Source organism: Loxodonta africana, chromosome 9 (genome assembly GCF_030014295.1).
Source record: "Loxodonta africana isolate mLoxAfr1 chromosome 9, mLoxAfr1.hap2, whole genome shotgun sequence".
In the NCBI taxonomy this organism is placed as follows: domain Eukaryota; kingdom Metazoa; phylum Chordata; class Mammalia; order Proboscidea; family Elephantidae; genus Loxodonta; species Loxodonta africana.
Window position 1 is genome coordinate 71,371,027 of NC_087350.1, and position 110,056 is coordinate 71,481,082.

Below are 110,056 nucleotides of genomic sequence, written 5' to 3' on the forward strand. Positions count from 1 at the left end.
GGTTAGTTCATTTAATCCCCTGTGAGGTACGTACTATTATTATCCCCATTTTATAGATGAGCAAGCTGACGCACAGTGAGGTGAAGTAACTTGTCCAAGGCAACCTGGCTGGAAAGTAGTAGAACCACGATATAAACTAGGTGGTTTGGCTCCAGAGTTTTAAGTTCCTGACCCACTACATTATGCTCAGCATTATCAGAGCCAGAATCAAATTTTCTTAACCATTATGCTAAGCTGTTTGGTTGGTGGTTGGTTGGTTGGTTGGTTGGTTGGTTGGTTGGTTGGTTGGTTGGTTGGTTGGTTGGTTGGTTGGTTGGTTTTTAGGGGTGGGTAGCAAGGAGGAGTCGCAATCGACTCTACAGCAACGGGTGTAGCAGGGAGGAGATAATCAAGCAACAGGGTTTGGAATACATTGGTGAAAAAAAGACTTTAAAAACACACACACACACACCAAACCCATTGCCACAGAGTTAATTCCAACTCATGGAGACCCTATGTGTTACAGAGTAGAGCTTTTCCATAGGGTTTTCCTGGCTGTAATCTTTACTAAAGAAGATCACCAGTCCTTTCTTCCATGGCACTATTGGGTGGGTTTGAACCATCAACTTTAGGTTAGTAACCAAGAGTAAACCATTTTCGACACCCAGGGACCTTGGGAAAAGATTAGAGGCAGGGAAGATTAGAGGGTATTCACTCCTCCAAATAAAAGATAGTGGAGAATGAGGATAGTAGAAGCAGGGAAGAGGACCCAGGCAGGGAATGACTTGGTAGAAGCAGAACAGGCTAAAGGTCGATTGAACCTGTTAGTGTGAGAAAGGGAGTCATAGTCATCAAAGAAGGAAATGGGAAATGGGTGAGTAGGAGGATTATAGCTGCATTCAGAGAAAGCAGGTTTAGGTAAGATGTACAAGTTTAGTTTGGCACATTGTTATTTGACTCATCCATCACCAGATCATGCTGACACCAGGAAACTGGAAATACCTGATGAGCTCCTTGACTGGTAACAGCTATATGGGAGTATGCACTGCAAAGTGAGACTGACATTGATTTTTATTCATTAATTTTAATTCATTTAATGACTTTTTTACATGCGTACGATGTAACAGGAATTTTACTGGATGTCAGAGGTATTGCCCTAAACACTGAGTGTTCAGAAATGTGGGAAAACTATCATAAATCTCTACATGTTTCGTTACTACTCAAGAAACAATAGGACTTTGAGTTTGTTGTTTTATTTTGGGGGGGGGGGCGGGTTGTATTTTGCTAAAATACTTTTCACATGTGGTTTTCTAAGCAAACACTTTCTGTAGAGAAAACGCTTTTGGCCTCTAGCAAAACTAAAGAAAAAGAGAAAGATCTGTAATTATTTATGCTTTCATGGCTAAGTCAGTTCTTTCCATACGTTTTATCCATTTCCTTTTCTTTGGAATCATTGTGTTGTGAATTTAGGAGCAAAATTTGGTGTGGTGAAATGAGTTCCTTTATGTTCCTTTATGCCTTTTGCCTTGGTTCTTCAGAAAAAACAGGCCCTTAAGCCCTGAGGAGTTACTTTTACCCTAGTTTTCTACCCCAGCAGGTTTGTTACATTTCCTAGGTAAGTGGTGAACAACTTGGTTTGGTACTTTTAGTCTGACCCTGGGCTGCAGCCTGCCTTGTGATTGGTATGTACCTTACAGGTGTATAGCCTACTATGCAAACGAAGTGTCTGTGCCTACTGAGATGAGATTGGTCAGTTTGTGGCCCGCACTGAGAGGTGCCATGCCTTGGAATTGACAAAAAGTTGTATGTATAAGCAGCCAACCCCACAAAGGTTTAGCAGGCAGGAGCAGGAAGAGAAGCAGAAGAAAGTAAGAACAGAGAGAGAAAGGAGGCAAGGAACCGCCTAAAAGGGCTGTAACACCGAAGACAGTGAAAGGCCTAGAAGGGGCCCAGTGGCAGAGCCAGCAGGGACAGGCCAGGAAGGGGCCCTGCGGCAGAGTTGGTGGTGACAGATAGCAAAGAGGAGCCTGTCCTCAGGGGGCCAAGAAAAGGCCTGCCCTGACGGGGCTGAGAGGAAGCTTATGTGGTCTGAAAGAACTGAGAGAGCTGTCCTGCACTGAAGAAGGCAGACTTTGCCTATATGCTTCTTGATACTGATCCTGAGTTGTACCCTGTTCATCCTAAATCCTGAGTTGTAACCTGTTCCTTCAAAAACTAACTGTAAGTATGGTCTGTGGGTTCTGTGTTCATTGTAACAGATTATCAAACCCAGAAGTAGAGAGTGCTGTGAGAGGGGTGGCTGGTGTCCAAACTGGTAAAAAGGTTGGACAGTAGGAGTCTATCTGACTTCCACCTCACAGGGATCAGCCTTGGGCTGATCTTGATTTGCATTATCCCCCCCTAAAGTCAGACAGGTTCTGAGGAAACTATCACTACTCCCACCATTTCACACTTGGATATTATTGCCTAAAAGGCTTTATATCATAATAGTCTGAAATTTCACATGCAAAAAAGAAAAAGTGTGTTTCATTCTTTAACTTAAAAAAAAATACACTTAAGTATGAAGTAATCTTTATAACATCTCTAAATCGTATGCTTATATCAGTTATCATTCTGGGACATAGTTAAATTCATTATTAAACACCAAGAAGGCAACACTGAAAAGCATCAGAATTTTTTTTTTTTTTTTTTTAAAGAAGGTAACTCAAGCATTTTACTTACCCTACACAGATTAATTCTGATGGTAAGGAATTAACGATCTCAGGTTTAGCAATCTGAAATTTGTTTCATTTCAAAACTGTAAGAATAAGCTTGGTCCCATCTGCCTAGAGCTTAAAGAAATTAAAAAAAAAAAAAAGATTTAAGGGAAGTGAAATAGTAATCACACAAAAAGACAAGTTCTATCTAAATTTTAAATGTGCTCACTGTATTGGCTTCTGGCCAATGATTGGATTATTCAGCCTAAGGAAATGGGACTTAGTAGAAGGAAATGGGGAATGGAAGGAGGTAGGCTTTAAATTGGTAACAGCGAAAGGCAAGACTTGGGCTAATTACTTGTGAAAATTCAAACTTTTCCTGACTTTTGAAAGCTGTTTACAAAGTTAAATAATTATGGCAGATAAAATGAATCCAAATTGTAAAATATATATTGTCTATTAGAAAGTGAAATTGGTCTAACCGTATTGACATCTCAACAAGAGTTTTAACTAAACATATTGGAAGCATTTTTTATTTCAAAAAGCTTGTGAAACTAATTTTTATAAACCAGATTTCTCAATATTAACATTATTGACTTTTTGGGTCAAATAATTTTTTGTCGTGGGGGGCTGTCCTGTGCACTGTAGCAGCATCCCTAGCCTCTACCTACTAAATGCCAGTAGCGCACCACCAACCGCTGCCACTCCCAGTTCTGATAATCCCCAGAAAACATCTTAGACGTTGCCAAATGTCTCCTGGGAGCAGAAAATCACCACTGCTTCAGAACCAAATATAAACAGTTATAAATAAGTATTTTTTTTTAGTAGTATGTGTCTCTATTAATACAAACATCATGGTCGTGTCACTGATATTAACCATCAGGTTAATTCTAGAACAACTCACAGTAACCCTTCTTAGTCTTAGCTGGCTCAAGTTGGCAGTGTCCTGACACCCAGTGTCAAAATTGTAATCCTGTTTCTTCCCTGCAGTACTGCTTTCTATCCACTGAGTGTCATAACCTTCACTTTGGGAAATCAATAACTATTTGTAAAAGGGCCATAAAGACTCCATGATTATGAAGTTTCATATTAAAGAACCAATTGCACTTCAAAGCTCTGGTATCCTGGTTAGGCATTTTCATTCTAAAGTCATTTTAATAATGATACTGCATCAAATTAAATTGTAATAAAATGTGACATTTAAGACAAAGCATATTTAATTGAATTCAACTTTTAAAAAAAAAATTTCTTATGCTAAATCCCGAGTTGTAACCTGTTCCTTAAAAAACTACTTAAGTCAGTCTCTCATACAAAAATTTATAATAAAAAAAAAAAAAAAACAGTGCCATCGAGTCACCTTGCTATATACTCCTAGTTGCTCTCCCCCTAATGAGACAGCACATTCTCTCTCTCCACTCTCTATTTTCATGTCTATTCAGCCAACTTCTGACCCTCTCTGCCCTCTCATCTCCCTTCCAGACCGGAGCTGCCCACGTAGTCTCATGTGTCTACTTGATCCAAGAAGCTCATTCCTCACCAGTATCATTTTCTATCCCATAGTTGAGTCCAATCCCTGTCTGAAGAGTTGACTTTGGGAATGGTTCTAGTCTTGAGCTAACAGAAGGTCTGGGGACCATGACCTCTGGGGTTCTTCTAGTCTCAGTCAGACCATTAAGTCTGGTCTTTTTGTGAGAATTTAGGGTCTGTATCCCACTGCTCTCCTGCTCCATGAGGGATTCTCTATTGTGTTCCCTGTCAGGGCAGCCATTGGTTGTATCCGGGGCACCATCTAGTTCTTCTCATCTCAGGCTGATGTAGTCTCTGCTCTCCTGCTCCATGAGGGATTCTCTATTGTGTTCCCTGTCAGGGCAGCCATTGGTTGTAGCCGGGGCACCATCTAGTTCTTCTCATCTCAGGCTGATGTAGTCTCTAGTTTATGTGGCCTTTTCTGCCTCTTGGGCTCATAATTACCTTGTGTCTTTGGCGTTCTTCATTCTCCTTTGCTCCAGGTGGGTTGAGACCAATTGATGCATTAAGACCCCAGAAGCCACTCTCCAAAGTGGGATGCAGAATGTTTTCTTAATAGATTTTATTATGCCAATTGACTTAGATGTCCCCTGAAACCATAGTCCCCAAACCCCCACCTCTGCTACATTGGCCTTCACACCGTTCAGTTTATTCCGGAAACGTCTTTGCTTTTGGTTTAGTCCAGTTGTGTTGACCTCTCCTGTATTGTACGTTGTCTTTCCTTTCACCTAAAATAGTTCTTGTCTACTATCTAATTAGTGAATATCCCTCTCCCTCTCTCCCTCCCCACTCTCATAACCATCAAAGAATATTTTCTTCTCTGCTTAAACTATTTTTCAAGTTCATGTAATAGTGTTCTCATACAATATTTGTCCTTTTGCAACTGACTAATTTCACTCAGCATAATGCCTTCCAGATTTCTCCATATTGTGAAATGTTTCACGGATTCATCATTGTTCTTTATCAATGTGTAGTATTCCATTGTGTGAATATACCATAATTTATTTATCCATTCATCCGTTGATGGGCACCTTGGTTGCTTCCATCTTTTTGCTATTGTAAACGGTGCTGCAGTGAACATGGGTGTGCATATATCTGTTTGTGTAAAGGCCCTTATTTCTTTAGGATATATTCCAAGGAGTGGGATTGCTGGATTGTATGGTAGTTCTATTTCTAGCTTTTTAATGAAGCACCCAATCGATTTCCAAAGTGGTTGTACCATTTTACATTCCCATCAGCAGTGTATAAGTGTGAATTCAACTTTTTTTAATATGCAGCATTATGAAGGGATATTAACTACAGGACACCAATTACCCTCAAAATACTCAGTGAATTCAATCAGTACAGTGAGTTGCTGGCGCATAAGATTTAAGTGATAAGCTAACTAAAGTGTACACTCAACTCTTAGACACCGCTTGTCTCTCAGTTTGTCATACTGTGGTGGCCTGAGTGTTGCTGTAATGCCAGAAGCTATGCCACCGGTATTTCAAATACCAGCAGGGTCATCTAGAGCGGACAGGTTTCAGTAGAGCTTCTAGGCTAAGACAGACTAGGAAGAAGGAACTGGCAGTCTGCTTCTAAAAAACTGGCCAGTGAAAACCTTATGAATCGCAAAAGAACATTGTTTGATATAGTACCAGAAGATGAGTCCCTCAGGTTGCAAGACTCTCAAAATATGACTGGGGAAGAGCTGCCTCCTCAAAGTCACTTGACCTTAATGACATGCATAGAGTCAAGCTTTGGGGACCTTCACTTGCTGATGTGGCACGACTCAAAATGAGAAGAAACAGTTGCAAACATTCAATAACAATCATAATGTAAAATGTATAAAGTATGAATCTAGGAAAATTGGAAGTCGTCAAAAATGAATTAGACAATCATATCATCTACTATGCCAGGAATGACAAATTGAAGAGGAATGGCGTTGCATTCATTGTCAAAAAGAATATTTCAAGATCTATCCTGAAGTACAACACTGTCAGTGATAGGTTAATACCCATAAATCTACAAGGTAGGCCAGTTAATACAATTATTAGTCAAATTTACACACCAACCACTAATGCTAAAGATAAGGAAATTGAAGATTTTTGCCAACTTCTGCAGTCTGAAATTGATCAAACATGCGATCAGGATGCTCTGATAATTACTGGTGATTGGAATGTGAAAGTTGGAAACGAAGAAGGATCTATTGTTGGAAAATATGGCCTTGGTGATAGAAATGACACATGATAGAAATTTGCAAGACCAACAACTTATTCATTGCAAATACCTTTTTTCAACAACATAAACCGCAACTATACATGTGGACCTCACTGGATGGAATACGCAAGAATCAAACTGACTACATCTGTGGAGAGAGATGATGGAAAAGCTCAGTATCATCAGTCAGAACAAGGCTAGGGGCTGGCCATAAAATAGGCCATCAATTGCTCGTACGCAAGTTCAAGTTGAAGCTGAAGAAAGTTAAAACAAATCCACACGAACCAAAATACAACCTTGGGTATATCCCACCTGAATTTGGAGACCATCTCAAGAATAGATTTGATGCATTGAACACAAATGACTGAAGACAAGACAAGTTGTGTTATGACATGAAGGATATTATACATGAAAAAAGTAAAAGGTCTTTAGAAAACAGGAAGGAAAGAAAAGACCCAATGAATATCAGAAGAGACTCTAAAACTTGCTCTTGAACGTATAGTAGCTAATGCGAACTGAAGAAATGATGAAGTAAAAGAGCTGAACAGAAGATTTCAAAGGGCAGCTTAAGAAGACAAAATAAAGTATCATGATGAAATGTGCTAAGACCTGGAGTTAGAAAGCCAAAAGGAAAGAACACACTGGGCATTTCTCAAGCTGAAAGAACTGAAGAAAAAATTCAAGCCTCAAATTGCAATACTGAAGGATTCTATGACCAAAATAATGAACAACGCTGGAAGCATCAAAAGAAGATGGAAGGAATACACAGAGTCACCACTGTAGCAAAAAGAATTGGTCAATGTGCAACCATTTCAGGAGGCGGCATATGATCAAGAACCTATGGTATTGAAGGAAGAAGTCCAAGCTGCAGGGAAGGCATTGGCGAAAAACAAGGCTCCAGGAATTGACAGATTATCAACTGAGATGTTTCAACAAATAGATGCAGTGCTGGAGGTGCTCACTTGTTTATGCCAAGAAATTTGGGAGACAGTTTCCTGGCCAACCGACTGGAAGAGTTCCATATTTATGCACATTCCAAAGAAAGGCGATCCAACCAAATGCAGAAATTATTGAACAGCATCATTAATATCACATGCAAGTAAAATTTTGCTGAAGATCGTTCAAAAGCGGTTGCAGCAGTACATCGACAGGGAACTGCCAGAAATTCAAGCCAGATTCAGAAAAGGATGAGGAATGAGGGATATCATTGCTGATGTTGGATGGGTCTTGGTTGAAAGCAGAGAATACCAGAAAGATGTTTACCTGTGTTTTATTGATTATGCAAGGGCAGCTTTTCTTTGAATTCCCTACTTCGCTTAAGCTGCTCAGACTGTCTTTAATTAATTGTAGTAGAAAGTTTTTTTAACTTGTTGTTGTTAAGTGCTGTCAAGTTGGTTCTTACTCATAGAGACTCCATGTGCAGCGGAACAAAACGTTGCCTGGTCCTATGCCATCCTCACAATCATTGCTGTTTGAGCCCATTGTAGCAGCCACTGTGTCAATCCATCTCATCAGGGTCTTCCTCTTTCTCAATGACCCTCTACCTTACCAAGCATGATGTCCATTTCCAGGGACTGCTCACTCCTGATAACACGTCCAAAGTACGTGAGACGAAGTCTCGCATCCTCCCTTATAAGGAGCAGTCTGGCTGTACTTCTTCCAGGACAGGTTTGCTCATTCTTCGTGCAGTTCATGGTATATTCAATATTCTTCGCCAACACCATAATTCAAAGTCATCAAAATTCTCACAACTGGACCAATAAGCAACATCATGATAAATGGAGAAAATATCGAAGTTGTCAAGGATTTCATTTTATTTGGACCCACAATCAACACCCACGGAAGCAGCAGCCAAAAAATCAAACAATATATTGCATTGGACAAATTTGCTGCAAAAGACCTCTTTATAGTGTTAAAAAGAAAAGATGTCACTTTGAGGACTAAGATGCACCTGACCCAAGCCATGGTATTTTCAATCACCTCATAGGCATGTGAAAGCTGGACTATGAATAAGGAAGAACACACTTGTGTCAATGTTCAATTAACAGGAATCCTATGTGTACATATGGAAGGAATATATATTCCAAGGGCCATTTCAATCACTATAAACCAAAAAAAAAACCCATTGCTATCAAGTTGATTCCACCTCATAGTGACCCTATAGGACAGGGTAGAACTGTTCCATAGGGTTTCCAAGGAGCACCTGGTGGATTTGAACTGCCGACCTTTTGGTTAGCTCCCATAGCACTTAACCACTACACCACCGGGGTTTCAATCATAATTGATGTATATCACGTAAAATATAAACTCTTCTAAAAGTGAAAATATATTAGTATTTCATCTATTATCCGTGAAGTCAAATATTCTTATAGTTTCACATACAAAAATTAATGTTTCCTTAGTCTGAAAAAGAAGCTAAAGAGAATTTTTTTTAATTTTGTCATTATCCTGTTACAAGCAATCTCCTGTAAGTATTCCTGCTGAATACTTAGAAGCAGAACTTCTCACTAGCATTATACCTATCTAAGAAGGGGATAATTTCCCAAAGTTTTTTCTTTTTTTTTCTTCCAAGCAACTCGTGAAGCTGGAACTCCAGCTTGGAGAACACTGTATAAAGATTTTCCTATCTCTACTACTTCAGTTAAACTATGAAGTTATTTATAGTTTTTATCCACTCAATAAATATGTATCTTTTTTTTATCTTTCATATGGGGCTCATCAGACTATGTTATCAAAGGCTTTCTTTCTACCATTGCAGCTACCGCTCTGTAAGGCTTAGTCATCCACCAGCAGCATATCAAATTGGATTCTTGAGTTTATTCTACAAGTACATTTGGGAAACTCTCATTTTGGGAGGCAGTGCAGCATAGTGGTAGCATAGAACACACAGGCACTAGAGTCAGATGGTTTACTCAATGTATAGAGAATGTAGTTACTAAATCTGTGTAAGCCTGGGTCTTCAACTTTAACTTTGCAATCAGAACAATTGCAGGGTCTAGGGGACTGGGATTGGAGCATGGGGAATGGTCAAAGAGTAAAGCTGAAAACTGGCTGCCAGTTTCTGTAACACCTCAAACACATGGAAGCCTCTCATTGCCACCTTCCCACAAAGTCCAAAGACTAGCTGCCACTCTGAACTGGAGAACTGGAGTAAGGTTGGGAGAAAGAACATCAAGGTGGGTAGCTAGTGTGGCACACCAATCCTGAGAGTTGGATCTTTATATAAAATGAAGTATAGTCACAAGGATAGGACCCCATGTCTTTATAAGAAGCCCCAATATACCAAATCACTGGATCTGATCATTCATCTGAACCTTTCTATTAACATTCTCTGCCTTGAACCCCAGACGTGACCATGAACTTTGTTTCTTACATTGCACTTGCATTTGGTAATTTCCATTGTGCTCCCCTAGTAATTGATCCTAAGCAAAACACCCAAGGCTGTTTGGATTTGGTTTGGCATCCTGCCCATTCTACCCTGACATATAACTCCTCTCTAATGCTTTGTTTTGCCTTTGGTATGCTTATCGCAACAGTAGCAGCAATTAGAGACTACACTGTGCTGTATAACCAGTGAGGGGAGGACCAGTCACATCATATTCCACATCGAAGAATCAACTGGGTTCTGGCTTTGGGGTCTATAAAACACAGAGGGAAAAAACTACCAGAATGAACTCAGTAATACATTTTCTGGCATAATAATAATAATAAAAGGACTTATAAAACTAGTTAACTTTATATAAGAATTTTCTGTTCATCATTTTTAATGGTAGCCAGATATAACAATAATATCTTCTAGTCCTTAAATATATTTATGTATTATATATATATATATCACTACAGCTTTTATACAGAAGTTATCTTTTTCATGGAGCTATGTCTTTGATACTTGATTTGAATGAGTTGGCTTGGCAAGATTCCAAGCCTGCAGGCCACATCTACCCTAACCCCTAACCCTTACTTCATTATGGAAATTTGATAAAAGAATGTAGATAGAGCACTAAAAATCCAATAAAGCAACATTAGGCCAGCAAAAGAGAACCATTAGCAGCAAAATTAACACCAAAGTTAAGATGTTTAAATATTTGTTATTGTTTAGATTATTATATTAAATTACTAGCAAAGGGAAATCTGACATTGGCCTACAATATGCAACCATATAAGGGAATTAATTTATAACTATGAGAGGAAACTTTTCACACCAAAAGCTACCTAAATCAAAACACAGATCAGAGGTTGCCAGGGACCCAGGGAGGTGTGAAGAAGTACAGAGCATTTTTAGAGCAGTGAAACTATTCTGCATGGTAACATAATGGTGAATACATGACAGTATCCATTTGTCCAAACCCACAGGAGGGGGCAACACAAAATTCAAACTCTAATGTGAACTATGGATTTTAGTTAATAATATATCAATATTTGTTCATCGATTGCAGCAGATAAACCACTCTAATACAAGACGTTAATAAGAAGAGAAAGTGTGTGGAGAGGAGGGCGTATATGGGAAATCACTGTACTTTCTGCACAGTTTTTCTGTTAATCTAAAACTGCTCTAAAGAATTACATCTATTACAAAGGGAGGGGATAGTAACAAGAGGAGAGATGAGATACACCTTTCCTTTCTTCTCTTGATAGAAACTGATTGTTTCTGCATATTTAGGCTCTTTTAGGGGTGATGGAAAGGTAGGTGGTGATGAAGTGAACAGCTGAACTGAGAAAGCCTCAATCTTTCATTAATTTCAGGATAGCCAATCTTTACACCCCCTAAATCAACTGTGAATTAGAAGAGTCTCTTAGATTAGAAACGGAAACTCAGTGAGAGATCCCAGAGAAAATGAGGCTCTGGAATAAGAGAAAGACACATTCCTCTGCCAGCTGTGACAGGGACAGGGATGTGGCAGGAACATTCAGGGAAGATGGCTCTAATTGCTGGGTTCTCATCACCTAGAGGTAAAACCAGCTTAGACACTAATTGGAAAAACTACTCAATGCCAACCACCCAGGGCAGCGAGAACCGGGCAGGGGAGAGGGTCAAACTTAAGAATGGGTAGAGGAGACCAGTTCAGGGAGCATTCGTTGATGTTTTGACCAAGAGATGAAGACATCGATTGGTACAAACGCGCAAGAAGATTTGACATCAGAAGCCTACATCAACCAATTAACTGGAGGAGCCATTTAACATCTCTAAGCCTCAGCTTTATCACTCAAAAATGGGATTGAAAATACCAATTCTATTTTTCTAAGTCCATTATGAAGATTAAGTTATACACTCCGGTAAGATATAAAGCATTGCATAAACATATGTTATTTTTAAAACCATTTGTGGAAGATTGTAAAAGGTGACTAACAGGGGCAGCAAACAAGAGGCAGAAGAAACAGCAACTGCAATCTCCTCATTGTGTGTTTTATAATTTCTGTATCTGGAAGATATCTCCCTATCAGAGTATAAGTTCTTAAGCGCAAGGACTATGTCTTGGACACCGCTATGCAGCTCACATAGCCCTTAATGGAACACATTACCAGTTGCCGTCGAGTCAATTCCAACCCATTGCAAGTCCACGTGTGTTTCAGAGTAGAGCTGTGCTACGTAGTATTTCAGTGACTTATTTTTTTAAAGTAGATTGCCAGGCCTTTCTTCTGAGGCATCTCTGGGTGAACTGAAACTTCCAAACTTTTGGTAAGTAGGTGCATGCATGCTTAGTAGCCGAGAGCTTAACCATTTGTACCACCCAGGGACTCCTAATGGAAAAGAGCTGCTAATAAACATTTGTTGACATATATCCCTGGCTTCTTTTTTTTTTTTTTTTTAGTATCCCTGGCTTCAGGTGGTTTAGATTTATGTTCTGATTACCAAGAGGGTAAATGTGGGTAAACTGGAAGGAGAAAGAAGAGAAACCTTACTTTATCACAGGTAAACACAGCCTTTTCATCGTGGCCCTGACTGTACCTTCACCGTGCTGCCTTTTCTGTTGGTGAGCGGGGATGGCTGCTGGGCACTCTAAATCATCAAGAGCTCTGGGGGCTTCCTAGAGTAGCAGCTTTGGCTGGCTAAACACAAGACGCACTTTCTTTTTGCACATTTTTGGGGGTAGGTTTACTGACAAAGTCATTGTCCCTCTCTTCCTGGCCTTAGCCTTCTGCAGATCTTGTTATGCTATTTAGGCTCATGAAGTACAAATTAGCATAATCCGATTAGATTAGCTGTTTAGGGCCGTCTTTGGTCTGAAAAGCAGAGAAAAGAAAAGTGTCTCACAAAGAGGGGAGCCTGGAGAACGGCAGGGGAGGGGCAACAATTTTCTCCTGTGCTGCTGGCCTGAAAGCTTGCACCTGCACAAGCCCTCTTGTCAATAAGGACTCTCAGATGGTATTAAACAGGGGGCTGAGGAGTCCTGCTCGGGGAGCGGAGCATGGGGAAGAGAAAGGCAAGACAGCAGCTCTGCATCCCATTAATTGAATTAATCTGGATTGGCAAAGCAGGGGTTGCTGATAGAAGAGAATGTTCATTTGATTCCTACTCAGCATTGAGAGTGGGTCAGCCCCATAATCTGGGCTATCAAGATAAGCGTTTCAGAATCTCTGCAAGAGACTGATAAGGGGTTTACTTGTCAGGAACAAAGTCCATTGGATGTTTGGATTTCTGTACTTTCTGAACTGAACTCCTGTATCTTTATTTCTGGAGAAGAAAAAAATTAAAGCTGCGTCATGATCGTTGTTTTAGGCCTTTGGGTAACCTGTGCCGAGAAACCACAAAAGAAAAATACAACATTTAACTTCTTATACTAGGTGAAGCCAGGGAAATACATGACTGAGTGCTCCTTCCTCTGTTATGGACACTTTGTGGGTGTGATTGGGGTTTTTGTTGTTTTGAAAAACAAGAAGGAGACTCTACCCTGTATGTGCAGTAAATACTGAGTTTCAAGCAAGTGATTAACTTTCTTCTGTGGAAGGCTTTTTTTTCCTCAAAAAATGGAGGATTCCTGAGACACACAGAAGACCCTGCACCTGCTAAGTCCCCTGGACCATGTGTACCAGTTTTTGTGATTCTCAGGAAACATCGAAATGTGTCTACTCCATGGGACTAGAAGGAAACCTTGTTTTAGGCCTGAGCTTGACTTACATTCACAGTCAGGAGCAGAAGAGGGAAATTAGTCACTGCCAGACACAGCGGGTTCATTTCTGTTGATACATCTGTGGTTCAACATAATTTAAATGCTGACAGGAATGGAACCTCTATCACTTAGATAAGTTTTCCTTTGCCAAAGAATTCTTCTTGATAGAAAATCCAGATCGCCAACCAAAGTACTTTGTGCTTTGTTTTTGTTTATTTCAATCACTGCCTGCAGGGAGCATTTCATTTTCTATTTGGGGCAGAAGAGCATAGTATCGTTTTGCAGCATTGGTTACCAACCCCAGGACATGTCAACACTCTCCTTTCTCAACCTTGGGTTCCCTATTACCAGCTTTGCTGTCCCCTCCTGCCTTCTAGTCCTTGCCCCTAGGCTGGTGTGACCCTTTAGTCTTGTGTTGTTTTATGGGCCTGTCTAATCTTTGGCTGAAGGGTGAATCTCAGGAGTGACTTCATTAAGATCCCAGACTCTACTCACCAAAGTAGAATGCAGAACATTTTCTTTATCAACTACGTTATGCTAATTGAGCTAGATGTTCCCTGAGACCATGGTCCCCACAGCCCTCACCCCAGTAATTTGATCCCTCAGGGAGTTTGGATGTGTCTATGAGGCTTCCATTATCTTGTCTTGGTCAAATTGTGCTGGCTTCCCCAGTGTTGTGTACTGTCTTACCCTTTACCAAAGTTACAACTTACCTATTGTCTAGTTAGTGTTTTCCCACCCCCACTCCTCCCCTCCCTCTAACCATCAAAGGTTGTTTCTTTTTGTGTGTAAAGCTTTTCATGAGTTTTATACATTTATTTTTTACACAAACATTAAAACAAAATCTTTATACCTTGAAAATTTTGTGTTTTTAATGTTTTGCTTAGAAAATCCCCTTTTCAAGTATAAGTTTGACTGCCTTATGAAAACTAATTTTTAAGCCCAAGCATTTCACAGTATATGTGCACAAATTGGGACTCTAAGGTAAAGGCCAGTTTTTAGATGACAGTAGACCCTGGTTGATGAACACTTTTTTTGTTTGTGTGCATATTTACTTGTTTTGTCCACAGTAGCTATTTCCTCCCCTTCCCCCCACCCACTTTTTTGAATCTACTTGTATAGGAAGAGTAAGGAGCCCTGGTGGTGTAGTAGTTAAGACCTCCACTGCTAACCAAAAGGTCAGCAGTTCAAATCCACCAGCCGCTCCTTGGAAACCCTATGGGTCAGTTCTACTCTGTCCTATCGAGTCACTCTGAGTCAGAATCCATTTGACAGCAATGGTTTGGTTCAGGGAGAGTAAAGGAGCCCTGGTTAAGTGCTTAGGTGCTAACCAAAAGGTAGGCAGTTCGAACTCACCAGCTGCTGTGTGGGAGAAAGATGTGGCAGTCTTCTGTAAAGATTATTAACCTTGGAAACCGTATCCGGCAGTTATACTCAGTCCTATAGGGTCACTATGAGTTGGAATGGCTCAACGGCAACAGGTTTATGGAGAATGAGGTCAGGAAGAGTTAGAGCATTTTTGACTCTATGTCTTACCAAAAAAAACCCATTGCTGTTGAGTCGATTCTGACTCATAGTGACCCTCTGGGGCAGAATGGAACTCCCCCCATAGAGTTTCCAAGAAGCGCCTGGTGGATTTCTAACTGCAGACCTTTTGGTTAGCAGCTGTAGCACTTAACCATTATGCCACTAGGGTTTTTAGTCTCACATACTGCTTAAAAGGTGAACAGGTATCCAATTTTTGCCCAGAAGATCACTGGTCCTCAGTCTATTAGGAGCTGAGGGTGTCCGTCTCCAGAGTTGTCCCATCCCAGTTTTATAATATCATGTGATATGAGGTTGGGGACATCCCCAGGACTCCTGGGTTACAACCAGAATTTTGAACAGGTTCTTTGCGACTCCACCCCCTGCTGAGAATTTGCCTTTCTTGTTAAAATATGGATTCTGATTCAGTATATCTGGGGTGGAAATGCAAATTCTTAGTCAGGAGTTGAACCGGAAAGAACCACTTAGAAGTCCTAGTTTATAGGCACTGAAACCCTCTGGTTTCCCAAGCCAATCTTAAAAGCTGACAAAACCACATGTCATTCAGGGAAAAGACATGATCAATGCCCAGTCTCACTGTCTTCTCCTAACTGGGGTGGTGGAGGGCCCATTTTCCTACACCTAACCTATCAAATTCAACACTGCATTAAAGGAATCACCCAGAGAGGCTAGAATTGTTTAACGTTAGAACGTTTATTAATATTTCCATAAGGAATAGCCTCAATATGTGTGGATAGACTTTCAATAAAATCTACATCCATTTTTTTAATTACATTGTGATAAAATGCATGTAACATAAAATTTTACCATCTTAATCATTTAAAGTTTAGAACTCAGCGACATTAATTACATTCACCATGTTGTACAACCATCTCCATTACCTATTTCTCAAACTCTTCCGTCGTCCTAAACAGAAACTCAGTGCCCATTAAACAATCATTTCCCCTTCTCCCCTCCCCCCAGGTCCTGGCAGCCACTGATCTATTTTGGTCTCTACACATTCGCCTGTTTGAGGTATTTCATATAAGTGGGATCACACAAGATTTGTCCTTTTGTGTCCGCCTTATTTCACTCAGCATAATGTTCTCAAGGCTCATCCATGTTGTAACACGTAACACAACTTCATTTCTCTTTAAGACTGAATAATATTCCACTGAAAAAAAAATTTTTTTTGTATGTATAGATCACATTTTGCTTATCCATTCATCTGTTGATGGACAGACACGTGGGTGGTTTCCATCTTTTGTTGTTTTGTGTGCCTTTGGAGTAGTTGCTGGTCATAGTGACCCAATGTGACAGAGTAGAACTGCCCCATAGGGATTCCTATGCTGTAATCTTTACAGGAGCAGACTGCAAGGTCTTTTCTCTTGTGGAGTGGCTGGTGGGTTCAAACTGCTGACCTCTGGGTTAGCAGCCAAGTGCTTAACCATTGCATCACCAGGACTCCTTTCCACTTTTTGGCTATTGTGAATAATGCTGTGACGAACCTTGGTGTACAAGAATCTGCTTGAGTCTCTTCTTTCAAATCTTTTGGGTATATACCTAGGAGTGGCTTGGTGGGCTATATGGTAATTCTATGTTTAACTTTTTGAGAAATCGACAAACTGTTTCTACATCCATTCTTATTTAAAAAACTCCTAGAAACCTGTGTATACCGTAGAACACCCATTTTGAAACCAACAGCCAACATCATTCTTAGTAGTTAACCTTGAAGGCTTTTCTATTTAAGTAGAATGAGAATACAATGAAAACTATTCACGCAACCACTGAGTTCCTAAACCTGTGTAGGACCCTGTGACAGAGTTTAACTTTGTTCTGGGGAGGGCAGATGCCAATACAGTCCTGCATGAAACAAAAACTAAAGATATAACTAGTGGAAAGGAAGGAACAAAATTATCATTGCTTGCAAATAATAGAATCATAACAGCTAAGAGAATCAAACAGGAATTCCTAAAATAAACAAGAAAGTTTAGTAAGTCAGCCAGGTAGAAAATACTTGCAGTTAGATTATATGGAAAAAAAATTCCTCCTGATAAAAAAGGAATCAATAAAATATTAGAAGAAAACATGGGTGAATAGTTAGTTTCTAAATGAAAGGATTTCTAAGCATAAAACAGATATTATAAAGAGAATTACTGAATATTTTTATACAACAAAAAACAAAGCAAACAAAAAGACAAGCTATAAAAAGCATAACAAAGGGTGACTACCCTTAATACATAAAGAGATCATACAAATTAAGAGAAATAAACACTAGCATCTCAATAGACAAATAGGTCAAGAACATGGACAAATACTTTACACAATAGATACAAACGCCTTCCCTTGTGCTCCTTAGCACCTCTTTCGTGACATTGTGGAATCACAGACACATGTTTATTTGGTTGTCTCTCCCTAGTTAACCAGCCACATGTAGGTACAAAGTAGCCCTTGTTTATTTTTGTATCCCCAGCACCTAATAGTTTGCAGTGCATAGTGTGTGCCCGAGAAACATTTATTGAGGGACCAAATGAATGAATCATTGTGTATAATGTCAACTTTAAGTTCAAAATAAATATTCTAAGAGAGAGTAGTACATCAAGGGGCATAAATTTTTTCATATCCTTTGGTTTCATAATCCTAGAAGTTTATACTAAAGATTAATTCAAGATAAGGAAGAGTGACATGCATAAAGATGTTCACTGTAGCCATATCTACTGTTGCCCCATATCACTCCACTGACCCACTCCCTCAACCCCTCAAAAATTTCTTTCCCTGTGAAAGAGATCCAGAATCTGTCATGTCTTATTTATATGTCTAGACTCATTTCTTTTACCCCTCCCTTGGGTTGGCCCAGCCCACAGAAATGGGCTCCTGCCTGGGTTCCCCTTCCCTTCATTTTCCTAATGCCTCTGCCTAGAACTCCAGTCTTTACTGCAAGAACCAGAGACCCAGAGCTGGATCTTCAAGCCACCAGGTCCCTACCAGGTATAGATAGAGCTTGTAGAACCCTAACTCTCAGGCTTCTCACTGTGAGGACAGCCCTTCTAGCTCAGTCTGTTTTCCTTAGTCCTTGCTAGGCCTCAATAAGCAGGTCTCCCTAGGTCCCACTTGCGTCTACCCAGCTCAATGTCTAGAAAAAGTGTGACAAGAAGGTAAGTGGGACTTCTCCATTTGCTCATGGTGTCTTGTCATGCTATTACCACAAACCTTCTAAACAGGAAGCTACTCCTCCCCAAGGGTGTTTGTTTGCTTAATAGCATTATTGGATAGTATAGCCAGTTCATGAGGTTCCGTTAAAGTGGTTAGAGCCAAAAAGAATTAAGAATTCTGATGTAGAAAGAGCTCTGTGTAAAAAGCTACCTGGCTGTATATAATGCAGTGATTTTGAGTAAGAATGACCTAGGTTCAAATTCTAGCTCTTCAATGGAACCTTGGACAAGTTAAATAACCTTCTGCACTTCAGTTTCCTCGTCTGTGAAATGGAAACAATACTAAGCACCTCAAAGGATTGTTATGAAGATTATGTTAACTGATACATGTGAAGCTCCTGGCATGAATGTTAGTTCTTACCCTTATTTTTAATCATTTTATGCTTATTGTAAATAATTCTGAAATAGATATCCATGTATATAATTCTTTAATCATAATTCTGGTTGTTTCCTTATGATAGGTTCCTAGAAGGAAAATTACTTTGGTCAAAGCGTGTGAATATATTGAATACATTCTGTTTTTTAAAAGTTACGCAGAAAAGGCAGTTAAATAGCTTGCTTCATTAGGCCACCAGGGAATTCTTGAGCTCTGCAAATTAAATTCATACAGTAAATATCATCTGATAGGTTACAAACCTAATAAAGGCTCATGTAAAAATCCAGTGCTCTTTAAAATACCTCTTTGTGCTGTCATTGTTAGGTGCCATTGAGTAGATTCTAAATCATAGTGCGCCATGTGACTGAGTAGAACTGTCCCATAAGCTTCGCAGTAATCTTTACAGAAGCAGATCAGTAGGTCTTTCTCCCTCAGAGCTGCTGGGTGCCTTCGAACTGCCCACCTTTCAGTTAGTAGCCAAGCGCACAACCTTTTGCGCCACCAGAGTTCCTTCTCTTTGTGATAGGCATTAGTAATAAGGAGAAAATAAAATGGTTTTCTGGTTTATAGCAAACTCCCACACACACTAAAGTGAAAGTTGGTTCAAGGGACCTTCCCTCTGGTTTCCTGTAATCCTTTGACTACATTCCTTCCTTGGCATTTCTTTTGTAACACCTGCTGCTTTAAATCCTTCATTTTGCATTGCCTTTGGACTTTTAGATTTCTTCCTTATCTTTAACCTTTTTATTTAAGGAGTTGACTTTAACTAACCTTTGACCTAAAGATCAGCAGTTAAGCTGTCCATTCTCCCAGTCCCTTTCATCTTCTGCCTTTTTAAGGACAAAGCCAGTTGTATATATTTATGCTTATTTTAGCCATTTCAGGCCATTCCTAAGGTGATTAAACCTCATAAGGCAGGTGCTGCAAGGGATATCATTAAATGGAAATTAGGAAAAATAAACGTTTAAGAAGTTTTCTCAGGGAAATTCAGCCTGTTCAAATTTCATTTCAACGTCATCTTTTAGTGGAGGCTAGAAGCATATCCTAGCAAAGCCAGCCTTGGTATAGTTTTCTAATGCTAAAAGTGGGGCCTCTCTTGGGGCTGTTGTGTGTTAGAAACTGTCCTTGTCCTCAAGGAGATCTCAGCGTGTTAGGAGGTACAGAGTATACCCAGGTGTCTATAATACAGAGCAAGGAAGGGCCATAAGGCACATACAAGGGAATTCAAAGGAAGGAGAGGTTAGATTGCGCAGTGAAAATATAAGAGGGTTTCGTGTAAGAGATGGTGTTTAAGATGAGTCATGAAGGATTTTAGGCAGTATAATTTAGCACAGGTGAGTGGAACAAGAGAGAATGGGAACATTCATTGTAGCAAATTGAATCACAAGAACAAAGTCAGAGATAAGAAAACAGTGGCGGCATGTTTGGAGATCTTTAGGTTAAGGAGTTTCATTAGAATGTACAATACATGTATGAGATTGTGGGAGGTAAAGGGAAGGGACATTGGGGAAAGCTCCAGAGGGCCTGGTTTGCCTGGATACGGCCTTTGTCTTAATCTGGTGGACAAGACACTGAAGCTCTGGTAGCAGGGGAGTGATCTGACCACAGTTGTGATTTAAGAAGGACAATTGGGGAGCTATGTGAAGGATGAAGTGAAGCAAGGAGATAAAGGGGACTGGGCGGGGATGCTGGATTCTCTCCAGAATAAAGAATATGAGAGGTCAAACCAAAGTAGTGGCTCTGGAGATAGTATATTTATAAAATGCATTTTAAAAATAAATGAACAATTTCTTTTCTGAAATAATTTATTTGTAATAAATTAACAGTTAAATAACAAATTATAATCAATGATTAAAAATTCACAAAACACATCAACAAATGAAATCTTTGGTTAATACATCTAATCACATTCTACAAAGCATTATAATTCAATTTCAATGAAAAGGAGTATGAAGAAGATTACTGAACACTATCAAAAATACACGAACACAATAATAAGGTGCTTATTCATTGGTGGCTGAACAAGCTATTGGAAATCTGGATACAGAGTCAAAAGACCTGGCCCCGCATCCTGGGTTTCAACTAACTGTTCACATGACCTTGGGAAAGTCACTTAAAAACACTCTGGATCTGTTTTCTCCTCTGTAAATGAGGGAGTGACACTAGCCATATCTTGTAGTTCTGACATTCTATGAATCAATAGACCTGTTATATATGACTTCTGAAAGTGTCCACTGGTTTCCATAGCAGACCACTTTTTTCCAAGCAACGGAATAGCATAGATTATGTAAACTGTCTAAACTTTTCTGTTGGGTTTAAATAATCCATAAAGAGATGTATCACCCAATGAACTATAATGGTTAAGCCATAAATTCTTACCATCACCAAGCCATAAGTATGGGATAATGAGGAAGACCCTAGAGTATTTTTTAATTAGATCCAGTCTCATGTATATGTCGGTCAAGATTTTGGTCCACATGTAACCACAATTCCTTTTGATAGTCACTTTAAACTAATACAACTTAATATACAAAAGTCCAAGCTTGCAAAAGAAATAATTTAAAGGGGAGAATTGCATAAAGTAATATTTTAAATATTTATCAGAGAATTTCCTGCAAGGCTTCTTTAAATAATTATCCCTCTCATATAGTTAAATGATAACACAATCTCCTCACTTTTCAGGAGCACTCTGCTACATTTTAGTGGAAAGGCCCTCTTTGTACAGAGAAACCATAGCTTCAATGCAGAAAAGTACACTCTATGAATAAAAAGAGAAGTAAAATTCTGTATTCAGGCAAAGAGGTCCTCTGTGTCTTCCTCAGTAACACATTAAAATGAACCTAACATGGAACTTACTCTATGGGATCAAAGTGATAATAGTAACTTAAAAAGCTAGGTAGGAAGCTTAGGGGGAAGTGAGTTTATGTCAATAGGGGAGGGACAAATTGGAAAAAAGAGGGTGAGGATGGTTGCACAATTTGAAGAATATAATCAATGTCACTGTACTGTTATGTGGAAATTGGTGAAGTGGTATACGTTTTGCTGTGTATATTTTCAACAACAATAAAAAAAAAACCTAAGATGAAAACATTGAGTTAAGTGTTTTCATTTAATGCCAGATAGAGTGTAAGTAATGTTACTCAAATAACATCTGTCTTTAAAGCTCTGAAATGTACAATCACCTGATAGTTGTGCCACAAAGCCGAGTTCATATAAACTCTTGAGAAAAAAAATGCACATTTTGGGGGAAGTCCCCTGGTGTGTGTATTTCTGTGTTTCCCAGGACTCTCCTGGGTCTGTGAGGAAGCTTACTGAATGCAGTTTAAATAAAAGACTTTGAAGGAAAACTTACTGCAGCTGATGAATGCATTGTGCTGCAAGTGTGAATGGCGTGATGACCTAGCTGTTTTGGGGGAATGAGATTGTGAGGGAGCCTCATCCAGCTTTGTTGTGATCACAAGCCATGGAGACTCATTTCAACCTTTCATAAATAAAATAACTTCTTTCTAGAGTGGCAGAAAATTTGAATTCTTCTATTGCATACACACTGGAAATCCCTAATCTCACATCCATCAGTTTCCTACCTGTGGTTCAGAAGGTTTCAAAACCAATGTATTGCCAAGAACTTTGGAGAAAGAAAATGTCCTAGAGACAATCAAATGAAATTATTTGTAGTTTGAGCTCAACTATGGGATTCATCTTTGAGTCCAAGTATCAAGATGGTGTGTATGGTGGTGAGTCCCAGACCCACACCATTTCATTGACTTGTTGGGCACCGTCCCTCTAAGCTTCAGATTGAGCTAATGCTCCATAGCAGGGAAGGCAAATTACTGATTCATTAGTTCATCAGAGTCTGGTATTACATCTCTATTGTCTACGCTAAATGTTTTGTTTAAGCTTTCTCTTTGTTAAATGAGTCATTAAAAGATAATGTTCAGTCAGCCATGGTTACACGCCCGCCCAGCTGCCAGGCCCTGAGGATCCGGACCCTTGTGGAAGCTACTCCCTGCCACGGGCGCAGCCCAAGGACAACCATACAGACTTCTGACTGGTATTGAATACATTGTTGGAAGGAAAAACTGTAGAATTCTAATGGACAATGATCAATCAGCTGAAATCACGCTGTGTTAACTGCTAACTTTTCTATAGCCAACTTGAGTCAGGCAGATGAAATCCCTGTATCGAAATAAAAGGTACTTCTAAGTATGGTACCTTTGCTAATGAGGAAAAAGTACAGACATGTGTTTCCCAAGCTTTGAAGACGGGGGATAGAGTTACCTTTGGAGTTTTTGAAAGTAAATTCAGAGTCGAGTATGATGAGCCTTTGGTTGCAGGCTGTTCTTGTTTAGATGTCTCTGGGAAAGCTGCTTTAAATCAAGCTAATTTTCAGCTTGGAGGACTTTCTGTAAGAAGTTGGACAGAAGAATGGACTCACCTTGTCATGACATCGGTTAAAGTTACCAGTAAAACAATATGGGCACTCATTTGTGGACATCCAATTGTAAAGCCAGAATATTTTACTGATTTTCTCCAAGCAGTTCAGTCCAGTGAACGGTCTCTACAGATTGAAAGCTTTTACCCACCTATTGATGAACCAGCTATTGGAAATAAAAATATTGATTTATCAGGGTGACAGGAAAGAAAACAAATCTTCAAAGGGAAAACATTTGTATTTCTAAATGCCAAACAGCATAAGAAGTTCAGCACTTGTTTTTCGAGGCAGGCAAACTTGGTTGATAACAGAAGAAAATGAAGAAGAAGATGATTTCTTTTTAGCTCCTGGAACTTGTGTTGTTAATGTAGGGATAAAAAATTCACAGACTTTAATTTCTGACTCTCAGAAAAACTGTATTCATTCAATTACGGATTTGCTTAAGAGGCAGGGTCTTAGGCCTATTCCTGAATCAGAAATTGGATTGGCAGTTATTTTCATGACTCTGGGGAATTCCTGTGATCCTTGGGGCCAGCTAGTACAGGATTAAAGCCAACGACTCCCAGGCCAAACCTTTCCCAAGGCTTGTCATTCAGTGAAAAACTAATGTCAACTGTCCCAGTGAATACCACAACATATGCGCCTGACACAGAATCTGAGCAAGCCGACACATGTATGGATTTCAAGTGGAAGTCCAAAAGAAATCAAAATCTCCAGAATGGAACAAAAATTCAGAATGCTTTCACCAGAAACATCCACTGTAAAGGAACTTCCCAAAACAAGCTCTAATGGTAATAATATAGTCTCAAACACTCTTGTCAAGTTGAAAGTCTCAGACCATCAGCTTTCACTAAGTAAATTCACAGATATAAGTAAAGGTAGAGATCAGGCTTCTCAGCAGCAACAGACCAACTCCATCAAAAATTACTTTCAGCCATCGACCAAAAAAAGGGGAAGGGATGAAAATCAAGAAATGTCTTCATCTAAATCAGCAAGAATAGAAATGCCTTGTTCTCTTTTGGAACAAACGCAACCGGCTATACTCTCAACATGGAAAAATGAGGAACAGCACCCATTTCAGAATGAGCCGGTGGACAAAAAATCAGAGAATATATTTACAGATAAGCCAAAAACCAAACCCAGTGCCGTCGAGTCGATTCCGACTCATAGCGACCCTATAGAACAGAGTAGAACTGCCCCGTAGAGTTTCCAAGGAGCGCCTGGCAGATTCGAACTGCCAACCCTTTGGTTAGTAGCCATAGCACTTAACCACTACGCCACCGGGGTTTCCATATTTACAGATATAGATTTAAAATCGAAACTGAAAAATCCCACCAATAAATCTCTTCCTACAGAAAAACTAATATCCAAAAAAAAAGAAAAGAAATCGATGAAACTTGGCCATAGAAGATGAAGTATTAGAACAGTTATTCAAGAACACAAAACCAGAGTTGGAAATTGAAATGAAAGTTAAAAAACAAGAGGAAGATATCAATATTAGAAAAAAAACAAAGTTGCTTATAGAATCAAATGGGATTCGTAAAGATGAAGCAATACCAGAAAGTAACAAAATATCTCAAGAAAATGAAATTGGGAAGAAATGTGAGAACAAGGAAGAATCACTATTGTCAACTAAAGAAGGACTGTCTAACAATGATGAACTTCAGGATGATGGTGAGAAGCTTCCAAGAAAGATGACACTGACTGAATTTAGATCACTGGTGGTTAGTAACTCTACCTCCAGAAACCCATCCATTGTAAATACCGATTATGGTCAACTAAAGAATTTCAAGAAATTCAATAAGGTCACATTTCCTGGAGCAGGAAGACTTCCACACATCATTGGAGGATCAGATCCGATAGCTCCTCAAGCTCGGAAGGACACAGAATGAGAAGAGTGGTTAAGGCAGGAAGCAGAGATGCAAAACCAACATGCAAAAGAAGAGTCTCTTGCTGATGATCTCCTTAGATATAATCCTAATGTAAAAAGGAGAAGATAACAGAATTCTTAAAAAAGCCATGGAAAAACCTTTCCTAGCAAGCGTCACTTCATGCTTCCGAGGGTATGTGAATATAGTGTATAGAAGATTTAAATGACACATATTTTACGGCGTAAGTTTGTTAAATGCACAAAATTCCATTAAAAAAAAAGATGATGTTCAGATTTTCATAATCATATTTAAATTTTACAGGTCTTAAGTCAGCAGAAATTCAGAGTGAACTAAAGTTTTAATATTTGACATGTGAACCTAAGGGGTTAGCTAACCTATTTCAGCTATTTTTCACAAGAAAACTATGACCTCTAATTCACAAGTATTAAGTCCTTTCCCCTTATAGATATTATCTACCATTTGGCTTTAGAAATAGTATGAATGACTCAAGACCTCAAGTTTGTATAGAGTTCAAAGGATGCAGACCTCCTCCGCAGTTATCTGCTGAGTTCCTGTCATCCTCACACTTCAGGAGGATCTCCTCGCCACAGATGTTCCCACCACCCTCCCTAATGGATTTTTATAGGGGCTATCTTTTCATTTCATCAGCCTTAAAATCTGTTTTGTTAATCCTTGATCAAATGTGCCTCATTTTGTAAAACAAACTTGGAAAAGTTCTAAGGCGAGCATATTCTTCATCCATCCGAGACCCATCATAAGAAAACTCCTTTCTCATAACTGAAGACGTATTGAATAAAATAGTGATTTTCAAGCCATTTTTTTACTCATGGAATTTTTCAAACAACATCGATGCAGACCTGGATATATAGAGGAGACAGAAGTACCACTCTTCTAAATCCTAGAGGTGGGGCACTCCTCATGGCCTCCTTGAGGCTCCCTGCTGATGTCCCTGAGCCACCTTCTATGAAGTGTAAACTCATTCCTCACAAATTATTCATCAGCTTGACTGTGGAACAAGCAAAAGGCTCTAACAGCCAGTGGCTTCTGAATAAGTGCTACTCTGAGAGATGACAGCCTGAGCCACACTACAGAATGTGGTGGCTTGGGCCAGGTGAAGGAACTTGGCAGTCATCAAGTAGAGTCCTGTCCTCCAGACCCGGCGGGAAGAGCCCCAGAATGTTTCCCTGAGCAGGCACTCCTGTTTGCTGCTGGCCTTGCTCCCCCAAGACCTTGACCAAGAAGTTGATATACCTCATGGCCAGACGAAGAGTTTCATTTTTGCTCAGCTTTTTGTCTGGAGGGTGAGTGGGGATAAGTTTCCTCAGCTTGGCAAAAGCACTGTTGACATTCTGCTGTCTCCACCGCTCCCTGGTATTTGTGAAGAGCTTCCTGGTCATGCTTGGGTACCTGAGATGGGAAAGAAAAAGGGCCCCAATGGGCAACATTTATGAAAGAGGCCTGGGGATATCACAGGTCCTGCCAAGAACCAGATTTTTGGAATTCATTTCCTCATTTTCCTCTTGATAAGAGAAGAAAATGTGGCAAAAGGAAGGACAGAGTAAGAACAATACCCTTCAGCCTTTTTCTCCCTGGCTGTTTTGAAGCATCCAGTTTCAAAGGTATTTTATCTGGATACCCCCATTACTTCTTTTACAACCAACTCTTTCTAATTGCTCAGAATCCTATACAACATACAATATAGGTTTGAGTACATACATGAATAAAGATAGGTATTTAGCCAATAACCCATTGCTGTCAAGTCGATTCCGACTCATAGTGACCCTATAGGCCAGAGTAGAACTTCCCCATAGCGTTTCCAAGGAGCTGCTGGTGGACTTGAATTGCCAATCTTTTGATTAGCAGCCGATTTCTTAATCACCGAGCTGCCAGGGATCCATTTAGCCAACAGGGAATTGAATATAAATCAACAGTGTATTATGGATTCTTAAGGAAAAAAAAAAAAAAAAGGCTGTGATCCTAGGTTTCATTAATAAAGTAGTATTTGAAATAAAGAAGATGATAGCACAGCTCTCCTCTTAGCTGGCAGATCTCACCTGGAGGATCAGGCCCCTCTCTGTAAGAGGTAAAATATTCAGAGTGATCCACAGTAGAGGAAGATGAATAAGATGATGAAGGTTCTTGAGATCATGTCATATGAAGAACAAAACTGGACATGTTTAGCCTGAAGAAGAAAAGACAAGGAGCAGGTGAAGATGACCATTTGGCATGGATGCTGTAGAAGATATTCTAGCATCTGTGAGGTTGGATTGGATGATCTTTCCACCCTTAGGAGGGTTATTTATCATTATATATCACTGAGTCTTAATTATTCATTTTTACCTCTTGGAGGCATGGGCTTTGATTTACATGCATCAATGTGAATATTAATGATGCATCAGCAAACAAGAACAAAGTCCAGTACCTGATATTTGGGTGTTCTTGGCTCAGTACTATCAGTCTGTTGCCTGCTCCCTGGCCTCAGTTCCCATGGCACCTTGCAGTTTCCCCAAAGAGCAGTAAATATCCCTACCTCTACCCCCTTGCAAGAGCATTCTCAGTACCTTAAATTCCCTCCCCACGCTCCTGTCTACTTCTGTCTAGAGAAGCTCAAATCTTCCTTTTCCATGAAGCCATCCAGGCCATCCCAGAACTCTTTGAGCCCTCCCCTCCCTGAACTCTTGTGGCCCTTGGTGGTAGAGCAAGGTTGTTAGGAGAATTACGTAAGTTCATATTTGTAAATCCCTTAAAACAGTGCCTGATACATAGTAACCATTTTAAAAGCATTTGTTAAATAAGTATAATAAAATCATAAATATAAATAAAAATGACTTATAGGGTATTTGAACATTCTTGGGGGTAGAGAGGATATCTTACTATTCTCTAACCAAGCCTGCTATCAACCTTTGGTTCTTGGTGACTTTGCTCTTTTGTTTTAACCTTCAGTGGGCACCTACTCTGTGCCAAGGCCTATGAGGGCCTGTGCTATGAGCTGGGATTATGGACATGCTCGGATAGGGTCCTTGTCCTCAAGTTTATTGTATAGTCTTGTGGAGGAGGCTACACAAACATAAACACATAAAATCACAGCACAAATTCCCACACCCAAAGTTCCAAATCCAGAACAACTCTTGGTGACTAGAGGAAGGTATAAAAGAATCATGCTGGGACTAAAATGATCTTGACAATGGCATCAACCTTTTCCCTAAGTTCTGCCTCCCTTTACTTTTATCTGGGTTTTTATGAGGATGTGGGCTTGTGGATAAACGCCCTTCATATCTAAGTTATATAAGGCACCACGTAGAATCCCAGAAATTGAATAGGTGCCACCCAGCCTCTCCCAAATGCCAGCTTCCTTCACACCTGTTGCTTCCTGCCACCTTGCAGGAAGGAATTGGAGGGTTAGGAATTTGTATGCATGGTGGGAAAAGGTGGGCCCATTTTATTTGAAATTAACTTAAAGAAATGATTTGTTGAGACTCCAGTGAATTGTGAGAAAGCAGGTCTTTTTCTAATTTAAAACACTAGCAACTCCTGTCTCTCAACTGTTCTCTATTCCACTGGTTCTCAGCTTTGGCTGCTCATAGGAATCACGCAGGCTGCACTCCAGACCAATTAAATAAAAATCTCTGGGGCATCGATAGTTTTTAAAACATCCCAGGTGTATCCATTGGATCCTCCAGGAAGTAGAAAATGGGCTGGAGTTGGGTGTACAAGTGGTTTACTGAGGGGTAGGGCCTGTAAAAGGGAAGCAGGATTGGTGAGAAAGAGCCTCAGCCTGAGATACGGTCAACCCACCAGGGAGCTCTGAGGCAAATATGCCTGTCAGAGGAAACCCTATTGGGCAGAAAGTTCTTGGTGTTCCTGCCAAGCTCAGTCATTGGCTGGAGGCTGCTTGGGAAGAGCGGAGGCGGATCCTGAAGGTGCAGCAGCTGGAGGCTGAAGAAACTTCCCTCCTTGCAGCTGAAGGGCAAGTTCTTTCTTGAAGCGAGATCCAAGCAGCGTCCTCCACGTCTGACATGCCAAGTGAGCTCAGTGTGTGGCCAAAGTTGAAAACCACCACTCTGCTCTCCAAATGGGGAAACTCTTATCCTTAGGAAAACCGTTTTTTTTAAGAAACCAGGATACTCACATACAAGAGACCTACCATCATGGAGGAAGTTACAGGGGAGCACAGATCAGGGGAAAGCCCACTCTCTCCCAGAAGGCTTGTTCTAGTAGCAGCACCAGTCACCAACCAGTCTTCAGGCTCTGCATAAGCCACTTCACCATCCTGACCCTCGGAGTCCTCTGCTCTAAAATGGGTGTAATGAAACCATTCTCTCCTCACAGGGTTGTTGTAAGAATTAAATGAAACACTGAATGTGAAAGCACTCTCTAAACTATACAGTAAGGAAAATAAGAGTGGACAGTACATGTGCTTTGTGCCAGGTACCATTTTCATGTATTAACTTATATACGTATGCAGATAGCGGTGGTTGTAATAACACCACTGTAAACATTGCTGGTAATGGCTCAGGGATGCAGACTTGTTCAAAAAGTCATTTCACTGCATAGTATGCTGGTATCATTATCCTCTGGTAGGAACCAAATGATAATCCCAGTTAACTGGAACAATTCACTCTGTTACCCTCAAGCCTTGAATCTATAGGGGTCTTTATAGAATTTAGCCATTAGTGGAGGCATCACATTGTGGTTATAAAAAAAAAAAAAAAAAAAAAACAGGCTGTGGAGCCAGCACCCTGGGTTTGGCTTGTGGCTCTACTCCTCCTAGCTGTGTAACCTTGAGCGATCTGCTTAACCTCTCTGTGCTTCAATTGCCTCATAAGTAAAGGGAGACTCAGGATACTACCTTGCTGTATTATTGATACAGGAAATGGTACACATACAGCACCTTAGAGCAGCATCTGGCACACTCCCAGTTTGACCAATAGTCCAATTACAACAAGATACACTCCAAACTTTGGTATCAACGCTTGCTGAGGGCCTACTCTGTGCCAGATATTGTGCTGGCTGCTGGGGATACTGACGAACAGGACACAGGGTCAGCCCCCGAGGACTTTGTTGCTATGTGAGACTCAAGAGGGAAGCATAGGGGCAGTAAGAGCAGAGAAACCTAACCCTGGCATTCTGAGGAAGTTCCAGGCAGACCATGGATCCTTCTAAGACAAAGAGGGTGGGCCAGGTGATCCCCAAGGCTTCTTTCTGCTCTGAAATTCCAAGATGCCCTCCCATTGCCTTTTATCTAACCTAAGCTGCTGTGAGTTGGAATCTACTTGAAGGCAACAGGTTTGATTTTTTGGTAAGTCCTTTCTGCACAACCTCGCCTTTGGTTCCACAATGAAAACATGAGTGTTGTGAGAACGGTACCCAAGTATACCCAAAATATGAAACTTTGAGCCTAAATCAAGGGGATTTTAAGGATAGAAAATTATCAGGGTTTTGTCCTCACACCGGTGCTGGCTGATTTGCAGCCAGGACTCAGGGAAGAAAGTTGCTTTCAAGCTTCTCTCATCAAAAGAGGGTTTAGCTCATTCACTAAGAAAGCTCCAGTCCTTGGGGGATCTTTTTCAAGCTGGGAAGAGAAAAAAGATTAGTCAGGATAAACTAACTGGTGTTCTCTTCTAAGTGGGTTCCATCCTACGTATAAAAAATATACTAGGATGGAAAAGAGAAGAGAAGGCAGCCTTCTAAAATGTAGCCTGCCGTCCTAGGAGGTGCTTAACGATTACCTGTTGATTTATCTTCAAGTGTGTTACTCTCCTCCACAGGGGGAAAAGAAATCAGTGATTTAACAAGCTGGAAAAGTTCAAAGTAGAGGTCACTGGAAAATTACTAAAAAAGTACTTATTAAATCAAGAGAAAATTGTACTTAGTGTTTCTCCAGTTGCAAGGGGTGATTGCTGCTAATCGTGATTTCAGAGTAATTGAAGAGCTAAAAAATACACCAGATGCCACAGAATCAGAGAACATTTGATAGATGTTGACACAGGGATAAAGTGTTTTATCCAAGGTCACATAGGGAGTCAGAGGCAGAGCCTGGGCATTTATGCCTCTGTGTCACCAATGATGACTCCTGCTGGCTCAGGGTTTGTGATCTTTTTTTTTTTTTTTTTTTGCCGTGGACACTTTTGGCAGCCTGAGGAAGCCTATGGACATTCTTAGAATGTCCTTCTTAGAACAATGATTCTAAATGCATAAAGTAAAAAAATCTTTGGATCCTTCTCAGAAAAATGATTTTAAATGCATGAATTAAAGTACACAGACACCTAAAATAGCCAATTACACTTAATAGCTATTAAAATAATTAAATATGTAATAGAGTATTATAGGTATGTCATTTTTATCACATTAAATAACTAGATTTATTACCATAATTTCTAAGTAATGATATATAAATGATTTTTCAAAAGATCTGCAACAACTCTAACATGGTATAAAAATATCTATGACTTCTCACTCCTAAGGTTCACCCTTCAGCCAAAGATTAGACAGGCCTATAAAGCCAACAATAACACACGTAGTTCAACCATATATATGAGACTAAATGGGCACACCAGCCCGGGGTAAGGATGAGGTGGCAGGAGAGGACAGGAAAGCTGGACAAATGGAAATGGGGAGCCCGAGGTCGTGAGGGGAGAGTGCTGACACATCTCGGGGTTGGCAACCAATGTCACAAAACAATGTGCATTAACTGTTTAATGAGAAACTAATTTGCTCTGTAAACTTTCACCTAAAGCATAATAATAAAAGGACAAAAAAAAAATCTATGACTTCTATAAGGAGCCCAGGTGGCATAATGGTTAAGCGCTTGACTGCTAACCAATGGTTGGCGGGTCAGACCTTCCCACCAGCTCCGCTGCAGGAAGACTTGGCAATCTGCTTCCGTGAATATTACAGCCAAGAAAGCCCTATGAAGCAGTTGTGCTCTGTCACATGAAGTCACTACGAGTTAGAATCAATCCAATGGCACCTAACAACAATATGACTTTTATTGGTTACAGTCACTGTTACTGCTGATACTACTCTAGTTTGTTGCCTACATTCATGAATCAAGAAAATGCTACCTTTAGGGTAGAGGAGAGTGGAAATAAAGATGTAAGTTTTCCCGATCCAAATGTATGAGTTCCCTGAATACAGTCTACATACCACTGGTGGGTGGAGGTCATGGATCCCAGGTTAAGTTGTCTGGGCTGCAGGAATGTCATGGTAAATACAGTGGAAATAGACAAATCTTCACAAATGTCTCTATGTTGTTACGAATGAGGGCAACACAGGTCAGAGAAAAGAAAGAATGACTATTAAGCCCCCAGAGGAGGGGACCACTGCCCCCAGTAGGAATTGCTGATTTTTCAAGCCCATGGCTTTGGGACACAAAGTGCCGGCCACTAGAAAATACGCAGAACAGGTTCACAGCTACCATTCCTGAAGAACTGGCCTGTCCCAGGCATTCACACTTACAATAGCTTTCTGCTTAAGGCTTTGAATGTCTCTTCTTGGCATTTGGTTCCATATATTTGCCTCTTCTTTCATTTTGCTCTTAAAGTGAGTGAAAAGTTACCCCAGAAAAATAGAGATGAAGGGTGGTTTATACGATTAGGTTGGGGGACGGTGCCTTACCTTCAACACTAAGCACAGCTCTGCTTTTTTTGAAATTATTATGAAAGTAACACACGCTCAGTTAAACAAAATTAAAGAGATCACAGTGCAAAAGACCCCCACCATACCTCACTCCCCAGCACACACTCACATGTGCGAGCACACACACACGTTTTAGAAAATCATTATGCATACTATTATGCAACTTACATTTTTTTCTTAGAAAATGCTGTGTGTGGCTGCTAACCAAAAAAATGGCAGTTCCAACCCACTCTCAGTGGCTCCGCGGGAGAAAGATCTGGCAATCTGCCCCTGTAAAGATTACAGGCTAGAACACTATGGGGCAGTTGTACTCTGTCACATAGGGTGGCTATGAGTTGAAATTCGACTCAACCGCACCTAACAACAACTACGGATACCACTCTTTGGGTGGGCGCCTCGGCCGGCGTTGTTCGCCCGGCGCCACGCCTCTCCTCTGTGCACTGGGACAGCCACCCGGCCCAAGATGCTCTCAACGCCAGCGCCTCCAACAAGTGCCCATTCAGCCCAACCTGCTGCCCTTGCCGGCTACACTTCCCGGCTTTCTCGTTTTCTTTTTATTGCTTTGCTTCCCTTAGCAAAGCAGCCCTACGTATTTCAGGAGTCCAGCAAAACATGCCGTACCACAATTTTACATCTGCCAGATGTCCCGGAGTCGCTGACGGGACTCATGACTCCCTACCTAAATGGCCCTCGGATGTGCAGCTGGGGCCCCGACATCGCGCATCAAGGCGAAGCGGCCCAGCCAACCCACTCGCAGTGGGGGGCCCGCTTGCCTACTCCGGAGCCGCGGCACAGCCCCTGTCTCTCGGAGAGTCCCCAGGTCTTCCCACTGGATCGTCTTGGTGGCGGCCACCAAGTCGCCCCCAACCCCGGGCAAGTGCGGTTCAACTCCGAGCCAGGCTACACGGGAGACCCGCCGGCGGATGAGCGGAGCCCCTGCGGCGCCCAAATCCCCCCAGGAGTCGGCGCACCTCTTCTCAGAGAACCAGGAGCCCGTGCGGTCGCCGTCGCCGCTGCTGGCTGTATGCCCCCTCGCCTGGCCGCGGTGCAGCCGCTGCCGCCCCCTTTATAGGACACTGCTCTTTGTCCCGCGGGCTCGCGGGGCCCCGCCCGTCCCGGACCCCTGCTGGTCCCTCCTTGCTTTCCGTGCCACCCCGCTTCCCGGGACCAGCCTTCCCTGTGCCCTAGAAAGGGAGAAAGGGACCAGGAAAAGGACGGAGAACCCAGCTTTGTGTAAGGTGGCGGGGGGGGGGGGGAAGGGGTGTTGGGGAGGACCGGGTAGGTTGGAGGGAGCAGGGTGGGAGGGGGGCCCTGCCACCCAGCCCCGGGCTGCAGCAAGAGGCCCAGGGTGCCAGACAAACCGCGGGAAGTCCGTGCCCAGTCGTTAATTCCTAACTATTTGAGTACCTAATGAGTCTCCAAGTGTAGTCCAAGAATCACAATCAAGGGTGTGTGTGTTGTGGGATGGGGGATTGTGGAAAGGCAGAGATGCCAGAACCCACACTTCAGACACACTAAATCAGGATTTCTGGGTGTGGGGTCCATTTTTACTAAATACCCCAGGAGATTAAGGCCTCAGTGAAGTTTGACAATCACTGCACTGGGCAGATTCCGGGATTTGCTCATCTCTGCGTAGTGTTAAGTGCTACGGCTGCTAACCCAAGGGTTGGCAGTTCGAATTCACCAGGCGCTCCTTGGAAACTCTATGGGGCAGTTCTACTCTGTTCTATAGGGTCACTAGGAGTTGGAATTGACTCGAGGGCACTGGGTTTGGTTTTTTTTTGTTTGGTATCCACAGTGCCCCCACATGACATTGTTATCCCTTACAGAGGAGCCTCCTAGCTGGTCTTCTTGCTTCTCCCTTTGCACCTTCAGTTGTCTTCAAACATCACCCAGAATGATCCTGTGACAAACCAAGTCAGATCCCTGTCATTCCTCTGCTCAAACCCCTTCAGTGGTTCCCCATTTCACTCAGAGTTAAGCCCAAGTCCTTAAATCCATTGCTATCCAGTGGATTTCGGCTCACAGCGACTCTACAGGACAGAGTAGTGCTGCCCCATAGGGTTTCCATGGAGCGGCTGGTGGATTCCAACTGCAGACATTTTGGTTAGCAGTGGATCTCTTAACCACTGCCCCACCAGGTCCCCGATCCCTTATAAAAAAAAAAAAAAAAAAGGGTTTTATATAGTGGCCCTCAAATTGCCCCCTACCACTCTGACCTGTCTGCTATTCCTCTTCTTGGGGTCACTGTTTCAGGAACCTCTTTCCTGTTTCAGAAACACACCAGGCACTCTCCTGCCTCAGGACCCTTGCACTGGCCATTTCCTCTGCCTGAAACACTCTTCCCTCAAGTTATCCACAGGACTCCCTCCCTCAGCTCCCATCATTCGTTCAACAAATTATTGCTAGCACCTAATATGGGCCCTATTCTAGGCACTAGGGACACAACTGCAAACAAACCAAACACAAATTCCTGCCCTCAAGGAATTCTTAAGTGTTGTTTTCTCAGAGAAGCTTCCCTGATCACTGTATCTAAAATTGCACCCCCTCACACAAAGCCTCCCCATCCTTCTTCCCTGCTTGATGCTTCTCCTTAGTGCCATTTTCATTTAGCAGTATTTCACTTGTTTGCCTCATCTGTCTCTCCCCTACTCCCAATGAATAGGTGTTCATCAAAAGCTGGCTGATAAAATAACATGTGTGTCTAGGCATCACTTTCTCTGGGGGACCCCAGCACAGGATTTGTTACAGTAAGTTCACAAGTGCTTCAACACCTTAGTGGATAAGAGCAAAGGGCTCTGGAGTTGCATTTCCCCCACCCCCACCCCCACCCCCACCCCCACCCCCACCCCCACCCCCACCCCCACCCCCACCCCCACCCCCACCCCCACCCCTCAGTTTCCACCAAGTCTATTCTAACTCACAACCACCAACCTTTCGGTTAGTAGTCCAGCACTTAACTGTTTGCAACACCCAGGGTCTCTAAAGTTGCATTCTTAAAAAAACTCACTGGGTTTTTGGGTTTTTCCAACTCATAGAGACCCAATATTAACCAGATTAAAATTTTTGGTCTACCTACTTATGTAATCCTAGGCAAATTAACCTCTCTATGCCCTAAAATGAAGACAATAATAGGAATGTGAGGATTAAATGGGGGAAAACCAGGTAAAGCATTTAGCACCCTGCTTAGCACACAGTCAACATAAAGTAAGTTTTCTTGTGGTGGACTGTATTATTGTTCCAACTATTGTCTCCCTACCCTGTAAGATTATATCACTCCACCCATTGCCATGTAACTGTAAGTACCTCTCTACAGGTGAAGTGAATTGAGTGCACTTCCCTGCCCCTTTGCCAGGTGATGAAGAAGAACCTTTGAGTGATTGGTGGTTGGCTCAACCAGGAGAACGTCATGTTTGGAGCTGCTCTTTGGGGCATCCTGAATGTCATGAAGCAAACCTGTAGCCAACCCACTGCTTTCATATGAAATGAGTGAAAAAGAAATCTTTGCTATCATAAGACGCTGAGATTTTGGGTTTGTTTGCCCCTCCCTCCCAAATCTAATGAATACAGTTCTTACTATTAATAAAAAAAAAGATTTTGCATGAGCTGTTAGGTTCTCAGGGGCAGGAAGGTGAAGAAAGCTCTGTGTCTGATTTCAAGAAGCCCACAGCCTGTGGGAGAGAGAGGACACAATAAAGAAGACTAAACACAAGATAGATGGTGCTCAGTGCCAGAGAGGAGCAGAGAGTATGAAGGTGCAGTTCGGGAAAAGGTGGGAAAGATTCTAGCTGGAGGATCAGAGATTGCTTGTGGGCAGGTGGCATTTAAACGGGGCCTTGTCAGGCCCAGGACAAGAGCACAAATGGAAACTCCTGACCTACCCCATTCTCTTCCCACCACCAGCTCTGCCCTGCCTTGTGTGTGTAATGTGGATCCCCAGCCCGTGTGGACCTAAGAAGGAACGCTGTGCAGGCCCTGAAAGTGGGCTCAGGACCATTTGGGCAAGAAATTCGGGGGTCCCAGGTACTCAGTGTGTGGTCTAGAAGGTGGGATGTGGGTGCTGGCTGGTGTGTCCTCTTGGGACTGGAGGAAGGTGAGAGCAGGATCATCTAAAGCACAGAACAGGTGCCTGGGTCTCAGGACAGTAAAGGATTCAGAGGAATCCCAAATGTAGCAATGGAGAAGAGTGTGAAGTCAACTGTATGCTTTTGAACATGGAAGGCATATGTTTAGATTAATAGGTTAGAAGGCACATTCTGGTGGCAGTGTGGAGGATGGGTTTGTTCATAGGCACAAAAAGGATACTTTGGAAATGTAACCCAATATCCCCAGCAAACATTCCTGGTTTGCTCCTCTTCATGCTCCCTGTTCTCTTTGTGTGCTGTGGAAGGGGAATTGCTATATCATGGTGCCCATACTTTTACACCCTGACCTATCGTATTGCCACTCAGACAGAGCATGTGTTAGATTTTAAACCAAGAAATTCTATTACCCTTCATTTTAGCCAAAATTCTGAGAGGTGATATATCCACTCAATGGAATATTCTATAGCTCTAAAGAAAAAAAAAAAAAAAGAGTTGTAGCAACTGGGTAGCAAGACTGGAAATGCATGATGCTAAATGAAACAACAATACACTGTGAAATAGGATCTGTGTGCAACTGGGCAAGGATTGAAAGCAACTACAGACAAGGGAGCACAGTTGTGTTGGCACCCTGGGACTAGGGTTGACTACTTTTTTTTCTTCTTAGGAGTTTCTTAAATGTAATTGTTGCTTTTATAATGTTAAAAACTGAGGAAACAATTTTGGCATGCCATTCTACCAGCAACAGTCCTTCAGAGTGACTGACCCTGTCCCAGTCCACGTATTCCAGTGTGGAGAGTTGAGAGGCCAGATCCTGCAGGGGAAGGGGCTGAAGTAGGAATTTACATAATCCGATTATTGGGGGATTAGGTTTGGGCAGCTAAACGCCTCTGTGTGCTCGAGCTAAAACCCTTACTATTCATGGCTCTCACCGCCCTCTGGAGAGACTGCACCTGCAGACTCCTGGGAGGAAAGAGGGGGCTGGGGAGGGGAAAGCAGGTCCCTAGGAGAGCTTGGGCTATGTCAGGCTCTCTGGCTCTGCTGGCTAAATTGATCTGTCTGGATTAGCCTGTGAATGCTGGACCACTAGTCCTGTGTGCAGAGGAAAGACCGAATCTGGGGCTTTTGGAAGGAATTTCTGCCAGCCCAGGTGGGTGTGGGCCAAGGTCAGTTAGCTGGAGGTCAAGCATCAGCTTTTCCAGTTTTAAAACCTTCTCCCCTTTCTCAACCCCCAGTTCTGCATATCCAGGCCCCAATTCATCTATCCATCTCTCCGTTGATCCAGTCACCCATTCATCCCTTCTTCCAACCACCCATTGTCATGCGTCCATCAATATATTCATCACATGAATGAGGATTCTTTTTAATAGAATTTACTAGTAAATCCTTCCAGGTACTATAAATTTTGACATGTTCAGATTCATTAGTAGAGTATTATATAGTTATTCTCTGATTTAAAAAAAAAAAACAACTCCATATTTGTGTTATCCTCTTCATTTCTAATGTTATGATTTCTCTCTCTTCTTGAATGGCTTTGCAGAAGTCTGTCCATTTTATTATTTTTAAAGAACTCTGGGATTCATTTGTCATTTCTCTGATTTTCTAATGCATTAATTTCAACTATATGTTTATTAAATCTGTTCTTTCTCCTTTATGTTTATTTTGTTCTCTCTCTCATTTTTTATTTGAATGCTTTTTTTTTTTTTCTTCTTCTTCACTTTTTCTAGTTTATTAACAAAGCATTCCAGGCTATGAACTCCTTTCTAACATGCACTTGGTCATATCCTCTAAGTTCCTATTTGTAATATCATCATTAGTCCCTAATATCTATAATTTATTTGAATTTTTCCTTTGGAAAGTGTTTTTTTAATTTTGTTGTTGTATTTTTTAAAAATTTGCTATTAATTTCTAATTTTATTGTGGTGTAGTGAAAGATATGCCCTGTGCATTTTCTGTTTGGGATAGTTATTGAGATGTTCTCTTTGGTAAAACATATGATCAACTTTTATAAATGTTCCACAGATTTAAAAAAAAAAGTATATTCTCTCATCATGTGTTAATGGCTTCTATCTTCCTGATTAGCTTTGCATGTTATTCCTTTTGCATTAGCTTGTCTATGTTATTTCTTTTAAAGAACAAGCTCTAGGATTAACACATGCATTAAATCAATCTTCTATATTCTTGGGGTTTTGGTCTATTTTATCTATTATAGAGAAAGTTGTGTAAAATCCTCTACTATTTCGTGTCTGTTCTTTCCTTTTTGTTTCTGGGAGTGTTGCTTTAGACCTTTACGTCTTTTGACACATTGCATTTAATGCATAGACTCATCGCAGTTTTATTGACTTAGTGAATTGTACCCTATATCAATGCAAAATGACCCTCTTTGTCCTGCTTTTTGTCACGAACCCATTGTTTTATATTAATACTACAACCCCTATTTTTTCAATTTGCATTTTCCTAATAAAACTGTGCCCATCTTTTACAGTTAATTTGTGTATGTTTGAGTGTGTGTGACTCAGAGACACAAGTTTTATCTTTTTATGAAACTTTTTTTGGTAAATTTAAATTCCTTCAGCTCTCTTTTTAAAAAGCTCTTATCTCTATGTTGAGATTTTCTAAACAAATCTTTCTAGTTTACTTGCTTATTGTGTGGCTTGCCATTACTAGACTGTAAGCTTCATGAGGGCAAGTATTTGTTTCACTAATCACTAGGCCCAATTCATTTTGTACTAACTGCACATAAAAGGTGCTTGATGAGACATTTGTTGAATGAATGCAAGCCAGGGAGACCTAGGAACCTGTGTCCCAGGGGAACCCAACTCTGACTCATTTCTCCAAAAAGTTGCCTCCAACTTGCCCTGGTTTCTGTCAGCAGAGGCATAGCTTTTTTCCTGTGAAGTGAACACTTCCGAGGCTATGGAAGAGGTTCCTTGGTGATTGTTTTTTGAGAAGGAGAGATGAGAATTCTGGCTGTTGTATGGAGGAGGGCAAGAAAAGACATGGAAGGACAAATTAGTAGACCGTGACAGGAATGCAGGTGAGAGGAGATGATGGCTGGGATTTGAAGGGTGGCATGCAGCACCAACCTGGGACTGTGCACTGAATTCTCTTCCCCCTTTATTTAGCACTAAGTACTAGGTGTGGTGCTAGGCATTCCACCAAAGTATTATCATTTAATGTGAGAAATTATATATTTTAACTATAAAGTTGTTGTTATTAGGTGTTGTAGAGTCAGTTCCAACTCATAGCGACCATATGTACAACAGAACAAAACACTGCCCAATCCTGCACCATCCTCACAATCATTGTTATGTTTGAGCCCATTGTTGCAGCCACCGTCAATTCATTGCGTTGATGGTCTTCCTCTTTTTTTCTGAGCCTCTGCTTTACCAGGCATGGTGTCCTTCTCCAGGGACTCGTCCCTCCTGATAACATGTCCAAAGTACATGAGATAAAGTCTTACCGTCCTTGCTTCTAAGAAGCATACTGGCTGTACTTCTTCCAAGACAGATTTGTTCATTCTTCTGGAAGTCCATGTATATTCAATATTCTTCACCAACACCGTAATTGAAATGCATCGATTCTTCTCTGGTCTTCCTTATTCATTGTCCAGCTTTTGCATACGTATGAGGCGGCTGAAAATACCATGGCTTGGGCCCTGTACACCTCAGTCCTCAAAGTGACATCTTTGCTTTTTAACACTTTAAAGAGATCTTTTGCAGCAGATTTGCCTAATGCAATACATCATTTGATTTCTTGACTGCTACTTCCATGGGTGTTGATTGTGGATCCAACTAAAATGAAATCATCGCCTTCAATCTTTTCTGTTTATCACGATGTTGCTTATTGGTCCAGTTATAAGGATTTTTGTTTTCTTTATGTTGAGATGTAATCCATACTGAAGGCTGTAGTCTTCGATCTTCATCATTAAGTGCTTTAAGTCCTCTTCGCTTTCAGCAAGCAAGGTTGTGTCATCTGCACATATGTAATATTAAGTTTATCATCCTAGACAAATATTCTGCCAAATAAAATACTAAAGAAGCCCTCGGACTAAGTGGGCAGCTCCTGTCCAGAGGCAAGATGAAAAGGTAGAGGCGGACAGGAGCTGGTTGAATGGACACGCGAAATACAGGGTGGAGAGGAGGAGTGTGCTGTCACATTATAGGGCGATCAACTAGGGTCACATAACAATGTGTGTATAAGTTTTTGTACAAAAAACTGACTTGAATTGTAAACTTTTACTTAAAGCACAATTAAAAAAAGGAAAAAAAGCCCTCGGCATGTGGCTGACTCTGTTTTACTAGTGTTTCTTAAATATCTTTCCAGAGCCAGCAAACACTGCAAGTTCTCATGGATGTTAATGTCACTTGATTCACAGGACAATTTAGTGACAAGCTCACATCCTCCAAGGCCTTTCCTGTTTCCCTTCACTCCAACTCCCCCAAATAAAAAACTAATCAAGCAAGTAGCTGCAGATGAAAGCAGATGACAGAGGAAACCAAGACATCTGGAAGAGGAAATACACTGACATGGCCCATACCTCTGTTGAGCAGTGGGACTGGCTCCAAAGAGGTGAGAGCTCTGGTCTTGTCTCATAAGGAAAGAGGGTTCTGGCTGTTTTATTACCAGTTTTGGACTTCCCTAATGTCATTCCCTAGTCATGACAGTGAAGGAAAGATGGTTGAGTCTGCAGACCAGAGTCTCTGATATACAGTGACCAGCAGTGGTATCCTTCTGAACCTGTTTCCTATCAAATGAGAAGCATAAATACTCATTGGTTTGATGTGGATTAAGTGAGATAAGATACTGGGAGATACCAAGTAAGAGACAGTTCAGTGTAGTAATTCAGCAGACCTTGGGTTTGACTTTGAAGGCAGACTTCACAGTGTTTTAAATCCCTGCTCTGACATCTGTTGTCACCTTGGACAAATTATTTAACTTCCCCTAGCCTTAGTTTTCTCAGGGTGATATCAACTTCATGGGTTATTGTGAAGTTTCAATGAGCTAATGTATGTAAATGGTAGAAAATGATAGCAATAGGCTCTTAATAAAACCATAGTTGCTCAATAAATATTATTATATTTTATTACCAGAAAAACTCCATTCAAAAGCTAGATGAAAAATCCAAACACATGCCTCTAATTTCCTCCAGAAGGCACTTACATTATTTTTTCTCATCTGCCCAGTCCAGTATCTTGGCCCTTCATCTCTCCTTCCAATTGCTTTGAGTCCTGTGTTACTAAAAGCATTTCTTTCTTTCCACTGTTTAGAGCAAAAAGAGCCCAGAGCTGGATAAGGAAGGTGTCAGAGAGGGGAAAGAAAAGCTTCTCTTGAGCATCAGGCCTTTCTTGCACAATTAATTTCCACTCTCTGGCTCCACAGTCCCAGGACCCTTGGTAACATCTACACATCCACATGCACACACATGTCCCTACCAAGGCACTTGGTGAGAGACCAGGTGGGCATTTTTGCCCAGAACAAATGTTGACCATTGCAGCAGAAAGTGGGGCACACAACTGCCTCAAGTGAGGAGGCTTTTCTTCCATAGTTACCAATGAGAAGGATGCACAATCCTGGGTGTGTCCAGCTGCTGACATTCTCAAAACAAGGGCTGGCTTGGCTTTGACTATAGGCCTGGAGCTGTGTTCCTATTTCTAGCCAATAAACCCAAAGGCAGTGAGAAGGCAAGGGTGGGGGCTGAGTGGGGCAGAACCAGGTACTGGAGAAAAGAAAGGGGTAGGGTGGGGGTGAAACTCCCCTTTCCCTCTTTATTCTCTGGTCTTTGTATAAAGGACATGACTCATCAACCCCCTAAATGAGGATTTAGATGCTCTGTGGGTAGCAGATAAGAGTACAGGCTACTTGCAGAAAGTAAATTCGTTGAATACTCCCCATAAAGTCAATACTGTTAAGCTTATCAGCTGTCTTTATTCCCCACACAGCCCTCTGGGGACTGGGCTTGAAATAAAGGCCACAGCTCCATGGGCTGGAGAGTGGAGGTTCAGGATTGGGCTGGGGAGGGGCTCTGCCCCCTGGGCCACATTTCAGGAAGGTGGAGAGATCTGTCAGGCTTCAGCTGCCCAGGGCCCTCAGCTTCCCAAACCAACAAATCCCAAAACATACACACAGACCAGGGGGGTGAGGGAGCCACTCCCTGGCTCCTCAAATCTAGCAGATGTTTTCAGGAGGTCCCACTGGGACTGAAGAAAATTAAAGGATACTACCTTAAGTCCAACCTTCACTTTGCCTCCAACAAAAAAAATTCTACAGAGAACACCTTGATTTCCCACCACTGTTCTCACTCTTGCTTTTCGGTACCCAGACAACACTGCACTAGCCAAGAGTACATCCATGTTTTCTAGCCAGTGGGGATTTGGTTTTTTTGCAGGTGTACCTTAGTCTTCAAGGTGACATTTTTGCTTTGTGTATCTGCAAATAAAGACAGTTTTCTTTTCCAATTTGCATGCCTTTTCTTGCCTTATTGTAGTGGTTAGAACCTGTTATTACTATGTTGAGTAGAGCGGTGAGCGCAGACATCCTTGCCTTGTTCCTAATCTTAGGGTGAAAGCATTCAGTCTTTCACTATTGAGTATGATGTATAGGTTTTTTTTTGCAGATGCTCTTTATCAAGTTGAAGTAATTCTAGTTTTATCTTGCTGAGTTTTTTTTAAATCAACTGAAGTTGAATTTTGTCAAATCCTTTTACTGTGTCAACCGATATATGATTTTTCTTCTTTAGCTTGTATGGTATCTTACACTGATTGCTTTCCAAATGTTGGACCAGCTTTGTATACCTGGAATAAATCCTGCTTGGTCACAGTGTATTATTATTTTTTAGACATTGTTGAATTTGGATAAATTAGGACTTTTTACTCTATGCCCTGTGTTTTTCCACTCTTCGCTAATTCTGATGTTAGCTCAAATCCATTCTATTTCCTTCTTCTTGAAACATGTTATGGTTCCCCATGGTAGGTGTTCTCCCTTGCTGCAAAAAGCAAATACACCTAACTTTGATTTCAGGTGTGCTCCTGGTGGCCATGGTCTTTGGCTGGTATGTTTCAATAGAGAACTCCTGGATTTCCAAGTATATGTGTGCACACATCTAGGGCTCCTGGACTTTTAATATTGTACTGATTGCAAAATTATTATTTTATAGGGTTGTTTATGAGTTTTATTTCTACTTCAACGTGTGAAAATAAACACAAAACATCTCAAGAGATTATAAAATTTTATTCATCAACCCAAATTAGATTATATATTACAAACTCTGATCAAAAGAATAACATTAAAGATATTTTCAGTAGTACCACAAACTATCTGTACCTAAGATAAAAACAAGTAGTACACTGGTATGCATACACTGAAATCTACTTGAGTTTCAAACATGACTTTGTTTAGAAAATTCATATGTGTGTATTTCTAGTTATGGAGTGGAAGGGACAAATAGTTGCATTTGACTTTCATTTAACAAACACATGAACTATTCCCCATGCTCTGAATGCATCATCAGAGGCTGCAAAATCTGTTTTTTTTTTTTTTTCAGGTTAAAAAAAAAAAGAGGTGGGTTAGACAGTATCTTGTCCTATAGAACAAAATACAGTACTTCTACTTCTTCATACTCTCCTTTTAAACCCACTATGAGAACTGCTCATAGTATACAGCAGCTTGGCTGGCTAATGGGTCCCTACCTAATCTCTGTATTAGGCTGGGTTGGGAAGGGTCCCAAGGGGGGCGCATTCTAGGCTAGAAGTTCTGAGAATATAGAAAGAGAGATCTCATTAACAAATTTACACTTCCCTATGTTAACACTGGTTCTGTACAAAATACACCACCATTAATTTTTTGTTTGACTTATAATCTATAATTGGGATCTCAATCTGATGCAGGGCAGTGTAAAATGGCATCACACACCCTTCTGATTCCTGCCTGGTCAATGAGAATTTATAATTGAACTTGTCCATGTAGAAGAGAGAAACACAAATTTGGGGTAGAAGGCGGAAATGGAAATTCTCAATTCTCCTTCATTAACACAGATACATTCACCAGCATGGAGAATTAAATTAGAATTAAATTAAACTAAGTATTTCAAATCACGTTGGGTCCACATCACGACGCATGTCTGATTTTGGCTGGGCAAAGATTCAATAGCAAGAAGGGGAGGGTTTATCTCTACAAAAAGCTAGAACATTGAAAGAGAAGTCCCAGGCAGATATAGGCACCAAATCTACAGAGGTACAGAGTGAACTGCTTAGGACCAGGAAACTTTGAAAACTCTATGGAGCAGTTCTACTGTGCACATAGGGGTCACCATAAACTGGAAGTGTCTAGACGGCAATTAACAACAAGAACAACAATAATATAAAGTGATCCTAGGGGACAACAGCTTGAACAACAAAATCAAAATACAAATTCTACTTAGAGAAGGAGATGACTTGATAATGTCTCTAAATTCATAAAACATAAAATTTGGCCTTCAATGAATGCCCTGATAGAGAATTAAACAAAGAATTTTTTTTTTTCTTACTCAAATTCAGTCATGCAACTTTCTGAGTAAGGTGATGTGTCCTGCCCAGTTTCTTTAATTCCATTTGAGGACTAATTAGAAAAGGGCCTTAGAAGTAGAAAACAAACATTTCTTGAGTACTTATTTAATTCTAAATCTGATGCTGAACTTTACAAATTCATCTCATTTAATCCTCCTAAGAATCCTTAGAAGTATCCATCACCCCTGAATTTGTCATGTGGAAACTGAGGCTGAGAGGCCCCTCAGGATAAGTCAGGATTCAAACTTGGGCCTTACTCAAAAGCTTCTGATCTTTTTATAGCACCCTGCTGCCTTCCCTATTCAAAATGGTAGAGGAGACCTAACCCAGGTCTCAATGATAGAAGAGGAAGAAAAAAGAGAAATAGCTGCTAGGACATTTATTCAGAGAAATTGTTTTGACTGGTTAGTGACTGGAGTTCTTCCATGCTTTAAAAGCTGTTACAACTGATAATTCTGTGTTAGGTGGCAGGAATGTAATAATTTCTGACTAGGTTTTGAAGGGAGACTTCATCTGGGGATTTATAACCTGGAGGATAGAAGAACTATTCATTTTCCAGAAACTGAAACTAGAGGGAGACCTAGAAATATTTGTAGCCTTAGATTTGTGCTACTGAGTGAAGTTAGACTGGAGGGTGGAAGCTCGTTCCAAGTGTCTCTATCAGATGCAGCTCTGTTCCCAAACCTATAAACCTTTGATTCCCTACATGTAAAGTTTTCATACACTGCCTGTCCTATGCGCTACTTAAAACTTTATAGCCACTTAAGAATAGAAACAATGGTTTAGGGTCACAGAAGAAAAAATTACTGAGCACAATCTATTCTCAAATACATATCCATAAAAGAGTATCAAAATGAACAGTTAAAAGCAATCTAAATACTTGACACTAGATACTCCAGACTCCTTTTGAGCCAATCAGAGGAAAAAAATCCTGAAACCTTAAAAGCACCCCAGTCACACCTAACTATTGTTCTCTGGTGAAACAGACCACTAAAGCCCATTGCCGTCAAGTTGATTCCAACTCACAGTGACCCTATAGGACAAAGCAGAACTGCCCCATAGGATTTACAAAAGCAGACCACCACATCTTTCTCCTGTGGAGTGCCTGGTGGGTTTGAACTGCCAACCTTTTAATTAGCTGCCAAGCGCTTAACCACTGTGCCTCCAGGGCTCCTTGAAACAGACCACTACTACCAGGAAAAGGCCATCTATGAAGGAAAACACTTGAGACAGAAAGAGTTACTTTAGGAAGACAGACAGACTCTAGAAGTGGGCAGTTAGCAGATTGGTTCCCTGGGGAAGTAGAAGGATAAAGAAGCAATGGGATGTATTTTGAGCTTAGGAGAATCAGGTACTCCTAAACATTAAGAATATCATGACCAAAGGTTGATACCACCAGACATGAATGATTTAATCTTTTGGAAATAAGGTATATTTCGAATAGAGGTATGAAAGTATTCTAAGAATTTTGGCCAAGAAGGATTCTTCCTTTACCTCTCTGTCATCTCAGAATCTCTCAATATAAACAAAAAGATATTAAGTGGGGAATAATAGAAGTACTTTAAAACTTAGTCCCACTGAGTCACTGGATGACTTCCCTGTAAGGCATCTCACGCAGGGTTAAAGATGCTGTGCCATGAAGCAAAAAGAAATAAGAAGGGGCTGGAAATCATGATACCCTTTGATTCTAACCTCAGCTGTTTCTTGCTCAAATCACTTCTCTCTGGGCATATTTAGTTATAAAATAAGAGGGTTAGAACAAGCACTGCATTAAGCTTTTATATTAGCTTTTAAGATTCAAAACCAAGATGATTTTCACACCAGTGTTAACTTGCTTTGGGGAATGCTGGTAGATACTCTGCCACCTACTGGTCACATTTCGGGGTTTGTTGCTAGGGGATCAAGGAAACCTGTGATCCCACTGACCAGCTATTCCTAAGAATGCTAAATTTTGGGAAATGTAGTTTTATACCAGGGGTCATGTCAGTAGCTGCAGCAGAGAAAAGGACAGGTGCTCCCTGCTTAGAGAAGGACTGAGTGCCACCTGGTTGTTAACCAAGAGGAATCTTGCGTTTCAGGATCTCTCCAGTCTTAGGAGACAATCTGCCAACCTGGTCCAGAAAGTAGTCCTAAGCAGCCATAAGACTTAGCATTCTTTCAAGACAAAGAAAAAAACAGTAGTGTTTGTACCTGTATTTCCCTTTACCTCTCATTTTAAATATATAATTGAAGTGATTCATGAATGGATGGGGGAGACAGCCATTCCAGCTCACTGAGGTATGTGTCTTGATGGGAAAAATGAAACTGGAGAGTTCCAGAGTTGATGGTACCTGATAAAGTAAGGAAGTGTGAGTTCTTGCCCCTTCCATATTCAACAGATTGAATGACTAGGGATGGACACAAACTTTACAAACACTGTGATCTGGGGTGGGAAACAGTAGCCAGGTTCCTCGTTTATCTTCTGTTTTTGAAGACTTGATGTAGCAGTGAGAGAGGAGAGGGAACAGATAGGGTTACAGGCCATTTAAATTGGTTTATAGGCAACAAATTAAAGACATGGAGTTGTAGTTTATGAATGGATACACTGAAGAGTAAACACAGAAAACCTAGAAGTATTTCTATTAATATTAAAATTGGGAGTGCAAGGATTATAAATTCAGAAAATATGAAATGTCCATGAGTAGTCAGTTATATTCTTACTTAACAGAGTGGCTGAGAAAAATAACTTTTGTGAAAATCACGCTTTCAGAATCATGTCTGATGGCATCGTTTTCACTTGAACACTTGTCAACAAGGCCATCTAAGGTCAGTGAAAATCTTCTGGCAATGGCTGGGAACTTAACCATCACACAAGAACAAGCTTTCTTCTCACACCAAATGTGAAAATAGTAAGAGTGTACAGAAGTTTACTTATCTTTAACTAGGCTGGAAATAAGCTCTCACTTTCTCTTGGAGAATAATGCCCTGTGCTCTAAATGAATTCCACATCAGGTTGCTTGTAAAATGAGTCTGCTAGCATCTTTTCTTGGTGTCACTTAATGTCTGATCACTTAAATATTGACTCAGACTCCACAACCTTAAAAGTAGCACTAACACACCAGTTTAAATGCTTAGAAGGAACAGGTTACCCTTTTTAACTGGTATATCCTTCCTTAGCTTTGCCTGGTGAGCTCATCTTCCAATCTAAACATTATCAAACTTCTTAAAAACCCTTACAGAACATAATACATTCTATTTAAGCTCTTCAAAGGGTGGGAGTGTTTCTTTCAAAGGAAAATTAGAGCACTTACCAAGGGGAGGGAAAAAGGAGGCAGACATCTATCTCATTCAGCTGTACCCTATCAGTGCACATGGCACGGAGAAACTCCCTCAATAAATGTTAAAAGAGAGAATAAATCATATTGCTCAGGAGTTTGAGCTTTTTCTGTGTCTTCACACTTGTCATTTTTCTTTGGCTCTCACTTATATTTGACAAATAGCTATGTACCTTTTTTTTTTTTTAACAGTTAACCACCTGTTTTCAAGACAGGAATTCTCCAATTTCAATGTAGTGTCTCAGTATAACTGGATAACCTCATCCCACTCAGAAATAGGCCAGATTCCATTGGGCTGCACATTGGGGGGAGAGTGCTTCCAGTCCCACGTTTTCACAGGAATCTTCCAGGTCTTACCATAGTTGGCTTCAATGTATTCAATGGTTTCACAAGGCACATGAACCTTCATGTCTACAAATTCAGTCCAGCACAGCGTAAACTTGGGAAACAGGTATCTGTAGTAAAATAGAGGCAGGGTGGGGAGAGGTTAGGCTTCAACAGTGGAGGTTCTACCTTAGGAACCCAGTTGCTAGTGTAGCTTTGGCTAAGGACAATCTTCTATTCAAGAGCTCTAGGGATAGATATAGTGGACATTTTATTGTTTTTGACTGTTCAGCATCCTTTTCCTCTTCTAATGTTAACAGCACCCCAATTTTTCTTTGGGGAACCATCCTTCCCCATTCACAGTTCATAATGGTTCAGGAGAGGCTGATACCACCCTGAAGCTCCAAAGATTGGCAAAAAGGCCCAGGCTGGCCAGTAAGTTATAGTGATAGGTTTAGTCAAGTTAGGTTAGTGAAAGACTTGGTACTTCAGTTAAAACCATCAGGAAAAGGTGCTTCTTTTTGCTGAGATTTCTAAGCTGGTAGGACAAAAGGTATAGCTTTGGAAACCCTATGGGGTCACTATGAGTTGGAATCAACTTGACAACAGTGGGTTTTGGTACTCCTTACATATCTCAGTTAGATAAGCAAATTCCTTGTGACTGCATTTCTAATATTTATAATACTTAATACATGGACAGAGGCACATACAGTAGTGAGAAAGGAAATGAAACCCTCCTAGTGAGCCAGATAACCTCGTCAGTCCTGGCAATCCATGACATTCTCTGACAGTGGCACTACAAATGCTCTTGGCTTTGCGAAGGGTCATGGTCATTTCTGTGCCCTGGGTTTCAGTGTCATCCCAGGTGATTTTGGGTAACCTACTTAGATCACAGCTGAGGAAGAAATTACCAGAGCCAACCCGGTTATTTCTTAAACTCGTTTCCTAAATCATGGAACACTGTAGTGAGAATTTCATACCCAAAGCCGTCAACATAGTAGGATCCTCTAAGTCAGCTTTCTGAGTGAAGCTTCACCTCCTTATCCCCACAAAAGATGAAGAATACAGACCTAATGCTGGGGTGTACTATGCTTCAAAAATAACTCTCCTGCTTCTTCCTGCTCTACCTTTCACTTCACTACTTGCTCCCCCTACCACCCAGTTCTCAGCCCCAAAGTCATTTTTTCCTACTGATTTCCAACAGGTTACACTTTGTTAAATCTCCATCAAATCCAAACTGTTACTAAAAGAACCTAACTAAACCAAAAAACCAAACCCACTGCCATCAAGTTGATTCCTACTCATAGCGACCCTATAGGACAGAGTAGAACTGGCCAATAGAGTTTCCAAGGAGAGCCTGGCAGATCTGAACTGCCAACCTGTTGGTTAGCAGCTGTAGCACTTAACCACTACACTACCAGGGTTTCCAAAACGTAACTAGAGAACACTAAAATGAACAGCACACTCGTAAGATGGATCTCCTTTTCTTTCGTAACCTGGATTTCCCAAGGATATAGAGCAAGCATGACTCCAAGCTGCATTCCATGGCTCCAAGTTGCACTGCCAGGCTTCTCTCTTGGTTCTATATGTCACATGAACCTACACAGTTTCTACCTTTCTGAAGTTCTGTAGTCACCTCAGATGACTGCAGAACATCTCTAAGCCAGCCCAAGGAATATTAGTTGTAATGAACTTAATATCTGTTGTGTAATTATTTCAATTAATAAGTAAAAGTTTTGGAAATGCAATCAAAACATGTTTCTTAAAGGTATTTTGGATCAAGTAAATTAAATTTTATATATTACAAAAGAAAGCTAAAACTAGCTTTTAGATTTACTTTAAATTTATATTATAGCCCTATATTCTGTTTTAGTGTCTTCTGAGAAATATTCTTCTCTTCACAACACAGGAAGAACGTTCAGTGATGAGATTTGAAGTGGCGACAGCAGAGATAACAAGAATTTACAATATCAGAGGATTAAAAGAAAAGAATCACAGAAAAGTCAGTTGCCATATACTCTGCTTTTGAATATCATATGTTTTACCATCAGATGAACAGAAAGCCATGCACACAGAAACGAGAGGCTGAACAAATTCTAAAGAAAGCAACAAGTCATTTCTACGCAAACCAAAAGGTGCTGGCAGTTAAGGACAATGCCAGCTGGCTTCTGTGAATAGATAGCCAAGGCAAATCTCATAACTGAGGAAGAAATGATACAGCTTAGCCCAACCATCTGCTGTTCCCAATTTTATTCTGTACACTCATATCCATGGCATTGCTTATTTTGTCATCAGCCACATCCATCCATCACTCGCCTCCAGCCTTGCCAATCAGATGCTGGTCAGCAGAATGTCCACCTGTCCCATCCTATCAAGTCGGCACACTGAAGTTGAAATGAGGCAGAAATCATGGTCTATCTATAACACAGGCCAGAAAGCTTCTCTCTCTCTTTTTAATGTTAGCCTCTACAGTCTCATCAAAATACAGAGAGGAAAATCATAGGCCCAAGATAGATACGGTAGATGTGAAAGCTATGAATTTCATGAAAGCAGTATTTTGAACAATGAACAATGTATGGGCAAAAACACGTCGAAGATGGATTCACAAACCTAAACATTTTAAATATATAAACAATGTGAAAATAACTCAAAGGCAATTTAATTCAAAGGTTAATTCTTGTCCCTAAACAAAAACATCATGAAACTTTGTGGTTTGCTTTTCCAAATATTTCATTCAATGCATTCAGCAAAAAGATAATTCCAGCTTCCTAGGAGAAGATAAACAAACCATAAAATGTGGAAACTGATAGTAAAATGAGATTGTAGAGGGGAGGGGGGGTAGTGAGTGACAAGGAACAGTACATGCCATGCACTCTGTCCAGGTTACTGGTAAATAATGACTAAAGTTAAAATTCACCATGGGTCTGCAATGGCTTTTTAAGTTCAGCTAAGCAGTTGGCACATTAAGGCTCTGAGATAGCACCCAAAATGTGAACAGATTTAAATTCACACTAAGGCAACCCTAAATCAGAATATAAGTTTAAGGGATCCCTCCATTCATTTTCAATTCCATACCACTTTTAATTAATTTTATTTTTGCATAAAAAATAGTCAGAATTAAGTTATTAGGAGTAGATCACTTTTTTCTCACAGACATCCTTAAGATCTGTGAAGTTACTTATTGGTGCTAGGATTAACTAATCTCATCAGTTTAGTTGTACAAGTAGTCCCCATCTTACTACGTATTCAAGTTATGATCAGCTGTACCTAAGGCTGGCTGTTTTTTTGTACGTCTTATCGTTAGTAACATGTACTACTTACAATGTTGTAGAGCGTAATTTGCTGATGTTACTATTCTCAGATGCTCACTCAAAAATGTTCAAAAATTGGATTAAAAATATACTGATAATAAGAAGCAGTAATTATGGGGGAAAAAAAAGGTTTTACACTTATGTCAGAACTGGTGACGGAGTACTCAAAATGGAACCCCATGGTAAGTCGGGAACTACCTGTACAGCCCATGAAGATAATTGCTAAATGAAAAATATGCTCTTCAACCATTCTAGAAGAACATTCTTTTAATTATTACTAGTTAGCTAGGCTAATGAGACAGACACACCACCAACTATAACTGAACTTGACCTTTTCAAACTTAAATTTGTATTAAACTCTGTAGCTGGAGCAGCAGAACCATTCTCTCAAGGATTTCCCTGGAAAATAGCAAAATGATCCATTCTCATTACCAATTTTGTCTCTTAGCTCTTAATTTTTCTTCTGTTATTCCAGTACCTAGACCCTCTAGCCCCCATGTGTCTGTCAGTTTGTCTTACTGTGGGGGCTTGTGTGTTGCTGTGATGCTGGAAGCTAGGCCACTGGTATTCAGATACCAGCAGGGTCACCCATGGAGGACAGGTTTCAGCTGAGCTTCCAGGCTAAGACAGACTAGGAAGAAGGACCTGGCAGTCTACTTCTGAAAAGCATTAGCCAGTGAAAACCTGACAAATAGCAGGGGAACATTGTCTGATACAGTGCTGGAAGAAGAGCCCCCCACGTTGGAAGGCACTCAAAAGATGACTGGGGAAGAGCTGCCTCCTCAAAGTAGAGTCGCCCTTAATGACGTGGATAGAGTAAAGCTTCCGAGACCTTTGTTTGCTGATGTGGCACAACTCAAAATGAGAAGAAACAGCTGCAAACATCCATTAATAATCGGAACCTGGAATGTACGAAGTATGAATCTAGAAAAATTGGAAATCGTCAAAAATGAAATGGAACACATAAACATCGATATCCTCGGCATTAGTGAGCTGAAATGGACTGGTATTGGCCATTTTGAATTGGACAATCATATAGTCTACTATGCTAGGAATGCCAACTTGAAGAGGAATAGTGTTGCATTCATCATCAAAAAGAACGTCTCAAAATCTATCCTGAAGTACAACATTGTCAGCGATAGGATAATATCCATACGCCTACAAGGAAGACCAGTTAATATGACTATTATTCAAATTTATGCACCAACCACTAGGGCCAAAGATGAAGAAATAGAAGATTTTTATCAGCTGCTACAGTCGGAAATTGATCGAACATGCAATCAAGATGCATTGATAATTACTGGCGATTGGAATGCAAAAGTTGGAAACAAAGAAGAAGGATCAGTAGTCGGAAAATATGGCCTTGGGGATAGAAACAATGCTGGAGATCGAATGATAGAATTTTGCAAGACCAATGACTTCTTCATCGCAAATACCTTCTTTCACCAACATAAACGGCGACTATACACGTGGACCTCACCAGATGGAACACACAGAAATCAAATTGACTACATCTGTGGAAAGAGACAATGGAAAAGTTCAATATCATCCGTCAGAACAAGGCCAGGGGCTGACTGTGGAACAGATCATCAACTGCTCATATGCAAGTTCAAGCTGAAACTGAAGAAAATCAGAGCAAGTCCACGAGAGCTAAAGTATGACCTTGAGTATATCCCACCTGAATTTAGAGACCATCTGAAGAATAGATTTGACACACTGAACACTAGTGACTGCAGACCAGGCGAGTTGTGGAATGACATCAAGGACATCATCCATGAAGCAAGAGGTCACTGAAAAGACAGGAAACAAAGAAAAGACCAAGATGGATGTCAGAGGAGACTCTGAAACTTGCTCTTGAGCATTGAGCAGCTAAAGCAAAAGGAAGAGTTGATGAAGTAAAAGAACTGAACAGAAGATTTCAAAGGGCCTCTCGAGAAGACAAAGTCAAGTACTATAATGACATGTGCAAAGAGCTGGAGATGGAAAACCAAAAGGGAAGAACACGCTCAGCGTTTCTCAAGCTGAAAGAACTGAAGAAAAAATTCAAGCCTCAAATTGCAATAGTGAAGGATTCCATGGGGAAATATTAAATGATGCAGGAAGCGTCAAAAGAAGACGGAAGGTCAGCTCAACTGGACTGGACCAAAAGCAAAGAAGTTTCCAGGATAAACTGAATGCTTCAAAGGTCAGCAGAGCAAGGGCGGGGGTTTGGGGACTTCTAAGTCAATTGGCAAAATAATTCTATTATGAAAACATTCTGCATCCCACTTTGAAATGTGGTGTCTGGGGTCTTAAATGCTAACAAGCGGCCATCTAAGATGCATCAATTGGTCTCAACCCACCTGGAGCAAAGGAGAATGAAGAACACCAAGGTCACAAGATAACTAAGAGCCCAAGAGACAGAAAGAGCCACATGAACCAGAGACTTAGATCATCCTGAGACCAGAAGAATTAGTTGGTGCCCGGCCACAACTGATGACTGCCCTGACAGGGAGCACAACAGAGAACCCCTGAGGGAGCAGGAGAACAGTGGGATGCAGACCCCAGGTTCTCACAAAAAGACCATACTTGATGGTCTGACTGAGACTAGAGGAATCCCGGTGGTCATGGTCCCCAAACCTTCTGTTGGCCCAGGACAGGAACCATTCCCCAAGACAACTCATCAGACATGGAAAGGACTGGACAGTGGGTAGGAGAGAGATGCTGATGAAGAGTGAGCTATTTGTATCAGGTGGACACTTGAGACTGTGTTGGCACCTCCTGTTTGGAGGGGGGATGGGAGGGTAGAGAGGGTTGGAAGCTGGCAAAATTGTCACGAAAGGAGAGACTGGAAGGGCTGACTCATTAGGGGGAGAGAAAGTGGGAGTATGGAGTAAGGTGTATATAAACTTACATGTGACAGACTGACTTGATTTGTAAACGTTCACTTGAAGCTCAATAAAAATTAAAAAAAAAAAGAAGCCGGAAGGAATACACAGTCATTATACCAAAAAGAATTAGTTGATATTCAACCATTTCTACAGGTGGCATATGATCAGGAACCAATGGTGCTGAAGGAAGAAGTCCAAGCGGCTCTGAAGGCACTGGTGAAAAACAAGGCTCCAGGAATTGATGGAATATCAATTGAGATGTTTCAACAAACACATGCAGCACCAGAGGTGCTCACTTGTCTATGCCAAGAAATATGGAAGACAGCTTCCTGGGCAACTGACTGGAAGAGATCCATATTTATGCCTATTCCCAAGATAGGTGATCCAACAGAGTGTGGAAATTAAAAACAATATTGTTAATATCACAAGCAAGCAAAATTTTGCTGAAGATCACTCAAAAACAGCTGCAGCAGTATATCAACAGGGAACTGCCAGAAATTCAGGCTGGTTTCAGAAGAGGACGTGGAACCAGGGATATCATTGCTGATGTCAGATGGATCCTGGCTGAAAGCAGAAAATACCAGAAGGATGTCTACCTGTGTTTTATTGACTATGCAGAGGCATTCAACTATGTGGATCATAATAAACTATGGATAACACTGCAAAGAATGGGAATTCCAGAACACTTAATTGTGCTCATGAGGAACCTTTACATGGATCAAGAGGCAGTTGTTCGGACAGAACAAGGGGATACTGATTGGTTTAAAGTCAGGAAAGGGGTGCGTCAGGGTTGTATTCTTTCACCATACCTATTTAATCTGTATGCTGAACAAATAATCCGAGAAGCTGGACTATATGAAGAAGAATGGGGCATCAGAATTGGGGGAAGACTCATTAACAACCTGCATTATGCAGATGACACAACCTTGCTTGCTGAAAGTGAAGAGGACTTGAAGCACTTACTAATGAAGATTAAAGACCACAGCCTTCAGTATGGATTACACCTCAACATAAAGAAAACAAAAATTCTCACGACTGGACCAATGAGCAACATCATGATGAACAGAGAAAAGACTGAAGTTGTCAAGAATTTCATTTTACTTGAAACCACAATCCACAGTCATGGAAGCAGCAGTCAAGAAATCAAAAGATGCATTGCATTGGGCAAATCTGCTGCAAAGGACCTCGTCAAAGTGTTGAAGAGCAAAGATGTCACCCTGAAGACTAAGGTGTTCCTGACCCAAGCCATGGTATTTTCATTCGCATCATATGCATGTGAAAGCTGGACAATGAATAAGGAAGACCAAAGAAGAGTTGACACCTTTGAATTGTGGTGTTGGCGAAGAATATTGAATATACCATGGACTGCCAAAAGAACGAACAAATCTGTCTTGGAAGAAGTGCAGCCAGAATGCTCCTTAGAGGCAAGGATGGCGAGACTGTGTCTTACATACTTTGGACATGCTGTCAGGAGGGATGAGTCCCTGGAGAATGACATCATGCTTGGCAGAGTACAGGGTCAGCGGAAAAGAGGAAGACCCTCAACAAGGTGGACTGACACAGTGGCTGCAACAATGAGCTCAAGCATAACGATCGTAAGGATGGCGCAGGACGGGGCAGTGTTTCCTTCTGTTGTGCGTAGGGTTGCTATGAGTCGGAATCGACTCGACGGCACCTAACAACAACAACAACAAGACCCTCTAGCTGTTTAAAAGAAGCAGGAATAGCAGACATTCTTACATTTTCTCTGGTTTTAACAGAAAAACTTTTAAAGTTTGATTGTTAAATATGATTGTTCACTTTAGATTTGTGGTATATATACTTTTTCAAGTTAAAGATATCCCAGGTCCCTTCTATTCCAAGTTTGCAAAAAGGGTCTATTTTGTTGTTGTTAATTATAAGATGTATTAAATGAACTGCCACTTCTGTATATTGTATATATACAGCTACTATGTAACAAACATTCAAAGTCCTTCCCTCAATCCCTCAACTTTGCACCTGCCACTCACTAGAGATTTGGAAGTGTGCTTAAAAAGACCTAAGACATAACCTATACGTTGTAAAATACGAAGGCATAAACAGAGCAGGACACGTGAGATCGTTTTTAGAAAAGCCAACGTGTTCAATAAACTCTTTTAAAGAAATCATTCAAATTTGCGTTTTTACTTTGCCGCTGTAAGTACTATTTATCCCCCAGACAGGACAGACAAATCAGAAAAAGCACCCCAATAAAGCAAGAGAGGGGTACACGAAAAAATCTATGGAAATTCAAAGGAAGAGGAAATAATTTCCAGCTACGCATTCTGCAGAGCAACTTCAGAAAGAAGGCAACTCAATGCCCCTGAAAGGGCAGAATTGGGCTATGTGACATGCTTAAAATCTCAGACTAAAAGCAAGTTTCAAAAGGCAGGGTGTCTAAATGCAATGTGGTGTCTTGGATCGGATCCTTCAACAGAAAAAGGACATTAATGGAAAAGCTGGTGAAATCCAAACATTCATTGTAATGCTTCGGTATTGGTTTCTGAGCCTTGACAAATGTATCATGGTAATGTAAAATATTAACATTAGGGGAAATTGGGTGAGAGGTATACTGTATACTGGAACTCTCTGTATTATCTTTGCAACTTTCCAGTAAATCTAAAACTATCCCAAAATACAAAGTTTATTTTAAAATAAACTTTGTATTATATATTTATGTTGTTGTTGCTAGGTGCTGTTGTTCCAAGTCATAGAGACACTATGCACAACAGAATGAAGCACTGCCTGGTCACGCGCCTTCTTCACAATCGTTGCTATGTTTGAGCCCATTGGTGCAGCCATTGTGTCAGTCCATCTCATTGAGGGTCTTTCTCTTTTTCACTGACCATCTACTTTACCAAGCATGATGTCCTTCTACAGGGACTGGTGCCTCCTGATAACATGTCCAAAATACGTGCGATGAAGTCTTACTATCCTTTCTTCTAAGGAGCATTCTGGCTGTACTTCTTCCAAGACAGGTTTGTTCACTCTTCTGGCAGTCCATGGTGTATTCAATATTCTTCATCAATACCATAATTCAAATGTGTCAATTCTTTGGTCTTCCTTATTCATTGTCCAGTTTTGACATGCATATGAAGTGATTGAAAATACCATGTCTTGGGTCAGGCGTACCTTAGTCCTCAAGGTGACATCTTTGCTTTTCAACACTTTGCAACAGACTTGCCCAATGCAATATATTGTTTGATTTGTTGATTGCTGCTTCCACAGACGTGACTGTGGATCCAAATGAAGTGAAATCCTTCACAACTTCAATCTTTTCTCCGTTTATCATGATGTTGCTTACTGGTCCAGTTGTGAGGATTTTTGTTTTCTCTATGCTAAGGTGTACTCCATACTTTTTTGATGGGTGCATCTATTGCTATAAATTGAACTCTGAGCACTGCCTTTGCCATGCTCCAGAGGTTTTGGTATGATGTGTTTTCATTATTTGACTTTAGAAAATTTTTTTATCCCATCTTTGATTTCTTCTATTACACAGTGGTTTTTAAGCAAGATGTTATTGACTTTCCAAGTATTTGATTTTTTTCCTTGTGCCTTCCTGTTATTAATTTCTACTTTTATGGTGTTGTGATCAGATAAGATGCTTTGTATTATCTCAATATTTTGGATTTTGTTAAGGGTTGCTTTGTGGCCTAATATGTGGTCCATTCTGGAGAATGTTCCATGTGCATTGGAAAAGAATATGTACTTTGCTGCTGTGGGATGGAGTGTCCTATATATGTCAATGAGGTCAAGTTGGTTGATTGTGGCCTTTAGCTCTTCTGTATCTTTGTTGAGTTTCTTTCTAGATGTTCTGTCCTTTACCAGGAGTGGTGTGTTGAAGTCTCCTGCTGTTATTGTTGAACTGTCAATTTCTCTTTTCAGTGCTGTTAGAGTTTGTTTTATGCATTTTGAAGCCCTGTCACTGGGTGCAAGGTGTGCTCCATAGTGAGGGCTATATAGTCTTTGATCTTCATCAGTAAGTGCTTCAAGACCACCTCACTTTCAACAAGCAAGGCTGTATCATCTGCATATCACAGGTTGTTAATGAGTGTTCCTCTAATCCTGATGCCACATTTTTCTTCATATAGTCCAGCTTCTTGGACTATTTGCTCAACATACAGATTGAACAAGTATGGTGAAAGGATACAACCCTGACACACACCTTTCCTGATTTTAAACCCTGCAGTATCCCCCCTGTTCTGTTCAAATGACTGCCTCTTGGTCTATGTACAGGTTCCTCATGAGCACAAGTGTTTTGGAATTCCCATTCTCTGCAATGTTATCCATAATTTCTTACAATCCACACAGTCGAATGCCTTTGCATAGTGAATAAAACACAGGTAAACATCTTTCCTGTATTCTCTGCTTTCAGCCAAGATCCATCTGACATGAGCAATAATATCCCTCATTCCACATCTTCTGACTGTGGCTTGATTTTCTGCAGTTCCCTGTAGATGTACGGCTGCAACTGTTTTTGAATTATCTTCAGCATGATTTTACTTGCATATGATATTACCGTATTTTTATGCAAATAACGCATGCCTCCAAGTTTGTCTGGCAGCTATGCCCCCCCGAAGGTGTTTTCATAAGCACACTATGCCTTTTTTTTTTTTACATGTTTAAAAAAAAAACAGCATAGTGGCATTTATGAAAATACTTCATAGGGAGGCTGCAGCTGGCAAACAAATATAGAAGGTGCATGTCATTTGTGTAAAAATGTAGCAATTATATTGTTTGATAATTTCTGCATTCCTTTGGATCATCTTTCTTTGGAATGGGCACAAATATTCATCTTTTTCAGTCAGTTGGCCAGGTAGGTGTCTTCCAAATTTCTTGACATGGACAAGTAAGCACTTCCAGCATTGCATCTGTTTGTTGAAACATCTCACTTGGTATTCCTTCAATTCCTAGAGTTTTGTTTTTCGCCAGTGCCTTCAGTGAAGCTTGAACTCTTCCTTCAGTACCATCAGTTCTTGATCATTTGCTACTTCCTGAAATGGCTGAACATCAACCAATTCTTTTTGGTACAGTAACTGTGTATTCTTTCCATCTTATTTTGATGCTTCCTGCGTTCTTCAGTATTTTGCCCATAGAATCCTTCAACATTGCAATTCAAGGCTTGAAATTGTTCTTCAGTTCTTTATACATACACAGACATATAAAGGCAGGGCAGGGGAGAATCATGAATGCTAACAAAGAAGATTGAGAAAACCTGTACAGCTGCTAAAAGCCTTAAGGAGTCACAAGCCTTAAGGAAAACAAGACATTGAAAAATAAAATCCTGTACTTTAATGGTTTTAGAACACTGCTCGCTCAGACCTCTACTTCTTGAATAGCACAATCGAGTAAAAGTAAAGGTCCCATCCCTGAGATTCCTACTATTATTTATTCTCAAACACTTTGTCTTTTAAATACAATCAATAAAAGAGCCCTAGCCTTTACCTAGGGCTCACCAAGGTTCATCTTTGGATCTACAAAGAATTTTATCAAACACAGTTTGAGAATTAATATTATATACATCTGGTGGATCTGTGATTTATCTTCTATTTTTGTCAGTATTCCAAGATACCTAGCTGCTATACTGAAACTTATTTAGAAGATGGGCAACTATGTCCCTTAATATTATGTTAATATAGGTAATAAGACTACTCTGCTGTAATAATTTTCTCAATTATTTTCTAGATATTGATACTAGTATCTAGACTACTTGTTGTTGTTGTTAGGTGTCTAAACTGCTAGACTACTTAGCAGTTTCTAATTCACAAATTATTACTCATCCCCAGGGCATAAAAATGGATTTCTACTGTACTCTTTAAGTCTTTCCTTCTCATGATCCACTTATTTTATCCATTTGTATGATTTCTTCTATTTGCATCTTTTCCTATTGCTAAAAATTAACATGATTGGGCTTTTAGTTTCTGGTGATGATGGAACAGGTAATTTGGACCAGCTCTCCCTCTGACAATAACTAGAAAACCTAGGCAAAATATTTTTTCAAAAGTACTTGAAGGCTTTGGAAAGCTAACAAGGCAGTGAAGAATTACAGGGTCAAGGTCTGGGAGAAGAAAGGAAAAAGAAGCAAGGAAGCCCGACATTTGCAGAACTTTTCACCTAGAGCACCCGCCAATTCCTGAAGAAGAAGTCGAAAGAGTGAGAAAACAAGCAGAGTTTTTGAGAGCTCCCTGAGGCTAAAGGCGAGAAGATCTAACAGAGAATGAGGCAGAAGCAATATTTAAAGAGACAATGGCTGAAAAAATTTTACATCCAGCCACAGAAAATAACACTAGAGCATATCATAGAACTGATGAAAACCAGACAAAAAGAGAAGCTTTTATAACCAGTAAAACAAAACACTGCCTTCATAGACTGATGTCTGCCTTTTCAATGGAAACAAGGAAAGGAAAGCCAAAAGATAATGGAATCATACCTTCAAATGGCTAAAAACAAATGACTGCCAACCTAGGATTCCTTATCCAACGAAAATATCCTTCAAAAATAAAGACAATATAAAGACATTTTCAGAAAAACAAACACTTAGGGAATTCATTTACAGCAGACCAGTAATAAAGAAAATGTTTAAAAGTTCTCTCCAGTAGAAGAAAAATGATCCCAGGTAAAAGGAAAACGACACTAGATGAAAATATGTAGATACCAGAAAGAATAAAGAACAGAAAAGGTAAAAATAGGGGTATATTTAAATACATATGGAATGTCTAAAATATTAATACAAACTTTATTTGTGAGATTTAGAATTTATGGGATTATAATACGTGACAATAATATATAATGTAGGGTTCTCATATTGTACTTTAATATCTGTTTCATGACCTAGACTATGAAATCCTTGAGAACAGAAACTAAGTTATATTCATATAAGTACCCTTGGCATTTTGCAGAAATCAAATGATAAATAGGAACCACACGTGGATGGGTGTCTAGTCCCATAAAGGACAAATCCAAATTCTCTGGAGAACAGTACAATAAGCAGGAACTGCAAATATCAGAAGGTATAAACAACTCACTACTAGTCCAAGGGAAACATCACTGTGTGGTAGATTTCCTATTAGAGGATTCAGAGGTAGCTGTATTACCCTGACAATGTTAATCCATAGGAGGGCTGTTTCCACTGAGGAAGTATTAACAAACAGTATGATAAATACTGTGGTCACACTAACATAAGGGTACAGATAAGAACATGGGCTTGGAGTGAAATGGACCTAGGTCTAAGTCTTAGCGTTGCCTTAATTTTCTTACTCGTAAAATGAAGATGAAAATAATAAAATTTCTCTTGTAAACTTGTTGAGAGGGTTAAACAAGGTGATGCACATATAAAAGCCTGGCATAGTACCTAGCACACAGTAAATATTCAATAAAAGTTAGCCATTATTATGACCTCTCAAGCTTCTGGCCTCTATTCACATCAATTGATTCAGATAGGAAGGAAAGAAACAACCCGAAGAAACCTGGGCAGTATCTGTAGGAATAGTGAGGCTGTGGAATAAAAAGTTCACATCCTGGAGGCATAGTTCTATTCATTTTTTATTACTGCTGAATATGACTATGAAGAAGAAAAAAGATATAAAAAATTTAGACGATGGTTAAGACTGGAATTTGGACTTCAGGGAAAAGAATGGCTTTTGGTAAAGGAGTGAGACCGAGAGCTAGGGATGGAATGCATATCATGAGACCTAGGAATAAAATTAGTCCAACTGCACACTTGTAATGATTTTCATTTTCTTCATGTTCAGGTGTAATTCATACTGAAGGTTGTAGTCTTTGACCTTCATCAGTAAGTGCTTCGTCTTCATTTTCAGCAAGAATGGGTGTGTCATTTGCATATCGCAGGTTGCTGGTGAGTTTTCCTCCAATCCCGATGTTGCACTCTTCTTCACATAGTCCAGCTTCTCAGATTATTGGTTCAGCATACAGATTGAACAAGTAAAGCGAAAAGATACAACTCTGCCATATCTTTTCCAATTTTGAACTACACAGTATTCCCTTGTTTTGTTCAAACAACTGCCTCTGGATCCTTGTACAGGTTCCACATGTGCATAATTAAGTGTTCTGAAATTTCCACTTTTTGCAATGTTTTCCATAATTTGTTACGATCTATACAGTCGAATGCCTTTGTGTAGTTGTTAAAACACAAGTAAACATCATTTTGGTATTTTCTGCTTTCAGGAAACCAGACTGATAAACAACATCATGATAAATGAAGAAGAAACTGAAGCTGTTAATGATTTCATTCTACTTGGATCGACAATCAACATTCATGGAAGCAGCAGCCAAGGAATCAAATAACATATTGTATTGGGCAAAACTGCTGTAAAAGACCTCTTCAAGGTTTTAAAAAGCAAAGATGTCACTTTGATGATTAACGTGCGTTTGATCTAAGCCATGGTCTTGCAAATGCTTCACATGCATGCAAAAGTTGGATAATGAAAGAGGAAGACAGAAGAATAAATGTGTTTGAACTGTGATGTCGGCAAAGAATATTGAATATACTGTAGATTGCCAACAGAACAAATCAATCTTAGAAGAAATACAACAAGAATGTTGTATTTAGAAGTGATGATAATGAGACTTCAGCTCATTTACTTTGGATACCTCATTAGGAAAGACCAATAGCAAGAAAAGGACATCATGTTTCGTAAAGTAGAGGACCAGCAAAAATGAAGGGAACCCTCAATGAGACAGACTGACAAAACAGCCACAAAAATGGACTCAAACATACCAACGATCACGAAGATGGCACAGGACTGGGTAAGGTTTCATTCCATCATATATAAAGTCACCATGAGTTGAAATCAACTAGAGCACAACTAACAACAACGACAGTAACAACAGTTGCTAATACTCACGCAGTACTTTGTGCCAGGTACTGTTTTAAATGCATTAAATGTATTAACTCATTTAACCTAACTCTTGGTAGAAAGTGTTTAGGTTTAAGAGGGGTTATATCTTGGTTCTGCCATTAATGGTCAGGTGACTTAAAGCAAGTTACTTTACTTCTCTGAGCCTTTATTCCCTCATATTTAACAGGCAGTGAGAATACTTAACTCAAAGGGATAATGTGAGGATTATCTGAAAGTACCTACCACAACGTCTCATGTATAACAGATCATCTGGTAGCTTTATGTTTATTACTGCTGTTAATATTACAATTATTATTTATCTTAAGACCGAAGACTTCACTCTGAAGCCATGTAAAGTTTAGAAAAGAGAAAAAATTTGTTTTTCCTTCCCAAGTTCCCCTTCATCCTTTTAAAAATACAATAAGACCTGTGAAAGCTGGGACCTGTGTTAAGGTAGAAACCTGTCAGAGAAGGAAAACTAAAACCTTTTCCACTAAAATGAGCGATAGAAAATCAGTAAGACTGCACCCTGTCAAAGGTGAAAAACTTATGACATCTGGAAAAGCATGGCAGTACTGTCGAGTTCCGGCTCTCACAGGTTTCACTGTAGTAAGCATTCTATAATATTAATAAGCTTTTCTCAGAATGAACTACAGATGAAAAAAATAATAATATTATAAGGATAAAAAGACCCTGAGACTAGCTTTAAAAGTTTTGTTTCCCCCCAGGAATAATAATAGCGAAATTATATAGAGCTATGGCTCTTCAGTTCCTTAAAGTAATGCTAACAAGAATAAAAATGGCATATGGCTGGGGGACTCTTCCAAAGAAACTACTCTACGCAGCCATCCTCTGTTCTTTTCTCTGCCTTTTAAGGTCATGGTAACATGGTAGAAATTCTGGGACTCACACCATCTGTCCAGACAGCTCTATCACTGCTCATTTCTCTTGTTAAATAATCAGAACACTTCACACTTCCCAAACACTGCTACTATAAAGAGCAGTTAAGGCAGCATGATAGAAGCTTTTTCTATCCAGAAATGTAGTGGTTGGAAATGAACAGTGCTTCTGAGGTTTGTGGGTTTCAGATCACATCAGTGAGAAAAAAGAAGTTCAAGCCTTAGAAAGAAAATTAAGAGTAAGAGGATTCTAACATGAGATCTAGAAATTATCTTTCTTAGAAAAAAGTTGACACTCTCATATTAGTTCTCTAAACATAGATGTGGCAGTTTAATATTGAGATAATTAAAAAGGTTTCTAATATGTAAATTTCTCGTAAGACTAAAGAAGAGGAATCATTTTTTTTTACCAGTAGTAGTATTAGTAGCAGCAGCAGCAGCGGTAGTATTAATAGCAGCTAATAATCACTGACCGAAGCCTGGTATTTTCAATCACCTTATATGTATGCAAAAGCTAGACCATGAATAAGGTAGATTGGAGAAGAACTGATGCATTCGAATTATGGTGTTGGTGAAGAATACTGAATATTCCACGGACTGCCAGAAGAACTAGCAAATCTGTCTTGGAAGAAGTGCAGCCAGAATACTTCTTAGGAAGTGGAGATGTGGCGAGACTTTGTCTCAGGTACTTTGGACCAGTTCCTAGAGAAGGACATCATGCTTGGTAAAGCAGAGGGTAAGCAAAAAAGAGGAAGACTCTCAACAAGATGGACTGACCCAATGGCTACAACAATGGGCTCAAACATAGCAACAACTGTAAAGATGGCACATGACCATGTTTCATTTTGTTGTGTGTAGAGTCCCTACGCTTCGAAACCAGCTTGATGACACCTAACAACAACAATAATTACTGAGGACTCAAGACATGCCAGGCACTGTTCAAAGCCCTTTTGTATATAACTTACTTAATCATTAAAACAACCCTATGTGGAAATTTCTATTATTATCCTCATTTTACAGACAGGGGATTTAGGCACAGGGAGGTTAAGTAACTTGCCCAAGGTAATACACGCAGTTCCCAAATTATGAATGAGTTCAGTTCCTAAGTCTGTCTATAACTCAAATTTGTACATTAAGTTGGAATAGTTAGATACAGTTCATATCTAACAATCAGTCAAATGTTTGTCTTAGTATACAGTATGTACTGTACCTTTCTACACATAAAAAAAACATTAAACACTTCCAGATACACTAAAACACCTTTAACATAATAATACAATAATAATTTGATACACATCACAAAATGGCACCAGTTATTACAAACCATTGTATGTACCTTCTCCACAGTTGAAGGGATACCTAATGGGGCTAACATTACCCAAAATAGTCAGAAGATTCTGTTCTATAAAATCTTTGAGACCAATTAAATACTTTATTGTAGACTCTGAACTAAATGCAACATTGTACCACTAGGTCGCATTTCTGCTGGATTCTGAACCCTCCTCAGCAGAGGGAGGGAGGGTTGGGGAAGTGGGTAGGATGGTCCTGGAGCCAGACGGATCATTCACCTATCACCTCCTCATGAGACCTGTCAACCCCATGCACCAACTATGAGGCCTCTGCCTCGAGGTGAAAGGGAGAAAGTGTTGCTCTGGATGTGCTAAGAGTGAGCTGAGCTCGCGGCCCAAGGGCTGGGAAGGGATGCTTCCAAGTTCGAAGCTTCTCCATGGACCAGAAACTATACGGACACATAAAAACAAACCAAACTCAGTGCTGTGAAGTGGATTCCGACTCATAGCAACCCGATAGGACAGAGTAGAACTGCCCTATAGAGTTTCCAAGGAGCATCTGGCAGATTCGAACTGCTGACCCTTTGGTTAGCAGCCATAGCACTTAACCACTACGCCACCAGGGTTTCCTACAGACACACAGATGTCAGGAATTTAAGCCACCAAAAGGCCAAGAACCACTGCAGTAGTGAAATCCCACATGTATATGGTAGGGGAAACAGAAGCCCAGAGAGGTGCTGCAATAGCCCCAGGCTACACAGCACCGAGGGCCCAGCAAGATGGAGTGTGCCCAGCGCAGCGCACTGACCTGCTTGGAGAACATGCAGAGCACAGTGCCCACGTCCTGGCCACCAGCCACCACCACTTGCAGGACCACCTGTGGAACAAACTGGCAGTGCCTGGGGCATGCAGACAGCGGGGTCATTACTGCTTAGAGGGAGGAGGGTACACGAGGGCTCTCTACTTGCTGCTGCTACAGGGCACAGCTGGGTGCACCATGTGGAAGCCAGGCGGCCAACACAGAGTCAGTTTTTCCTGACAGGCTTTATGGAGGTGGGGTGGAGGGGTTGATACATAACTAAGGGTTCTAAGTAAGTCAGATGTTTGTAACCTGGGGACTGTCTGTATAGCTGGTAAAATGTGGAGCTGGGATTCAAATACAAGCAGACTGGCTCCATGCCTTAATTTCCATGCTATACTACCCTAGCATTTAAAAAAAAAAAAAAAAGCCTCAATTATACAGTACATTTGGCATCTTTATCATATTTTGAATAAACTGAAGATGAATGTCAAGAACACTCACCCCCACTTAGATATAGTAAAAGTGTCAAATTATATTCAATAACTTATTACTTTCTAAGTGTCTCACAATCAGAGCTTATCCAAGGTGAAAGAGTCTGTTGTCATAAAGCAAAATAATCTTATAAATTAAAGTTTTAAGAATATGCTCTGGAATTGGAGTTAATTTGGGATACTTTATGACTTTGAAGAAAAGGAGTAGGTTACTCTCAAACTTCCAGAACAAGTTTAACCTTAAAGACACCTTGTCTTCTAATAAGGATTGAGAGATCCTGCAGGGTTCTGTCAGTGTGCCCAGGAGAACCCAGTCTGACTTAGCCATTCCTCCTCTGTGTTTACAGACTACTCCCCATTGGGCCCAATGGCTCAAATTTATTCACTGATAGAAGCCCCAGTCTGAGCAAACTGCTGAGGTGAATTTATGCCATTGGTCACATGACTATGATAATAATGGAGTGATAGCAGTAATAATGTTAGTAGTCATAACATTAATAATACTAATGAAACAATAATAATAATCACCATCATTTATGGCAAAGTTACTAAGTGCTAAGCAGTATGCAAAGTGCTTCATACTGTCAGGTATTTAGGGAGGCTGTAGGGAACAGTGATTAAAAGCATGAACTCTAATGACTGACTGCTGCAGTCTGACTCCACTTATCTTCTCCAAGATCTTGAACAAATTATTGAAGTTCTCAGTGCCTCACACAGTATCTACCTCCTCAAGTTGTTGTGAGGATTAAATGCATTAATGTAAAATATTCAGACAGTACCTGATACATGGAAAGAGCCTGAAAAAGCGTTCGTGTACACACACCCATCTCATCTTTAATCAACTCAACAACCTTATGAAATTGCAGTACTACCTACATTTTCTACATAAGGGGATTAATGTTCAGAAAAGCTAAAGGCCACAGATTAGTTAGGGGTGGAACTGAAGTCTTCCAGGTCTGCCTGACTGCAAAGCCCATACTCTTCACGTTCTTTTCTCTCTCCGGTTCTCTTTCCCTCTTCTTCTCCTTCTCTGTCCCTCTCCCCCAACCCACGCCCTTTCTGTTGAACTGATGATGGGAAGACTGTGTAATAAAGGAGAGCATAATCACTACAATGTCATTTTTTTTCCCTAAGAGTTTGACTATACAGCATTAAAAAACAAATAAAACAAAAACACTAAATGTTAAAAATGCCAACCTAACATACTGCATTTTATCAATTCTGAGACACTTTCTATTTCATTTTTCCCATCTGTGAATCAAGTGTCTTATAATTATAACTGGCAGTGTTTTTCCTTTCTTAGTAGCATATAAAATGGTGTATCTTACAATCAGTATCATCTTACATTTGACAAAATATGGTAGCTGTTAAGCCCAATGAGTATCATGCAAGGATTAGTCCTCAGTCTCTGTTAAAGAAATATTCCAGAGTTTACCCAGAATTCATGGTATCAGCCTCGCTCAATCCCAGTTTCCCCATTTCAGCTTCACTTCACCTTGACTATCTCTTTACTAACCCCTATCCATTCCCATCTAATTATCAAGCCCCTATAGCTCTTTTTTTTTTTCTTTTTATACCTCTGACAGCCAATCAGGTTTTTTTGCTCAGGCTCTGGGCCAGGTTTTTATATTCCTTGTCTTGGCTTTCCCTTTCTGATGACTTAAGAACCTCTGATCATAGTCACAAACCAAAGGACACTCCTTCCTCACAGACTGTTGTTACAGATAGTCCTCGCTTTAGAGGCATAGCTGGACTATATGGGTAAGGTGAGGAAGTACTAGCTAAAAGTGGAGCCTTGACAGAGCCCTTTTGTTTTTTACTTCCAGTTATTTCCTTATTTCCACAACCTGAAGTTATTTCTATAGCCCCTTTTATAAGTACTTATCTGATTCATACTTAAATTTTTTTCCTGTTTTGGCCTGAGTGCCTCCATTCCACATATGGTCAGTCTCTTCATAGAAGAAAAAAATGTCAAGTTTTACATTATCTTTTCCCTGGAAAGATAGTTCCAAGCTGTCTTCTACCTAGGAGGAAGATGGAAACATATTAAGAAAAAGAAAAACCTGGTTATGTTTTGCATATGCAGGGTATTGATTCTTAGATGTATATATTTTTAAGCTGGAACACCTCTGAAATAGGGATACATCTTACAATTAGTAGTGTGCCATCATTTAATTTCTTTCTTAAATGCATGCTAAATAATGTTGCTTCTTACAATTGATGACAACTCAGAATAAATGACTTACGGTAGTTAAACTATCACTCCGCAAAGAAAATAGAAACATCCTGTTGTCAGAGTCCCTTTCTTACTAAACACAGAAGAGAACCAAAGAAAAATTACTCCCTTTATTAACCAACAAATTTTATTGTCAGGAAATAAGTCTCTTAACTCAATAAGTACTTAGGTAAATATGGCACTATATAAACTGACAAACACACCACAGATCATTAAGTTATACATATGAAAATAAGAAGAAGTAAAAGTTAAGGTATAGAGCAAAAGGATTCTGACAGCATTTCCCTAAAGAAGCTTAACCTACAAATAATTACGTTCCCACTGGACTTGGTGCATTTGTCTGTTACAACACTAATCACATAATAATAATTTGTGTTTTCTCCCAATTAGACAGTGAGTTCCTCAAGGGTAAGGACTATAATTTAGGCAACTCTGTGTCCCAAGTGTAGACACAGTGCCAGGTAAAGAGTGACTGTTCAGTAAATGTTTGCTGAATGACAAAAGTTCTACTACTCTGAACTCAGAAAAAGATTTTATCAATTTTTTTTTTTTTTTAGTAAGCTAGAATGAATATTTATGACAGGGAAAATAATATTCCAGTAACTAAGCAATCTTGTATTTGCTTTCTAAGATAACATCACCCTTAGAAGCAGCAAATTAAGAGTAAGGTGATTGCAAGGGATCATGGAATTAGGGCATAGGGCAATTCAAATGTCTAGAAGGAGATTTCATCTAGGCCACGATGACCTATTCCTACTTGATCTCTGAGAAAATTGCTATGACCTAGAATAATCTTCCTTGAACAACATGAGATAAAGAAGGAATTCAAGTATTTGTTTGAAATGATTCTGTATTTCTATCCCTTAGCTATCAGTGAAATACTTCATGTTGAATGATATCCACGCCTAAATGAACATAAAAATAAATAACTAATGAGAAACAATGTAACTTTAGGTAGGGGGACTAGGATTCTTATTCTATTAATTGCATATTATATATTATGTTAATTACATATTATTGCCTAATATAATTGTAATAAATTTATCTATGAGAGTCCAAGATTCTTTTCTCCACATCATCGACAGAAACACTGATTTTCTAGCTTTTCCCTAAACAGTACAGGAGTGGTGGGTGTTAATAAGCTTCTGCTAAACCACTACTGGGCAATAGTGAGTGATAAAATGATGTAGGCAAAGTTTTTAACCATCTCTGAGTTGTTTCATATAAACTTTACTTTTGAGGCATGTTACTTAGGAAGTTAAGGCAGAGTTTTATTACTGACCTTCCCAAATTTGTGTTTGAGTGGCAGTCCTGCATCCTGAAATGCTATAATAATATCAGATTTGTAATCTTGTATAAAAATCCCTAGGTCGACATCTTTACTATAAGGAATAATGTTGCACTGCCGATACCATCCTAAAAAAAAATAAATAAAAACAAATTTAAAATACTTAAGTTTACACAAAATTAGTCATTATAATGGATGACTTTTTAAATACAGATTTTATTTCCTAGGATTAGACTCAGGATGCATTGCCAAAACTACTAAAAAAAAAAATTTAAATCCCAAAATGAAAGACTATCTGTGATTATAAGAGTCACCTGTTGAACTTATTTTTTATTTTTATTTAATTTACTGGTCTGAGCATTCAGCTGATGTAAAATTTAGATGATGTATTTTAATTTCTGAATAACACATTAGCTTTAAAAATATTAACTGGACTATCCATTTAAAAAAACTTAAGTCACTGTTGAGAATGTTTAATCATTAATCTCTAAAGATGAGGCTGCCTTTAAGATATAAAAAATGTAATTTAATTCTTTAGCTTAACCAATACCCCTTTTTTGTGCACTAATTTGTAGAACTTAACTGCTCTGAATAGTTCTTTGTCTGCTGGGTCATATGAAAAAGAAAAGCCATAGGGGCCTTAATTTTTTAATATGCTGTCAAAAGACACTTCCAGGTGTTTATTATAGGGTTGCTATGAGTCATAACTGACTCAATGGCAGTGGGTATGCTATGTATCTACTTCTCAATTAGGTGATATAGCATTGCTCTACAAACATAAAATTTATACCATAATTCTACTAAAGGTTCCTGGGTTTCTCCTATTACCCTTCCAATTCTTCCATTCAAACAATTTACAAAGTAAATAAATGGAGGAAGTAAAACGATTCTGTATAATACTATAATGGTGGACACATGACATTATGCATTTGTCAAAACCCACAGGTCTGTACAATACAAAGTGTAAACCCTAATGTACCCAAAATTGGTTTATCGATTGTAACAGATGCCCCCCCCCAAAATGACAAAACAAAACAAAAAAACCTTCGTAGGGGGGAGAAGGGATATGTGAGAACTGTGTACTTTCTGCACAATTTCTCTATATATGTAAACCTGCTCTACAAAATACAGTCTACCAAAAAAAGGTAAATAAATATCTACAGCTAGCTTTAAAGGTGTCGTTTTAGAGCAATACTGTTTGGAATTCTAAATTCTTAATTTCATTTTAAAATAGTAATAGGTCTTAAAAAGGCCTAGGATGGGGTCCCACCTCAGGTTTGAGAAAAAACTACAGATAAGCAGTTTTTGATTTTGTTGAAGTAATCCACATCTACCAAAGAATCGTGAACTATTAAAAATGGAAAGAATCTTAAGTATCATCTAATACAAATACAACTCCCTTTATTTCATAAATGACCCTTAAATCAAGAAAACTACGAGAATAAGAACTCAAAACAAACCACGAAAAATGATTAAGATTTTGTTGATATAATCTATAAACAATCTTTTCTCTAAAAAGTTAAACCTTAACTCATACATCACATAAATGTGTAAGATGTACTCTTTTTTGGCTTACTCTAGCTGCAGGCTCCTTGACACAAGAACCATGTGAATTCTCCCCAATGCCTAAGAGACAGGATGCCTAAAAGTTTATGCCTGCAATACCAACACAATTGTTTATGGCACTCCCTTTCACTCTCAAGTGTCCTGAGTTAGACAATATATGACCACCCTATAAAAGCAGGAGCTGGGTTAACTTTCACACAAATACAGTTATAATTGACTATAGTTATAATCAAGAGAGAAAAATAAACACAACAAAATTTAAGATTCTAAATAATTCTAAATTCCAAAAAAGTTTGATCTAACAGTGCACTGAGTGGGACTGAGAATTCTCAGATTTTCCTTCAATAACAACTTGTCTAAGGACTACAGAAAAGACTATTTCCCCATCTCAGAATTAACAGACTGTGGTAAGCCAGTGATGGCCAGTCAGTGATGATATCAGGTTTGTAGAAGACCTCATGACACTCCCCTCAATCTTCCTCTCATCAGAAAATTTTAGCGTAGTGCAAGCTACTTGAATGGAGTATAAGTAAAGGAACAGAATGGAGTTGTTTTTGTTTAAAGGAAATAATCTTTGAGATAGAATAAAATGCTAATCTAAGGATTACCTGAGAATCAACTATAGTCTACATGATCTGATACAAATTTTATACACTACTTATAATTTTTGGTAAATACAACATGACCTTCCTAACTTTGCTTTATGTTTCTGAAATTAATTTCTCTAAAGAATCAATAAATCCTTGTTCCATACACTTTTATTCTGTCTACAAACTAACACTTCAAATATCACTGGTATTTTCTCATTTCAAGCAGTTATGCCTAAAGTCAAAGAGACAAAAAAAAATGTAAAGTAACAAAAATTTTACCCAGACAAGTGCCACTGCTCAGCCAGAATCGAACTCCCAATTTCTTTAATGTTTTGGCTGCCAGTTGCAACAATTCCTTTGCACTCTTCCGAAAGGCCATAGCTTCCACAGTGTTATCATCAAGGTATTGCTACAGATACAGTAAACAGTCAGCTATTACAGCAGTATCTAAATTGCTAGAAGCATTTCTGTAACATTTAAACTAAATTTGAAAATTAACCCCTCGTTATTATCTTTTTTCTATTACAAAAATCAAGTTTTATAGTTCCTTGTTAGTCACACACACACACAAAAAGAATAGGAGGTAGATTCTAGGAAAGAAAGTTAAAGGAAAAGGCATATAACAAGGATTCTCAAAGAATGCGATTTATACCTTTATCAGCTCCCTCCTCCATGTCACAGTTTAGCGGACTGAGCAGTTAGGGGGATAGAGGCTAATTTATTACAGCTAAAAGCACCATATCCAAAACCCACTGCTGTTGAGTCAATTCCGACTAATAGTGACCCTACAGGACAGAGCAGAACTGCCCCATAGAGTTTCCAAGGAGCACCTGGCAGATTCGAACTGCCAGCCTCTTGGTTAGCAGCCGTAGCACTTAACCACTATGCCACCAGGGTTTCCTTATTATTCCCCTACACATATATTATTCAGCCACTGTGGGTATTCTTTCATACCTCTGTGACTTTGTTCATGCTGTGCCTTCTGATTGGTGGGAACTATCAATGCTTAAACCAGGTGAGAAAAGCATCTACATGGGGAGGGGAAAGCAGCAGTTACAGGAGACTGGTTACATAAGGGAGACAGAACAAATAAGTAAATATATTAAAGATAATAGAAGTCAGGTTCTTACTGTAGGAGAAGAGAGTCACAAAATATGGAAAGGTAGAAACTAGAATAAACCCTATGGTGTTTAAGTGGAACTGGAGATGTTGATGTGAATTCATGGACTTCAATATTATACGTGAGTGTTATGTGTGCGTGCACACACAAATACACACACACACACACACACACACACACACACACAGACAAAACCTGACTGGGCCTGTGCACGGCAATACCCAAATTGCAATGAGCATGCTTGGCACCCAGACCTTGGTTTCTAAAAGGAGCCAGGACTTAGACAAAAAGCTGATTCCAGCGATAGCACAAGGAATTACAAGATAAACTTAGAACATGCTGTTGTGCCAAAATAGCAAGAAAGTCCTCAAAGAATGATGGAGACATGTAAAAAAGATACAGAAGTCACTGAGAAAGGGATCCCACTGGCCAAATATGGAATGATTTCAAGATGAAAATAAATGATAAAAGCAATAGACTATAATTCATTGAATAAGTTAAAAGTTAAAAACACAAGTTCAAAGTTAAAAACAAATAAATACATAAATTGAAAGTTTGATAACAGATATTTACATAGTATCAAAGTACCTTCACACAAACACTTATTAATTACAAAGGGAAAAATAGTAACTTCACAGTGAAGTTAACAGATATCACTTTAATCTAGTGATCAACAAGAATACCAGTAGTAACGAGACCAAAAAGAAACAAAAATCAAGCACCACCTGAGAAGAACACATCATCATTCTTTCGTGTTCTTCCCACTAAAGGTGTATAACCTGAATCTAACATGAAGAAAAACCAGACAAACCAAAATGAGGAACATTCTACAAAAAAACCCAGACAAACCAAAATGAGGGACATTCCACAAAATATCTGGCCTGTAATCTTCAAGAGCATGAGTCATGAAAGTTTTAAAAAAAAAAAAGGACTAAGAAATTGTTTGAGACCAAAGGAGACCAAAGAAATAGGGAAATTAAATACAATATGTGATTCTCAACTGAATCGTTTTGTTACAAAGGTCATTACTGGGGGAATTACAAAAACATGAAAGAGGATTCGACAGTAATAATTTATGTTAAGTCCTAATGTTTGTAATCAGGATTCATGTAGAAAAATGTCCAGGTGTTTGGGAAATACTAAATTATTTGAGGGAATGTTTTGAGTCACCCCACCAAAAAAAGAATGACGACCAGCTGAGGTGCTTGCTGAGGGCAAAGGGAATATGGAATGGGTAGTAGAAGAATGCAGCTCAGGGGAAAAGTTATTTATAATGTAATTACAACTTTTCTGTAAGTTTGACACTGCTTCACGAAATATTATTTAAAAAGAGAAGAAAGTTAGGAAGCTGCTATATGAGACCTACTGGATTAGTTCACTGTTTATGTTTCACAGCCAGCATTGTATTTAAGACTGCTTGGCGCCATCAAGTGTTTAAAGTTATGTATATCCACTTTAACTTGAAAACTGACGTAGTATTTTCAAATCATGGTTTTAACATAGGAAATGATAGAAGAATGAAATATTTAAAAGGATAAAGATAGAAAAGATTATCAATCCCATTAGACATCCCGTATCAGTAATACCAATACACTCGCAGGGGAGAAAAATTAGGAATCACAAATTTGTCTTGCAGGAAGTTAAGGATTCAGAACAACATGATGATAAACAAACACCAAGTTCCACCTGATGTGTTATGAGTATAAACCTCCAGACAGTACTGTAGTCTATTTGATGGTACTTTCAACACCAAAACTATGAGGTTATGATAAACTGATAAGCTTAGTGAACATCTGTCATCCATATTCTGTTCTCAAATGCTGATTGATTGCTTGACCTTTAAATTTTAAATTTCAAAAACTAAAGTGAATACATTGTTCTTAGGTGTCATCCAGTCAGTTCCAACTCATAGCGACCCTCTGTACAACAGAACGGAACATTGCCTGGTCCTGTGCCATTCTTACAGTCACTGTTATACTCAAGCCCGTTGCTGCGGCCACTGTGTCAATCTATCTTGTTGAGAGTCTTCCTTTTTTGCTGACTCTCTACTTTACCAAGAATGATGTTCTTCTCCAGGGACTGGTCCCTCCTGATACCATGTCCAAAGCTGTTGTTGTTGTTAGGTGCCATCGAGTCGGTTCCGACTCATAGCGACCCTATGCACAACAGAATGAAACACTGCCTGGTCCTGTGCCATCCTTACAATCGTTATGCTTGAGCTCATTGTTGCAGCCACTGTGTCAATCCACCTCGTTGAGGGTCTTCCTCTTTTCCGTTGACCCTGTACTCTGGCAAGCATGATGTCCTTCTCCAGGGACTCATCCCTCCTGACGACATGTCCAAAGTATGTAAGACGCAGTCTCACTATACTTGCCTCCAAGGAGCATTCTGGCTGCACTTCTTCCAAGACAGATTTGTTCGTTCTTTTGGCAGTCCGTGGTATATTCAATATTTTTCAACAACACCACAATTCAAAGGCGTCAACTCTTCTTCGGTCTTCCTTATTCATTGTCCAGCTTTAACATGCATATGACACGACTGAAAATACCATGGCTTGGGTCAGGCGCACCTTAGTCTTCAGGGTGACATCTTTCTTTGCTCTTCAATGCTTTGAAGAGGTCCTTTGCAGCAGATTTGCCCAATGCAATGCATCTTTTGATTTCTTGACTGCTGCTTCCATGGCTGTGGATTGTGGATCCAAACAAAATGAAATCCTTGACAATTTCAATCTTTTCTCCGTTTATCATATGTTGCTCAGTGGTCCAGTTGTGAGGATTTCTGTTTTCTTTATGTTGAGGTGCAATCCATACTGAAGGCTGTGGTCTTTGATCTTCATTAGTAAGTGCTTCAAGTCCTCTTCACTTTCAGCAAGCACGGTTGTGTCATCTGCATAACGCAGGTTGTTAATGAGTCTTCCTTCAATTCTGATGCCCCATTCTTCTTCATATAGTCTAGCTGCTCGGATTATTTGTTCAGCATACAGATTAAATAGGTATGGTGAAAGAATACAACCCTGACGCACCCCTTTCCTGACTTTAAACCAATCAGTATCCCCTTGTTCTGTCCGAACAACTGCCTCTTGATCTATGTAAAGGTTCCTCATGAGCACAATTAAGTGTTCTGGAATTCCCATTCTTCGCAATGTTATCCATAGTTTGTTATTATCCACACAGTCGAATGCCTCCGCATAGTCAATAAAACACAGGTAAAGATCCTTCTGGTATTCTCTGCTTTCAGCCAGGATCCATCTGACATCAGCAATGACATCCCTGGTTCCATGTCCTGTTCTGAAACCAGGCTGAATTTCTGGCAGTTCCCCCACATGTCTGTCAGTTTGTTGTACTGTGGGGGATTGTGTGTTGCTGTGATGCTGGAAGCTATGCCACCGGTATTCAGATACCAGCAGGGTCACCCATGGAGGACAGGTTTCAGCTGAGCTTCCAGACTAAGACAGACTAGGAAGAAGGACCCGGCAGTCTACTTCTGAAAAGCATTAGCCAGTGAAAACTTTATGAATAGCAGCAGAACACTGTCATGTCCAAAGTACGTGACACAAAGTCCCGACACCCTTGCTTCTAAGGAACATTCTAGCTGTACCTCCTCCCAGATAGATTTGTTCGCTCTTTTGGCAACACCACTATTCAAAAGCATGAATTCCTCTGCTGTCTTCCTTATTCGTTGTCCAGCTTTCCAATGCATATGAGGTGACTGAAAATATCAAGGCTTGGGTCAGGTGCACCTTAGTCCTCAAAGTGACATCTTTGCTTTTCAACACTTTAAAGAAATCCTTTGCAGCATATTTGCCCAATGCAAATTGATGATTTTGAATTACAGTGTACAGGTACCTCATGAGCACACTTAAGTATTCTGGAATTCCCATTCTTCTTAATGTTATCCATATTAGTCACGATCCACACAGTCAAGTGCCTCTGCGTAGTCAATAAAACACAAGTAAACATCTATTTTCTCTGCTTTCTGCCAAGATCCAACTGACATCAGCACTATATCCCTCGTCCCACATTCTCTTCTGAATCTGGCTTGAATTTCTAGCAGTTCCCTCTTGATGTACTGCTGCAAATGTTTCTGGATTATGTTCAGCAAAATTTTACTTGCGGCTCACATGAATGGTATTGTTTGATAATTTGTGCATTCAAAGAAATGATCGCCTTTCTTTGGAATAGGCACAAATATGTATCTCTTCTAGTTGGTTGGCCAGGTAGCTGTCTTTCAAATTTCTTGACATAGATGAAGGAGCACTTCCAGTGTTGTATCCTGCTGTTGAAACACCTCAACTGGTATCCCATCAATTCCTGAAGCCTTGTTTCTCACCCACACCTTCAGTGCAGGCTGGGCTTCTTCCCTCAATACCATCAGTTCTTGATCATATAATACGTCCTTAAATGGTTGGATGTTGACCAATTCTCTTTGGTACAGTGGCTACAGTGACCCCTTTCATCTCCTTTTGATGCTTCCTCTGTAGTTCAGTATTTTCCCCCATACCCGTAATATACTCATTGCTATCGAGCTGATTCTGACTCATAACGACCCTATAGGTCAGAGCAAAACTGCCCAACAGGATTTCCGAGGAGTAGCTGGTGGATTCAAACTCCCAACCTTTTGGTTAGCAGCCTGAGTTCTTAACCAATGCGCCACCAGGGCTCCTTCTACCCATAGAATCCTTCAATATTGCAACTTGATGCTTGAATTTTTTCTTCAGTTCCTTCGGCTTGAGAAATGCTGAGCATGTCCTTTCCTTTCGGTTTTCTAACTTCAGGTCTTTGCACATCTCATTATAATACTTTAGTTCGTCTTCTCAAGCAACCCTTTGAAATCTTCTGTTCAGCTCTTTTACTTCATCACTTCTTCCATTTGTTTTAGCTACTCTATGTTTAAGGGCAAGTTTCAGTCTTCTCTGACATCCATTTTGGTCTTCTCCTTCTTTCCTGTCTTTTTAGTGAGCTTTTGCTTTCTCATGTATGATGTCCTTGATGCCATCCCACAACTCGCCTGGTTTTTGGTCATTAGCGTTCCATACATCAAAACTTTTCTTGAGATAGGCTCTAAAGTCAGGTGGGGTATACTCAAGGTCATACTTTGGCTCTCACAGACTTGTTTTAATTTTCTTTAGCTTCAGTTTGAACTTTCATATGAGCAATTGATGGTCTGTTCCACATTTGGCCCCTGGCCTTGTTCTGACTTATGGTATTGAGTTTCTCCATCATCTTGTTCCACAGATGTAGTCAATTTGATTTCTATGTATTCCATTTGGCAAGATCCATGTGAATAGCCATCATTTATGTTGTTGAAAAAAGGTATATGCAATGAATAAGTTGTTTTTCTTACTAATAATGAAAATAATGGAATTAAAATATACGACATATCCTTATGATCTGTCAATGTTTTGGAACATTTTGCATTTTCTATTGCCTTCTCAGACAGATCAACAAAACAAGTCTGGGAAAATACTTGCTAAATAATGGAGCAGCCCTAGTAAATGTCCCCCCCAAATTTTTTTTTTTGGATTCAGATGAGCACCTTGTTCTCCATACATTTATCCTTTTCTTTGTACCAGGTACTGTGCTAAATATTGAGGCTACAGAGGTGAATAAAATAAGATCCTTGTCATCAAGAAGTTCACATAATCTACTAGAGGGAAAAGGCAGACGTTTACAATTCACTGATAATTGCTATGATGAAAGTGGCAAACAGTACAAACTCCTTTAAGGCAGGGAACAGTGAGTGGTTGAGTTCAAGGACCAAACTCCAACTTCTAGAGGGTTGAAACTAAATATGGATTCTTTCTGTTTATGAAGGTTTTTGAAGATAAATGCTACACAAAGATGAAGTGCTTTTGAACTTTATTTCACTGCCCTAGCTTTCAATTCATTGAACATTTATTGAAAACCTGTTTCACAGGAATTCTGCTGACGCTGGGGATATAAAGATAACTTTGAAGGGCATGAATGTTAGCTCTAAGAGATGACAAGAAACCAACACAGTAAAAAGAGACAAATTTACAGTGGAATTTGATACTCCTGTGACCATGTGGTGAGGATACGCTGGGTAGCACTTGCCTACTAGGGTAGGCCTCTCCACACATGCTGTTCTCCAGCTTCTCATTCACGAGGGTGACTGGGTAGGTTTCACAGCCCCAAAAGTATAGATACCAAGGAATAGGGCTAAAAAGACCCACTAGGGTTGTCAGGCATAGGCCCTGGATGCCAGCACATTTTAACAGAGAGACTTCGTGTTTGTAGATCTTGGACACTTGGCCAAGAGATCATAAAGCTGGTACTTCATTTTCCCATTTTGTCCCTGTCCTTGTATATAAAGCTTCCTTGACAGGGGACTCCAGTAAATAAAGGGCAAGTGGAAAATGTAGAGTATCAAATCCCACTGAAAAAAAAAAAAAAATTCTTTCTAGGATTCTAAAATATCTTATCAAAGAGAAACATATGTATAACACTCCACACTGACAGGAAGTCAAATAAAGTCAAGTCTCCATAAACGTCAAACCATTCAATTAGGAGAGAAGTAGTTTCATAGGTCAATGTTTAACTCGCATTTTAAAAAATTAGACAAAACAATCTAGGAAAAAATAGATAAACTGAAAAAGGTGTGTTCTTATCTATTTGTCGCAAGTCTCTTCATTTCCCCTCCAGAAATACTAAACATAAACACAATATTTCCTTTACTTAAAAAAGTTCCTTATTTGGTTATCACTAACCTGGAAGAACGCACGAGCATCTTTATACCTACACTCAATAAACCTGGAGTGTGGTATTTCTTCCAGGAAGTGTATTGGATCTTTTGGAATGTGAACTTCTAGTCCATCAATGGTAACTTGTTGTAAGTCTGGCCTGAAAACAAAAGTTAAGATTTATTATAAGAATTTAACCTAGAATACTGGCAGCCTCTTTAAAATGTCAAATATCAGCAAAATAGCTAAACATGAAGCATATTCTCTTCAACTACCTCAGATGTCATTTAGTAACTTTAATAACACCTTGATAACCACATATCAAACAGCAATCCAGTTTTAAGCATTTTAGTTAATGTATTTTGAGACACTTTTTTACTTACTTATACATCCCTTGATGTTTTAGGCAGAAAGGAAAGTTAAGCGACATCATTTTAAACTACTAGTTTACTTTTAGAGAAGTCAATGTTCTTAACACTTAAGACATATGAGTAGATTACAATAGCCTGAGAAACAGTCTCCTTAACGGACAAAATGCTAACCTGGGAATCAGTCCTATATTTTGAATTCTATATTCTATAAATATTGTTTGAGAGTTTCCCATTCCTCTTTATATAAAATTGTATAATACAGAGATGTCATTTTTTTTTTCCTAGGGAACAAATTTATGCTTAATATTTACTGATGGACAATTGTGAACTTTATTATTATTAAACTTTGAAATAAATTTTCAAAGCTTTAAAAATTTTAAAGATAATGTCTTCCTAAAGACATATAGAGTATACATATAAGTGGTCAAGAGAAGAGTGGCTATTAAGATTTTGACTAAAATAATTAATAAAAGGAGTCAAGATTAACAACAAAGTATCCTTCATTCTCCCTCCTTTTTTGATCATTTTATTTCTAATGCCCGGCTTGGATCAGAAAAGGTTTGACTGCAAACACACAAAAAATGTAGAGGGGCCCAGGTTTAATACTTTTTAGTTGTTTCTCAAACAAGTGACTCTTTCTCCAATTTCCTTCTCAACTGTGTAATGCCTGATAAGAGTTCTTAGGTCTTTCCTTCCTAGTAAATGATGAGACTAGTTGTGTGGAGGGGTTGCCAAAGGAAGGAAGACCATGCCCAGTGCCTCTTTTCCTTCTACCTAGTATTTACAAATTCAATAAGCAAGTCTTTGGATTCAAATAAGTGACTTTTAAGTATTAATAAGAAAACAAAAATAAATATACTTTATCACTACTCAAGTGTAACATATAAGGAATGTCTCTCTAAAAGTTGCTAATGAGTTTTCAATATAAAAATTCTTACAAGTATATATCTTAAGGCAGAAGGGAAATGTTTACTGCTACCTTCACATTGCATTCTGGTGTTTAAAGCATATTGTTACATCACTATTGCTAGGTGCTGTTGAGTTGGTTCTGACTCATAGCGACCCCACGTACAACAGAACGAAACACTGCCTTGTCCTGCGCCATCCTCACAATCGTTGTTATGCTTGAGCCCACTGTTGTAGCCACTGTGTCAATCCATCTCATTGACAATCTTCCTCTTTTTTGCTGACCCTCTACTTTACCAAGCATGATGTCCTTCTCCAGGACTGATGCCTCCTGATAACATGTCCAAAGTATATGAGAAGTAGTCTTGCCATCCTTGCTTTTAAGGGCATTCTGGTTGTACTCCTTCTAAGAAAAATTTACTTGTTCTTTTGGTAACCCAGAAACCCAGTGCCGTCGAGTTGATTCTGACTCATACTTTTTTCTAACTTTTGGTAGTCCATGGTATATTCAATATTCTTCATCAACACCACAATTCAAAGGCATCAATTCTTCTTCGGTCTTCCTTACTCATCATCTAGCTTTTGCATGCATATGAGGCGACTGAAAACACCATGGCATGGGTCAGGCACACCTTAGTCTTCAAGGTGACATCTTTGAGCATTTACTGATGAAGATCAAAGACCATAGCCTTCAGTATGGGTTACACCTCAACATAAAGAAAACAAAAACCCTTACAAGTGGACCAATACGCAACATCATGATAATGGAGAAAAAAGCGAAGCTGTTGAGGATTTCATTTTATTTGGATCCACAGTCAACGCCCATGGAAACAGCAGTGAAGAAATCATAAGATGCACTGCATTGGGCAATCTGCTGTAAAAGACCTCTTTAAAGTGTTAAAAAAGATGTCACATCACTATTAAGGGAAAAGAAAGTACAACTCTTAAGTTAGACACTTCATACTCAATGTCTAACTTCAAGAATGTCTTTTTGCTTTCAGCTAAAAAACAGATTGGCACATAAAATAAACAACATCACCAGTGAGTACTGCACTCCTTTAAAAAAAATCTATACGAGACCCAGCCTACCTGGAGCAAAAGAGAATGAAGAACATCAAAGACACAAGGAAAATACCAGATTGAATGGTCTCACTGAGACTGCAGGAACCCCAGAAGACATGGTCCCTGGACTCTCTGTTAACCCAGAACTAAAACCATCCCCCAAGCAATCTCTCCAGACAAAGATTAGACTGGACTATAATGCATAAAATGATACTCATGAAGAGTGTGCTTCTTAGTTCAAGTAGATACCTGAGACTAAATGGGCAACTCCTGTCCAGAGGTGAGATGAGAAGTCAGAAAGGGATAGAAGCTGGCTGAATGGACATGGGAAATCCAGGGTAAAAAGGAGTATGCTGTCACATTATAGGGACAGCAACTAGGGTCACATTACAATGTGTGTGTAAGTTTTTGTATGAGAAACTAACTTGAGCTGTAAAGTTTCACCTAATACACAATTAAAAAAAAAAAATCTATAAAAGACCTAATGGGTCAATATTTTCCCTAAAGCAAAGACAAGAAGGTGGGGTGGGGTTGGGGTAGGGAGGCAGGGAGACTAGATTAATGGAAATGGAACTACCAGAACATAATTAATGAGAATGAGGACAAATTGTGGAAAATGTAACCAATGTCATTGAACAGCTGTATAAAAGTTATTAAATGGGAACCTAATTTGCTATGTAAACTTTCAAGGAAAACACAATAAGCTATTATTTAAAAAAAAAAAAAGGAATGTCTTTTTCATCCTGTAATTGTCAATATCATAAACTATAGCTAATCAAATCTTACGTGAGTTCTTTTAAATAACTGTTTCTCAAGAGAAATATTTTTATTATTAAGAGATAGCAGTGTATTTTTATATTTTTGCAAATATATAATTTTTAAAATATATACAGGAAAGTGCATAAAACATAAAGGTACAGAATAATAAATTATAAAGTGAACATCCATGTATCAACCACAGAAATTGACTTTTGCCAACCTCCCTGAAATTTTCTCACCCAATTACACTCCCTCTTCTCCCCCCAGAGATACCTATCCCATCTTTTCTGGTATCACTTCATTACTTTTCTCAATACTTTTACCATTTAAGTATACAACCATATGTTTGAACTTTTTATAAATATAATCACGATATTTGTATTCTTTTGTACCTTGCTTCTGTCACTCAACATTGTAGGATTTATCTATGTTGCACAGAGCTCTAGTTCATTCATTTCACTGCTATATAATATTCCTTTGAATGAAAAAAATAAATACATATATAAATTTATTTATATCTTACATTGTTGAAGGGAAAACCTGGTGGCATAGTGGTTAAGTGATACAGCTGCTAACCAAGAGGTCAGCAGTTCAAATCCACCAGGCCCTCCTTGGAAGCTCTATGGGGGCAGTTCTATTCTGTCCTCTAGGGTCGCTAGGAGCTGGAATCAACTCAGTGGCAATGAGTTTGGTTTTTTTTGTTGTTGTTGAAGGACATTTGAGTTGCATCTAGGTTGGAGGCATTAAAAACAATGTTGCATATTTCCTTGTACACATGAGCAGGAGTTTGTGTTGAATATTTTATTTCAAAATTGGTTTATGTGAATCATATAGTAGATTTCATCAGTAAATGTGAAAAAAAAAAAAAAAAGCATGAATTTAGGCCTGGACAACACAGGTTTCCTATTTCCCTTTTGGACTCAACACTTACCTGTCAAATGCTCCAGGATAACGACCAAACCGTAACTTTCGAAAAGGAACAAATTTCCTGTCAATGTGTCCTTTGAGTCGTAGATGGCCATGCCAGAGGTAGTTGCCACTCCTTTCATGAAAGACCACCAAGTGGATGGCGTGAGTAGCCAATCTGCAGATATAGTGCAGGGGGATTTCGGTTCCAGAAAGCGAGTCTATTCCATCTAGCCGGGGATCTTTGCTCTGAATCTTTAGGCACTGAAATCCCATATTCTCAGCTATCCGAAACCAGCCTTCCTAGAACCAAAGAAAAACCAAGTTTAAATATGTAAAGCCAAATACTAGTAGCAAAACAAAAATGATTCTTACAATGAAATTAGCCATCACATTTTTGTGCTAATCTGCTATTTGCCTGAAGATTTAAAAATGGGGCTGGGGAGGGGAAAGTGTTAGTGGAAGAATAACGGAAAGTAGAAAAAAGAGAAACTACATAGCATGGAAGACATGCCAAAGAACTCTCTTCATGAAAATGAAAACAAATCCCTTCCTTGTAATAAGAATGTTCATCTTAGAGTTCTCTGGTTAATATCCATAAAGTAAATGTTAATACAAAAATAACACTTAAGATGAAACTTGTAATTCTCAATGCAATTCCTAATAACCTTTTTCTTCAGAGGTACTTTAAAAAAGTAATTCTTTCATCTCATAGTTTATATCCCAATACCATCAACTGCTACTATAATAAAACCCCATCATAATGCAAACCATTAGAAAATAGGCTGAAACACACTGTAAGACAAAGTGCATTTGTCAACTACATTCATTGTAGTAAAAATTTCACGTAACAAAATCAACCTATATGGCGTAGATTTTAGTCCTAGTCTCAACAACCAGTATTACAGACACTTAAACAGCATTAGTTATTAAGAACATCTTACGTTTGAATAGGAATTTCCAAGGAACTATTATACATTATTATACTTGCTAATGACATCTACCCTTTAAAGTAGGTAGCACAGGTATTACAGATAAGGAAACAGACTCATAGAGCTCAGGTTTCCTGTCTAAAGAAACAAAACTAACAAGAGGCAAAGCCACTTCCAGGTAATCAGAGAAATATAAACGAAATTAATAATGACATTTCAAAGCCATCAAACTGGTAGAAGTTTTATTATCTTGTATTCAAAAAAATATGAAGACAGCATGGTAAAATATCACAGCTGGAAGGCAGATGTGTAGGTATTCATGCTGTTTTCTACTTTCCTATAATTTCAAAACATGTCAAAAAAATGTTGAGAGTGAACAGAGAAAATGGAAGGAAGGAAGAAAAAGATAAAAGAAAATGTGCCAGAACTGAATGTCATTAGCTTATAGAGCCCACTGAGTATATAGCACAGTGAATGAAAAAGACTTACACAAAGGCACATCGCTGTGAAATTTCAAAATACCAGGAGGAGAAAAAAGGAAAAAAAATTCTAAAAGCTTTCAGAGAGAATAAATTGGTCCCATACAAAGCATCAGAAATCAGGTATCAGAATTCTCAGAAGCAAAAACGGATTCTAAAGGACAATACAACGAAACTTCAGCGTTCAGAGTTGAGAGGAAAGATATTTTCTAACCTAGAATTCTATATCCAGCTTTGGCAGATTGCAAAAAATGATCCCAACTTTTCTTCCTTCCTAAATCTACAACCACTGCAATATGACTTTGCACCTCTTCTCATCCAAAAGGCAGAGTCTAATTCTTCACCTGTTGAACCTGGGCTGACCTTGTGGACTTACTTTGGCCCAAAGCAGCAGCAACGTTTTTCTAGTTTGAACCCTAGGCCCCAAGAAACCTCACATGCTTTTGCTCTCTCGGTGCTCTATGAAAAGGCCCGAGCTAGCCTGGGTGATGAAAGACACATGGTGGGTACCTCAGTTGCTCCTTGTGACAGCCAGACATCCTGAAAAGGCAGAGCTGCCTAGCTGATTAGCAGCTCCATGAGTGTGTTTTGCTGAGACCAACAGAGCCATCTAGCCGAACCCTACCCAAAATGCTAACTAACAGAATCATGAGCTAAATAAATGTTTGTTGTTTTAAGCCACTAAATTTTGGGGTGATTTGTTAGGTAGACACTAACTGATTTAGAAACCAAACTAGAAATCAAACATGAAGGTAAAATAGAAACATTTTCAGATATGCAAGGTTTCAACCTCCCATGCACCCTTCTTCTCAGGAGGTTATGGGAGAATGTGCTCTCTTAGAATGATGGAGTAAACCAAGAAGAAAACACAGGATCTAGCAAACAGGGATTTTTAATATAGGAAAGATGCATGTACTGTGAACTGAGAGATTAGATTATGTGTTAGATCCTAGAGAGAGTTTTGTATGTCTACTGAATTACAGATAGTTACACAGAAAACCAGCAAAGAAAAAACGGTTGTACAAGAAAAGGAATATAACCAAACTAGGTAGCTTACTTATCCAGAGTAATCTAAACACTATTATTTCACTATAAGATAGTCACCTTAGAATGATGATGGGACAAGAATTGTACGTGTGTCCGTGTGTGATAAAGCAGGTAAAAGAGCTCAATCTCATAATTCATAACAATTTAAATATAAAATATACAAAAACAGAAGTATAAATATTTCATTTATAAATGAGAAGACAAAAAAGGTAGAAAAGTTGAAAGTGTGGTTGACTCTAGGAGTGGGGATAAGATGTGTGGAAAGAAGGGGTAGACACTGCTGTTTTTGATATGAGCTTTGTATTAGTACCTGACTTTTTAAACTTAGTACTATTTTGATTAACACTAAAAACTAAGTTTAAAATATCTTGTTCTAACTTTTTTATAGGTTTAAAATTTTTCAAAATATAAAATTAAGAGGAAAGAAAAAATCAAGCAAACAAAAACCACGCAATTATATATCCACATCATCTGTTTTATTACTGGCCATCACTGCCTGGAAGGAACCATGAACCAGGAAAAAGCCCAAAGCTTACTCTCGTGAAGTCCTGTGTAAGCTGACCAGAGCTTGGGGCAATCAAGGTATCCTACAGCTTATGCTGATAATACCAACAGCATCCAACCTTTTAGCCTCTTGTTAGAGGAGAAAAAGAAACTTCATTTACTTAAACCATTATTAATTGTGTCCTGTTACTTATAGCTGGGGGGGGGGGGGAACCTTAATGTTCCTGGCACAATTTATAAGAAGCTTTAAGAAAACATTTTAATGTTTTACATTTTAAACTGCTATACACCCACACGATTTCGTCTAAGACACACATTTCATTACCTGAAAGCACATCATCTTACCTCATTCTTCCAGAGGTGATACTGCAGCGCAAATGCTGTGAAATCTCTTGGAACACAGAAAAACTTGCAGTCTGAAGTGGTGCCAGAAGAAGTATTTTTGACTTGCTCAGAGTTTTTATTAATCAACTCCAGAATTAAAGGATCAATTAGGAACACTGGTACATTTTGTCTGGATGTTAGCGCAATAAATTTTTTAACTGCACGCTGTTTGAGAGGAAAAGAATTCCCTTAATTCCACTAAAACAATACAAAAACCTAATTTATTACATTTTTATTCATTAATTTTTAAAAGGATGTAAAGTGTTTACTCAATAGTTACCATGCTTAAAATTGTTCTAAAATAAATTTTAAAAAGTCCCTGCTCTCAAGAAGTATGTTTTCATACTTCTACTAGGAAGACTGAAAACATAATACAAGATAAAATATGCTAAAATTGAAATATACAACATATTAGTACAGAATACTATGCTACCAATTAATTGTACAAAAAAAGGAAAATCATAGCAGAAGTGGTATTTGAGATGAAAACTTTGGGCTTAAAAATTATTCTTTTGGTATTAGCTAAATCTTCTTAAGCAAAGGTAGGAAAGGTAATACCAGGTCTGTCAGCTTTTAAAAATCTGTCATGTCAACCCTTTCAAAACCAAAAATCAATTGTATGTGCCATTTTCTTCATATTTTAATACTGTTTAATAACCTAAAAAACTCAGACTAAAATACATTGTCTGCTTGAACATTTTTATATACAGTTTGACATTTTAATAATATTGCAGTATTTTAAATAAATTCTCCTGGGTAGTCAGTAGGGCCCTCTACTGAAAAATCAAATTTCAAAATTGGAATGAAAACAGACTAAATCACACTTAGGAGTAAATAATACCTAAAAGTAGCAAAGATAAACAGAATAACTGGTATGCATTACTGCCTAAAACCTACTTTAATGAAAGCAATACCAATTTCAAAGGGATGTATGCCCCAAAAAAGGCGCTTGATGGAATTAAGAACAAATTCTTCTTCACAAAATCTGAAGGAACTTATAAAAATATATGTAAGATAAAAAAATAAAAAGTAAGGATATCAAGGATTATAAATATAGCAAAACAATGCGAAAAGCTAAGGATCAGTCTTTTGTCACTTGTTTTTAATGGAGAATATTATGTAAATGCCTTGAAAAAAAAATCAAACCCGTTGCTGTTGAGTCAATTCCAACTCATACTCAGCCCTACAGGACAGAGTAGAACTGCCCCATAGGGTTCCCAAGGAGCACCTGGTAGATTCGAAATGCCGACCTTTTGGTTAGCAGCTGTAGCTCTTAACCACTACATCACCAGGGTTTCCATCTCTGCCCTAGAGGGGTTTATTATCTCTTAATGGGAGAGGCAGCTAAGTAAAAAGTTAGAAAAAAACCTTTGGAGAAATTGGGAGGTGGGGCCAAGATGGCTGACTAGGTAGACGCTCCCTCGGATCCCTCTTGCAACAAAGACTCGGAAAAACAAGTGAATTGATCACATACATAACAATCTACGAACCCTGAACAACAAACACAGATTTAAAGAGTTGACCTGAATGACAGAGACGGAGAACGAACAAATACGGGGAGGCAGTGACTGTTTTCGGAGCCTGGACCCAGCGTCCCAGTCAGGTAACCTTGGCGCCAGGCTTAGGACTGGGCCCAGGAGAGCTGCACACAAAATCTTGTGACGGCGCAAACAAGGGGCACAGCCCTACCCCCCTGAACTGACCCCGGGAGGGGGCCCAGCCGGTCCGTGCCGGCGGCGTGGCGACGCGGCTGGTGGGACGAGAAGTCCCCGGGAGACAGTGACTGGTTTTGGAGCCGAGAGTGCAGCATCCCAGCAGGGGAACCTTGACGCTGGGCTTTGGACTGGCAGCAGAGGATCTGACCGCGGCTTTAGCAGGCCAGACCCTCGGGGGCAATCTCCACACAGCCAGCACACATAGGCGACAGATAAAATAGTCACCCCAAGCAAGATAAACAACTTTGGCTATGTTCCGGGGTGCTACTCTCCTGTTTTTCTGAATCCCCCCCTCCCCTTCCCAGGTGGCTTCATTAACATTGGAATTTCCTGAGCCAGAGGGAGAACGGCTCCGGCTCCGCAGCAGCTTTGCTTTCCCCCTTTTTTCTTGGTCTTTTCCTAACCCATTCTTCCAGCCTGAGAGAAGCAACCACAAAAAACTCAGAGACCAAAAATCCTTCCCTAATTGGAATAAAAACACAGAACCAGCTCCAGCCAAGCATATATGATCCAAATCTCAGGCTTTGATCCTTACAGGGAACAAGGTGGTGGTTATAACCCAAAGGCAGTTCTGATAGGGATCTGACTGCATTTTTTTTTTTAGTGGATTTACTGGAAAAACAAGTTTCCCAGGTCTGATATCTCTGCTTATTCAACAGAGTCCTAACTGACCCACAACAGGGAACTGAGGGCTGAAGCTCCCCCCAGACCACCTAGCCTCTTGCCTTAGGGGTCTAAGGAGGGTGACACCTACCAATCAGTAGAGTTACTTACATTGGAGGCCTAAGGTACAGCTGCAGTGCCCTCCCACCAAGGTGCTATAGGAATAGAGACACACCTACCTCACTGACACTTGGGGGAAGCCTGTCAGCATCCTGCCCCCCCTGGAGTGTGAACCCCAGCTGCTAATAGAATCTGGCACACACAACTATCACCACTACTTCTTGAGGTGGATAGGTGTTAGGGTGCAGCACACACTTGATGACCCAAAATCAGATTCTACTCAAGAATAGTGAATAGATTCAGGCATATATATCTGGCAACAGCCCAAACCAGCTGGTAATAGGTCATAAGTAAGTCAAGGGCTACAACAAACAAGACAGCACAATCTAGTAGCCCATCCACGTATACTGAAAGAAAACAAAACAAGATAAGACTCAGTAAGCGATTACAGAATAAACCACTACTATATCTTTTTTTTCTTTTATATCTTAGTGATGGCTCAGAGACAGCAGTCGATATCAAACCACATAAAGAAGCAGACCATGACAGCTTCTACAACCCCCCAAACAAAAGAATCAAAATCTTTCCCAAATGAAGATACAATCCTGGAATTATCAGACAGAATATAAAAAACTAATTTACAGAATGCTTCAAGACATCAGGGATGACCTCAGAAATGAAATAAGGCAAACCGCAGAAAAAGCCAAGGAACACACCGATAAAACAGTTGAAGAACTCAAAAAGATTACTCAAGAACATAGTGGAAAAATTAACAAGTTGCAAGAATCCATAGAGAGACAGCATGCAGAAATCCAAAAGATTAACAATAAAATTACAGAATTAGACAACGCAATAGGAAGTCAGAGGAGCAGACTCGAGCAATTAGAATGCAGACTGGGAAATCTGGAGGACCAGGGAATTAACACCAACATAGCTGAAAAAAAATCAGATAAAAGAATTTAAAAAAATGAAGAAACCCTAAGAATCACGTGGGACTCTATCAAGAAGGATAACTTGCGGGTCATTGGAGTCCCAGAACAGGGAGGGAGGACAGAAAACACAGAGAAAATAGTTGAAGATCTGCTGACAGAAAACTTCCCTGACATCATGAAAGACGAAAGGATATCTATCCAAGATGCTCATTGAACCCCATTTAAGATTGATCCAAAAAGAAAAACACCAAGACATATTATCATCAAACTTGCCAAAACCAAAGATAAACAGAAAATTTTAAAAGCAGCCAGGGAGAAAACAAAGGTCTCCTTCAAGGGAGAATCAATAAGAATAAGTTCAGACTACTCAGCAGAAACCATGCAGGCAAGAAGGCAATAGGATGACATATACAGAGCGCTGAAGGAGAAAAACTGCCAGCCAAGGATCATATATCCAGCAAAACTCTCTCTGAAATATGAAGGCAAAATTAAGACATTTACAGATAAACACAAGCTTAGAGAATTTGCAAAAACCAAACCAAAGCTACAAGAAATACTAAAGGAAATTGGTCAGAAAACCAATAATATCAGATACTAGCACAACACAAGGTCACAAAACAGAACATCCTGATACCAACTCAAATAGGGAAATCACAAAAACAAACTAAGATTAATTAAAAAAAAAAGAAAAAAGCTCATAACAGGGAATCACGGAAGTCAATACGTAAAAGATCACGATAATCAAAAAGAGGGACTAAATACAGGTGGCATAGAATTGCCATATGGAGAGTGATACAAGTCGATATAGGACAATACAATTTAGGTTTCTACTTAGAAAAACAGGGGCAAATATTAAGGTAACCACAAAGAGGTATAACAACTCCATAACTCAAAATAAAAGCCAAGAAAAACGTAACGACTCAACAAACATAAAGTCAAATACTATGAAAATGTGGATCTCACAATTTACAAAGAAAAACGTCTCAGCACAAAAAAGTATGTGGAAAAATGAAATTGTCAACAACACACATAAAAAGGCATCAAAATGACAACACTAAAAACTTATTTATCTATAATTACACTGAATGTAAATGGACTAAATGCACCAATAAAGAGACAGAGAGTCTCTGGATAAAGAAACATGATCCGTCTATATGCTGCCTACAAGAGACACACCTTAGACTTAGAGACACAAACAAACTAAAACTCAAAGGATGGAAAAAAATATATCAAGCAAACAAGAAGCAAAAAAGAAGAGGAGCAGCAATATTAATTTCTGACAAAATAGACTTTAAACTTAAATCCACCACAAAGGATAAAGAAGGACACTACATGATGATAAAAGGGACAATTGATCAGGAAGATATAACCATATTAAATATTTATGCACCCAATGACAGGGCTGCAAGATACATAAATCAAATTTTAACAGAACTGAAAAGTGAGATAGACACCTCCACAATTATAGTAGGAGACTTCAACACACCACTTTTGGAGAAGGACAGGACATCCAGTAAGAAGCTCAATAGAGACACGGAAGATCTAATTACAACAATCAACCAACTTGACCTCATTGACTTATACACAACTCTCCACCCAACTGCTGCAAAGTATACTTTTTTTTCTAGCGCACATAGAACATTCTCTAGAATAGACCACATATTAGGTCATAAAACAAACCTTTCCAGAATCCAAAACATCAAAATATTACAAAGCATCTTCTCAGACCACAAGGCAATAAAACTAGAGATCAATAACAGAAAAACTAGGGAAAAGAAATCAAATCCTTGGAAAATGAACAATACCCTCCTGAAAAAAGACTGGGTTATAGAAGACATCAAGGAGGGAATAAGGAAATTCATAGAATGCAACGAGAATGAAAATACTTCCTATCAAAACCTCTGGGACACAGCAAAAGCAGTGCTCAGAGGCCAATTTATATTGATAAATGCACACATACAAAAAGAAGAAAGAGCCAAAATCAGAGAACTGTCCCTACAACTTGAACAAATAGAAACTGAGCAACCAAAGAATCCATCAGGCACCAGAAGAAAACAAATAATAAAAATTAGAGCTGAACTAAATGAATTAGAGAACAGAAAAACAATTGAAAGAATTAACAAAGCCAAAAGCTGGTTCTTTGAAAAAATTAACAAAATTGATAAACCATTGGCTAGACTGACTAAAGAAATACAGGAAAGGAAACAAATAACCCGAATAAGAAACGAGAAGGGCCACATCACAACAGACCCAAATGAAATTGAAAGAATCATGTCAGATTATTACAAAAAATTGTACTTTAACAAATTTGCAAACCTAGAAGAAATGGATGAATTCCTGGAAAAACACTACCTACCTAAACTAACACATTCAGAAGGAGAACAACTAAATAGACCCATAACAAAAAAAGAGATTGAAACGGTAATCAAAAAACTCCCAACAAAAAAAAAGCCCTGACCCGGACAAACAACCCAATCAAGAAGTGGGCAAAGGATATGAACACACATTTCACTAAAGAAGATATTCAGGCAGCTAACAGATACATGAGAAAATGTTCTCGATCATTAGGCATTAGAGAAATGCAAATTAAAACCATGATGAGATTCTATCTCACTCCAACAAGGCTGGCATTAATCCAAAAAACACAAAATAATAAATGTTGGAGAGGCTGCGGAGAGATTGGAACTCTTATACACTGCTGGTGGGAATGTAAAATGGTACAACCACTTTGGATATCTATCTGGCGTTATCTTAAACAGTTAGAAATAGAACTACCATACAACCCAGAAATCCCACTCCTCGGAATATACCCTAGAGAAATAAGAGCCTTCACACAAACAGATATATGCACACCCATGTTTATTGCAGCTCTGTTTACAATAGCAAAAAGCTGGAAGCAACCAAGGTGTCCATTAACGGATGAATGGTTAAATAAATTGTGGTATATTCACACAATGGAATACTACGCATCGATAAAGAACAGTGACGAATCTGTGAAACATTTCATAACATGGAGGAACCTGGAAGGCATTATGCTGAGCGAAATTAGTCAGAGGCAAAAGGACAAATATTGTATAAGACCACTATTATAAGATCTTGAGAAATAGTATCAACTGAGAAGAACACATACTTTTGTGGTTACGAGGCGGGGAGGGAGGGAGGGTGGGAGAGGGTTTTTTACTGATTAGTTAGTAGATAAAAACTACTTTAGGTGAAGGGAAGGACAATACTCAATACACAGAAGGTCAGCTCAAATGGACTGGACCAAAAGCAAAGAAGTTTCCGGGATAAAATGAATGTCAAAGGTCAGGGAAGCAAGGGCGGGGGGTTGGGGCCTATGGCTTAAGGGGACTTCTAAGTCAATTGGCAAATTAATACTATTATGAAAACATTCTGCATCCTACTTTGAAATCTGGCGTCTGGCGTCTTAAATGCTAACAAGCGGCCATCTAAGATGCATCAATTGATCTCAACCCACCTGGATCAAAGGAGAATGAAGAACACCAAGGTCACACGATAACTATGAGCGCAAGAGACAGAAAGGGCCACAGGAACCAGAGACTTACATCATCCTGAGACCAGAAGAACTAGATGGTGTCTGGCCACAACTGATGACTGCCCTGACAGGGAGCACAACAGAGAATCCCTGAGGGAGCAGGAGATCAGTGGGATGCAGACCCCAAATTCTCATAAAAAGACCAGACTTAATGGTCTGACTGAGACTAGAGGAATCCCGGTGGTCATGGTCCCCAAACCTTCTGTTGGCCCAGGACAGGAACCATTCCTGAAGACAACTCATCAGACATGGAAGGGACTGGACAATGGGTTGGAGAGAGATGTTGATGAAGAGTGAGCTATTTGTATCAGGTGGACACTCGAGACTGTGTTGGCATCTCCTGTCTGGAGGGGAGATGGGAGGGTAGAGAGGATTAGAAACTGGCAAAATTGTTACGAAAGGAGAGACTGGAAGGGCTGACTCATTAGGGGGAGAGTAAGTGGGAGTATGGAGTAAGGTGTATATAAGCTTATACGTGACAAACTGACTTGATTTGTAAACGTTCACTTAAAGCTCAATAAAAATTATTAAAAAAAAACCTTTGGCAAAAGTTCAACCACTTAGATGAAAAGAACAAATTGCTTGGAAACTACAACTTAACAAAAACTACCACAAGATGAAACAAATCTTAATTGCCCTATATCTATTAAAGATATTGAATTTATTATTTAAAAAAAAAAAAACCTGCCCTTAAACAAGCAAAAAACTCCAGACTCAGATGGTTTCACTGGTGAATTCTATGAAGAATTTAAGGAAGAGAAGAAATAATACCAATCCTACAAACACTCAGGAAGCTGAGCATAAAGAAAGATTTGTTTCATCAGGCCAGTGTAATTTTGATAGCAAACGCTGATAAAGATATTACAAAAAAAGAAAATTACAGACTACTGACCCTCATGAGAATAGATGCAAAAATACTTAACAAAATATTAGAAAATCAATTCCAGTAATTAAAATAAAAAAGTCAAAAAAGAAAACATCATGATGAGCAACTAGGAATGAAAGGCTGATCTAACATTTGAAAATCAATCAAATCCAATCAAAATTTTTTATCTCACTGAGCTAGTATAGCTTTAAAACATTTTCTGAGCATGCTCTGTAAGTGCATATATGAGGACAGCCCTGGTGGTGCAGTGGTTAAGGGCTCAGCTGCTAACCGAAAGGTTGGCACTTCAAATCCACCAGCCGCTCCTTGGAAACCCTATGGGGCAGTTCTACTCTGTCCCATAGAGTCGCTATGGGTAGGAATCGACTCGATGGCACACAACAACAACTGGCAAACTTGAAAAACTTATATTATTATAAGTATCAGTGAATTTTAGATGTTAAAATTTATGATCGAGCCCCCCCACTGCCTTCAGACAGGCATATTTCCCAGCTATTAAAAATGGAATTTCAAATCTCAGCAAAGTATTTCATCCACAGGACAATAAATCTGGTCAAAGTATTATATGTGTTTCTTAAGAGTGAGTAGAGAGATAGAGAAGGGCTGGAAAGAAATGCACAAAATATCCCTTTTTATTTCATCAGCTAGAATCTTTCTGTGACAATAAATTCCTGTAACTGTGACTATAAATTCCAATTATATAATGCTTACCTTTCTCCTCGGACTACCCTAAGTTCACAGAGCAAAATATTTGCTATTTTGGATAAGTTAAAAGTTCACACTAATGCTTCTAGACTAGGTAGCTGAGAAACCTGATAATACAATATCCCAGACTTTATCTTTTAAAGAGTAGTTCAAAACCAGCTGATGTGCAATGACCTAAAATTATCACTATATTTTGGCTGCTTGGTGATTTGAAAGCCCATGTCTAATTTAAAATCTCTGGTTACAGAGAACTCAAAGATTGAAGTGCATCAATAACAAATGTCTAGTACTTTCCATAATGTATACTAGAATAAATGTATTTTTTAAATTAGTAACCTAACATCATTTTACATAAATAATTTAGTTAGGAAAAAATATTTTATAAATGTGCAGGCTCTGAAATTTGTAAAACAAAACAAGGATATTAGTATATATTACTAGTTTCCCTCTTCTTACAAAGAAAACATGCTGAATAGAGTTTTAGTCTTGATTTTATTTTCCCTTATTCACAGTTCAATTCTGATTCCTACATTCATTCATTTGGGGAAGCACCACAGCTCAGTAAACGAGGGTTTTAGCAGCAGATAACCAGAGGTAGAACGTGGACTCAATCGCTTCATAGCTAACGAACCTCAATCTGTCTAAGCCAACTGAGGATAACAATTTATACTGATTTCCTAAGGTTTCCAAAAGGACTAAATGAGACACTGCATACAAAGGACTTGGCATAGGACCTGCCCCGTCCCCACCCTCCCATACCCTCAAGGCAGCTATTATCGTTGTCATCATTCAGTAAATACTTATTAAGTATATCAATAAATGAACTAAACTGAAGATTGTAATTGAGGAATTTCTTGTTTACTGTACCTACCCACTGTGTGCTATCAAATCCAATTCGGCTTCCTTTGGATTTTGATAAACCAGCTCCATTCTAGAAAAGTAAGAATATTTTAGTAAATTCAAAGCCCAGCATGCAACATTACATTTAGGGTAGGATAGGCATGAATGAAACTGAAAATAGGATATTAGTAGAGAAAAATCAACAAAACCTAACACTGGTTCTTTGAATAAATAAATAAATAAATAAAATCGATATCTTTCTAGCCATGGGCTAACAAAGAAAAAAGAGAGAAGACACAAATTACTAACATTATAAATTAAAAAGAGGCCATCACAATTGATCCTATTAATATTAAAAATAAAGGAATGTTATGAACAATTCTATGCCCATCAATTTGATAATTTAGATGAAATGGACCAATTGCTTGAAAGACACAATCTACCAAGGAGGAACAGAAAATCTGAAGAGGCCTGTATCTATTAAAGAAAACTGAATTAGTAATAAATAACCTTTCAAAATGGAAAGCACCAGGCCCAAATGATTTCAGTGGAGGATTCTACCAAACTTTTAAAGAAGAATTAACACCAGTCCTTAAATTTTTCCAAAAAATAGAAGAGGAGGGCACATTTTCTAACTCATTCTATGAGGTCAGCATTACCCTAATACCAAAACCAAAGACATTACTAGGAAGGAAAAGTACAGACCAATATCTCTCATGAACATGGATGCAAAAATTCTCAACAAAATATTAGCAAATCGAATCCAACAATGTGTAAAAAGAATTATACACATGACCAAGTGGGGTTTATCCCAGGTATGCAAGGCTTGTCCAACATTCACAAATCAATTAATGGAATTCATCGTATCAACAGGCTAAAGAAGAAAAATCATATGATCATATCAACAGATGCTGAAAAAGCGTTTAACAAAATCGCAACACTGATTCATGATAAAAACTGGGAATAGAGTAGAACTTCTTAAACTTGATAAAGAATATATTCAAAAAAACCTACGGCTAAAAGAATACCTAACAGTGAGAAGCTAAATGATTTCTCCCTAAGACTGGGAACAAGACAAGGCTGGCCCCTCACATCATTCCTGTTCAACATCATACTGGAAGTCCTAGCTAATGCAATTACACAAGAAAAGTAAACAAAAGGTATATAGATTGGGACGAAAGAAAGAAAACTGTCTTGTTCACAGATATGATTATAAGAAAATTCCAAAGAATCAACAAAAAAACTCCTGGAAACAATTATAGAAAGGTTGCAGGATACAAGGTTAATATACTAAAGTCAACTGCTTTGCTACATACCAGCAATTGGAATCAGCTCAACAGTAATGGGCTTATACCAGCAATGAATGACTGGAATTTGAAATTAAAAACAAATTTCAGCTCCTCCATTTAACAACTGCGTGACCTTGGGCAAATTAGGAAATTTCTCTGAATCACAAATTTTTTCCTCTGGGAAAATGGGGGCAATAGGATCCACTCAAGGAGTCGTTATGAGAACCAGATGTATCTAAAATGGTTAGCATAGTGCCTAGCCTATGAAGCACATCAAAAAATGTTAGCTGCTATAGCTATGCTGACCCAACACCTACTTCTAAGTCCCTTCTCCTTTGCAATTTCTATTACAGAGCCTGGAAAAGGTAATAATAGTAAATTTTTTTTTTTAAACCCACACAACAACCTTACTTTTCCAGGTTCCCTTGCAGCTGGGAATCTGCTGACCAACATCACATAGGTGAAGTGGACTAATGCTATCCTTTATTTCTGCTTTCAGTCTTGATTGCAACGAGAGGAAATGACGACAGAATTTTAGAGGCTCTGAATTTACAGATATGAGACAAATAATCCCCCTACTTGTTTAAGCTACAACTAGCCAAAAGCATCTCTAACCAATACAGCGTTATTGCCACTGTTAATGTTGTTATTATTATTTCCATATTTGGCAAGGGTATGGGAAACTAGGCACCCTAGTTATCCATGTGGAGGGTAACTTTGTAAGATGTAGCAAAATCTAAAATGTGTTTACCCATAGGCCCAAGAATCCTACCCTAGGAATTTATCCCAAGAAAATAACTAGGAAAGTGTTGAAGATGTCATACATTCATTAACTAGGAAAGTGTTGAAGATGTCATACATTCATTAACTAAATAGCCAAGTTGTAAGGTAACCTCTATACTTGTCAGTTATTTTAGAAATAGTATAGTCTAGAAAGAAAGCGTTAGGTACAAATACCAGGCTTGAATGTTGGAAACTAGATGATTTAGGTAGGTACGTTATCTACCATCTCTGTTAGAGCTCCAGTTTTCTCACCTACAAAATGAAATCTAGGAAGCTCATGTAATAACACTGCATAATAAACCTCCCCCGATCTTAAGGCTTATATGCATTTACTTTCTCCCTTACAGATTTGTGACTCCGATGGGGCAGCTAGGCTTTACTTAGCTCCACACATGTCATTCAGGGGCCTGGGCTGGAGGAACAGCATCTACCCAGGGCATATTTTATTCCTGGCAGGTCAGAAGAGTAAAAAGAGTAAGTTAAATTATGACAGCCCATTTGAAGCCTATGCATACATCTGTTAACATTCCACTGGTTTAAGAAAAGTCTCATGATCAAGCCCAGCATCAATAGGGCAGGGAAGTATAACTCCCTCAGTTGGAAGAAGGAAGCAACTATTTCTGAAGAATAATTCTATCACCTGGGGTTATTAAATAAATAAATGTGCCTATGTGTGTCTGTATTCTGTTTGTTTTCACAGGGTTGTTTTTAAGGTAAGTCAAGCATACAAAGCATCTAGCGCAGTTCTTAACTCAGAGTGTTTAGTTAATATCATTGTAATAAACCCTGGTGGGGAGTGCTTGGTAACATTTTCACAACTCAGCAATGCCTTCTCAACTTTGGAATTTCTTATCTGGACTACAGTTATTTTCTGTGAGATCTTTAGGAGCTATTAGTTTCCAAACCATTGTCTTCACTTCTCTGTGCTTACAGATCTATAATAAAGGTTCATTTTATTTCCCTGGTAGGTAACAATTAAAATATACATTGAACTAAAAAAACTAATTTTGGTATCAAAATTATTTTTCATCAAGTTAATTTAAATAAGAGATAATCTGTTTAGCACGTTCTTATAGAACTCTATCACAAAATTTCAATAAACATCACCAAAACTTGACACTTTGGACTTTTAGTGTTCTTACAATAACACTTAACTGCAATTTTGAGTAGCCTGCCACACCCACACAAAGATGAGAATCTCAGTCAGAAATGCTTCTGCAAGGATTTGAAACACCGTAATTCATTTTATGTACTGCAAAGTGGACGTGTGTTAGGAAAATATATAGCTACAATAATGTCTAATGATGCAGGAGAAAGAAAATTACCTTTGCTGATAAATAGTGCTTGTAGTAGTACAACTGAAACAGCAGAAATGCAGAACTTGTCAAAGTTAAAAGGGCCAAAATCACGTTCTTGTTGATTCTACTCATTAGTCTGCAGCACTCATTTGGCTGTTCTCTGAAAGTAACTCAGTCGTTTTCATTTTTCTGGATAGGAAGGTAATCTTGCTTTCTGTGAACAAAAAGATATTTCCGAACAGACAAAAACCTATATGTAATTTTTCACCTCTAATAAACAGTACAGAACAAAGAAAAAGTTATCTAAAGTTCTATAAAATATTCTTTGACTTAGTAGTTCTCTGTCCTAATGAAATAATTAGATATGAGACCAAAGATGATATAAGGAAAAGGTTTATAATGGCATTCTTAACAATTCCAAATAAATGACATACCTGAGGTATTTATAAAAAACAAACCAATAGAGATCAGGGCTTTACCCCCAGAGTTTGATTCAGTAGGTTTGGAGTAAACCAGTTGTCACGAAGTCTATTCAGACATATAGTGACCCCATGTGCACAGAGGAGAACTGTGCTCTGTAAGATTTTCAAGGCTGTGACCTTTCAGAAGCAGGTCACAAGGCCTTTCTTCCAAGGTGCCTCTGCATGCATTTCAAATGCCAACCTTTTAGTTAGTAGCCGAGCATTTAACTGTTCGAGCCACTCAAGGACTCCTAGGTCTGAGGTAGGACCCCTGAATTTCATTTCTGAAAAGTTCCCAAGGGATGCTGATGCTACAGATCTAGAGACCATACTTTGAGAATCACTCCCACAAAAGAAACTGAGAAAGTTTTTAGTCAGGGAACATGGTCTGTTTGATAACTCTTTGATGTGGAAATTTCCTTTGTGATCTAGGAAGTATTCCATTTTTATATATATTCCACGTATGTTTTCTTTTTTTGCAATAGTAAAGAATGCTGTGATAAGAATGCTGTGATTTTTGGTCTCTGATTATTTCTTTAGGATAAAAAATCTAATATAGTTCAATTTCTACCTCTGATTAAATGTGTTATACATAGTTCTTTAAGTGTTTATCTCATTCCTTTAAATATACGAACATCTCTACTACTTCATTTTTAAGCTTTATGTATCTTTTTGTTCTCCAGCTATAAAACAAGAGAAAATCAGCAAATTTATACTGCCTCCTAGCTTCTTTCCTTTTTTAATCCTAACTGTTATTAGCTATTTTTACCTTATTAGAGTTTCTGTTCTATTCTGTAACATGAATTCCATAGTTGTTTCGGTCTTATTTCTACTAGTAAATGGAATCAATGCTCACTGTCAATCCTTTCGCTGTATCATCTCTATTCATCTACTAGACAACCGATACTCATCTTCTTGTAGCTCATTCAAAATAAACTTATAGGTATTTGACTTCTTGCATTGTCCAAAAATGGTTAACCATTGACCGTTTGGCTCTGAGGTCATACTTTCTTTCGCTGATGACTTAGAGGCTTTGTACCATTGTTCTGTAAGGCTACTTATTCCCTTGACAATATCTGATTCCCTCCACTCCCCTATAAGTAAGTTTATCTTTTCAATGGGTTGAGCAAAGGACTCATTCCTCACCCCTGAAATCCATTTTTCTTCTAACTAGGTTATACATTGATATTGACGATTATATATCAGTTTTTCCTCAGTCACAGTATGCTCTTTAAATCTGTACAATCAAGATTTCTTGCCTTTGTGGAAAGTTTTCTTAAGTTATATGTTTGAATGTTTTCCAGTTCTAATGCTGAATTCTCTATTTCCAGAACCACAAGTAAGCATGTGTTGTATCTCCATTCATTTCCACTTCACTTTGTTCAGCTTTTAAGAGCCTATCATCCATGTCCTATGCTGAGTTTTCAACAATGTTAATTCTCCTTTTTGCTTCCAGTGTGGCCCTTTCTCAGATTTTTTTGTTCCTTTTCTTTCCTGGGAGCTAGGTGGTGCAGTGGTTAAAAGCTACGGTACGCTATGGCTGCTAACCAAAAGGCTGGGTTTGAAACCCTGGAAACCCTATGGAGCAGTTCTACCCTGTCCTATAAGGTTGCTATGAGTCAGAATCAACTTGACAACAGGTTTTTTTTTTTCTTTCCTGAGCTCTGCCAGGTTGTGATTCACCATATTCTGTTGTCTTACCATTTCTTCCTAGCTCTTGAGCCAATTAACTTTGTCTCTTATTTTAGAGAAGTGATTTTTTCATTAAATTTTAGGGGTCATAGCAGTTTTCTCAAGGGTTCTCTTTTCCTATTTTTTCCTGTTTCTTCTCTCCTTTTTGTTGTATTTTTGTGCAGATACCGTGCTCATTTCCTTTTTATTATTCATCTATGAATTGAATGACCTGAGCCCCCTCTGGATCAGTTATTTGCAAGAGGACTGTGCAAGGAAGAAACAAAGCTCTGTTCTAGAGTGGAATATACGAAGAGGCTTTATAATAGTGTTTGTACAACTGTATGTGTAAGAGAGCAAGAGCTCGTGTGAGAACATGCAAGAGCAAGTTGTTTAGCCATTATGTACTTCTTCCCAGTGTTGGAGATAGGCAACAGAAGGCTACTCACAATCTATCTTGTCTTACAAAGACAGAACTTCCTGAAAAGATGGTATATCTATCTGTGTGCTTCCTCATGCATTCTTTCTTCCTTGCTAGTTAAGGTTGCCAAACAGTTCAAGGAAGCTCTCGCTGACTTCCTATGCATCCTGATCCCACTGTAAATAAAAGACCTATCTCTCTTTGCTTTGTCAGCTCTGAGAATTCCTTCTGTCAGCATTCTCTTTCCAGCTCTTCCTGCTTACATTTGGCAACTATTTCTCAACAATTTTGATTTGGGAGTATAGGTCTTCTAGTCTCATCAAGGATGTAATTATATCTCTGTCTCTCATTTTCCTTGATGTTTCGGGGTAATTTCAGATAGAAGAGGATACAAATGTCTTTACTTTGCCATCTTAAAAATCATAAGTCTTGGTTTGAGGTTTTAAAACAATTGCACTAAGCTTCTAGAACTGTAGCCTATAAAAAGCAAGTTCTATAAGAAATTATATAAGACCAATAAACCACGAAAGAGAAATGATATCAACAGTGGTGTGAATAATCTACCTGAACTACAGATTATGTATATAAAACAAGGATAACTAAATAGATCATGATTATTTTCTACTTCCTAAAACTGTGACAACTAGTAACATGAAACAACACTGATGATTGTATTCGTTTTTGCTGCCTGCTAAAACCTGCTATGATAAAAAAAAAATCAAACATTCTGATAATGCCAGGCCATAAGATAACAAGAACAACACCTTTCATTTTCAATTTCAGGCTCACTTTCTCGCACTTGTATTAATTAGTACATCAAGTTACCATATGCTGATTCCTAGTGAAACATAAAGTAGTATTGAGATTGTGCTACCGCCCAGCCTCTTCTAACTCTAAATTAATAAATAGGGAAAAAAAGCACAAAAGCCCTTAGAAACATTAAGTCCAAATTAATATCATGTTTTCTCTTGGACACTTACCTCTACTCTACAATTCTAACATGAAATAAATCTTCAAAATATGTCATCAAACACTTAATTACATTTTTATTAACAAGATGATATATAATTTTACTTTATTTTCTATAAATTCTGAGGCAATTCAACTGCTAAGGACAATTACTGGCCTTCAAAATGTTTCTTTTTGCTAGTAGTATCTCTTCAGTAGGAATTAAGTTACCACTTAAAAATCAATAATGTGATACTTAAAAAAAGAGCCCAAGGCTTCCTGATTTTACCTCTGAAATACCTCTGGCAGCAACTCACTCTTCTTCCTTCACTGTCATATTCTAATTTAGACTCAAATCATGCCCAATGTTCTAATTTTCACTGATGTCTCTGTGTCTATTTTCTCTCTAGCCATAATCTTACTGTCTTAGGCTGGGTTCTCTAGGGAAACAAAACCAATAAAGCGTATAAATATATCAAGGAAATGGCTCATGTGATTGTAGACGCTGGAATGTCCCAAGTCTGTGGGTTACAACAGAGGCTTCTCCTGATTTACGTAGCTGCAGGGGCTGGCGAACTCAAGATCTGCAGGTCAGACAACAAGGCTCTTGCTCACAGGCTGTGAAGACCTATGAATCCCAAGATCGGCAAACATGACAGCAGGTAAGCTGCTAGCTCAAGTCTCAAGAACGGGAAGTCAGACAAACAGAAGCCAGAGCAAGCAAAAGGCCATGAGCCTTGCCAGAAAGTCCACTTAGATTTGATACAGGCCACATCCCCAAGGAAACTCCCTTTCAGCTGACTGGCTACTCACAGCAAATCCTGTCATGGAGGTGATCACATTATATCAAATCTCATCATGGAAGTGATCACATCATCATATGACTGCCAAACGACATCATAACTGCCAAACCACTGAGAATCATGGCCAAGCCAAGTTGACACACAACCTTAATGATCACACTTGTTGACAGAAGAATCAAGTTACTCCCATAATCAAAAACTTTCAATGGTTCCCTAAAAGAAAAAACAAACCAGTCACTGTTGAGTTGATTCAAACTCATGGTGACCCCATGCGTCTCAGAGTAGAACTGTGCTCCACAGGGTTTTCAACAGCCAATTTTTTAGAAGCCAGGGTTTTCTTCCGAGGAGTCTCTGGATAGACTTGAATCTCCACCCTTGTAAGCACATTAACCATTTGCTCCACCCAGGGACTCCTTCAACAGTCCACCAGTACCTAAAACAAATCGCTATCCACCTTGAAATCTGATTTCTTATATGACTTGTTCATCTATTTCTGTTGTTGGTATCCCTATTTCCTCAATTATTCATGTTCAAAATAAAATATATTTTGTGGTTCTAACTTCACATCTAATGAATCGACAAATAGTGTATATTCTTCCCAGTGCCTCTAAAAATAGCCACTTCTTTCCCATTTCCAGTATAGTTAGCCTAAATCAAAAGCCTATTACCCTCTGCCTATACAGAAAGCTTCCTGCATGAATACCACCAGTCTTTCCTCAAAAAAATCATTTTAGGGACCAAAGCTAAACTATTTCTAAAGTACCACTTTAAAAGTCACTTGCCCTTGCTTTAAGACCTTCTATGGCTAATTTTAAATATGGTGTTGGCAAAGAATACCGAATATACCATGGACTGCTAGAAGAACAAACAAATCTGTCTTGGAAGAAGTACAGCCAGAATGCTCTTTAGAAGTGAGGACGGCAAGACTTTGTCTCATGTGCTTTGGATATGTTATCAGGAAGGATCAGTCCCTGGAGAAGGATATCATACTTGGTAAAGCAGAGGGTCAGCGAAAGAGAGGAAGATCCTCAATGAGATGGTCTGACACAGTGGCCGCATCGATGGGCTCAAACATACCAACAATTGTGAGGATGGTGCAGGACCAGGCAATATCTCATTCTGTTGTACACAGGGTTACTATGAGTTGGAACCAACTCGACAGCACCTAACAACAACAACATGGCTTATTTACCAGTATTTCCTGTGTAAACCCACTGATAAAGTGCTATCTCACCTTGGTACCTTTGGCTATGCTATTCCTTCTAAATACATTGTTTTTCCCTCCATCACTGCCTACTAAGTAGTTAAGAGTACAGGCTCTGGAGACACACTGCTAAATTCAAATCCTGCTCTGCCACTTCCAGCCTGTATGACTTTGGGTAGGTCAGTTAATCTCTCTGTGCCTAAAGGTACTCCTCTTTAAAATGTATCTACGTATTGTATCTGACTCACAGGGCTGTTCTGAGGGTTGAACAAACTAAAGCACACAAAGCACTGAACAAGTGCCTAGAACAGGGTAAGTATTCAATAAATGCTAGCAATAATTAATAGTAGTCATCTTAAAGATCTACTACTAATTCCCTTTGCTCTCAAATTACAATCCCCCTCCCTTGCATTTCTATAGTATTGTATATTTGTACTACTATTTTTGTAGTCTTTCTATATTGTCCCAATATTTTTATAATGAGCATATATTATTTTGATAGACAATAAAGCTATCTCATCCCGAGAAAAACAGATGAGGTGCACCTTAATTACTGCCACGTTCGCTAAAAGCTAAGGATTTTACACGAAGGGACTATGAAAGACATCTATCTTGTTCATCATTACATCCCTGAAACACAAAAATATTTGTTGAATAAATAAATACACAAATGATTTTAATTCCAGATAGAGAATTAGTGGAGACCATATTTATTTGAATTATTTATAGGCTGCAGAGTTCTCAGAAGTAGGTACTTGATATTTGATGTAAATACAGTTAAATTATTTCAATCATAATGTTCACCTCCAAGAACCTAGTATGACTATAAATAATACTTTTTTTTAAAGGAGTCCTTCCTCTTAGGTCTAAGATCTGCATGTTTCCTTCACAATTTTCTTGAGCCTCCTATCTATGGGCACATCCTATACTACCTTCTGTTCAATCTCTCCTTCAAAGCAAATCCATTCTCAAGATTTCAATTACCACTCTAAAAAAAACCTGATTATTTAAATTCTAATCTATGTACTATATCTACCTATATTTCCAACTGTATTTCCTGCATCTCAAATTTAACATGTTCAAAATTAAGAATTTTATTTTCTCTCACTTTGAGGACTAAGGTGCGCCTGATCTAAGCCATGGTATCATGCGAAAAGTGGACAATGAATAAGGAAGACCGAAGAAGAATTGATGCCTTTGAATTATGGTGTTGGTGGAGAATATTCACTATACCATGGACTGTCAGAAGAACAAGCAAATCTGTCTTGGAAAAAGTACAGCCAGAATACTCCTTACAAGCGAGGATAGCAAGACTTCATCTCATGTAATTTGGACATGTTATCAGGAGGGCCTAGTCCCTGGGGAAGGACATCATGCTCGGTAGAAGGTCAGCAAAAAAGAGGGAGTCCCTCAACAAGATGGAATGACACACAGGCTGCAACAATGGGCTCAAACACAGCAATGATTGTGAGGATAGTGCAGGACCAGGCAGTGTTTCCTTCACTTGCTATGAGTCGGAACCCACTACACTAGATGGCACCTAACAACAGTAACAACAATTCTCCCTCAACTATCCCCTCCCCTAAAAAAGCAGCTCTCCATCCTCACAGACCAAAGTTTTACAGGTTTTAGAAAAGAGGGACCACCTAGTCCAACAATATCACTTTACAGAGGAGAGAAGGATTCAGAAGAATTCAGTGACAGCCCAAGAAGCTAGTTACTGACAACATCAGAGCTACACTCTGAATCATCTGACTACCAAAACATTACTCCATGCTGGAATTCTGCCAGAAACTTCATTTCTGTCCACAGCAATTACATTCACTTTTTTGAAACCCAGGCTCAAAACATCAATCACCTAGATCCAAGAAATCAAGTCCTGTGGATTGGTCTCTTGACATTTCTCTCATTCTTTCCTTCTCCCCATTCAGAACGTACTCCACTTTCTTTCCTCTTGGCATTCATCATCCAATGCCATCCTTCTCGAATCCTCTACCCTCACTAAATCTATCTCCACAAAGACTCTAAAACATGAATGTCTATTCCTGTCTTTTATATCTTTATCCATGATGCTTAAAAGAGATGGTTCCTGATGATTCAAACCCTATCCATCCTAAGAGTCCAGCTCAATTGCAGAACCAGCGTCTGTCTTTTCCTAATTCCTAATGCACCGCTCTATCATTCACTTTGATATTTGTTTGATTATTCAGAAACCTGCCATTTTCAACAGTAGGAAGAACCTGAGATATTATGTAAGTCCTCTTATAAGACCTGAGGAAACCGAGGTCCAAAAAGAATTGACTCCTATTGCCTGAGAAATTGATGACGGTGAAATAGAAGCCCAGTTCAACCGACTCTTATCCAGAGCTTTTAACAATCACCTCTGCACATATCCTGTCCTCCCGACATCCTCCAGTCGGTAATGCAAACAAAGGGTAGATGCCAAAGCCATGTGCAACTTTATTTAGAATGCCTAGCAGCGTCCCCCCTATTAATAAGCACGCAAGGGGGCCCCAGTAAATACTCCTCCAAACGAACTAAGAGTTGAACCCAGCAGGTGCATTAGAGAGGAAGGGATGGGTAGTCAAGCTACCCACTCTCCATAAATCTGTTCTAGCTCCCCACTGCCATGGAGTTACTCCACAAGGTCCTTCCCAATTGGGGCCCAACATTAGCTCTCCGGTGCTGCCCAACTTTATGTTTCTCTGTATCTTTGCACGCGTTGGTTCCGAAATCTGAAACCCTCTCTCCAAATTCCAAGACATCTCTCATGACCCCGCTCAAACGTCACTAGCTCAACCCTCCTCTTACAAGGGGTTTGATCGCCCTCCAAAACGGAACCTGTCCCACTGCGGGAATTTTACCTGCTGATATCCCCAGGAGCGTGGTGAGGCTTGGCCGAGCGGTCGTCTACCAAGAGATGCTCGAGGACTGGCTCACTGAAGGATACCCTGCCCGGAGCGCGCTCAGTCCATGGGCCGCCTCCCCGCCGACAGGGTGGGCAGGTAGCCGGAACGCTGAGAGAAGCCCAGTGAAGTCACCCTAGCCACAGAGGACCGTCGGATGCAGCGCCCGCCCATCACCAGCGACCAGGCGGAGCCGCCTACGCCGCACCTTACAGAGCCGCAGCGTAGGCAACCTCGCTTTACGGCACGCGCTGCAAAAGGGGCCGTCAAGTGCGGAGCCGTGGCTATAAGCCTGGTTACCGTCAGGTACGTTCCCACGGCCCAAATCTGAGCGTCAGGAATCTGGGACCGGCCAGTTCCTCACCATCCTCTCTTTTGGAATACAGCCACTGAGCCAAACAAAGCCCCTTTCATCTCTGTTTCGGCAGCAACTACAGCAGCGCATGGATGCAACCTGAAATTTTAAGATAAACCTCTCGCCGAAGTGGACGGTGGAATGGAGAGGCACCAGCTGAGCTGTTTCCCAAAGCGTGTTTCCCAGATAAAATACAGGACATCAAATATGAATTTCAGATAACAAATAATTTTTTTAGTACCAGACCTAGGCAGAGAGGGATTCAGAGTAACTCCCTGAATTCTGGTTTGGGTACCATCGTTTGAGATGCAGCATAGAGTGGGAC

The 110,056-nt window shown here is 39.3% G+C and overlaps 2 protein-coding genes and 1 pseudogene across 7 annotated transcripts; 1 reads left to right on the forward strand and 2 right to left on the reverse strand.

Annotated features, from left to right (window-relative positions):
• The first annotated feature begins 22,310 nt into the window (after positions 1-22,310).
• On the forward strand, positions 22,311-25,078 carry LOC100672888 (nibrin-like; annotated as a pseudogene).
• A 732-nt stretch (positions 25,079-25,810) lies between these two features.
• On the reverse strand, positions 25,811-26,801 carry TAL2 (TAL bHLH transcription factor 2). Its single transcript, XM_064291637.1, has one exon. The coding sequence runs from the start codon at positions 26,389-26,391 to the stop codon at positions 26,032-26,034; it is 360 nt and encodes a 119-aa protein (XP_064147707.1). The 5' UTR covers positions 26,392-26,801; the 3' UTR covers positions 25,811-26,031.
• A 17,062-nt stretch (positions 26,802-43,863) lies between these two features.
• Positions 43,864-109,584, reverse strand: FKTN (fukutin). 6 transcript variants are annotated; one of them, XM_064291639.1, is made up of 11 exons: positions 109,335-109,584; positions 100,990-101,176; positions 97,624-97,683; positions 88,197-88,400; positions 84,915-85,192; positions 80,913-81,045; positions 73,345-73,474; positions 70,904-71,037; positions 69,282-69,409; positions 48,881-48,978; positions 43,864-47,539 (listed from the first exon to the last, which is right to left on the reverse strand). In XM_064291639.1, the coding sequence occupies exons 2-11, from the start codon at positions 101,092-101,094 to the stop codon at positions 47,424-47,426; spliced, it is 1,386 nt and encodes a 461-aa protein (XP_064147709.1). In that variant the 5' UTR covers positions 101,095-101,176; positions 109,335-109,584; the 3' UTR covers positions 43,864-47,423. The 6 variants fall into 6 exon arrangements, 5 of the variants coding, with proteins under 5 accessions (XP_064147709.1, XP_003407868.1, XP_064147708.1 ...); XM_003407820.4 differs by lacking the exon at positions 43,864-47,539 and having other exon boundaries at positions 48,661-48,978; positions 109,335-109,583; XM_064291638.1 differs by lacking the exons at positions 43,864-47,539; positions 109,335-109,584 and adding an exon at positions 105,277-109,328 and having other exon boundaries at positions 48,661-48,978.
• Between the last annotated feature and the right edge of the window lie 472 nt (positions 109,585-110,056).

Coding starts and splice junctions, on each gene's coding strand:
- FKTN (XM_064291639.1), bottom strand. CDS start 101,094: ATGAGTAGAATCAACAAGAACGTGATTTTGGCCCTTTTAACTTTGACA. Junction 88,401..97,623: donor GATTTGATAGCACACAGTGG/GTAGGTACAGTA, acceptor CCTCTCAAACAG/CGTGCAGTTAAAAAATTTAT. Junction 47,540..48,880: donor ATACATTGAAGCCAACTATG/GTAAGACCTGGA, acceptor TTACTTTATCAG/GTACCATCAACTCTGGAACT.
- TAL2 (XM_064291637.1), bottom strand. CDS start 26,391: ATGTTGCCCATTGGGGCCCTTTTTCTTTCCCATCTCAGGTACCCAAGC.